Source organism: Hypomesus transpacificus, chromosome 23 (assembly GCF_021917145.1).
Source record: "Hypomesus transpacificus isolate Combined female chromosome 23, fHypTra1, whole genome shotgun sequence".
In the NCBI taxonomy this organism is placed as follows: domain Eukaryota; kingdom Metazoa; phylum Chordata; class Actinopteri; order Osmeriformes; family Osmeridae; genus Hypomesus; species Hypomesus transpacificus.
Window position 1 is genome coordinate 7,431,166 of NC_061082.1, and position 143,198 is coordinate 7,574,363.

At 45.3% G+C, this 143,198-nt stretch overlaps 5 protein-coding genes across 11 annotated transcripts; 2 read left to right on the plus strand and 3 right to left on the minus strand.

Moving 5' to 3' along the window:
• Positions 1-1,101: 1,101 nt before the first annotated feature.
• vwc2l (von Willebrand factor C domain containing 2 like) lies at positions 1,102-11,146 on the plus strand. Its single transcript, XM_047047642.1, has 3 exons — positions 1,102-1,491; positions 7,153-7,282; positions 10,851-11,146. The coding sequence occupies exons 1-3, from the start codon at positions 1,102-1,104 to the stop codon at positions 11,000-11,002; spliced, it is 672 nt and encodes a 223-aa protein (XP_046903598.1). The 3' UTR covers positions 11,003-11,146.
• Positions 11,147-15,548: 4,402 nt separating this feature from the next.
• bard1 (BRCA1 associated RING domain 1) lies at positions 15,549-26,151 on the minus strand. The gene is made up of 11 exons (XM_047046576.1): positions 25,917-26,151; positions 25,770-25,826; positions 25,248-25,396; positions 23,644-24,713; positions 23,029-23,109; positions 22,023-22,195; positions 19,928-20,054; positions 19,491-19,623; positions 18,564-18,656; positions 16,780-16,874; positions 15,549-16,182 (listed from the first exon to the last, which is right to left on the minus strand). Exons 1-11 carry the CDS (start codon positions 26,006-26,008, stop codon positions 15,853-15,855), a joined length of 2,400 nt encoding a protein of 799 aa, XP_046902532.1. The 5' UTR covers positions 26,009-26,151; the 3' UTR covers positions 15,549-15,852.
• Positions 26,152-28,510: 2,359 nt separating this feature from the next.
• On the minus strand, positions 28,511-81,551 carry abca12 (ATP-binding cassette, sub-family A (ABC1), member 12). 2 transcript variants are annotated; one of them, XM_047046573.1, is made up of 83 exons: positions 81,334-81,551; positions 80,981-81,056; positions 80,511-80,604; positions 78,923-79,082; positions 77,702-77,829; positions 77,392-77,465; positions 74,609-74,788; positions 74,321-74,514; positions 73,961-74,079; positions 73,068-73,174; positions 72,537-72,683; positions 71,325-71,491; positions 70,724-70,854; positions 70,464-70,594; positions 70,150-70,311; positions 69,805-70,013; positions 69,071-69,201; positions 68,756-68,876; positions 65,871-68,579; positions 65,539-65,651; positions 65,258-65,325; positions 64,281-64,765; positions 63,947-64,059; positions 63,653-63,735; positions 62,872-63,356; positions 62,541-62,653; positions 62,261-62,328; positions 61,164-61,648; positions 60,831-60,943; positions 60,536-60,618; positions 59,743-60,227; positions 59,408-59,520; positions 59,072-59,139; positions 58,464-58,612; positions 58,102-58,232; positions 57,692-57,834; positions 56,773-56,955; positions 56,376-56,593; positions 53,247-55,661; positions 52,885-52,988; positions 51,510-51,616; positions 51,022-51,230; positions 50,824-50,900; positions 50,517-50,647; positions 50,024-50,194; positions 49,441-49,605; positions 48,949-49,144; positions 48,684-48,823; positions 48,204-48,323; positions 47,946-48,036; positions 47,621-47,800; positions 47,112-47,427; positions 46,245-46,359; positions 45,706-46,035; positions 45,304-45,373; positions 45,049-45,183; positions 44,778-44,942; positions 44,375-44,558; positions 43,891-44,109; positions 43,565-43,761; positions 42,825-42,982; positions 42,414-42,650; positions 42,040-42,187; positions 41,556-41,802; positions 40,833-40,922; positions 39,745-39,838; positions 39,433-39,560; positions 39,228-39,315; positions 38,652-38,760; positions 37,763-37,817; positions 35,945-36,122; positions 35,675-35,790; positions 34,603-34,762; positions 34,161-34,414; positions 33,744-33,948; positions 33,457-33,566; positions 33,063-33,213; positions 31,034-31,168; positions 30,792-30,895; positions 30,585-30,677; positions 30,291-30,396; positions 29,541-29,678; positions 28,511-29,376 (listed from the first exon to the last, which is right to left on the minus strand). In XM_047046573.1, the coding sequence occupies exons 2-83, from the start codon at positions 81,044-81,046 to the stop codon at positions 29,266-29,268; spliced, it is 17,781 nt and encodes a 5,926-aa protein (XP_046902529.1). In that variant the 5' UTR covers positions 81,047-81,056; positions 81,334-81,551; the 3' UTR covers positions 28,511-29,265. The 2 variants fall into 2 exon arrangements, with proteins under 2 accessions (XP_046902529.1, XP_046902531.1); XM_047046575.1 differs by lacking the exons at positions 60,536-60,618; positions 60,831-60,943; positions 61,164-61,648; ... (1 more) ...; positions 62,541-62,653; positions 62,872-63,356.
• An 889-nt stretch (positions 81,552-82,440) lies between these two features.
• pofut2 (protein O-fucosyltransferase 2) lies at positions 82,441-87,606 on the minus strand. The gene is made up of 9 exons (XM_047046744.1): positions 87,400-87,606; positions 86,850-87,100; positions 86,548-86,692; positions 86,245-86,355; positions 86,037-86,103; positions 84,899-85,024; positions 84,594-84,774; positions 84,096-84,219; positions 82,441-83,622 (listed from the first exon to the last, which is right to left on the minus strand). Exons 1-9 carry the CDS (start codon positions 87,588-87,590, stop codon positions 83,469-83,471), a joined length of 1,350 nt encoding a protein of 449 aa, XP_046902700.1. The 5' UTR covers positions 87,591-87,606; the 3' UTR covers positions 82,441-83,468.
• A 3,129-nt stretch (positions 87,607-90,735) lies between these two features.
• Positions 90,736-142,000, plus strand: myo1b (myosin IB). Of its 6 annotated transcripts, XM_047046079.1 has the most exons (32): positions 90,736-90,991; positions 96,728-96,871; positions 99,524-99,639; positions 113,665-113,759; positions 116,401-116,505; positions 117,721-117,767; positions 119,999-120,062; positions 122,372-122,470; positions 122,964-123,067; positions 124,082-124,229; positions 125,708-125,826; positions 126,856-126,942; positions 127,043-127,108; positions 128,805-128,909; positions 130,040-130,102; positions 130,396-130,596; positions 131,151-131,377; positions 131,505-131,705; positions 132,374-132,467; positions 133,148-133,297; positions 133,406-133,474; positions 133,579-133,665; positions 134,059-134,145; positions 135,322-135,408; positions 136,546-136,632; positions 137,696-137,770; positions 137,928-138,062; positions 138,200-138,306; positions 138,452-138,584; positions 138,869-139,021; positions 139,200-139,330; positions 139,497-142,000. In XM_047046079.1, exons 2-32 carry the CDS (start codon positions 96,746-96,748, stop codon positions 139,624-139,626), a joined length of 3,498 nt encoding a protein of 1,165 aa, XP_046902035.1. In that variant the 5' UTR covers positions 90,736-90,991; positions 96,728-96,745; the 3' UTR covers positions 139,627-142,000. The 6 variants fall into 6 exon arrangements, with proteins under 6 accessions (XP_046902035.1, XP_046902036.1, XP_046902037.1 ...); XM_047046080.1 differs by lacking the exon at positions 135,322-135,408 and having other exon boundaries at positions 90,737-90,991; XM_047046081.1 differs by lacking the exon at positions 134,059-134,145 and having other exon boundaries at positions 90,737-90,991.
• Positions 142,001-143,198: the final 1,198 nt, after the last annotated feature.

Sequence of the window (143,198 nt, forward strand, 5' to 3'; positions counted from 1 at the left end):
TCATGTATCAGACCCATTTACGTATGGATTTCGCAACGCTGGTGCTGCAAACGAGCATTGGTACTCACAAAGGTCTGATGTTTAATTGGTTTTAAGAACATTACCCACTTAACGGGATTATCCTATATCTCGGAGACCTTTGATTTTACCCAGACTTTTATCTGAGTTGCAAACTGTGTTTAATCTGCTCCGCCGAATGTTGGGTTCTGTTGAACCCGAATCCAACTAACTGGAATCATACAGTTGAGCGCGGTGAGTCCGTAATACACCTCCTCCAAATCATGTACACTTGACAAATCCACATGGAAAACCTCACCCTTGTTTTTTTCCAAACCCTTGTTTGTTTAAATGTATTTGAAAATCGGAGTCTTAAACTCGAATTATCTGAGAACACTGAGACCACTTTATCAATGCAGTAAGTATCTCGACAGTTTTGCTTAAGAGATTGGTCTAAATGCAGCAATTGGATTATGCTTCAGTGATGGCTCATTTCTCATATCGCAAGGGCCGATGCGTTTGGATAAACGCCCTCTCCGCAGTTAGCAAAAACCGTGGAGATCAACATTGACCCAATTCATAAGAATGGAGTTAAGATACATGTTAACAAGATACGCGCCACAAATCAGTATAAATACCTGTTTGAAAACTGTCCATCGCAATACACAAGCAGGCTATTTAAAGTTGTTAGCCAATTAATAAAAAACCTTAGGAATGATAAACAATCGTCGGTATAATTTCTTTCAGAATTGCACTGATCACTTAATATTAGTCTCCCTCTACCTCTTGTCGTTTTATCAACATTTACGCAAATATACGCACACACATCACACACGCACACACACTGATGTGATAGTAGTTCTACCTTCATCGATAGTTAATTTGATTTCCTTCACCAACCTATTTAAGGTGTATAAATATAAAAAATAACGGTATATCACTGATCATCCACCTGCATTATATGCACATTGCAGCATATTCATTCAGCACATGTCCAACACAGCCTTCTCTTCCTCCATAGGCTACAGCTCAAAATGGGAAAAAGGAAAGTCAATTCATCTTAGACTCCTCTTCTCCACTGCAATAGGAATACCGTGGCGAAGGATGGGCCCTTTCTTTCCAGCGATCTGTGTTGTCCTTCTTGCTCTGAACGCTGTCACAGTGTCACCGGCGTCCGTCAGTCCCGAGGATTATCCCGCGGACGAGGCCGAGCGGACTGTAAACGACAACATCATTTTTGACGATTACCGGGGTAAAGGCTGTGTGGATGACAGCGGTTTTGTGTACAAACTTGGGGAACGGTTCTTCCCGGGACATTCAAACTGCCCGTGCGTATGCACTGAGGACGGACCCGTTTGTGACCAGCCGGAGTGCCCCAAAATACATCCGAAGTGCACAAAGGTGGAGCACAATGGATGCTGCCCCGAATGCAAAGAGGTCAAAAACTTTTGTGAATACCGGGGGAAAACCTACAAAATCTTGGAAGAATTCAAGGTAAGAAAGTAGAACGATCTTTAATGCGATCCTTTACGAGGCCTGCGTGTAATTTGCGCCATGTTTCGAGGTAGGCTACAAGCAAAGGGATAGGCAACACTAACTGTTTACACTCATCATGGACTGTGCACCTCTGTGCATAATAAATCCATCAATGGAAACTAAGTGAAAACTACAACAATAAAACGAAATCACACACCAGTCTCCACGGTCACACTTGGTTGTAGTGTATAGGATATGCTTGATTAGCATTGACACGATATCCATAATCATTCCAGGTGGTTCGCTCTGTCTCTCATTAACAAACACATTGGGGGACCTAAGAGGACCTCTATCATCATTGGTCCACACTAGGACTCATAAAGCTCCAATATCATGCAACTCAACAAGCATAGATAAGATTCACTTTATTAATTTGATCCAGTGTGTAGAGTTGTAGGAAACGAGGACATCAGCATTCTGGTCAAGCATATTGGGGGAAGTTTAGACATACTGCCAAATATACTTACATTTAAACATCCAACATCCACTTAGATAATGTATAGTAGTATGTAATATACAGCGTGAGGCATGAGGAGTGTATAATTTGACATTTGTGAGAAAGCCTACAAAGAAATCCTAAATTGCAGACAAACACAATATGTTCTTTATTGTTCTTATTAAAGACATACTGTATGGCGTGTATTTAATGCCATAAAGGCTGATTTGTGCATTAAGGTTATCTTTAATGTCTGAGGTTGCCAGTGCCACCTATTGCTTCATCAGGATCCAAGCCTATAATCGTTAATGCCCAAATGGTGCTGCTTAAATCATGTAGTTGGCTAGTAGTGCTCATTTGATTGCTTTAAAAATCTCATCATGTTCTATTGGTCCAAGCATGAAAGGAAGGGTTATTTTACATTCTAATGCAAGTAAACGTTTAAGTAAAGATCACAGTAAATCAGCACTGTGCCGACGGTATGGTCAATGCCTTTAGTATCTTAGAAAAACCAGGTCCTATAATTCACATTGTCAAGTTGCATGTTTACATAAATGGCGTCCAATCAATTCTGCCTCTTAATCACATGACGTGACACACATGCCACTGATTCCCGAGCAGCATTGTTTACAAGGCCTTTCATCTCCAACAAGAGCCCTGCATTAGGTATTAACATGGGCATACTTAAGGGAAGTTGCCTTGGGTCTCTGGAATCAACCTTTTGAACCTATGTAGTGTAGTTAATCCAATGCAATCGGTGACTGCGTGCTGGACGGCAGCAGGTATTTTAGCCCTGCTCTGGGATTCACGTCCACATTCTCCTGAGAAGGAGCCTGTGGACACGTAAGCCTGCCAGTTTGATGTGAGATCAAGTCCATCAATAGTGCATCTCCCCCTCACATCCCCACTAACCTTGAGTGGTGGCCAGGGGAGAGAAGGACGTTTCATGCCACTTGACAAAAACATTCATTTGTTCCTATTGATTTTCGAACCGAGAAATTACACAGTGTGGACAAAGGGAGAGGAACCCTTTGTGGGAGATGGCCACTCAGAAAGTTAGTTAAAACCGATCAAAAATATGAGTATGCCTTGCAGTAGCATTGCCTACTGACTATTGCTGTAGTCGCTGATGGCTTGTGACACAAGTCATTATGGCATGTCCTGGCCAGTGTGGTGTTTGAGCCATTGCTTTGAGTTATGGACTGAAGATCGGCCTCCAAGAGTGTGGAAGGAGATCAGAGGGCGTCAGTTCTTCTGATATACGTCCCAATTAAGAAATGCCGACAGGCTAACCTTTGGTATGGGCCGACTTGGCATTTCCTTGACTGGGAGTCCTGGAGCTTCACGCTGAGGTCCACGTTTATTCAGGGCAGCGGGTGGGGGAAGAGCCCAACCCAGATCAGCATCTCTGAGACCAGCGCGCCCAGGCAGGACTGTCATCTTAAAGGTTGAAGTTCTAACTCGGGCCCTTGCATAGTCGTCTGGTTGTGATAATGTGGTCCATGTGAAGTCGCATAGATCATGTCCTGATCAATGTGACGAGTCATTTAAGGATCACCTGTAGGGAGTCTCCAGAAGTTCAATTCGATAGATTTCATATCATTTTTGTAGTAATTCCATTCATTATATATCTTCTGTCACTGTGCCCAGTTTCCAAGATTATTCATAGCGAAGTGGGGTTGTTCTGGAGACTTAGAGGTAGAATAATGGAGTGACGTAGCAGAAGTAGTGGGACTGTGCTGTTGTGTTGTATACTATACCTGCCCTATAAGAGAGCTATGCCACTTACCCTCGGTAGGTGTTTCACCTACAGGGTTCCCCGCCCGCCAAGGAAGGGACCAGTTCACCAGACATCACTGCCGGCGTGCCCCTGGCCTCAGCACAGCTCCAATCAAGAACCAGGAGATATAGGGTGAGTTCAGATCCCAGGCGGACAGGCTAGGGCTGGGATGTGAACTCAGATCGATCCCATCCGTGCCCCTGAGATCCCCAGGGAAGGCATGTGGAGACGGGGAAGTGTTAATGACTGAGAGGGAGGAGGAGGACACACCAATGCAATCTCTGTCCAGAGCATCTTTGATGTGTCTGTTTCTGATAGCAAACTATTTACACTCTTTATATACATTTTTTTTTTTCAAACAAATAAAACATATGATGACATTACATGAGCACATAAAGTGTGTAGGTGAAAGCTCTCTCATTTGCTCACATACTGTATCCCTCAGTACACAGCCACAATAGTATTTCCCTCTCACTCCGTCACACACATACACACACACACACACACTCACATACATACACCCGCACACACATGCACATACACTTACAGAACCACCTTTTCTCTGCCACAGTAATTAGTGAGTATGCTCTTCAACAGTGACACCTTTGAGAGCAAACTGCTATAAAAAGAAGCTAAAATGAGGCACTCAAATTGATTTTCCAATCTAATTTGCCTGAGGTAAAAAAAAATCGTTTTAATCTGAAAAACTGATTGAGAGCAAACAAGTAGGCCAAACATAAATGGAGGTATGAGACAGTGAAGGACAGGTATACCTTCCCATAACTTAAAGTCATGTGAAGTCAGATAAAATACAAAGCCAAATATTGCTTTGTGCATTTAGCATCTTCTTCCACTCCCCTCTCCTACTGTAGCTCTGTTGTCTACACTACCCGACACTGCTAAGGTGTTTTTGATGTGGGCAAAGAACAGCGTGCATTCAGTGGCTTTCTATCCATCACTGGCATCCACTTTTTTGGCATCATGCATGTTCCCCAACACCACCCTTCCTCCCCTTCCCTGCGGTTGTTTGTCTGGCTCTCTGGACCCCTGCCACAGCAGCGGTCGCAGGCTAGATGAGGTCTCTGCAGAGGGGGATGATGGTCAGTTCCCTTGCACCTCAGTGGGTTGGAAACGAACAATGGGGAACGAGTTCAGAAACGCATACATAGCCGCCAGCATGGCCAAATATGGTGTTTGTGGTCCATTTTCTTTTGTCAGTCAACACAAAAGGCATGAATCTACTTTGGTCTTTTGGCTTTACACAAATGTTTGTGTTCAAAGCACCTCTCGGGTAAATACATGGATGGGAGTCTGGCAACGTATTAGAGAATGCATGTAGTATATTAAGCTTCCTACTGATCAGACTCATCATTTCAGCTGTATACACTTTAACAACACAACCAAACATTGTGTAATATACACAGGCTATTGTGTATAAATATATACATGCTCATCTGTGAATTTTGTTTTATCTTAGCAATGACCCAACAAAAATGTGGAAGAAAGTAAATGACTGCTTATCAAATGCAGCCATCCATCCCTAATGTCCCCCCAGGGAGTAGAGCAGCGTCATTCACTTTGTGCCTTATTTATTTTCTGAAAAATAGTTAAGTCTACTATAGCATTACTATAAATAGCTTTCAGCTGAAGCATGTCAATGTTTTAACTGGATGTTTTGGAGTCATCAACTTGTCCACGGACTTGGCTGAAGATCAGGAATAGATCAGGAACTGAGTCAGCCACATCCACTGCATCCATTAACATTTTAAAAGTAGATATCACATGCAATAGGGCTTTTACAATGCAGGAAACCACATGTTCTTGGCTTAGGAGATCAGCAAAGATAACACTCAATTGCAGGTTGTTCACATCTGAGTACATATTTGAAGTCATTGTTGCTTCCCATTCCTCCGTAACTTCCATAACCGCAACAGTCTATTGCCATTTAACATTTTGTTCATCGACACTGGCATCCCTCAGCTATTCAAAGGACGCTATGGCCTTCCAACATTGTATGTAAATACCAATGTTCGGTGTCCGCCTTTGAAGTAGCACAGAAACAAATCCAACATGCAAGAGCAAACATTGCAAAGTGGTTGTTTTACTCTCTCCTGAATAGCTACACAACACGCCTGTTTGTTCCCACTCAGCTTGGTGCAATTAGGGGCCATTTTCATGGCTAAATTGTTCCCAAGCCCTGCCTCTGAGGCGAGACATTCTTATTGGTGGAATAGATAGAGAAATAATTAGTGTGCAGGCCATTCTCTATGGTAATTACACCATAGCTGTACTTTAGCTTAAACACCCTAACTGCTGTGAGGGCACCCCCCTCACCCCCTCTGTACCACTATTGACACCCCCTCCCTCCCCATCCCGACAGCAGACTGGGTCTTCCAGGCAAGCTGTAGCCTTCCTCCATATGCATGAGTCAACATCTTGCTGTTTAATTGGCACACTTCGGGCGAACAGGTCAGGGAAAGGGTACAAGGCTGCAGGGATGTTAAACACTGCTAATAGGAGTCTCTTTCAGTATAGAAGGGGCCATGGTGTGTCTATGACTCGTACTCTGTCTTCCATGTGCGCATGTTTTGAAGCATGTATGAAACGCAATAACAATCAAACCACTCAAGGGCAGGAACAAATATAGGGGAAGAGGTACATCTGGTCTTTTATGAGTGTAAGCGTCTAGCGTGGGCAGCTTCACTGTTAATGAGGCAAAACGCAAAGAAGAAACAATGGCTGGAGCCTCTTTGACTCAAGCAAACTATGGACCGTATGAAAGGAGAAACGTCTGGAACTTTTACTGCTTCCATGTGTTCTAATGTCTTGTTAGGAATTGCGGTTCCTTTCCCCAACCTTCTGGATCATGAAATACAGTAATATGTCAGTGACAATTGAGACGATATCAGTTCATGAACTGCCTTTTCTTGACATGGTAAACTTGAATGTTCTTCTTCCATAAATGTACATAGCTATAGGCAAATATATTATCTCGACACTAGACCAAAAGTGCAAATGTTGTTTTTTCCAATAGTTCTAGAAAATATATTTGCATACAGTGTGCACTGCATCTTCCAGGTGAAAATGGTATTCATAAAGAGTTTTGACAAAAAATATTTCCCTCCCTCACTTTTACAGTGGAGGATGTATATAATATGTGGAAGTACCTAGGTATTAGTAATTCACCCTACTATATTTTGTAAATTCATACACTGTCATTAAGAAAAGAAGTCAGTGATAAAAATGGTTCCAGACACGACGTTTCAGATAAACTGAGGACTAACATTTCACACTACATACACTAACAAACCTTTGGACTTTTACACAGTTGTAACAGAAAGGTACTAAGATTGGAGTCACAGAGTCATCTAACTTACACATGGCTATTTGGCTCTGTCCCCAGCCGTCCCCCTGTGAATGGTGTCGCTGTGAACCAAATAACGAAGTGCACTGTGTGGTGTCGGACTGTGCCGTCCCAGAGTGTGTCAACCCCGTGTACGAGCCTGAGCAGTGTTGCCCCATCTGTAAAAATGGTAAGCCTTGCTCTCTCTATCTTTATCTCTTGAAAACACACACACGCACACACACACCAAAACAAGTGCATACCTGTGGCAAAGTCTGTGTTTTCGTGTTCTTGTCAACAGAGATTCATCATATAATTTATGTTTTATGAGTCTAAATCATTACCTTGGGCATCTTTGCCAGTAATGAGAAGAATTGCCTTTAATTATAGATGACACACTAAGCAGAATAAACATTGGCCCATTGATTAAGGTTGTGATGGGAAGGAATAACTGGCCCCTAGAGAGTCCTTCATCTTCCTTGGTCCTGATGTCCTTGTCAGACACAACCAATCCCCAAATTGGAATTAAAGGATTCCAATAGCTCATTGGCCAGTTAGGTGCTGGGATATCCCTTTAACAGCCCCACACTGAGGATTAAGCCTTACCCCTGGGTGACCTCACCGATGGGGATTGATCTGGGCACAACTCAAGACTAGGGGGAAACCCAGTTACAGAATTGACCCAAATACTTTCATTCCATTGTTTTATGTGTCGTTGTGTTATCGATGTATAGGAATGGTGATCATGTGATCAAAGCTCTGTCAAACAAAGGGGACACTAATGTCTCATGTAATTTGTGTAACTTTCACATGGAGATAGTGCCAGGCTAAGTGGAAAGTAAATACTGTAGATACATTATTACATATTTAGAGATATACTTACCCTCTGGGGGCAAATAAAATGATCATCTTCTTAAAAGTATGTTAGCTGTTTTTCACCTTGTGGCACAATGTGACCCACAGTGAAGCACAGTGAAGATTTTAGGGAGCTGTAAGGTGTTCAAGGCAGACTTTAGTCATTTCCATCCACAGTACGCACACAAACACACACTTACAAAACACACACAACCACAAGTGCATGCCCCTCTCACTACATCATACACAGGCAGACACACACACATACACCACACACACGCACACGCACGCACACACACACACATACACACACACACACCAGCCTAAAGGAGAAGTAAGAGCTAATCTAGGCAGACAGGATATGGTGACGCCCTTGGGGCAGTGGCATTTCAGGGTAGCATGTCGTCTTGGGCCCCACAGGGAAGTCAAGCCAACCCTGGCAGATGATGGCTTGGAGCGGGGTGGTGGAGGAGTGTTTAACACTCCTTTCTGGCTGACCGGGGGAGGACCAATCCCCTCATCTAATACCTTCAGGACACAGCCATGCTTCTTCTTTTATTTACCTTCACCTGCTTCTGAGATAGTAGGCAGCTGTTCAGCCCTGCAAGGCCCATCTGATTGGACACACACACAGAGTCATGGAGAAGGAGCTCTTACGCTCATCAGCAGGAGCACATTGGCTTCTGTCGCTAGATAAAGACATCAGACTGGGCTCCCCATGGAGTCTTCAGGAACATATGTAATCAAGAAAAGTCTGAGGTTGATTAGTGGTCCTGTTACGCACATTTATTTATCTTACTCTGCTCATGTATGCACACTAGGGAACCCACTGTCTCAATATTTCATCGGGGTGTCACTTTTGATTCCTTTTTCCCTGTGATGCCCTGGAAGACTGTCATATAATGCCACAGAGACAGCTGGAGTCAGGTAACAGTTATCAGAGCTGACAGTGGTTGATGGACAAGAAGCATCAACATGGGCTTGTGGAGATATGGCCCTTTATACAATTCATGTTCCTGTCACACACGCACACACACACATTTGGAGATGGCAGACACATAGTATAGACATACGCGGACACACAAGTACATGGTATGTTTACAGGTTTATGGTGGGGGGGGGGGGTGATGGTCCACAAAAAGACCCACCTATCGTATGACTTTCATTGGCTGAATGGACGATCAGCCCAGCCTGTTGTCCGTCAGCCTGCCAAGGTGACAGGTGGTGGAAACGTTGTCCTTGTGGCCTCAAGGCGCTCAGATCTATCGGGCCATAAACAATCAAACCTGGCAGCGCCAATGCTTGCCCACTTGCCCAATGCCATGTTTGTCTGCTGTCCTGAGGAGGATCAATAGAACTAGACCCTATGTATCCTGTATGTATGATGTCATGGTGCAGTTACCAGGTGACTCGTCCTCCTACTCCTTTATGGCAGCACATATTCATTAGGCGGGCAGAAAGCATGTTATGACACGTCACATCTACATACTTCATGCTTCAGTTCCACTATTGTTGAAGGCAGCTCGGTCATCTTTTGAAAACCAAACACTTTGGTTTCACAAGATTGTGGTTGTTGCTGTGTAGTGTACAGTAGCTGGTGAGGGAGTGTGTTTTTGGCACGTGTCTGTCTCTGATCATGCCAATCTGGGGTCAATACCTGAGCCAAGTATAATTAATGGTTGCTTAAGCCCCCAGACAAGCTAGTTTTAATTACACAAACGTGTCTTAACCTCACTATTGCCGTTTGTACCCTTATACTGCACTTTAAGTCCTTTTGTAGCAAGCTTTGGAAATAATTCCCTTGCCTGGTGGATTTTCAATATTAGTCATTATTGGAGGAAAGTAAGTCAAGGTCAATGTGTTTTCTCCCAGCTTAGACAGGCAGATACCATACTAAATCCTCCTTACTCAAAGCTTGAATCACACAGGTTTTATAGATTTGCATTTAGGAGAGCAATCCAATGTCACCGTCACACCAATTGAGCCGCTGATTGCTTAATTCAAATGATTAAAACTAGAGCCAGTTCTTGGCAGCGGCATACTTCCCTGTACTTAGATGGAAAGAAAGTGGTATTCGCTCAAGGCCAGGAGCAGAACCCAGTAGTAATTCAGGAAACCTTAATTGCAGATAGATGTTGGCGTTAGGATTAGCCTATGTTAATGTAACTCTTAGGCATCCCGCATCTGGATAAAGACAACTGATTGTCAATCATATACAATGTGTCAGCTGTTTCAAAGACACATCATAAAGAAAATCAACATCATTTGATACAAACAAACATAAATTCCTTCAACCAAGAAACACAAGCCTAGTCATCATGGGAACAGTGTTTCAAGGAGGACATCGATTGATCCTTTTTTATCAGAAGTGGTTATTGAAGTTGGTCTGGTGTCGAGAAAGCTGTGTGCTAAAAGCTGTGTGCTGAAAGCCGCAGCTTTCGGAGGAGGCGAAAGGCCTTGTCATGCAGACGAGAGTGATTAACACTCTCCTCCCTGCTGCTTCTCAAAGCAGCTTTCTCTGCGTTCCGACCTCAGCGTTCTGCCAAGCCTGCAATTGCCAGGGCTTGCATCTAGCCAGCCTCCTCTGCTCTCCACTGCTCTGCTTGTGGCACATTAGGATGCAAAGCGCTCCATGTCGAGGGAGAGGGAGGCTAACAAAAGCGCTTTAGTGTTGCAAAAACAAGCCCATCGGTGCATGCCCGTGAAAAGATCTGTGCGTCTGTTCTGACTTCCAACTCTCCTGGGCTCTCTGCCTCTCTCCACCATCCCTCTCTAACAGATAACCTCTTGGGGGGGGCGCACATTCATTCCTCCTTCTCTTTCTGTGTATCCTCTCCCCTCTCCCCGTCTTTCTCTCCTCCTCCTTCCCTCCCTCCTTTCTTTGCCTTCCTCCCATGCGGCAGGTCCAAATTGTTTTGCCGGAACGACGATCATCCCAGCCGGCATTGAAGTGAAGGTGGACGACTGCACCATCTGCCGCTGCTTCAACGGAGACTGGTGGAAGCCTGCACAGTGCTTGAGGCGGGAGTGCCTCAACGGCCAGACGTTGTCATAGAAACCCCGCCGGGGATCGGTGACGGTGACATGCCGGGTAGCGCCCTGCCACGCCAAACCTGATGCCTATCTTGGAGGATTGACAGTACAGGAGCACAATTCCTAGGCCACCTGAGACTGCATAGCTCGTCAAGACGCTGTCGTTCAAAACAAACAACAAATGAAACCCACCCAGGAGCAGCGGCGCCGCCTATCTATTTTCTAATAATTATGCTTATCTGCTGCTTTCCCACAAAGTTTATATATTTCATGAGGACAAACGTATCCATTCAAATCATTTGGCGCTGTTGAAATGTTCTGTTGTTTTCTGTAAGTCATCTGCTTGCCGTAGCTGTCTGTCGCTCCCACAGGTGTTGTATAATTAGACCTAGAAGGTCGAACAGCAGGACACGATGACCACAAAGCACACGACTACATCTATCTGAGGCGTTCTCTGCTATGAGGCTGACAGTGAAGGTCGCATGACAGGGCTGTGTTCCCAACACAAGGCCCGCTTCACTCAGAGAGTGGCTCACAACACCCCTCCCCCATCCGTCTCGGAGGTCAGGTCGCGAATGGCTTCCTCATGGTGGTGTCACTGGCTCGAATGTCGACTGCTCAATGTGCCTCAGCTTACGTCGATATGGAGCTCAGATGTGCATACCCATCTACCATTCAGAAAAGGAATACGTCTACTTGCAAAGATCCAACTTATTATCCAAAACTTTACACAGGGGTGGGTGACCAACCAACCAAGAATGGCACCAACTGTATTACAATTGCCAGTTATTGCAGGATTCAAAAATATGCAGCCCACAAAAAAAACTCTCATGGAGAACTACAGTATCAATTCTCTGATTGGGCACAATCCCCTGGCCTAATTGGCCTTATTGTTTTCCCTCACGGCTCATCCCAACAAAATATTCCTTTAGGCGAACAGCTTGAACTTGTTATCTGAGAAATTAGCAAGCCAAAAGCATCCTGCTTTAATTTCCCTCAATCAAGAAGGTTTCTGTGATAAATCACCCAGCTGGGTTCTCAGTAGGGCGGCCTGTGAGCGCAATGCTAGGGAACTGGAGGAGAAACTGGCAAATCTGCATACTGTATGTCTCGATACTTCAAAGCAGCCCTCATAGAAGCATGCACACACATGTCGACATATACTTACACACACACACAGTTTTTTTCACAGCTTGTGGTAATTCATTTTCAGCTTAAAAATGTGGATCCACACTGCACCCCAAGAAAGCACTTAAGCCAATAAGGCACTTGTCAAGGCACAAAGCAATTCTCCTCCCCTTCTCTATAGATTATACAATAGATTTTCTGTTTTGCAGATTCTTCCATATGTCTACATAGCTCTGACTTGGGATAGGCTAATGCATTGCTTATAGATTTTGCCAGGTTCAGCTCAAACAAATGCAAAGACAACAGACTCCGACAAACCCCACCCAACCTATGCCTGTGCCCACTTCTGCCCCCTTCTGAAATGATAAATACTAGCCATTAATTCACAGGCAAATTCCACTAAGCCTACAGTATGCGATACATCACTGGTATTTTTTTCTATTCCAAGAGAATCCATTTCTTTAACCTTTTAGACTCCATTTCTGGGCCATGATGGATGATCTACTTAACAGCATCTCAAAGCCCTTGGTAATGAGACAGAAATGAACACAGGAGTGAACCCCCTCGACTACAGAGAATACAGGATTTCATGTGCATTACCCGACTCCTCCCTTCAGGGCCCTTATGCTGGTTCTAACTACATGGTCATAATCACATGAGAAAAATTCCCAGATTTCGACAATGAAGGGGCGTTTCATTCCCAGGTTCATCATACTCAGGACATTTTTATCAAGAAGGGAGTAAGGATTAAGTGTTAGTTCAAAATGAAATGACAGATCTCATCTTTTTTAGCTAGACTAGGCCAATCTACACTCAAATTCTCCATGAAAATGTTTTCGTAACTAATGGCTGTTACATCTGTTGATCATCAATCATAGATATGAATCAACATTGTTTGGTTAAGGTTAACAGTTCATTTGTTTAAGGCCTCTTATATGACATATTGAAATATATTTGAAAACTGTTCCAATATGATTCTGAAAATCCTGAACAAGAGCGGCGAAAGGGAGAGAGAAAGAGATAGAGAAGGAGAGTGAGGAGGGAGGGTGGGTGGGACAGAGAGGCAGATGGGTAGAGCTGGTGTTGCAGATCAGAGGCTCTGAGGCATGGCTCCCAATGTCACCTTGTCATGCTGACCTTTATATGAACTACCAACCAACAGCTGAGACTATATGAATTCACCCCCTGCTTTCTTCAGACCTGCGTTACCAGGAACTGGTATAATGCCCATTTAGTTGCTATGTCTACTAGATGCCAACAAAGTGCAACATATGGGACGGGCAGACAGTCATCTCATAGCTGCATAAACCTGAATAACTGTAACTGTAATGTATGCCTCCATTTAAAAAAAAAAAAAGAAGCCTTGTAGATGTAGTCAAGGTTACGACCTAATGCACTCTGTCTCCAGTTCTTTTCTTTTTTGTGTTTTCCTCTAAATGTCTGCTTGCACATGCACCAACCCCTGTCATTCTCAACACTGCTTTGTCACAGCCATCATGTAGAGGTGTACCACCTTTCACGAGACACCGACTTACTGTAGCTGGAAGCTTTTAAAGATTGTTCTTTTTTCTTTTTTTTTTTTACTATACTGTTACATAAAGTGTGCCTGAAAACCAACCCAGAGAAATATCTACTCTTGAGAGAAACACTGTTATTAAACAATCAATTGTATAACTCATGGGTACTAAGGGTCAGTTCTACAACTGCTATTTACTTCCACTGTTATCATTTCGACTTTAAATTTAGAAATATAGTAAGACAGTAAAGAAGAAAGCGTTTGGTTAGAAGTACTAATTCACAAACACATACATCACTACTCATAACTGGAGACATAGTCTGGTGTATCTAACCAAACAGCCTAGATTTGTATGAATTTCTCAATTCAATCACCCTTGGTGCCCTTCATGCTGTATAACATGTAAATATCTTCAAACATATAATGTGTATTCTGAAATCAGAGGTGAAAAAAAAAAAAAACGTACTATTTATGAAGACAAAAACTATTTTGTTAAATAGACTGGAAAAGAAGTGTTATTCCGCAAGTGTGAGTTGATTTATTTCCTTCATACCACCCCTCTTGCACAGAAGAGTTATTTTACCCGCTGCTTCCCGGGTAGCTACACACTCACCAAGTGAACACACCAATAGCAGATACTACAAACCTTCAGCATTGACAAATCCTGAATTACCTATGAACATGTTGGGTTGTACACCAGGCTATACAGTAGACAGGTGCACCAGGGGCCACCATGTTGGCTGAATGCACTGCCCACCTGGGTACAGACCAATAGAAGCTGTCAGAATCCTGCTCGCTCAAGTCAAACCTCAGCTTACAGAGGCTAGTAGTACAAACCCATGTGCTCTGGCATGGGTATTGACCTTGTACAGAGAAAGACTATTCAGAGACATCCAGGAAATAACACATTGACAGTCCACCGTATTACGTTACCTTCAGCCCAGCATGAGTTACAAGGAGCCTGGTAGTGCCTGTGCATAGTGGACTGAAGTGAATAAGGGATCTCTACACACAGGTTCATTTCACATTCCAATTCATTACCAGTCAGACTGAGGCAGAGCTTCTGTCCGCACCACTAATTGCCTCTCTCCTTGGATGGGAAAAGGGGGAAGCAATTTAATGCAGCATGCAGCAATCAATAGCAATTAGCATCCCTGACTAATCCCATTGAAAACGGCGTCTTGGGAGACGGCCAGGGGAAGACCTCAGGGAAGGCAGGGCCAGAAATCTGCAGCGTTCACCACTGGGGAGGGCACTTTGCTCCCCACATCTCCTCGCAGAGAGAAAAGGAAAAGAAAACTTGTTTGTTTCTTTTCCAAAGTGGGTGCCAAGTTGGTGACTGGACGATTAATTGCACTGCTTTCACGTTCAGCTCCTCCTATTTGCCCTGAGTCGATCTTTTGAGGCAGAGGCTTTGTTTGTTTTAAAAGCAAGGAGTTATGAACTAAATAACCCAGTCATTCCCAATTACATTAAGTATTTCTGGTGTTGGAGTTGGAGATGGAAATGCTATATTTTCCATCCAGTAAAAAGCACTGCTTGACAAAAACATTAATTGCAACTTAATTGTAACAAAACATGACTAATTATTTTTTTAAGGGCATTCCATTGTACGGTTTTTGTGCAGCTTCATTGAAACTCTTGCTTTCATTATGTGGCCAACATTGTCACACAGAAATAAGGAAGTCACAAATCGGAAAAACATTCAAAATGAAGACCAACATGCCTTAAGCACTAGTCTACTGTAAATAATTAAAGCACACTGAGTTAGATAGTTCCCATTTATTAAACCACAGAAAAGGACTGTGAATGTTTCATATGAGCTGTCATTATTGTGCAGCCAGGATAGAAGCTTCCAGAAACACATTTCCCAGTTATTTGAAGAGCTAGGCACAAAGTGTATGGTGGAAGTCTGGAAGCTCCAAGCCCCAGGTAGCAGGTCCAAGCCCCAGGTAGCAGGTCCAAGCCCCAGGTAGCAGGTCTAAGCCCCAGGTAGCAGGTCCAAGGCCCAGGTAGCAGGTCCAAGCCCCAGGTAGCAGGTCCAAGCCCCAGGTAGCAGGTCCAAGCCCCAGGTAGCAGGTCTAAGCCCCAGGTAGCAGGTCCAAGGCCCAGGTAGCAGGTCTAAGCCCCAGGTAGCAGGTCCAAGCCCCAGGTAGCAGGTCCAAGCCCCAGGTAGCAGGTCCAAGCCCCAGGTAGCAGGTCCAAGACCCAGGCAGCAGGTCCACACCTCAGGAGACAGGGAGCAGCTGGAAAGCTGAGACACAGTTGATGATCCAGGAGGAGGGGGCGGACCACACCTTCCCCAGGCGCACTCTGGGCGGCTTGTAGGACCCCTGGGGGTCGTAGATGATGTACTGGGTGCAGAGGGCCTGGTCCGACCCTGGCAGGGCATGGTAGGCTGCAGCGTTCAGGGTCTGTGTGACATCACTGTGGGGCTTGGGATGCCTGCTCAGCACCTGGCCCCCTCCCTCTCTGACCAGCTGCAGCAGCACCTGCCTGGGGGGGGTCTTAAAGGAGCCCAGGAAGAAGAAGAAACAGCCGTCGAACAGCGGGGGCAGCTGGATGGGTGCGTTTTGAGTGGGAGCGTGCGTGCGAGAGAGAGTGGGAGCGTGCGAGAGAGAGAGAGAGAGAGAGAGAGGAGTTAAAATGGCATAACAAGCAATAGTGCTGTTAATTTTTTTTTCAGTTTTGTATAAAATGATCTGATGTGACAGACTCTTGCACATTAGGAAAAGCGAACGGTAAGGTATCTCATCTCACCAAGTTTAAAAAGATGTTAATCATTCAAAAGTGCCCGCAGCCAAAAACAGGTTCGACTAAGATTCAGTCTAAATGCTAAATCCCCAAGTCACCACAGTCCTTACACAAGCATCGAGAAGAGCGCGGTAATGACTTTGTTTCAATGCCAACTTTTACTGGTAACACTGCAGTTCTGCCTCCAAACCACTTGGCCGGCACTAGGCTGCTTAGCAGGCCGGAATCCAGGCACCAAACGGCTGCTATGAAGTGCATCAACAAACTCAATTGTTCCTCTGGAACTCTTCAGTTTTCAGGTTGATTGCTTCCATTCCACTGAACTATGGGTTCTTGTGTCCACCCCCCCCCCCCCTCCCTCCCAAAAAAGACGAAATCTGCACTGGGCGGGTGTGTCTCACCAGGCTCCGCCTGTTCATGCGGCTGCGCTGAGGCCCTTCTGCCTCGTGTTCGCTCTCCTCAGCCCAGCTGCCAGCCTGCAGGCTCTTCTCCACCCCTAGGAGAGAAAAGGTAGCAGGAAAGTTCCAGAAGGACATGGAATGTTAAAAACCCAGCTACAGTTTACATAAGTGAACCGGTTGTGTCGAACATTTCCAAAGCGTGCAACCACATATCCTATCTTTCATATTATATAGTTAACAGGGTTGTTGCTCTGAACTTCCCATTTCTGGATGTTCTGACTTGGAAAATCTCCCTCAAGAATCTGCAGGGTAACCCACTTAATAGCCCTGCCATGTGTCAGATCATAATCAACATGAGTGTGTGTGTTTGAGTGCTTTTCCCATGCAGTTGTGCCTGTCTAGTATGGTGACACAACTAATTACAACATGTGTAAACTCAGCAGAGGTACAGAAGTCCTTAAACAAGGAGTGAATGGTACACACACACACACACAAGCAGTCAGGGGGCGTAATTACATTTTGTGGTTCCTCTTAATTAGAGCTTTCATTTGGAGAGCCCCCATCGTGGGGGCCCAGGCAGGGGGAACAGATACCGGGGGTTAATCCGGCTCTCGCTCCGGACGATACGGCCTGCTCGTTAAGCCCCACGTCACCATGAACTGCCATTAGCATATCAGCTAATTAGATTCTTGAAGGTGGGAGGACAGGAGGGAAGGGGGGTGGGTAGTGATTCTCTTCTGCATTCCCACAGTGAGCGCTGTGGCCTGCCCGGAATGGAAACAGACAGCGCCACCGAGGCCTCTGAAGCGAAGAGAGGGTGGGCAGCACGGAGCGAGACGGAGGAAGAGAGAAAGCGTGAACGAGGGCAGGGTGGGCGTGCGGGCGGAAAGGACACAGAGCGAGGGAGCCCCACTCTCTGAGGGCAGACGAGCTGTGTCAAGTGTTCATCCGCCGTGTAGAGAAGAGAACAATCTAACCGCTCTCGAAAAGGGGAAAAAAAACGAAACACGCGCACACTCAAAAGTCAAGGAGACGGACAGGGCGACACAGAGCTGCCAGACGACTTCAAGGAAAGAGAAGAGACTGTCAAACAGCTGACCGCCTGTGAATATTTTGAGGATTGCTTTGCTGGGAAACGGATGCAAAGATTGCAAGGAAATAGTCAAGAGAATAGTGAATTGTCATTGCAGGATTTTCTTTTTTTTTAAGAATCTTCAAACAAATCACGCATTAACGAAGACTGATTCATTCATTCTCTGAGTACCTCTAAGGTCAATAGAATTGCCCTAACGTCCTTCTTTCCTTGCTTTTCAAACAGTCAAGTGTTTTTGACGCATGCACACACTGGCCTTGTATTAGCAACTGCTTGTTGCTCAAATGATCTAGCTCGGCTCTGTGTAGACAGAGCAGGAAGGCTAAACACGAGGCTGTAGCTCCATCATAGTGCCCATACTTCATCATACAGCCTTATGGATGATTTGACTCATGTTAATCACAATCAGCAGATCAGCTACTGCCTTATTATATGTTTATGTATTCCATCTTTCTATTTGTTCCTAAATATCATATCTGCATTTCTATAATGTATTTGTTTTCCTGCTGTAACCTATTCTGTGTAAATGTGGGATGAATGAAACATTTCCTATTTGCATATGTTAACTAATATAAGCCTGTAGAAAATCCATAGCGTGTAAGAAATCCTTGATTTCCAGAAGCCAGTGCATCCAAATGACAGTTAGACGGACTAGCTGTGTTTGGGTGATTGGTGATGGAGGGATACTCACAGCTGAACCCGAGGACCCAGCAGCCACTAAGGATGCCCAGCAGGGTCGTCAGGGTGGTGGGCATCGGCCCGTCTGGCACGACCACGTGGGTCACTGGAGAAGGAGGAGAGAAGCAAGACTGTATGAACACGTGGTCACGGAGTTCACCATTCCCAGGAGTTCCACGGCACACTTTGAAGAGTGCTCTGTTTGTCGTCGACAGCAACATACAGATGAATGTGCTCTGAATGTGGTTCGTTTTCACATACATATCATACGCCTTACATTATATTATTATTTTATTTTTTTCTAGGCAATTGTGTGTGAAGGTAGGAGGGATTTATTAGAAACATATAAATGTTTGTTTGTGCCTTTGTTCTGAGTGATAGTTACACTTGTTGGAAGCCGCTCCTCTCGCCATGGCTTAAACAATGTGACAGAATTGTAATCAAAAATTAAATGAAGGCTTATTGCCTCTTCAGTCAAAAGAGCTCTTGGGCTGACAGCTGCAGAATGACCTTAATTATATCTGCAGGCTCAATTTGGATGTTTGCATGCTAGACACAGTAGCTCCAGTTTAAATATGAACAATTCCCACACAGCATTTCACCATAAGCCCTCCAGTTACATTCTGAGAGCGGCTACAAACCACCCTTTTCCGTTTCGTTTGAACACTGTTTATTCTTCACTTTGACAACAGTCCCAAATGGCCCATGAGCCATCCCTTCAATGATTTCCCCTTTTTGCTGTTCCCTACTGCCATTACGAGACGGCAGCGAAACAACTCGGGCATTTCCTGTTATTGCTGTCATTTGCAAAGCTCCACGAGTAGCGGGGGGGGGGGGAGGATCATCGCCTCCATCTGTGAGGAGTGACCAGGGAACATGCGACGGAGACACGACTAAGAAGAAGAAACCCCAGTGTGTTTCAGGTGGACTGGTACGGTACCTGAGCTGGAGAACGAGTCGACCTCGGCCCCTCCCAGGCTCTGGCTCAGTTTGGTCAGGCGAATGTGCTGCGACTTGGACAGCTTGCTGGCCAGAACCACAACACGCTCATCCCTGCTCACGCCATCAGACACCTATACATCAGACGCACGGTAGATACAAATCAATAATACAGTTATCTATGATCCTAAGAGCCAGTATGCCAGACTGGAGGTAAACGTAAGTTCTATGGTAACATCTATTTTAGTACGAGCCAGTATATAGACACAGATTAAGCCCAGTCTTACAAACCTTCATCAAGTACAGCAAGATACAAACCACTATCCACTGACTCGATTTGGGCTGAATTATATGACTAAGAGGAATGATCTGCCATACTTAGGACAGTGCATTTGACGAGGAGCTAGTCCGTGTCCTGCATTTGATGGTCAACGGTACCTTGCAGAGACTGGGCAGAGGACTGAGTGGGGCGAGAGGCGGGCGGGGTTCTTTAGAAGCTGCTTCAAACACAGCCTGCATCTCTGGGCTCCCAGCGCAATCCACAGGTCGCAGTCCAAACATATTCCTGCCAGGAGCAAAGACACAGCCCCTCTCAGATCAGACTCACACGGACCAGGAGAATCCTGACTAGACTGCAAATGGCCCGATAGGTGTGCGTGGGAGACAGAACCTGTGCATCCCGGGTTTCACTTCCACTGACATGATCACGTCTCGGGTAACAAATAAAGAGTGCGAAAGCCTACACAGGGAATCACTGTAAACGGAGACAGTTGGAATTCACTGCACACAGGCTTAATATGATGTAGTTGACAAGGCGAGTGTTAGATATGTAGGGTACTGCGCGCAGGAGGCAGCACAGAGCAGGAACACATCACCTTCTTGTATGAAGAGCAGAAGAGAGGAAGAGAGGGATGAGAAGAGAAGGAGGGGAAAACCACCGCGTGTTGGGTCTGAAAGATTAGGCGTCAGCAAAGATAACACCTGGGGTACAATTAATAGGTCCACTGGTCCATAAAATATTTCATTTGGATTCAACCCCCCCCCCCCTCCCCCTCCTCATCCCACACACAAACACACCATGAAAAGAAATGCATCTCTTTGGTTTACGCAGCAGAACACCAACAGAATATCTAAATAAAAGTAAAGTGTGAAACCTTTTTAAATTGTGCAGGGGAGGTGGAGTTTGTTGGAAACACTTATGATCGTGTGTGTGCGGGTGTGTTTGAGATAGGGCACTTTCTACTACAGCGGCGACTGAATATAATACCCCTCATGTATCTGTCCATATCTATACTTGTAGACAAAGAAAAGGGGACAGCTTTCATTTCTCAGATGGAAAAGGTGTCCGAGGATCCAAGGCTAGAGCATATAAACAGTAAGGAAACCAGCGGCCCCTCAAAGACCTCATGCTGGACATGACAATGAAATCAACATTCCCCATGGAGCTCGGCACTGTGTGCCAATCAATCCATTAGAGATGGCCCTGGCAGATCCATAGCTCTCTGCCCAACTCCAACACAGCCTTCAAGGAAATGATTTGTGACTAAGAGAGCTAGGATTTGTGTGTGTGTGTGTGTTTGTGTGTGTATGTGTCTGCAGCTGCGTGTGTGTGTGTGTGTGTGTGTAAAGGAGACTTTGGGGAAATGAATTGATTGCGTGAGATGGGGAAGGATTGCATTTGTCTTGCGGCGTCATGACAGATTGGGCCAGTCCCTGTCTGTTTTGCCTTGCAGATGAGTAGCAGGGCCAACCTGAGGAAATCTGCCACGCCGGCGTCAGTCGCCAAGGCTGGGGGTGCCCCCCACCCACTAGAGGCCATCACCATGATGAGCTGAACGGAAGGGAGGGCGGGATCACAAAGTGGAATGGGAAGAGGGGGGGGAAAAAAGATTGAGAGTGGAAAGACAGCGCCGACTGTTCCTTTCCTTCGCCCCAAAACCACTTTCCGTCTATCATCTGTAATTAGAGGAGGTGTCCTATTCCTCCCCGCCGACATCTCAAGAGTGCATCAGTTCATGCCTCGCAGGTATTGCACGCTGAGGTCACGTGGCTGGTTCGTCGTCCGCCCAATCGGTGTCACCGTCTGAACTGAAGGAACGATCCGTTAACATCACATTTTAAAAGCGTCACGGCCACTCAGAGTGATTACTCACGGCCCGAGATGGCCGCAACATGGAAGCGACTCCACGTTTCAACGTCATACAGCCGTCTCACTCAAACCGTTTCTAGTCAATACAAAGGACTACACTTTGTCTCTGTTGGACTGCAGTTCTTATCGCTAGGCAACCCGTTAATTCGATGACATGGAATGCCTTATTTATGGCTTGCTGTTTATGAGCGAGCTACAGTCAAATGCATCTCTTTTCTCAAAATGATTTTCAACACAGGTGAACACTTTGTGCGGCGACAATTGCTCTGGGTTACTCAGACATTTATCTATCTGTAAAGCTGACTGCTAGACACAGAAGAAGAAAGCCGAGTATGTGTGTATGTGTGGTGTGGGAGATTGTGTGTGTGTGTGTGAGGTACTGACAGCACACTCTGAGATGCTCCGTGTTCCAGCAGCAGCCAGGCGATGCCCGTGTGGCCGTTCCTGGCTGCGTCGTGCAGGGGCGAGTCATTCTCGTAGCCCGGGGTGTTGAGCAGAGCGCCTTCCCTCAGCAGCACCTCCACCACGGGCTGGTGGCCCAGGTTACACGCCTCGTGCTGCAACACAGGGCCAGAAGTCTGCTCAGTCGGTGTCACTTCCAACTACATCCAGCTATCAAAAATGTACCTACATTAAAACATTGAACCCCTAAATAATGTCAAAAGCATTTATTTGTTTTTATGCTCTGTTACATTAATGTACTTAACGTTATCTTTTAAGTACATTTTAGAAGGTGGCACAACAGTGCCCCAGCCCCTTCTGATGTTATGCGAAGACTACGTTAAATGTTGCCATTTCGTTTCAAGGAAAGTGCATTCGTGCAATAAGGCTATGGTGAGCATGAGAAGTTGTATTGGTTTTTAACATGAGTCTTCAACGTCATCCTGGGTGGCTTGAGATGACAAACGGACAGGGCTGGAGGTTCAACAACAAAGTCAGACCTTCTGCCAGTTAACCATGTTCATCTATGGTCAAACATGCGCTACACCAGGGCATACTGCTAGGCCCCATCAGTATGCACATATCATTTACACACGGTCAATAAAATAGAGTGTTCTACAAAAAATGATATTACCACAGAGAGAGGGAGTCAAGAGCCAGTGTCGATATTTCTCTGGACAATCCATTATGCAGAGTTGGAGTTTTATGAACCCTTCTCAGACCGACACGTTTGTGGTAGGAGAGCAGACATGCTGTGTGTGTGTGTGTGTGTGTGTGTGTGTGTGTGTGTGTGTGTGTGTGTGTGAGGGGTGGGGTCAGGGGAGAATTCCTCTAAACTGTATCAGCATAGCTGAGACGGCGGCACAAGTCGGGCTGTCTCCCTTCATTGTGTGGAAAGGCCAGACACAAGCAGAGTGCTTCTCTACGGACTGAATGAGAACTGACTCACCAGTGGTGTCCAGCCTGCGTTGTCTTTCAAGTTAGGGTCGGCTCCCTGCTCCAACAGCTCCTTCACAGCCTCCACCTCCCCCTGTGAATGGGAGACCAGAGGTCTGGGGTCAGTACTGGGGACATGTGAACAGGCCCCTCCGGGCCTGGGAGCTGATCCAAGACCAGCCTGGAACTGCCGTTATCAATCACTCCCAGCACAGGGACATTGATTACCTTGTATGGGCTCCAAGCAGGGATTACAACCATGTTTACAGGGATTATAGAAAGCCGGGTATTCTCACAGGGTTGGGAAGGCTGTCTGATCATCTAAAGAGTGAGATGGGCCATCGGAGAGGAATCTCAGCTAGGGGAGATTTATACTAGCCAGCTCAAGCTAGATGTACAAGGCGTTTAGTGGAATCACAACCAAATTGTAACATAAAAATGGCTTTATACATCCTCCCTCATGTCCCCTTGATCATGAGACTCATTAGCCATCCAATTAAAGACGGCATTACTCCTACGCATAATAGGTCGCCACCTATGCATAAGTCAATGATATTTCGATAGACACAGCTAGCAACTCCTCTCCATTATTCTACTCTTAATCTCCCATTAGGCTAAACTCCCAGACCTTTATAGCAGCCAGATGCAGAGGCGTCTCTCCCTTGAAGTTCCTCTTCATGATAGCAGGGCTGCTCTGGGGAGACTTTCCCCCAGACCCACCTGGGGTACCTGGGGAGCGCTTCCCCACGGAGGCCGGGGAACCTGGGCTCCCTCTCAGGGCTCCTCTGGCATTTCTAGTCATCCTTCCCTGGTTGGGGCTGGTTGGGGAGCGTGGAGACGGCTGGACTGGTGTCCTCTGGCCTTCTGGACGTCGACCCTGGCTGGTCGAAGCCCTGGGGCGCTTTGGGGTGCTCTGCGAAGCTCTGCCTCGTTCTGCCACTCTGGCCCTCTTGGGGGTGATCTTAGGAGAGCGGGGAAGGTCCTTTTCCACTGTTCTCTGGCTTGATTTGGGACTTTTGGACAGGTTAACCAGTGAAAATGGGCTGGTAAGTGGACTCTGACTGGACTGGTCTTGGTCATCAGATGTGTGGACACCGTTTTCTGTCTGAGCCCCCTTCAGGATGCTTCTACTGGGGCTGAGGACTATGGATTCTCCTTGAGGGGGTTCCGGCTGCACCTCATCTGATAAGATAGCAGGGCTTAGGAAGGAGACCCTCTTGTTGGACATGTGGTCTCCCTCTCCTGAACTGACCTTCTCCCCTTGGGTCTCTCCCCCACTCCCAATCCCCCACTGCTGGTTAATGGCCTCCAGCCTGTTCCTTTTGAAAGCCTGCTTGGTCTGCTTGCGAGTGGTTGGCTTGTTCCCACCTGCAGCAGGTGTTCTGAATGCATTTTGCGATTTCCTTTTTCTGCTAACAACCCCTTTGCCTCTTTTGGGAGAGGAAGGGTCGGAGTCTTGGGAGGAGGAATTGAAGTTGTAGATGGACAGGTCTTTAGACTCGGTTGTGGTCATCTCGGACGATGTCGAGGTAGGTTTCTCGGGCGTGCCAGTGCCTGATGCACAGAGATCAGCGTCAGTGCGGTTCTCCATGCGGCAACGGACCTTACGGCTGCGAGGACTGAACCATATCTTGTAGTTTTTCTTTTGCTTCAAGACAGAATTTGAAGACTGCGTTTGAAGCTCAACAGGAGAGGGATCTACAATGAGAACACGCAAAAGAGTGAGTAACCCAAACATGACAGCACATCACTGAAGCAAGCATTAAGACCTGGTATTATTATTTCTTTTATTTATACATATATAATCAGATTATGTGACAGTCAAGGCCAGCAATTGTCTCCAGAACGTCACACACGGCTGATCTACTGCCTAGTCTGTAATTGTCAGACCCATTCAAGCCTTATATAACTGTCAGCCTGTAGGCATTGCATAAAACCGCTACATCGCACTCTCTGTCAAAGGCTCAAACTTAGAGTTGAACACCACCATCGCTAACTAATTGCATTGCATAATTACTGTCATTACCAGCCGGCTGAAAGGGTGATAAGGAAAAAACGATTCTGAGGTGACATGTTAATAATATCAATCAGAGCTTAACCTGGGGGGACAAACCAAGCAGAGTATGAATCAATGGATGGAGAGCTGATTTAGCAAGGTATATAACCAATTCTTTAATATTTAACAGGGAATTCTTTACGGCCTGGTTGAAGATTGATTGGCGTGTAAACTACCTGAGTTCTCTGTGGGGTTGAGCAGGGAGTCCAAACTGCGGAAGAGGTCTGTGATGTTGCTAAGCTGCCTGTTGATCTGGATATCCTTCACCCAGGCAGGGCTGTGACAAACCACACAGCCAGCTCCAGCTTGAGGACCAGCACAAGACCTAAAACAGGATGCGTGACTAGCTGTCAATTTAAGGTAACTCACGACTAGAAAAAAACACCACCTGCACTGAATGATTCTTATTGACCTGTTAAAGTACATATGTGTACACATCGTGATGATGTGACTGACATGAGGCAAATTCAGTCAATCATTAGCTTACATTAACATGTATTCGTTTAGCAGAACAGTATCACATACTACAGTGACATACAAAAGTGCATTTAGCAAGTGCAGTAGTGTAACAGCATTACAGTGGATAATATTAAATAATGCCAAATAACAGTAGGCCTATGTATGTACTATACAACATCCGATTTCAAACACATCGTATCTGAGTTTGCTGGCTAAGTATGTTTTAAAGAGCTCCTTACCGGCATAGCATGTGTTCGCAAATTCCGAGGCACACTGGTTCGTTCATGAGTTTCAAACTGTAAAGTACAATTTAAATGTTAGTTAGCTAATATTTGTTAAGTCAGCTGGCATAGACAAGTAAACAATACAGGACAGAAGCTCCCTACCATCTTGAACAGAGCAAAAGTTTACGAAAATCTGCAATAGCCTCCTTCGTTTTTGTCCAACCTTTTACTTCGGTGAAAGCATTTTGATCCATGTCAATTTTATCTGTAGTCAGAAGTACAGTAACTTTTCACAACCAATTGATTTATCCTGATGAAAACTTGCTAAAACACGAAAACTATCCTACTTCCTACATTAGTTTCTCCCGCCATGCATTCGCGTAGAAAGGGGCGTGGTAAAGCTTAAAGAGGCGGGACGTTCACGAAAGATACACCAAATTATACATTTCACAACAAAAGTAAATTTTTGTATTAAGATGGCTAGATAGAAGTAAGAGTTCTGTTCATATCATATCCATGATGAGAGTTTGTGGGACCCTGAGGCAGTAATAATAATATAATATTAATATATATAAAAATAATAATTACAATAATATACATGCATAAATAAATATCAGTTCTTTTTTTTTGTCATTCAAAGCAATCAGAAATCTGGGGTGGCCAGACATGTAAATTAGGTGGCCTAGACCCGCAGGCCCCCTTGTGGCTATGCCCCAGCCATGAGGTTATAGACTTGGGCTGTATGCTGCTTTAAAAAACAAAATCACCCTGTGGCATTCAGTCATGCTAGGTGGTAGATTTGCCAGACTTACATGTGAACTTCAAAGTTAACTGCCCAGTTGCCATTTTGGTATGTTTGTACTGTTAAGGATCAATGCATTCTTCTAGTTGAATTGCTCCATCATTGATGGATCTGTTTTTTTCCTCCAGAGACTGTGATGGATTTGTCTGTACATGTATATTTCTTATGAAAAGTGTCTGGTAATGAATCTTTGTAACTGTAGCAGTACCGCCAACACCCTGGAGCTTGAACTTTTCTTGAGCATGAGCCAAGTAGTTAGGTATTGTGAGTAGGAGGAGGAATGTAGTTGCCATGGAGTTCTGCTTCTGTTTCAGACATGCAGACTTTTACTGTCCTGGAAGTTGGCCCATCTCTATATGGCAACCAATTATACTAAACTGATGAACTGACACCTTTGGATGAAACCATCTGCCAAAGAAATGCATGTCAATTAGTGTGTGAGGAGTATAATCAACAAACTCCTTGATGCTTGTCTCTGTCCATCTGTGCCCCTAAAGGCCAGTGATGTGATCTGAGCTCTCTCATATCAGAAGCTTCTTTGTGGAGCTGTTGGGGTCAGCACTGTGTCCTCTTTGTCCTTGTGAATTTACAAAGAGATAAACGTTTCAGACAGAATTCTTACCAACTTAAATACTAGCATTTTCTTGTTTTTCCTATGAGGATTTGATGTAGATAAAATCAGCAAATCAGCTATGGTAAAGAAGCTATTTGTTGGGGGGAAACAGAGACCTAAGGGGAGGACCAGAACCATCAAAACATTTACTCTAAAGCAACTTTTGCAACACAATGGTACCTTTAAAAACAATGTTGATTGAATCGGGAGGTTGCAGTTTACTGAGTTCACTAAGTGGTGCCTTGTTCAGCTGCTGGCTGAAAGACCAACTGTACATTCTGGGGAAGTAGCCAACTGGCCAGTGTGACTTTAGGTGAACAAGATACCCTGGTTTGCTTTAATGTGAGCAGCATAGGAGGGGAAGGGAGTGACTGAGAGGAAGCCTAATGCAATGTGGTGTAATGAGACTGACCAAGGGGGGTGTGCTTGTGTAACAGAAAGCGTGAAGATCTCCCCTGTTCTTTCAACAACAAAAAGCGTAACCATGCTGACAAGTAGGTTTAAGACCTCAGTGACTGTCCTGCACTCCAGTACAATGGGTGGTGGTAATGTTGCAATAACTTAACATTTCAACCGTCTAAACACAACAAAAAGCTGAGTATTGAGATGTTAAAAAACGACACGGGGCAGTGTACAGACAAAGCTCACCCATGTCCCATTTAGTTGCATAAGTATTGGTCAATTGGGCCAGGTGGAAGGATTGTGGAGGGGAACACCCTGCTGTGGTGTGTATGGGGGATTGTTGGGAGAGGAACAGAGGTGAGGTGAGGGCTTTTGGATGGGTGATTGGGGAGAAGGTGGGGGAGTACGGCTGGAGGCAAGGGTGGCTGGCCACGCACTCCTGCACAGTAGGTGGTTGTGTGTGCACCTTTAAGTTGGATGCGATCTGCCAATCGAAGGCAAAAAATAAGTAGTTGGACTATAGACTATGACTATGGTAACTTACACTATCTCAAAATAAACCAAACAAATCAACTAAATACAAACAAATTCCAGCTACACTGTATGCCATTGTAGTGTAAAAACATAAAAAGTGTGCAAATTGTATATTTTTTAAACATAGCTGGAGATGAGCTAAGATACTTCCAATTTACTGCCTGCATAACCTTGGACTCACAATATAATGTTAATGTTTCTACTACAAGCTAATTTGTTATTAATTTATTCATAAAGGTATATGTAGTTTGTTGTAACCAAAACCCCTTTTGAAAAGATTCTTTGAACACAAAACAACAGAACTCAAGAACAGGATACACGATAAACATTGAATGCTTTGAAATGAAAAGATGTCCCCACTGTAAACCCACTTTTGAAATAATGAGCATAGCTACTGAGTTGCACTTGCATTTGAAAAAATTGCTTTATTAAATGTATAACAATGAGTTCAGTACATTCAAGTCTATGTGGAAATGTGCCTTAAGCCATAGAGGGAAAGTGTCTATAAAATATTCAGCACATTCTTACAGTGAGAACATGCCCTCTGAGGAAATTTTAATGAGAGGGGAAAAGTGCGGATATTTCAAACGTTTTTTTAGTGATTGTGAAAACATTTTTGTGTTTTCTGTATGTGATTTATACCACAGTATAACACACAGGTCATAATGTGGATTTGAACATGAGTAAAAAGCTGGTAATTTTGATCTGCTTTTGCACCTTCACCATAAATATATAGATTTCCATTTATATTACAGTACAAGATCCTTCATTTGAGAAACCCTTATTAGTTTTTTGGGATAAAGTAAACAGATTACTGCACAATTGCACATGGGTCCAGACACTGTCATACACCAACATCATGATTTTTTAAGCCACAAACATAAATAGTAATCATCAAGTGGCAATGTCAGGGAGTGGCCTATAACATATTTTTTTTTTCTTTTTCTGGGGCATTATTAAATTATTCTTCATCATGACATACTATTTAAATATAGAGAAATTACATAAAAGACAAAGAAGAAAGTGATTAAGTAATTTGATCGAGGGGACATATATTTACGTTAAGCTCATACAGAGATGATTTATCGGTTCACGTACAGCAGTTTTCATAGAATGGGTCACCAGACATCACAACATTGGAGACAAAATGATTGCAATCCTTATGTGTCTACAGCCTCAATGGAGTCAAGGCTGCTGGAATCTTCTGAACCCTCGTTGTCTAATGCGATTGTCTCCATGCCAACCTTCCCCATGGCAAAGTTAATAAATACCTAAAAAGGAGATAGATGATTGTAGATTATCAGTGCTGGCACATGTTAAAACTCAGACATTTCAACTATACAGTCTCTCCCACATTCTTAATGAATGTCTCTGTTCTTGCCCCTTCCTCCCTCCCTCCCTCGCTCCCTCGCTCCCTCGCTCCCTCCCTCCTCACCTCATCCAACGTGGTCTGGCTGACAGAAAAGTGCTTGATCTGCAGTGTGGCCTTGTTGGACTCCAGCTGGTCAAAGATGTCCGCAACACCTCCAGGTGCTATGGGAACGTGGTACTCCACCATGTTGGAGTGCTGGTCCTGTGGTCGGCAGACAGGAAGGGGCACAGTTACACTCCAAGCTGGAAGATACCCTGACTGGCATTGTAATTATCCAGCGTGGCAGATTTTAGTGCCACTGTGGCAGTGGTCTCTCTGTGACAATCATACTCTATATCAAGGCTGTAGCCATGGAGTCAACATTGGGGTGGACAAAATCTGCTGGGTAGTCTGAGGGTCCCCACCTGAAAACCTTTTTCTTTTTTTATTAATTAATTTAATTGTATTTGTATGATAATTTCGGACAGCCTGCGTGGTTGCCTGTCGCCGCGTAGCACATACATATTTTATTTGTATTTTTATATCAACATATTGCGGGGGACATTTTGACCAGATTTGAATATTGGGGGGGGATGTGCCGCCAATATATATTCTGATTATGCTCCATATAGTACCTGGAAAATACACAGATATTAACCCAATTCCTATTTATCCCCTGCTGTTTAGGTAGTAAAAAGACGTTTGGTTTACATATATTATATAAAGTATTTGCATGAAACACGTTAGCCATGGTGTTAATCCTAGACAGCGATACAACAAACAGATCCATTCACAGACTGACAAACTACCTGTGTGACCTAACTAGTGCAGTACCTTGAGGTATGTGTTTGGGAAATGCTGCTGCATGAAGTTGGTGATAACCTCCACATCGCACAAATACATTTTCAGGTACATTTTGACTGTGAATCCGCTGCCAAACCTGTCGGGAGAAACAGTAACAAAGGAATTTTCATTACTGGGGTCAATATAATCATCAGGGAGGTAAAGCTCCGGCAGAGCACAGAATAAAAGATCACACAGGGGAACAATAGATGGCAGACTGCAAAGGACCAGAGGTGACTAATGGCTGGCTGGAAGGGAAAGGTGGAACGGAGGGAGAGCACTGACCGGTTCTTAATGTGCTGCAGGGAGCCCAGACACCTGAACTGACCCTTCACCATGATGGCTAGACGGGTGCACAGAGCTTCACACTCCTCCATGCTGAACACACACACACAAACATAAAAAATGAGTAGAGCAAATAAGGTAGTTTATCACATTGCATTTTGTTAAGTGCTTGCAGCATGGTGGAGATGGTCGAGAGGGAGGTTGTACCTGTGAGAGGTGAGAACCACAGCACACTTTCCCTTCACCTCCTCGGAGATGATCTTCCACAAGTGGCGTTTGGAGCGAGGGTCCATTCCCGAACTAGGCTCATCCTGGGGACATAGACAGGTGGGCACAATGCCAGAAGGACAGAGGAGAAGAGTGGAAAGTGAATTCTGTGAGAACCACCTATTCAGGAGACGAAATGGCCATCGTCATGTTTATGGCGACATGATGTGAGTAGACCTCACCAGCAGAAGGATCTGAGGGTGTCCAATCAGGGCCAGGGCTGTGGAGAGCTTCCTGCGGGTTCCACAGCTGTAGCTATCAGTGATCTTTCGTCTGTGGTCGTTCAGCTCAAGCTTCTGAAGCAGGTAGTTTACCACCTGTGAGCAAAAAATATAAAAAAGATGCAGAATTGGTTTTGCAGTAGTACAAAGTATAGTTCTATGGCAATCATGCTGTGGAGATGCATCTAGTGGGCATGCATTTTTCATGATGTTTGGCCATCAAGACCTTGTGTGTTTAGCTAATAGTTTTCATTCTTGTCCTCTGTTATCTGGTTTTATTGTAAAATGTCCAAGAGTGTCCACAATGAGGATGATGCAACTGTAAAAATAGATGGTATGTAATATATAACTTAACAATAATGTGAATAATGTGCACTTGACAGATAATGTTGCATGGTTTGTGCACCCATAAATGGAGGCTGAATTTTCACACCAAAGAAAATAACAGTGCAAGTAAAAATATTTTACATTATTTAAGGTGACATGTCCCACTAAAACTATCAACTGTACTCTAAATGATGTACTTTTATCTCTTTTATCTTGGGGCCACAAATCAAAAGCATGAGGTATTTTCAATGGGCTGTCAGAATTTCCACATGAATAATTTTTATAATCCAGGTTAATGGCCCAAGCTGAGGAGCAACACCTTTAACCATCTATTTTTTTTTATAGGAACACACACTTAACTACATGAGCAGTGCTATATATTGGCTTCAATCGAGTAAGCTTTACCATACAGAAAAGGCATGGTTTCTGTTGCTCCTTAAAGGAAAATACATCTTGGCATTTTGGGTCATAGCAAAATAAAAGACTGAAATAGACTATAGTGTATACCTCATTGTAGGTATAAAAGTCCCTGTTTCATTGACTTAATCCTGCACAGCCTTTCAGACTGACCTTTGGTGTCTCATCTCATTAACAGTGGTAAAAATCATGGGACTGTAAATCTGCCCCATTAGGACCAGTTATCATTATTCCAAGTAAGGACTGTCTCCTGAAGGGACATTATAGAGCTGAGGGGATATATATATATATATATATTCATCTTTGAGTTAGCCACATTAGCCACCACTAACAATGTTGTGCCCATTATAGCCATTGTTGTTCTCAGTCAGAGGTAATGGCAGAAACAACAGTGATTAGAATCATCCGCATTCGGTCTGTGTGGCCCTTGTGTCTATTGGTGACATCATCAAGAGCTAGTCGGAGCCCATCAGCATTATGGAGGGCAGGGGGAGAGAGGGGAGAGAAATAGGGAGGGGTGAGAGAAAGATGGAGGCCTTGGGTGTTGGCAGTCATATTATAAAATCACACACAGACAATCACTAGGAGCTGGCTTTTTATCTCTTTGCCTGTGGATCTAGGTCACCATTCCTATTTTTTTGATTATTTAATTCGTATTTTATTTATTGAATGTGATTTTCGTGTTTTGGTGCTTTGAACTGAACTCACTTAAGACGTTGTCTAAAACATTAAATGGAAAATCTAAAATGTCATAATCTCTGATCGCCTGGCCTCTTTTTTTTTCGCTGTCAGGGTTAGAGGGAAAACATCTCAAATACTCAGCGTAATCAGGACAGACTGCAAGATTGCTTTCCATTCCAAGTAATGGATATGGAGCCCACGGTGACACGGGAAGCTAAATTCTCTGATCATACGAGGATGTCTTTAAATGGAAATCCATCATGATTCATAGGCCCATTCACACAACATCCTTTTATTAGAAAACAGGTGCCATAAAAGCAGAAAGAAAAGAAGCACAGCTACTGCAATGTTGATGCATACTTGGTATGGCCTCAAGTGTTTCCTTGTGCACTGTACTACTTCAGTAAGCCTGAAAGCACGTACTGGCATACTTGTAAAAGAGCCCTGCTTTACTTTGGTCAAATTACATTTACAAAAAGCTTTTGAAACGTTACATTTCATGGGAAATAGATGTGACAACGTTAATATCAATTTAAGTGGTTCTCTCAGCAGTGAAGTGTCTTACCCGGTCAATCTCCCTCTTGGAGATTCCTCGTATGCGGGCATAGAAGTACAGATGCTCCTCTCCAGTCAGCAGGTCGTCAAGGGCGTCCACTTGGGGACAGTAGCCAATGTTTATACCCTCATTACGGCAGTCAATGATGTCTACCATTCTCCTAGGAAAGCGCAGGAACAAAGAGGTAACATAACAAACATGTAAGTGGTGGCTTTAAGTATAGGGTCTCGCGCTAAATTGCTACCTCTTGCGCATTTTCAGTCAAACACGCACACCCTGGTCACGGGGGGTCCATAACGCCCCAATCTCAGTGAGAGGCACCAAATGAGTGTGTTCAGGAACGAGCGTCCGCAAATATGTCAAGACATAAAAGAGCTACACAGTGCACACAACTGCCACTTACCCATCCCAGTCCTTGATTTGTGCTGTGCCATCACTGGGGCTGACGTCCCCAGTCAGCATCTTGAAGGTCGTGGTCTTCCCTGCGCCGTTCACCCCCAGCAGGCCAAAGCACTGCAGGTTGGGACCACGCATCGAGTTTCACACAACGACTGATATTAAGGAGAACCTCCTAAGGTTTTCGACAAACTTCATCAAACCCCTACTTGAGCTTGAGCTGTGGTATCTGACGTTGTAAGGACAGGTTGCGACATGTTGAATGTAGATGGCCAGTGAGATGCGGGATCTTACCTCCCCGGATGGGATGCCCACAGACAGTCTCTTGACAGCGTGGACCTTCTTGCTGAGGTGCTGGTAGACCTTGCTCAGATGGTTGACCTGAAGCAGGTCTGAGCAGGCCGACCCGCTGGTCACGCGCTGGTACTCCGCCTGCACGTCCTCGTCTTCGTCCTCGGTACCCGTGGGGGGCACCGTCTTCTTGCGGCAGATCAGAAGCCTGGAGAGGAGAGAGGGTTAGGGTCAGGGTTAGAGAGAGGACGAGACAAAGACGACGGTGTCAGTGCCGACTAAGAGACATCAGAGGAACTAGCAACGTTCGAATGGTGATCGGTCTCATTACGACCCTATTATCTTGGTTCTGCTTCCCTTGCTCTTCACCTTCTGCCCCCCCCCCCCCCCCCCCCCCCCCCGCAAACCCCACGGACTCACCTGACTCGACGAATGAGCCACTTGTTGAGCAGCAGCCGCAGAGAGAAGAATGTGAAGCCTTGTAGGAACAAGGAGAGGAACATGGGGCCTAGGGTGTCCATGGCATAGGGGCTCTTGTAGGCGTCGATGCCAAACGCATTGAGGACCTGCACCTGCATGTCAATGCGGGCCAGCTCCATCAGCCCATTACCGAAGCTGAACTGGGGGAAGATCAGGAACACGTAGCTCATGGTGCAGTAGACCTGCTGGATGTTCTGGTGAACAAAGTAAAGAACAAAGGGTCAGTGTCATTCTCCTTGAGTGCCATTGTCCTTTGGTAACTACAGCAAATCATCACCACCAACATCCATGACTCTCCCAACAATTGCAGGTTACAGACCTCAAATTGAGACCTGGACAAGGCTGCGATCTTGTCCAGTCTCTGTCTGGCAAGCACACTCACCTCGTTGTTCTTATTGAGTTCTCCCAGGAAGTAAACGATGGATGTGGAGATGATGGTGTTGATGCTTATGAGGAGGTTGATGGACACGTAGCTGATGAAGGCCATCTCTGGATCCTTGAACACGCTCGACAAGAGATACATCCAGGGGAAGGTGGCGAAGCTGAGAAGATAGTACAAAGCAAAACAATAAATAGGCCTTTCGTTATCTTAACACTTCACACAAAAATAAGGACGCAAAGCTGTTTAATCAACATGCCCCTGACCTATATGGAAGATACCTTATGAAGTTTGTCAATTAGAAACGTGTTAATTAATTAATTGAATGTCTACAACCTTGAAAAAGGAAGCGCAAGAGAGAGGGGAAAACAAACAAACAAAACTTCTCAACTTAAAGGCAAACACTTGAACTCAAAAGGCGTAAGATAAATCACTTGTGCTTTCTCCTATCTTCACGGTTAACACTCTCCGCCACACTCCTCTTACTCTAAATGATCTGCTTTTCATTTGATTGCAGTGCCTGCTAGGTCAGGGACAAAATATGCAGCTGAGGTGTTTCAGACAGAACCACTATGTGTAAAGCTATAAAGTGCAACACAGGCACAAGAGTCAGTCCAGGTGGATAATGAATTTGACTGCTGTGACTATGGTCCTGTGTTATGGACCAATTCATCTCTTTACAGTATGTGATTATTATTCATATGAGAGTCAGTTGTCTTTATAAAGAATTGGTGGTGCTGAGCTAGGTTTTATTCGATGATTTGGGAGAACATTTGCATTCGTAGCCTGAAACTAAAACTGAAGACAATATCAATGGGCTTTGATTTTATCAGGAATCCCACTTTGTCTAGATGGCCCTCTTTATCTAATATAAAACCCAGATTAAAATATCTTCATGGTGTTAGAAGTACAACAGAAGCTACATTTATAGACTGAGATTATTCAGTCGAATTAATTCAAGGCTACAGCTATTTTCCTCTCCTTTTTCCTTCTCCATGAGAAGCGTCTGCACAATAATACATGCATTATCGGTGTCAGCAACATTCTTGTCACGGTAATGAGGCTGGTCACTCACCCGAATAGGACCAACAGAATGGTGACAGCCCCCAGGTTTTGCTGTTCTGTGAAGGCTGGGAGGCCGAAGGCTGCCATGATAGCCAGGGAGAGGGTCACTGGGACCATGTACAGAGTCTGGAGGTGACACATGGACAGACTGCTAATTACATCACAAACACACAGCGCATATACTGTCTCACACATGGTAATCAGTTAGGAACCCATTGTTCATCTGTTCAATTTGGCCAGGCTGTTCCTGGGAGGAGGTGGTCTTTTGGGGTTACGCTACCATGTCGTAGAGGAAGTTGACGGTCCAGTAGAAGGGTTCCCCAATGCCAGAGATGTGCTGGAGTCCTTTTGAGCCGGTATGGTGTTCCTGAACCTCGTAGATGACAAAGCTGGCTGTCACAATCGAGAAGCCTGTCAGCATACAAAGAGCCAGCAAGATGTGGACCAGGCCTCGAATCCTAAACATCAGGAAGACAAGGATTGAGAATGAGAGGTAGAGAGAAAGGGGGATGGAGTTGTGAATCCCGCTTGGAAGCATGTTTCTCACAGTACCCTGCTGCAATTGATTTCACGTTGAGTGAGTCCGAATAGCCCTATACACAGTCAAATGTTCTATTTGCTGTTCTCAAACCTCAAATCTACGTCCTCATGTGTATCTAAAGAAAAGCCATGGTTTGCCTGAACTTGTGTGGTTCTCCCTGTGCAGGAGAGGTCATAACACACTCCAAGCCTTTCAAGAGGCACAGAGCAAGCACAGTGAAACATATACAAGCTTGTTAAGAGACATGCTTAAACCTCAGGGGAGATATAACAATGGCCACAAACAAAATAGACAATTTTGCAACTGGATGTAAGTTGTCTAGAAAACAGCTCATGCCACTGGTGCGATAGTGTCTCCCGATGGAGAGATCCCAGCTGAGCCAGTGGTGAGCAACGGGCTCCGTGATTAGGGGTCCTTTAAGATATCACAGCACCCCTCTGTTCCCCTGCTGTGTCTTTGATCTCTCCATCCTGTCCAACACGCCACTCTGCCCCAGCTACTTCCGTCCCCTATCGGCCTACTCCATCCACTCGCGGGTCGTCGAGAGAGGCATCCGAGGTTTTCGGTAGAATCTGTAGAATCTGTTCGGCCTGCTCACTTTGGTCCCGGTTGCAGGACCACAGACCAAAGAGGGAGCTGAGCTCACTGGCAGCGAAGCTGAGAGAGCGGCACTTATTAGCCAGCATTGTGTGGCTTGTTATCAAATTGACCTATAGTTACAGTACTCCCAAGCCCCACAGACACAACACTCTACAAGGGGGACACGGCCTCGTACTGGGGTAGGAACCTCTTTACCTCCAGGTAGGCAAATCAATAACAACCAAAGCTACGTCCATAATACCGGTCTCAGTAGAGTGGAATACATTGACAAAACTGAAATCCAATAAATACAGTCGGTGCAGTGGGAGGCAAGTGTGAGAGAGGAGTGGCCGCACAGCCCTATGCCCTAATGAGGTTCTTGGGGAACGTCCTGGTCAGATCAGGCCACTGCCCTCTCGTTTATGAGTCACTGCTCAGCACTGACCTGATACCTGTGAGTGTGTGTGTGCGGGTGGAGGAGAGAGAGCGAGAGAGAGCGAGAGAGAGAGAGAGAGAGAGAGAGAGAGAGAGAGAGAGAGAGAGAGAGAGAGGACTATGGCAGAAGGGGAGCTTGCCAAACATACTACTAAGGTGTTCAATCCCCGAGTCCCTAAAATAGCCTGCAGTGTTTAAAACTGCCGTGTTTGTGGAAGTAGGGTAGAATCAATCCACCTCTGCACCACCTTCTGAGTAAACACACATTATATTGGGCCTCCTGATCAATAATGCAGCCTCAGGAAAATCCATTTAGAAAATCAAATATGGATAAATACAACAGTCAGATTGCCCTAGACCAAGACAGGGATGACATGAATCTAAATGTCTTTACAAGTCTAAAGTTTCAGAAAGGTTAGCGGCAAACTGAACTAAATTCAATGGAATAATGATGAAAATGTAATCTCATGATCTCTGCATTAGTTTCAGCTAGCCTTGGTGCAGTACTTCATATTAGGTCAATTTGTCCTGTTTTGCTCTTACATGGTATCTTCCTCGTCCACTTTACCAGGATAGGGGTGGGAGAACACAGAGATACCTGTATAGAAACAATCAGAAAACAGACATTTTCTTTTTTGTTACATAGCACATAGCGCAGAATGAACACACAGAATGTACACAGTTAACATGGCACGACGACTCTGCTTGAGGCAATCCCTGAAGACTCCTTTTCCTTCTCAGTATATTAGTCTACAGGTCACATTTAAATGATTGCATCCCCTTCCCCCTGTCCTCACTCTCTTATTGACTGGGTGTTGTGGAGGCTGGGGGGTATGATGTGTGTGTGTGTGTGTGTGTGGGGGGGTTGCATTAATCTTGCCCACAGGCAGACAGTGACTCTCCGGTACAGTGCTGAAATAGCACTGAAACGTCAGTCTGCCTCGGTTCAATCCCTCTGAGCAGCTCTCTGTTGCTCATCGGTATTCATTCGGCGACGTGACGGGAGGCTTGAGGACACACAGCTCCCCCTGGCTGCGGCCTGAGGAACTGGTAGCTCTGCCCTGCTAATCCAAATGGGTGCTACACTCACCCCAGACCCAATCAATCATATTGTATAATTTTAAAGGTCTCTCTAAACATGACGAAAAGCTCCCCGGGATCACTGCTTGGAGAGAGAGAGTAAATCCCTTTCAGAAGATTAGGCGGGCCATCGAGCCAGCAAGTGATAAATGGAATTAGATTGTAAGGTGATTTTGTGTGGTATTGCCCCTTTGTTAGACCCTCAAGGAGCCGAGATTTGAATACCTCAAATTAGAGTTGTTGTGCTCTAATCTGGTGAAATACTCCTTCTCGAGGACCATTGTTTTTATGTGGGAATGTTACTGCGTGGTGCAGGCTCCTCGTACATATTTGAAGAATGTGTGCTGCGCACCATATTGCTGTGGGTCCTTGGCAGCAGAAAGGCTGGAGCGTAGAATGAAGTTGTTCAGACTGTTTAGGTATGCCGGCATGCTGTGGTGACCTTCAGGGTTGTACCAGACCTACACAGGCGAGAGAGAAAGACAGAGATATAGAAATAGAGAAATAGAGAAAGACAGAGAGAGACAAAGAAAGAGAGACAGAGAGAGACAGAGTGAGAGAGACAGAGATAGAGAGACAGAGGGAGGGGGGGTGGGGACTGTATTGTGTTATGCCTAGACATTCTTCCATGCTTTTCTGTAATTAATGTCAACCTGAATGTTCCAAGGGGCGGTTTTGGAACGACGCAAATAAAAGCATCATCATCTCAGGAACATTTCAAGCAAAAACATAACGGCAGCAAGTGCAGCGATAAACCATGTTAACGATGACAGTGATAGCGTAATAATGCAGCTCCATCTGGGGCCAGGCATCTTAGTGCATCTGTAGCATAATGCCTGCAATTATAAACTCAGGCATAATTTACTTAACTATAGCAGAACGAGAATGTTTGTTTGGAGGTTTTGGGGACAGGTACAACATTATTTACCTTGGAGAGGGTTCTGTTTTTGGGCACTTCCAATAGGTCCATCTGCAGACTTGTAGGGAGTGGCTGCCCAAACGACCAGCCTCCATACCTGTGGATATATATTTTTAAATACATTTGTATAGAGTTACAGTACTCTGAAATAAAGAAAAATATTGATAAATATATGAGAAAGGGAGACTAGATATTGTTGAAGTCTTTTTTGTACCTGTCCCTGATGAAGTTGTTAGCTGTGGAGAGGAGATAGCTTTCGACATTGAGGCCAGTCAGGTTGTAAGCAATCTGGGAGGAGGGCAGCTTCTTATGAGGAGGCTGGTACTGGTGGTTCGGACACACCTGAAAGGAAATTAGAAGGGAACACAAATGAATCCCACACCCAACCACAACCACGCGCATAACCCCACTTTTACACAATTACACACGCAACCCCAGCCACACACAGAGGCAGCACAGCGACTGACGCACACAACGGATGTCCAGTCACTGTCCCCCCCTTGCCTTTGAAGTGGCTCATTCTTACCTGTTGCTGATGGGCACAAGCGCAGGGTTCGAACACGTCCGAGCTATTCCCTTTGGTCTCCCAGGTGTCTGGCTGTGCGTTTCTGCTGCACACCCTTCAACAGACACATTCACAAGGTGAACCAGTGAGATGAGAAGATGACTGCACACGTGAAGTGGTTCGCAATAAGATGACTCCGTTGCACCCACATCCACACACACACACTTTAATGCATAAGCGCGGCAATATCCGTGATCCATATGGCAGAGCGTAAATCACACATTTATTCCCATTTAAACTGTCATGACATCACAGACCACATCTGTAGTCAGGGGAGCACTGCGGCACTCAGCACTCCTCAGTGATTGTCCACAGGGCATCAAACTGAAGCTCTTCTGCACGACGAGATGTCTTCTTTTTTTTTGGCTGACAATTTTATAGTGCCTCTAAGGTCTGGTTCATGAGTGCCAACATTGATTTGAGTGCCTGTGAGGGGAAATCTATCCTATAAACACAGAGTGTTTATGGAATACAAATGATTCTCACACTGCAGAGGGGCTTCTAGGCTTTAAGCCACAAATTCCATGTGGCTTTAAGCCACGTATACCATGTGGACAGTCCAGCGACGAGCGAGTGCAGAGAATGGTAGAGAGAGAGAGAGAGAGAGAGAGAGAGAGAGACCGAAAGAGAGGGAGAAAGAAGAACAAAGGGTGACAGAGAGAGATAGAGAGAGCGAGAGACAGACAGACAGAGAGACAGGAAGGAGTCAAATAAAACAAAGTGGAAAACAGAGGGGTAAAGTAAGGAATATCAATGCCAATACGGGATGCAGAATGATGACAGATAGACAAAGTAGGACACAATCAGTTAAAGAGGAAGAAGGCCAGTAGGGAATGTAGTGAGCCATGCTAAACGGAAGAGGTACTGCCAGTGCAGGTGGGAGCAGAGATTCTTCGCAAACATATCTAGGTGCGATTGTGAAAACTGGATATTTGTAGACAGATCTAAGTGTGACTGTTATCGCTCATTGTTACTACGACTGAATCAAACCAAGGTTAATAGGAGAAGTGCTTCAATGTTTAGTTGACAGCAAGCAGTGGAGTACATACGGGTTATCAGGGCTGCCCAGGCAGCCATTATCAATCCCAGGAAAGGCCGTCATGGTGTCCACCAGTTTGCTGGAGTCTGAGTTCTGGTTACTGTTGTCAAGAGAACAATGAATTAGACCAAGGTAATTACACATCCATACATTGCTAACACACAGTGCAGTTGTGATGAAAATGACCTGGCATTGATTCAGAACTGGAAACTGTGGGTCAGTGATAGGGAGGCTTATGTGAGATCTGGCACCAGAAAATGGTGTTCCATCTCATACAGACATCAATCAAGGACAGTGGGAGGGCGCACATTTTGGGCCATGTTCATACCTCCGACTTTCCCCTCTCTGCACGCTCCACAGATCAAAGAGCTGCTCAATCAAGACATCTCCCTCCTTGACTCTCTCCTTCTTACTGACTTTCATCTTGAAATCATACAATCATAATCATCTCTCTCTCTTTCTCATCCCCCTCGTTGCACTTGGCTCCATCTCTTTCTGATTCACCTGCCCTTCAAGGTGGATCTACCCCACACCCCAGCCCCCCCCTCTGCCACCACCCCCACCCCTCTCAAAATAAATCAACTCCCTATGCAGAACATGATTGACTTTTTATCTGTGGAATGAGAAAAACGAAAACACCAACACGCACACACACACACAAACACACAAAAAACGTCCTATTTACGATCAGCATGTCTATCTGGCAAGGCATTGCCACAGTGTACTGCCTGACCTGAAGAAGGTGTACTGAGGTCCGACGTTGTAGAGGACAGGGGACAGCTCCATCTCGGGGAAGTGCTGCAGGTCGCTCTTGATGGAGCCCAGGCCCATGGCGAACAAGACGAAGATGACAGGCAGGACCACCTGGGAGATCAGGCCCTTCCAGTCCCGGCGAGAATGGTGGAACCTCTTTATCAGCATGGCCATGATCTGCTGCCAGACCAAGGCCAGGCCGTGCACTGTGGATGAGCCGGTCAGACCTGCATGAGGGGGATGGTGGAGGGGTGGGTTGGGGAGGTTAGATAGTTGCTCCTGAAACTGATTTTAGTGAGCACACAACACTTTCCTAAACTCCTTCTTTTAATTCTGTTTAAACACATAGCTGGGAGACGGGCAGACAGAATGTTCCCCATCCTCGTCGATCTTTTTTTTCTGTTCCTATGAGACGAGCGATGCTTTCAGAGCTCGCACGGGTGACCGAGAGCAGAGGAACCTACTGGCTTTGTCCCCAAAGCTGGAGCCGCTGTCACTGAGGTCCTCTGGAAGGCTGTCGACGGGGGGCGACATCTCTGGGACCGATTCAGACACAGACCAGGGCTTGTCATCCTCCGGCTCGAGGTCATCCCTGGTCAGCTGGAGGAACACCTAAAAAAACACCATCCAGTGTGATTGGACCTGGATCTAAGCATGTGCACTGCACACCCCTGGCTGTGTAGAAGACAGACCCGGGGCCTACGTTCTATTTCTTTGTGAAGGTTTCTTTTTCTCAAATCGTTATCTGGTACAGCACACAGGTTTGAGAGTACATGTGTTGTGGTGTAGGGGTGCTGTGCAACCCGTCGGCGTGTACAGTCGCCGCGTGTGTGCTGACCTCTTCCAAGGTTGTGTCGGAGATGCCGTAGCAGCCCAGCTGCAGGCTGTCCAGATTGGCGTCCAGGGCAGAGAGGAGGGAGCGGTAGGCAGAGGCAGTGTGGGAGGTGAAGGGGGGCAGAGAGTACACCACGTCCCCCACCTCGCCTTCCTTCAGTCTGGCCTCGGGCACGTGCTGCTGGATGAAGGCCCTCACCTCTGCACTGTTGAACCGAACCTTGGAGCCCGTTTCCTGGGCCTTCCGGGGAAAGGGATGAGTTGGATCAAAGGGCTTTGGAGTAAGTCTAATATTTTGTGCAAAAAGTTTCACTAAAATACAAAACGAATCGAAATCTGTGTCAGGGACAGGAGACTGTATAGTCAGAAAGTTGGCAGGATGCACAGTAAATCTGTGTACAGCATCTGTCTGTACCTTCTTGGTGAGAGTGAGGTTGTATCCTTGTGCCAGCTTGTCCTTCAGGTAAAACGGCGAGCCGCAGCATTTGAGTCCACCTCTCTCCAGGAAGGCGATCCGGTCACTCAGCACCTCCGCCTCGTCCAAGTGATGAGTGGACAGGATGATGGTACGGTCTGACCGTGGGTAAATACAGACATACACACACACACACGCACACACACACGCACAGAGCAAAGCATGCACATTAGCAACAGGAAAGGGGCAAACGAGGACACACGGCAAAGTCGCAAAGGCCAAAGACAGCCAGAAACGGGGACGTGTGAGAAAACATGACCTTTTTCCATTCTCCCCCAGCGCAAACCCACTCTCTATCATTTCAGACAGACACCCAATTAAATTGCAGATTCCACCGTCAAATGCATGACGGATAGCAATCGCGGCCATACTACAGCTGCCGTGGGATTCTCTAACTTCCCTTCTCCACAGCTAGCGTGTGTGCACCTGGAGAAAAATCAATTTCTGCTTACTTAAATGTTGAATTGAAAGTCAGACACCAGATAAGAACAAAAGCCCTACAGGGAATGCTCTCATCTCCTCCTTTCCTATCCTTTCATTTTCTGTCCTTTCTTGTCCATCTCCTAAAATGTCACACAAACCATGGCATTATGACGTGGTTGTTCTGTGTGTTTGCCAGTGTGAATATGTATTGGGTGGTAGACTAGAGGACAGGGTGTGTGCATGCATTTGTAAGTCACCCTTCTTGTGCTGGATGACAATGTCCCAGATGCTGCGTCTGGAGCAGGGGTCCACCCCGGTGGTAGGCTCGTCCAGGACCACCAGGCGCGAGCCGCCGATGAAGGCGATGGAGATGGACAGCTTCCTCTTCATTCCCCCGGACAGGGTGCCCACCCGCTTGTGCCTGTGGGCGTACATGCCGGTCTCCTGCAAGGTTCTGGGCAAAGGGAGAGAAGAAGCTAGTTAGAAATGAGGTATTTTTGCGTGAACAAGTTATCCATTCCCAGTGAAACATTGAAACTTGACTCGCACCATGTGCTACTCATGCCCCTGATTGGAGACTTACTTGCGCACTTGCTCCTGCAGTTCCCTTTGTGACCAGTGGGGGGCCTTTATCTGCCCATAGAGCAGCAGGTGCTCCTTGGTGGTCAGGTGGTCAAAGTGGACGTCGTACTGCATGCAGACCCCTAGCTCCTTGCGGACCTGGTCCATGTTGCTCTGCATGTCCCGGCCGTACACCTCGATGGTGCCGGAGGAGGGTGCGAAGAGGCCTGTGAGAAGAGACCTGGATACAACCACATTCACACGTCATTGATCGACCAGCAGCGCTTTACATGGGGGATAGATTGTGAAAGTCGATTGTGAAATACTCAACAGCACAAACACATTTTAACGTCGAATATCTATCTATCTATCCATCCATCCGTTCGTCCATCTATTCATACGTCATCCATCATCCATAATCCATCATCCATCATTCATCCATCCATCCTCCATTCCTTCATCCATATGATGAAAGTCATCTAGACGGAATTGACCACGGTCCTCACATCGTGGTGGTCTTGCCGGCACCGTTGTGTCCGAGCAGAGCAGTGGCATGGCCCTCGTAGAAGGAAAGGTTGAGGTTCTGGATGGCGGCCTGCTGGCCGTAGATCTTGGTCAGTCCGTGTAGAGCGACACCCACGGGCAGGTCGGAGAACTCCTCGTCCACGTGGTGGGAGAGACCGCTCTTCCCTGAACGCATGAGAAGGGGGAACGAGATGGAGGGGGGGGGGGGGAGACCAGCAGTGGGAGCAGGAGACGTAACAAAAGAGGAAGCGACACAAATATCACAAGGTCAAAGCACGACAAAGGGACCTCAGAGCAGTGCACAAGAACAGTCGTCTCGGCCGTGGAAGTCGGAACGGTGATGTGAGTGGAAGGGGTGGGGAGGGGGAGGAAGACGATGAGTACCTTTATCTTTGTCAGAGGAGAAGACAGGCTGGTTCATTTGCGTGATGTTGGTGAACAGCAAACCCTTGCCGGTGCTGTCAGTTCTCCTGCCCCGGCAGCAGAGCACGTCTGCCCAGAATGAGGGCAACACGGGGAAGTACCACGGAGATGCTATGCCATACTTTCCTGAGAGGAGCAGAAACCGTGCGCATGAGGAATCTCTTCGTACCTCGCGAAGAAGTGCAACGAGGGGCGATGGAGCCCGTGTCGTGTGCTTGTGTTGTGCTGTCACCTGGGAAAACCGTGCGGATGTATGCTCCTATCAGGAAGTACAGGGCAGAGTCGATGAGCAGGAGCCAGCACAGCCAGCCGAACGACGCTGAGTCGCCAGGCATTGGAGACATGTACGAATTGCTCCACTGAATTCCTGAAAGAGACATAACAGCCCGTTTCAATCACTGCTGGCTACCTCATTCTCTCCGTTTCTCTCTGCGGCTGGTATGAAAAGGATGCCATCCAGATGGCTTCCGTCCCAGCTTGCGCCTACCTTGTTCCTGGCTCTCGTAGCGAGTGATGTATTGACTGGCGTAGCTGAAACACGTGGGGGCAAACAAACTCTGTGGGAAACGAGTGACAAATATGTTAGTAGGACACGTCTTCAAATAGCATCTATCCCAGTCATCTGAGAATTCGAGGACTTTCTCTCCCGCTCTGTAAATTCTAATTTCAAACTTAGAGTATGTCATTTTGAATACCTTCCTCTTTTGTCACACAGCTACACTGTATAATAATCCAGAACTGGAGACAAAATCCACCCCAACATTAGTTTTTTACTGCCTCATATAGCACTGATAACTCTCTCTCTCTCTCTCTCTCTCTCTCCCTCTCTCTCTCTCTCTCTCTCTCTCTCTCCCTCTCTCCCATTCAGACAGCCTCTGTCTGTCCTCACCAGGGCGTTCTTGGCGGCGGCGGTGAGCGTGGACTCCATGGACATGACCACGATGTAGGGGAAGAAACAGATGATGTACATCAGACTGCCACTCAGGCCGGCGATGTTGGTCTTGTCGAAGAAGGAGCTGATGAGGAAGCTCATGGCGATGATGCTGAGGCCGTAGTCGCACAGGTACAGGAAGATCAGGAGGCCGTCGCTCCGGGGCAACACGTGGCCCGCCTTCAGGATGATGGTGAGGATGGAGATGGTGATCAGCAGGAAGGTAGCGCTCTCCAGGAACCAGGCGAAGAAGTGGCTCGCGGGGCTGACGCCCATCATCTTCATGTACTGGGAGAAGAGGGGGAAGGGGGGGGTGAATTTCTCGGCACAAGCAACCAAACGCAGTCGCCCAGGGCACCACCCGTCCTTCAATAATACATAGGCCAACATTTTGGGGGGCAATCATCTCTATGGATTTTTAATGATTCGAAAAAGAAAAAGGAATAATATGCATGGCACACAATCTTTTGGTGTGTCTTGTTTTCTTTCCGCCCTACCTCATGTAGTCGGAGCTCTCTCTCGTGAACCAGCTTCTTGACAAAGTCGGCGATGAACAGCACCCAGGAGAGCATCAATACCAATGGCAACGCAAAAGCCAGGCTCTCCAGGTACCTGAGGAGCGAGGGAACCCACAGCTGTCAGTCAAACGCGACGGCGAAGACACTCCGGAATGGATGTCGCAAGCTACGCTGCACACACTGACTGTCACTCATAATCTGCCACTGAAAAAAGAGACAAACTACAGTGTCCTAACCTCGAATAATTCACTTGAAAGTTTTTTGGGGAGGGTTGCCATTATCAGATATGGACCCTGAGAGATGGACCTTGACGCTGTTTGTTATAATACGAGTAATATTTCACGAGTGATCGCATCGGTGTAATGCGTTGTGTAATAAATCAATGCAATGGAGCTGCAAGGATCACCATATCTCACACACGGATGAGACACAGCCAGCTAGAGACAGCGAAAGCTGCTTTAGTGAGATGAGATATCAGTGCTGGCTTTAGAAGCACTCACGGCAAGACATAAACATGGACATTATCCTCCCGTATGATTTATTGGAAACAGTGTCCAGTATTGATGCATCGTATACAGTTTATGTTTTACCCAATGCTGAACTCTGAAGGGGTATTGATCGTTCTTCATTCTTTATTTTGCTTTATCTGTTCACTGAAAGGTATGAGCGATTAGATTGTGTTTGTGTGTGTGCATAAATATGCAAGTCCGTGTAGAACATGCAAGTGGCGGTGAGGTTGCACGGGTGCACGCGCATGAATATGCAACGCTTCCCCTTGTCGCTCAATAAGGGTCTACATGTTTCTAAATGAACAGAACGCATCTGGTGTGTGCATGCACGACTCACTCATCCCTGTAGAAGCAGGGGTAGGGGAAGGCCTGGACTTGGACCGCTGGTTCTGCAATTTTCTGGCCCGTTTGGGTCTCTATTATGGCCCTCTCGATGCTCTCCTGCAGGTAGATGAAGCCGCGGGTGTAGCGCAGGGACTGGGGCCAGATTTGCGAGCTCCGGATCCAGAAGGGGGTCCGCGTGCGGTCGGTACGCATGGAGTTGTCGATGTGCATGCGGATGGTGTAGCCCATTTTGGGAGGGAGGATTGGGCCTGAGGTGTCCCGGCGCTTCCTGGAAGAGGCGCCATCCTTGGGCAGCTTGAAAATGACACCTAGAGAGGGGAAAGAGAGAGAGAGAGAGAGAGAGAGAGAGAGAGAGAGAGCAAGAGCAAGAGAGGAAATAACAAAAAGAGAGAGAAAATCCACCATCTGAATACTGAAAAGAACACAAAGTACCAAGGACCAAAATCCAGAAACTAAATAAACTCTAAGACTGGAAGCTAAGAGTAAACAGCATTCACTCACTGGCATAGAGGTCTCGTGTCTTAGCCAGTTTCTCCGCCACAGTGTTTAGATCCTTGGATGAGTTGTAGGCTCGGTAACGGTCAAAGTTAATACAGGAGGAGAGGTTCTTCATGAGGGAGGACAGCGTTGTGATCTGCTGGACGATGGGTTTGTTCCTCTCCAACATGGTGGTCATGTTGGCTAGGAAGATTGGAAGGGAACATGGCCATCATTGTAGGCAGAATGGTTGGAGCTACTTTTGCATTGTGCAGATATTTTCGAGCCATCCAATTATGATGAGGCAAGGCCTGTTGAAATGGGTTCAAAGGCAAAGATTCAAACTCACTGAAACTGCTGAGCGTATCCTTCATGTTGCCCACATTGATGTTAGTCTGACTCTCGATGAAAGCCTTGACAAAAGGGATGCTGAGGGAATTCTGTAGGGCACAATGTCAAAGAACATCAAGGTGGGGTCGGTGGCTTCAACTCTGCACAGCACAACTGTATTTTTCCCTGTGCTTTGTCAGAATGATACATGGTGTGGAAGTCAGACCATATATCCAGCTCACAGAAGCGTACGGTAGCTCCAAGTGCTAAGCCTTACCTGAAGCATTGGCAGAGTTTGGGTCAGTATCTTGGCTGACTGCATGATGAAGGAGGAGGATTGCAGCCAGTCTTCAGAGTACATCTTTAGGTTGGCAAACTGCTGCAGAGTGGCATTGGACTGGAAGACAAAGCAGAAGAACACTGTCAAATGCAAATAGTGGATGTGCTTGTGTGTGTGGGTGTAGGTGCAGAGCCGGCCCAAGGCATAAGCAAACGAAGCGGCTGCTTAGGGCCCCGATGGCCACCAGAGGGCCCCCAAGAGCACATGAAGTTACATCTAAATTAAAAAATGATATATATATATATATATATATATATATATATATATATATAATTATATATTATATCATTTATCATTCATCATCATTTATCATTATATATATATATATATATATAATGTTAATGGTAATTATACAAATTCAAGGGGGGCAGGGGGTACACTGGGTGGAGGAGAGCTGGGATGGTTTTCATGGAGTACCTTCTGGATGATGGCTCTGGTCAGGGGTGTGTCAGGGCTGTAGAGGACCTGGCCTAGTAGCATAGGCTTGAGGAAGGCCCAGGCAATGGCTCCCCCAGTGGTGTTCACCATGTCCAGGTAAAGGCTCATGCAGAACGGAGCTACAAAGCAAAAAAAAAAAAAAAGAAGCTTGTTGTGGTAACACGCGTCACTGTCAAGCTCACAGAAGTTTTTTAGTGTGAACGTGTTCGTGTCCGAACATGTCTAGCATAAGGGGAACTCCTACTGGCATCGCGAGGGATCTTGAACTTCTCCACCAGGTCATTGATCGTGTGGTCCTGCTGTGTGGAGGGGTCAGACGCGTCCATGAGGGGCAGCTTGGAGATGCCAAGCAGAGACATGATGCCGTGGTTGCAGACGGCCTTAGACACGGTGGTAAATGTGGCTTTGCTGGACATCACAGACTGTTTTCTGAGCACCAGCTACAGAGGACACAGACAGGGTCAAAGGGAATAACAAACAATGTATTTTTCCCCCTCCAGTTTGTTTATGTCCAAACAGCCAGGCAGGAGTTTGGGGGTTCAGGAACAGTGTTAAATGAACTATAATGTCATGGCTGACTACAGATGGACGATAGAGGAATGAGGAAGATAATGTCTTGTGAAGTTAATAGGGTCTTGTGGGAGTACAGAAGACAGGTTCAAAATGGAGAACAGCTGCACTGGGAGTTGGAGGCCGGGAGTCCAGAAAGAGACAGCGGGAGCAGAGCACTACTCACACTACGGAACTCAGAGTTTGCCACCAGGTTGAGGTCATCGATAGAGACCAGGTAGTCCTGCAGACGGTTGATGGAAGGAAGCAGCTTGCCCATCATGTCTATCAGGAACTTGGCCATCTGCAGCATGATCCCCACCACGCTCTGCAAATCACTGGACAAGACCAGCTGATAGAGGAAAGCACACACGCATACACACGCAAACATTTATGGCTCTATTTTGAACACGCTGTTAGTGTACACCATCCATCTACATGTGCATCAAATCAACTGGGGTTGCATTGACTGAAGAAACAAAAATAATCACAACAAAAACACCATGTCATGCAAAGCTGTAAAACCTTTACAGTACGACATGTACCAATTTAGTTTTCGGCACTGTGCCTGTCAAGAGTGACAGCATAGTGAAGACAAGCTGACAATACCCATTCATTTACTTTGAGGACTAACAAAGAAGACCGAGTTAATGGTGACCTTTCTCGTCTGACAAACATAACACCTGGAAACAACATTCCTCCAGTCCCCTTTTGTCTACTGAGTGTTTCAACTCTATAAACCATGACAGTGCGAGGGAAAGGCCTCTTACCCTGTAAATAACACTCTCCAAGTTGATGTGGCGGGCCATCAGCACAATGAAGTTGTACCACTGAACAGGTGGCAGGGAGCAGAACATACTGAAGATGACCTGGTCTGCCAGGTTCATGGTCAGGCTGGCAGGGTTGTCGCAGTAGCGCATGTTAACCAGCCAAGACAGGAACTGGAGCGGAGAGAATGGACATTAGGCAACATTCATGACTATATTCAGATGGCTAGTCAAATGGCTGAGCGGTTAGGGAATCGGACTATTAATCAGAAGGTTGCCAGTTTGATTCCCACTGTGCGAAATGACGTTGTGTCCTTGGGCAAGGCACTTCACCCTACTTGCCTCGGGGGAAAGACCCTGTACTGGATAAGAGTGTGCCTGTACTTACTGGAAGTTGCTCTTGATGAGAGCGTCAATGACTACATTTAAATGCATATTCACTTGGTTTGATTGTCCCACCCTTTACAGAAGCAGGTTGAGAGGGCAGTGATGTTACCTGGAGGTTGCTGCTAGGCAGATTGGTGTCAAGCAGCAGCTCTACCGCGTTTATCGGGATGTCTGTGTGAGTCTGGATGTCCAGAAGAAACGCTGTCTTGTTCCTCAGGATCTCAGACACTTTGGCCACTCCTGGTCACAGAAGGGTATATTGGAAGAGTTTTGTAAGTGATGACTGCATGTTTATACATTCAACCAAATGCTACTTTCTGTGTTTACGGTACAATTGGTGGTTCAATAAATACAAAAAACGGAGAAGAGTTTCTGTCGTCTTGCACTATTCCAAGTGGGCCAGAAGCGTACAGTACCTGGACCGGTCATGTTGATGCTGAGTTCCATCAGGGAGCTGACATTCAGACCAAACTTATCACTGAACATGGAGGTCCTGAAACACACAAACACAAGTGTGCACGTGTGATTCCAAAAACAGTTTGAGGAAAAACATACACACTCATGTATTTTATATACATTTTAGTTTATCACAATTTTTTTAAGCAAAGGTTTACCAGTTAGTCTGGACATCGTAGGTCATGGGGTCTCCGATGAAAGTTTCAAAGAGGGCATCATGCAGGTTTGAGCCATTCTGGACCAGACTCTTGGTGAGCTCATGCATGGCCTGGGTGACAGGCAGCACCGTCTCACACAGCAGCCCCTGACTGATAGACATACTCTGCAGCAGCTGCTGAATAGAGCCCATCTTCTCTATGGCACACACCTAGGACACACAGCATACCACACAACAAACCGTGTCAGGGAAAGTGAGTGTAGATCCAGTGAATAAGTCCAAAAGATACAGGGTAATACGTTTTCAATGCTTGCTCTCTGGGTGTGCATGGGAGTCTGCTTCGAAACAATGCTTTGTTATTGTGGTAGGTGAACCCTAACTCTACGTTTGTCTCGTCCTAGAAGGTGACTGGAGACAAGCTGTTCATTTCAGTCTGACACACACAGCTTCCCACCCCACAGATGAAAATTGGATGTTAGATGATCTAACCATGGACAACATTTGGTTCAGTATCCTGCCGAAATTGTCATCTGTCCAACTGGTGTTGATGAGAACTTGACCTGACTGGATGGCAAGCTGCAGGAGGGCCAGGTTCTCTGTATGGTAGAACGTGAGAGAGAAGCGAGAATCAAGAATCAAGAAAAATACATTGTCACATACATGATTATACATGGTATAATATGCAGTAAAATGTGTTGTTGTACCTGCAATCACTTAAATAAAATAGAATAAAAGGACACTAAAAAGAGACTGTATAAAAATAAATAAATTACAATAAATTAAATAAATAAAAGAGAGAGAGTGAGATTGGGGGAAGGGGCATAGGGGGAAGGGAAGAGCCTTGATAAGTCTCAAAGGTGACAAAGCAACACCATATCCCTTTGGGGACCAATAGGAAGAGCCTCATTTACAGTCAAGCATCATGTGACTAAAATAGAGCAGGACGGGAGGGTAGCCTAAATTCTGCACTGTCATGTGGGAGAACAGGTCTGACAATTCCCGAAAGTGATAGCTGAGAGAACTTTCCAGCGAAACCTTTATTTGTCATAGGATATGGCAATCAGGAGTGGATATCCAGACCAGCTTTACAGGTTCTCTGTTATCTGAGCTTCAGATGAAATGAGAGGAACAGCAGATCAGGGCTCTTGAGTGGAGGCATACTCAGTTCAAAGTTTAGAATGTTAGAACGCACTAGTTAAAAATAAATTGTTTCGATATTGTTTTGTTTGTGAAGTTGAGTGCAATCAAAAGGGTATTATACACACATGTAGTTTACGGTGTATAGTTTTTGCCCCTTCATTTAAATTAGAATGTATAGTCTCTCTGCGTGTGTTTTAAGGCTCACATTGAAGGAGTAAGTGAGTAAATCATATATTAAGGTTTTTAATTATTTTTGTTGGAGAGAGCTACAATACATTCTGTGTCACCTGAAACTCCTGCAAAGCTGCAATTAAACATATAGTGGATCCCACGCACATGACCTAAATCCATTATTATTCTGTTTCAATGCAACGGCATTAGCTATCATCAGGTTTTACAAGAACGGGGAGCACGAGGAAGGTTAAAGAGGGGGGAGGAGTTGATTCATACAACTTGTTTGGCAAGTCATGTGAAATTATGCCTGGGGACAATTAACACAAAGAGCACTTTTGGTTGGCTGCCAGATTGTGGTTACATTGTCAATACAACTGCCATAATAGAAGAACAATTACTCACACAGTGAGTGGGAGAGGAGACATCAGGGAAGATAGAAGGGAACGTTAACTTGGTTAACAGTTATCAGTAAGATTCATTCCATAGTGATTATCACACCTTGCCACTGTTGTGGTTTGAATGAGGAGTTGGTTCAGAGGAATGGACTTACCATGAGATTCTGCGGCCAGGCGTCTTGCAACGTTCTTGATGAGAGGAGCAAAGGGGAGGTCCTCAGGAACCCTGTCAGCTATGTCTAACAGCACTACTGACAACCTGAGGGAGTTTTATGGTTTTATTTAAATGGGGTTAACATCCTTATATTTTATAATCAACACTCAAATCTAAAATGAACTTCATCCTGGAGAACCAATAAGGGCTTCAAATCAATTTACTCAAAGGGAATGAAGCAATAATTAATCGACTTACTACAGACCCTGTCCTGTGGGTTAATTTAGATCAGAGTTTCTGCTAAGCAAAGACTAACTATAGTCACAATATTATTTTCAAACGTCCAAAACAAAGCAAACTCACTTGTGTGTCCAGTTGGTGTCGTTGATCATCAGGAGGTGCCCTGTGTTGATATTCACTCCCTGAAGAACCACCTGCGCCAGGTTGGCCTCCACGCTGCCGTTGGCTTGGCCCAGCAGGGTGTGAACACTCTGGAGGAGCAGCTGGGTGATGTCAGCCGCCTGGGCCAGAGGTCGTTGGCCGGACTGCAGCACGAGCAGCAGCTTCTGTATGGTGTGTTCAAGGTCTACGATGCTGCCTGTGCTCTCTAGCCCTGGGGCTGACACAGATGCCAGGAGGGTCTGGATGGAGCTGGCCACGACATTCATGGCGCCCTCTATGTCTCCGGTGGCGGCAGAGTAGTTGAGACTGGTGGCGGTGATCTCCAGGACGTGAAGCGAGACATTGAGGTACTTTTGGCCCTCAGCCGGTAATAGAGGCATCAGTGTGCCAACTGCCTGGTTCAGGGACATGAACACGCTGGGAATGTGGGTGGCAAAAGTAGGAGTCATTAGGCCCTGCCACAGGCTCATAGACACCTGCTGGGACACCACAGAGAGGACCTGAACCATGTCCCCTATAGCAATGCCTTGGGACACAGGGGTGTGGGTCATGTTAAGCATAGCCAGTACAGACATGGTGACCTGGCTGGAGATCCCCAGGAAGGCGGGGGGGATCTGGGCCGTGTTGGACACTCCAGAGAGGGCGGAGAGGAGGTGTTGCTCTAGGGGCAAGATGTTTATCCTCTGGTCCTCAGGTAGTAAGGCTATTAGGGCACGGAAGGTCTTTTTGACCATGGCTTCCTTTTCCTGATCATTGCTAAATGTGAGGTTGGCTTCAGCAAAATTCCATAGCACTTGTGTAGCCAGGGCGCTATTTAGGATGAGAGGGTGGGTGATTGTCTGAATTGACTGTCCGTTTGGAAGGGTGGTCTCACCCTTGAAAGTCAGGAGGTGGTCCAGAGAGTCTGAGATGATGTGGCTAGCCTGAACCATCTTCTCCAGATCCCTGGGGAAAGCCACTAGCAGGGCTAGACCTTTCAACATCTGCCCAGAGGTGTTGAAGTACACAAGGTCTTCAGCAGAAAGGTAGGAGGAGAAGGTGCCGATGGTCTGATCTAAAGCCAGCAAGTAGGGAGCCAGGGTCATCTGGGCTTCAGGCCTGGTCACCGTGTTGAGAATGTGGCCGATGATAGCAGTGACTTTAGGAGCAACATCTGTGACCTCCATCAGGTTCTCAGACAAGATGTTGTTGACGGCAGAGAGGAAGTTGACTGCAACGTTCTGGCCCTGGCCCTGTCCACTGACTATTTGAGCAACCGAGTCACTGAGCTGTTTCACAATGTGTCCCACCCTCTGGGCAATGTTGACAGGCGGCTGCTGGGAGAGCACCATGGCTACGTCCACTATCCTTCCAAGACCCACAGTCAGCTTATCCATATTCGCCAGCGACTCCAGACTCCAGCTGTCTTTACCCAGTTCCACAAACAGGCTTTCATAGGTCTTCCACTGAGTCGGAAGGGTTAGGAAGGAGAGAACACCCAGAGCTGTGTCGATGGCCTCGTCTTGGGACGAATTCATGGTAAGGTCCCAGGTCACCCCTTTCACGACCACAGCCAGGTCCGGGTTGGTCAGGAACATGTGGCTGGTCTCCATGATCTCAGGAAAAGTGGGGGGAACGGAGAGGGCCCGGAATAGAGAAGCATAGTCAATGTAGAACAGGTCTATAAAGTCATCCATGGGTTCTCTCCTGGGCTCCCACAGGGCCTGGCGTCTGTTCCTTCTGGTTAGGGTCCGGAGGCCCATCTCATCCTGCATTTGGCTCAAGTATTGGTCCATGGGGCCAAGCACATTGCTGGAGCTGGCTATCTGTCTCAGCATCCTCAAAAGGTTCCCAGCCAGGTCAACAAACACGTTGGAGTCTATAGGTAGAGGGACACCTATCTGGGTTAAGGTGGAAAGGAGGGCTTTTACCACCTCGTACATCCGGGGCAGGGTCTGGCTAAGCAGGTCTACCCCTGAGGCCTGGGTCGAACCCCACCAGACACCAAACTCAAGCACCTTCTCCAGGATCAGACTTGTGTCATTGGCTGCCAGCAACTGTTCCAGGACACCGTAGACCATAGGGACGTCTCCCAGCATTTGCATTTGGATGACCTGTTCAACCACATCCTTTATGACACCATTGATGGAGTTACTCTCTGGGCCAAAGAAGAAGCCACTGTTCAGGATAGAGCTGAGAGTGTCAGAGGGTAAATTGGTTCCTGTCAGAAGAATCTCCAACACCTGCATGATGAGGTCCTGGGCTGAGGTGGCGTTCTGCAGGAGCTGACTATTCTCCATGGTGTAGTTGATGGCCATCTCCAGGGGTTTGGTAAAGGGCTGTATGCTTGGGTCCAGGGCCTCCATCTGCTCTAGGGCCAACCTGATGCCCTCCATACTGGGGAGGTGAGACAGAGAGAAAAGGTAGACACAGAGAGATGGTAAGTATGACTAGTAAAAGTGACTTTAGATTTTTCTGAATAATGAAGGCTAAAGACACTGTATTGCATATCTTTCCTGTATTTACTCACAAAAAAGCATTCCCCCAACTATATTTTCCCTATTATTATTTAGTTAGAGCCTTGACAATTGACAATGACATATTACCACTGTGACCAATGACAAAAAACAATACACATTTACCTTGATTTATTCACCTACAGATGAATAATGTGATTATCATCACTACTGAGTTTATAATCAAACAATGATACACCGAGAAATCAATATGAAGGCAGAGTTCCAGCTATCAAATAACTATCAGGGGAAGAGTATATCTATGTTTAATGCAAAATGTTAAGTCATTCCCAACCCTAACCCTTCCTTTGGATTACAAAAAAGGGCTGATCTCTGGAACCTGGCTTTGGTTGATAATAGCAGCATATATGTTGTGCTGTAAGATCATAATGCTCTTCCTGTTGCCTTTGTTATTCCACCATGGAGCGTGAAAACATCCTCTGACTCTGTCTACATTCAAATCCTCAATAGTGATTGTAATGTGGGATCACTGTTCTGACAGTAGGCTGCACCTCTCATATGTTTAAACGTAAACATTAAATCGTACAAATTAGATCATGTCAACATAGGTCAGGTAGGATGGGCTGGTGGCCACCTCTGTCTTAGCTGCATTCCAAGGAACATGGTAGTCCACTGAGCCTGGGTGGTGGGGCTCACGACCACTTCTCCCAACTGGGTGAAATGGTACAACAAGGCCGAGGTCAGCTGCTCAGAGACACGTGTGAGATTGGCGTTGACCCAGTAAAGAGACCGCAGAGCTGCCACAATCCCAGCAGCTGTACCATTCACTGATCCTGCAGCCATCGCCATTCCCTGTGTGGACAACAGGCAGATTGTGGTTCAGTCCCTGTATCAGTGGAACACTGGTTTAACTGGTGAAGTCACACTGCCATCTAGTGCCCAATGTTTCACGTGTTTTTTTACGTCGCAGAACAAAACGTTGGTGGGATTCAGTGATACTCCAACTGGTGGAGGAATACCTTATTACTCACCGTCATATTATTATTCAGAGTGGCAAAGAGTTGATTGGATGCCTCGAATGACTTTATAACCGGCAGCAGGCTGATGTTACACCACATTTCCAGGGTGTCTGTACTGAGCCCAGCTTCCTCTCTAACCTGATACCAAACTTCCAGAACATTCCTGCACTCCAAGGCCTCATTGCTCGCATTGTCCTATGTAGAGATAACAACAGTGAGTAAACAAGTCATCATATTTCAATGGTTTGCTAACAGAAGGTCGTTCAGTGAGAATAGTTGCCTTGAAAAGGTTTGACAGGACAAAAGAGCTTCATTCCATCAATGGAAAGGGCAGACAGCTCACGCAAGTATCTATGGGGCTCTGACAAACATACTCTCTTCCTCTTTTTTCTGTTCTTCCTCTCTATATTTCTTCCTCTCTCCTATATTAGACATATATTACACGTTTTGATATTAAGCATTCAAGTCAGTAGTACATGTACATGACGTGTATCTGGTTTGTGTATCATATTTGGTTTGTACTCCTAAGATGAGGCAAAACACAGATAATCACCATTGGTAGAATGACAATGCAGACACACAGAGGCTATTTCTCAGCATTGTGTAGGTGTGTCTGGTTTCTGGGAAGGCATGCAGGGAATGACATGACATTATGTCTGGTAGCCTCAGGTGTGTTCTAAGATTCGTGTTTGACAAAGACGCAATAGCGTTAAGCGTGAAGGCACATAGAAGAGACACATGGAAGACTACAGCACAAAAATGCATTCTTTCCATTGTTGGTTTTAACGGAGATAAACCAACCGGTCTGTAATGCAATAAATGGACCTTGTAATGAGTATGCCCTTATTGACGGTAGCATGCAAGAACACTTTACTGGTGACTCAACCAGTATCACAGATACTGTGAGAACACATCAGACTGCCCTTCTAACCTGTATGGTAGATTCCACGGTGTTCTGGATGGCCTGGGGCATTTGCTCCAAAACATCAGCAATGTTCAGCTGACTGGCATTAACAGATTGCATAATCTCTGATATCAGAGTAGTTAGGGGTATCTGGAAGCTCATTATTAGATCTGGGGAGTACAGAAAAGATATGAAACTTTTCGACAGTTCATGAATTCCCTCTCAAGTGATCTATAATCTTTGACGGACATTTTTGTTAGACAAAATTCAAACAAAAAAACACAATACAATGCTTCAGTGCTCAGTTGCTCAACACAAGACTAAACATTTCATACAGACGCATAACATGGTACATGCTTCTAAAAAAGGACAGGCTAAAAACAATAGGTGTAAGCTTTGTTGTTGACTGTTAGTGGGATGTTTACTGCCTCCCTCACCTGTCTCAGCCTTCAAGTTTTGAACTAGGGCTCCCACAACCTCCCTCATCACAGACACAGCAGGGGGCACAGAGTCCCAGCTGGAGGACCCTCTGATGGTCAACAGCAGATCCCCCAGAATCCTTTGCAGCCTGCCAGACACAGTAAACACATGGAACACTTAGGACAAAAACACATCACCTAAAATAAAAGATGGACTAATTAATAAAGATTAATAAAAAGTGCTTCCCCAATGATCAGCTTTACAAACATCAATTGAACACAATATTCCATTACCCCATTTCTATGATTACATATCTCTTTGGTAATTGCGTCTCCATTCAATTTCTCTTCTTCCGTGGTTGGGTAATCTTTTGACTTACTTGTCCCAGGTGAGCTGGTCGGCCTGTCCAGCGAGGATGTCTACGATGACTGTGTTGATATCATTAAAGATCTCAAGGGATGGGATGGATGTAGTCATGCTTTGTTCTCCAAGGATGAGGGGAACCAGAGACTGCAGGAGACTTTCCATCTGAAAGAGATAAACATGTAACATTAGCTATGACATAACTTCCCTTTGTTTTACAAGTGACTAGGTGATGAGTGTAAAGGGTGGGGGAGCCATCATTTATTCTACAGAATAAACGTAAATAACAAAATAGAACTATTCACTAATTGGTGTAATTCATAAGTTGAAAAAAAAGTATCGTTTGTAAATGGATAGTTATTTCATGTTCACTGTGCAATTTTACAAGCGCATTAATATCAACTTTTAGGTATGTTGGAAAAACCACATATACTGTGTGATACATTGATATCTATTTGATCAAATCTGTCAGGTATTATGGTTGGCATCAATTCAGAAATGCTTAATTTATGCAAAACATAACATGTAAATAGATCTCTGGAGATAGCCACGGTTTTCTATGGTGGGGTTGGGAAATATACATTCTTAAATCTTTTTCAAGAAATCGGACTATATTAGCCTTACCTGGTTAGTAATTTGAGCAATGGTTTCAATAGTCATGTTTTCAAAGCTTGGCCAAAGGTTTGCAGTGCCTGTGTGAAATAACATTGATAACATGAACAACTGAATGCTTTTCTTAATAGCTGTGTGAAATAGTATTCATCTGACAAAAAAGTCAGACAGTGAGACCTTCTTTAGTTAGCCATGTTAGTACATGGTGTTTAAAATATCTATAATCATGTCTATATATCAGATAATCATGAAAGAGTGTTGTTAATTACATTTATGTTTCTAGGATGACAACGTCTGGGTCCATTAGGACGGTACACCCGAAAAACGTGTGGTGAAAATCTGACTGACCTTGGCTGGGGTCCAAGATGAAGTGACTGATGCTCATGATCACAGACAGAAAGGCTTGTGTACTGTTGTCAGGGGGCAAGAGACTCTGAACTGTGCTCAGCTCACCCAGAATGCTGAAATCAAAAGTAAAATTAACCATCATCACCCGCAATACTATTGACAGTTTAATCATATTTCTGCTCCTTAAGGAAAAGTATGCTTGTGTGGTCTATGGTCTTTCACCCTCATTTCAGATGTGTCATTCTTTTTATTGAAACAGTTTGAGACATCTTTATCCATCTACTCCTCTGAAGTCAAAGGGAACATAGAAGAAGACCTATGATAACTTGACCCACATCTCATTCAATTTGTCTGGGCCACCAGCTGTGGACATGATCTGAAAGTAGGTGCGCATGAGTTTGATTCCAGGCAGAAGGTATTCAGCAGCCATTGGGATCAGGTCCTGGATGAGTCCTTCTCCTCTCCACAAGACGTCCAGGGTGAGGTTACGGGCCTGGGCATAGGCCATCTCAGGTCTTAGGGCCAGGAGGAGAGAACTGTGAAGTACTCCCATGATGTTCTCACTGACTGAGGAAGGCAGGGGACCAGTCATGGCAGTCAAGTTACTCAGCACAGTCCTGGCTGCATCCAATATGGCTCCAATGAAGAGATTACTCTCCAAGCCGCCTGGTTGGCTGGCCACCAACAGAACCTGGTTCAGGGACTGGGTGATCTGGTCGATGAGGACAAGGTAGGCCTGTTCATTGGATATGAGAAGGGTTAAATTCATGCCTTGTTCCCCGATGATGAGTGGCAGCAGAGAGTTTAGAAAGCTTCCCATCTGAAAGAGAGAAAAAAAGTTAACTTATCAAATTTGTCAATATTTACAATTTATATTTCACCGTTGCCTTATTATTTTCCTGGAATTGATCTCTACTATCAATATGCTAAAACCAAAACTATATACACTGAGATATACAGTATATGATCAAACATGTTTGGTATTTTGGATGGCATCGTGTACTAAAAGGTAAAATCATTCGAAACACGGATCCCTGGAGACAGTTAATGTTTATCAATAACAGGGTTAGGAAATATAGAAATGTACTTTGCATTTAGAAAGAAGCAAGACCAGTATACTAGTCTTACCTGATTAGTAATTTGAGAAATATCTTCAACTGTGATGTTTTCAACAGTGATGTTTTCAAAGCTTGGCCACAGGATTGCGTTGCCTGTGTAAAATAACATTGATAACATGAAGACATGAATGTTTCTCATAACAGTTGGCTGAAAACAGTATTCATACTATAACATTTCAGACAGTGAGGCCTGTCTGGCAGATAATAATGAAAGGTTTCAGGAATTAAGTGTATACTACCAGTTTGACTAAATCAGTCCATTAGGACGTTACACCCGACACACCTGTGGTGAAAATCTGACTGACCTTGGCTGGGATCCAAGATGAAGTGACTAATGCTCATGATCACAGACAGAAAGGCTTGTGTACTGTTGTCAGGGGCCAAGAGACTCTGAACTGTGCTCAGCTCACCCAGAATGCTGAAATAAAAAGTTCAATTCACCAACATCATCCTCATTACCAACAACAGTATTGTCATATGTAAGCTCCTAGAGGTAAAATATGCTTGTGTGCTGTGGTCTATTACCATTATTTTAGATTTGTCATTATTTTTATGTAAACGGTATGAGTCATCTTTGTTCATTTACTCCTCTGAAGTCAAAGGGAACATAGAAGAAGACCTATGATAACTTGACCCACATCTCATTCAATTTGTCTGGGCCACCAGCTGTGGAGATGATCTGAAAGTAGGTGCGCATGAGTTTGATTCCAGGCAGAAGGTATTCAGCAGCCATTGGGATCAGGTCCTGGATGAGTCCTTCTCCTCTCCACAAGACGTCCAGGGTGAGGTTACGGGCCTGGGCATAGGCCATCTCAGGTCTTAGGGCCAGGAGGAGAGAACTGTGAAGTACTCCCATGATGTTCTCACTGACTGAGGGAGGCAGGGGACCAGTCATGGCAGTCAAGTTACTCAGCACAGTCCTGGCTGCATCCAATATGGCCCCAATGAAGAGATCACTCTCCAAGCCGCCTGGTTGGCTGGCCACCAACAGAACCTGGTTCAGGGACTGGGTGATCTGGTCTATGAGCACAATGTAGGCCTGTTCACTGGGTGCGAGAAGGGTTAAATTCATGCCTTGTTCCCCGATGATGAGTGGCAGCACAGAGTTTAGAAGGCTTCCGATCTGACAGAGAGAAAACCACAAGTGTAACCTTTCTCAGTATTGAAAACTATCAACATATAACACCTATTGTTATTCCATACAAGCAACTAGGCAAGGAGAGGAAATAGTGGGGCATAAAATATTTGTGTTTGTTTTTCCTTCACTTGTTGTAACACTGAAAACACACAGTAGGACTACTGACTGATTGGATGTAGGACACGGAAAGTTCCTTGACCTTTGTTGACTATAGTTCAGTGCTAAAGCATCTGTCTGTATATTAAGGGGCTATAGGTTCAGATTTCCCCCTAGACTGTATGTCACTATGGATAACAGTGTCTGTTCAATGAACACAATATATTGTTATAAATTATTTTCTTTTCTTATTTTCTTGTAATAGAAATAAACTTTTGCATACATGCCTGGAAAACAAATGAATACCATAGTTGGATATACAGAACATTATCAAATATGTCAGGTAATTTGGTTTGCGTTGTGTCATAAATGCTGAACTCTATCAAAACATGACTTGTGAACATAGATCTCTGAAGACAGTCAATATGTTTCCTTAGCAGGGCTAGTAAATATAAATGCATGTTATGCATGTTCGTAAAAGCAAGACAATGCTATCTTTACCTGATCAGTAATTTGAGGATTTTTTTCAAAAGTGATGTTTTCAAAGCTTGGCCACAGGATTGTGTTGCCTGTGTAAAATAACATTGATAACATAGACACATGAACATTTCTCATAACAGTTGGCTGAAAACAGTATTCAATGGATACAAATTCAGACAATGAGGCCTGTCTGGCAGATAATCATGAAAGGTTTCAGTAATGAAGTGTATACTGCTAGCTTGACAAAAACAGTCTATTAGGACGTTACATCTGACACATCTGTTGTGAAAATCTGACTGACCTTGGCTGGGGTCCAAGATAAATTGACTGATGCTCATGATCACAGACAGAAAGGCTTTTGTACTGTTGTCAGGGGGCAAGAGACTCTGAACTGTGCTCAGCTCACCCAGAATGCTGAAATCAAAGGAAAATGTACCATTATCATTCTTAATAGCAGCAACAGTATTGTCATATTTCTGCTGCTAAAGGTAACATATGCTTGTTTGATGGGGTTTTCACCATCATTTCAGATTTGTAATTATTTGTATTTAAACTACATGAGCCATTTTTATCCATCTACTCTTCTGAAGTCAAAGGGAACATAGAAGAAGACCTATGATAACGTGACTCACATCTCATTCAATTTGTCTGGGCCACCAGCTGTGGAGATGATCTGAAAGTAGGTGCGCATGAGTTTGATTCCAGGCAGAAGGTATTCAGCAGCCATTGGGATCAGGTCCTGGATGAGTCCTTCTCCTCTCCACAAGACGTCCAGGGTGAGGTTACGGGCTTGGGCATAGGCCATCTCAGGTCTTAGGGCCAGGAGGAGAGAACTGTGAAGTACTCCCATGATGTTCTCACTGACTGAGGGAGGCAGGGGACCAGTCATGGCAGTCAAGTTACTCAGCACAGTTCTGGCTGCATCCAATATGGCTCCAATGAAGAGATCACTCTCCAAGCCGCCTGGTTGGCTGGCCACCAACAGAACCTGGTTCAGGGACTGGGTGATCTGGTCGATGAGGACAAGGTAGGCCTGTTCACTGGGTACGAGAAGGGTTAGATTCATGCCTTGTTCCCCGATGATGAGTGGCAGCAGAGAATTTAGAAGGCTTCCCATCTGAAAGAGAGAAAAAAAACATTTAACTTTTCTCATTTGTCAATATTTACCATATTTAGCATTGCCTTATTATTTTCCTGGAACTGATATTTACTATCAAGCTGGTAAACCACAACTATATACACTGATGTATACAGGATGTGATCAAAACATGTCTGGTATTTTGGCTGGCATTGTGTCATAAATGGTAAAATCCTTCCAAACATGACGTGAACATGTTTGTCTATAGGAGGGTTGGGAAATGTAAATGTACTTTGCATTTAGGAAGAAGCAAGACTACAGTATACTGGTCTTACCTGATTAGTAATTTGAGAAATATCTTCAACAGTGATATTTTCAACAGTGATGTTTTCAAAGTTTGGCCACAGGCTTGCGTTGCCTGTGTAAAATCACATTGATAACATAGACACATGAACATTTCTCATAACAGTTGGCTGAAAACATTATTAATTGGATAACATTTCAGACAGTGTGGCCTGTCTGGCAGATAATCATGAAAGGTTTCAGTAATGAAGTGTATACTACCAGCTTGACTAAATCAGTCTATTAGGACTTACACCCAACACACTTGTGGGGAAAAGTTGACTGACCTTGGCTGGGGTCAAAGATGAAGTCACTGATGCTCATGATCACAGACAGAAAGGCTTGTGTACTGTTGTCAGGGGGCAAGAGACTCTGGACTGTGCTCAGCTCACCCAGAATGCTGAAATCAAAAGTAGAATTAACCATCATCATCCACTATACTACTGACAGTTTTGTCATATTTCTGCTCCTAAAGGTAACATATACATGTGTGCTATGGTCTTTCGCCCATCATTTCAGATTTGTCATAATTTTTATTGAAACAGTTTGAGACATATTTATCCATCTACTCCTCTGAAGTCAATGGGAACACAGAAGAAGACCTATGATAACACGACTCACATCTCATTCAATTTGTCAGGGCCACCAGCTGTGGAGATGATCTGAAAGTAGGTGCGCATGAGTTTGATTCCAGGCAGAAGGTATTCGGCAGCCATTGGGATCAGGTTCTGGATGAGTCCTTCTCCTCTCCACAAGACGTCCAGGGTGAGGTTACGGGCCTGGGCATAGTCCATCTCAGGTTTTAGGGCCAGGAGGAGAGAACTGTGAAGTACTCCCATGATGTTTTCACTGACTGAGGGAGGCAGGGGACCAGTCATGGCAGTCAAGTTACTCAGCACAGTCCTGGCTGCATCCAATATGGCTCCAATGAAGAGATCACTCTCCAAGCCGCCTGGTTGGCTGGCCACCAACAGAACCTGGTTCAGGGACTGGGTGATCTGGTCTATGAGCACAAAGTAGACCTTCTCACTGGGTGTGAGAAGGCTTAAATTCATGCCTTGTTCCCCGATGATGAGTGGCAGCAGATAGCTTAGAAGACTTCCCATCTGACAAAGAAAAAAAAGTGTAACATTTCTCATCCTTGAAAACGATCAACTTATCTAAAACCGACTGTTATATTTTACAAGTAACAAGGTAAGGAGAGGAAAGGGTAGAACATCAAAAACTAACATTTTTATTCAATTGTGACACTGAAAACCCACACTAGGGCTACTGACTGGCTGGCTTTAGGACACAGTTAATTCCTCCTCATTTGTCAATATTTACCATTTATATTATACCATTGTCTTACTATTTTCCTGGAACTGATATTTACTATCAGGATGGAATAACCACAACTATATCAACAGATATATAAAGTATATGATCAAATGTCTGGTATTTTGGTTGGCATCGTGTAATAAATGCTAATATAATTCCAAACATGATGCAAACATCGATCTCTGGACACAGTCAATGTTTCCCTATAGCAGGGTTTGGAAATATAATTACATACTATGCATTTTGCAAGAAACAAGACTACAATAAACTAGTCTCACCTGATTAGTAATTTGGGCAACGTTTTCAACAGTGATGTTTTCAAAGCTCAGCCACAGGCCTGTATTGCCTGTGTAAAATAACATTGATAACATGAGCAAACAAATGTTTCTCTTAACAGTTGGCTGAAAACAGCATTCATTGGATAAAAAGTCAGACATTATGGCCTGTCTGGTAGATAATCATGAAAGGTTTTCAATAATGCAGTGCATACTGCTAGCTTGACTAAATTAGTCCATTAGGACGCTACATCCGACACACCTGTGGTGAAAATCTGACTGACCTTGGCTGGGATCCAAGATGAAGTGACTGATGCTCATGATCACAGACATATAGGCTTGCGTACTGTTGTCAGGGGGCAAGAGACTCTGAACTGTGCTCAGCTCACCCAGAATGCTGAAATCAAGAGCAAAATTAACCATCATCATCCGCAATACTACCAACAGTTTTGTCATATTTCTGCTCCTAAAGTTAAAACATGTATGTGTGCTATGGTGTTTCACTCGCATTTTAGATTTGTCATTCTCTGTATTTAATGGTATGAGACATCTTTATCCATCTACTCTTTTGAAGTCAAAGGGAACATAGAAGAAGACCTATGATAACATGACTCACATCTCATTCAATTTGTCTGTGCCACCAGCTGTGGAGATGATCTGAAAGTAGGTGCGCATGAGTTTGATTCCAGGCAGAAGGTATTCAGCAGCCATTGGGATCAGGTCCTGGATGAGTCCTTCTCCTCTCCACAAGACGTCCAGGGTGAGGTTGCGGGCCTGGGCATAGGCCATCTCAGGTCTTAGGGCCAGGAGGAGAGAACTGTGAAGTACTTCCATGATGTTTTCACTGACTGAGGAAGGTAGGGGACCAGTCATGGCAGTCAAGCTACTCAGCACAGTCCTGGCTGCATCCAATATGGCTCCAATGAAGAGATCACTCTCCAAGTCGCCTGGTTGGCTGGCCACCAACAGAACCTGGTTCAGGGACTGGGTGATCTGGTTGATGAGGACAAGGTAGGCCTGTTCATCAGGTGTTAGAAGAGGCGCAATTGTCTGAAGCAGCTTGAAGAGGTCTTGGCCTGGGACAGTGATGCTCATGGAGCTGTTGTTCCATTGGAGCATGCTGGTGATGACAGAGGTCACATGGGGGTCTCTCAGCCAATGAAGTGTTATGTTAAGGTACTTCTGGACCAAGGTGTCAACCATGTTCAGCATGGATGAGTTGAAATCTCGTGGGTACCCCATGGCCTGGTAATAGTCATTCTGGAGCTGTAGGTTTTGCCTCACCTGTTCCATGCTAACTTGGAGTATCTTGGCAACTGCCTGCCCTATATTGCTAACCTCTATGCCATCTATAGGATTTTGGGTGTTTTTGATTAGGTCTTCAACCTGATTGCTGACAAAAAGGGAAACCTCCGTTTGAGAGATCTGCAGGGCCAGCTGCATCTCAGTAATGTAGTAGAGAGGGAGAAGGAGCTCGGAAAAAGTGCTGGTGCTTGTCACATTCTCCAACTTCCTCAAGTACCACTGGGCGATCTCCAAATACACCTTCTGGGCATATAACGAGTCCTCCAGCAGAGTGGAGTTCAGTGTATGGAGGGGATATTGTCCCGAAAAGGCCAAGTATAGTAGACCCTCCACTACACTAAGCTCATTGCTCACTTGCTGGATGGACTCGAGGGAGAGGGGTTTGATGTTCTCTCTAATGCCTGACAGGGTGCTGGTTAGGGCCTGCATGATGGATGTAAGTGAGCCTGAACCAGAAGCAGATGCTAGGCCGATGCTAACAGACTGGTTGACCAGGATTGGGATAACAGCGACGAGTGCGGTGTAATTTGACTGGCTGCCTGGAGGCATGGGCAGGTGCTGGATGAAGCCACTGACTCCGTCTATCAGCTCCACTGCACACTTAGCTGGACTGGTGTCAGTCACCCCCATGTCGGCTGTTATGTTGATAGGTTGGAGCTCCAGGCACTGAGGAACACTGGCAATGCCCAAGATGTTAGCCAGGAGGTCGGGAATGTTTGCCGCGCCAGCCAATGTGGCAATTCTATCCAGTTGCCATAGGGTGAGGTTCGATTGTCTGAGAGCCTCCTGGAGAGCAGATATGCTGATGTTGGGCTGACTGGTGACCTGCTGGAGGAAATTAAGGATCTGATTCACGGTCTTTATAAGGGCCTCTGGAGAGGAGGACATGTTGGTCTCATCCGTCCAGGACAGGAGCAGAGACAGAAAGTTGCCCGTCACAGAGAAGGACTCTGGGGTCACCAGGTTAGGATTAACTGGCCCCAGCTGGATAGTGATGTTTCCGCTAGTCGCTAACAGTGCTTCAGCAGCCTGAGAGAGGATCTGGAAGACCTGGGGAACTGCCGATGTGCAGTCTTGCCCTGTCACTGAACATGCTGTTAAGCTCTCCACCAGGGCCTGAGTGTGTTTGATCAGGCCCATGAAGCGCTGCTGGAGCTCAGGAGGTAGGAAGGCTCCAAACTGTTGCATAAATGCACCCAGGGCTGCCTGCTCTCCTGCCTGGCTGAGGGCCTGGAGGGAGGCAGGAGAGAGGATCTGGAGAAGGTCCACTACAGCCAGATGGAGATCAGTGACCTGGGCCATAGTCAGGTTGCCTCCTGGCAGCAGTAGCTGATCGTACCTGTGTAACTCGATGGCAGAAGCCAGGAACCCCTGTAGCTGGTGAAGGTAGCCCAGGATCAGTGTTGTCGGGTCATTGTTGGGGGCTTCGAGCACCTGTTTCAAGAGTTCCACAGCCTGTAGGACTGTGTCAGTGATGCCTGCTGATGTGTGATTGGTGAGAGACTTGAGGATCTCCCTAAGAAAGGCCAGTTCTGTAGAGTTTAGGGAGCTTGTGTAGGTGAGCAGGCCGTCTCCAAGGCTAACGGACAGAGGCAATGTGAGGTTCATGTTCATGGACAAGAACTGCATGAGCAAGTCCTCCAACTCAGCTTGTGAGTTATAGACTGGCAGGCCGGTGAAGACTTTTTGGGTGTTCCTGCCCACTTCCAGGGCTATGGTTAGGACAGAGGAGGCGTTAGGGGGACCCTGCGTCCACAAAGCCTCCAAAGGCCTCAATCCCAGATTATCAAGCATGTTGTTGAGGAGAAAGAGGGAGAGTTTGGGACTGAACTGCTCTATGCTCATCAAGTTGGAAATAAGATGGATGTTCTTGTCCAGAGCATGTGTCACATTGATCAGTAAGCTGGATATAGAGCCGTCTCCTGGTATTACAGCTGGGGAGCTGAGATACTTCATGAGGGTGGCTGTATAGAAGTCTCTGTAGATTCCTTGAACAAAAGCCAATGACCCTTGCACATATCTGAGGGAGAAAGAGAAACACAATTATCCTGCATTTAACACATTTCAAGATGAGTAACCCTATTTCGGACTCGTTAAAGCTTTAGCATATTTCCTCAAGCTGTTTTTGGACATAATCAGTATTCTGTCACATTCACATACAAATTACACTCCAATTGTTTTGGTATGTGATGTTACCTAAGTAAGGCTTCAGGATTGCCTGGGACCTCTTGAAGCAGAAGTGCCGTGGTAGGAATGAACTTCTCCCAGGTGAAACCAGTCTGACATGTGGGCACGAATGTCTCAAGATCAAGAGTACCTGATAAGAATTAGAATGGGGGCTTATAAAAGGGCTTAACACTGAACTTAAGTTAATCATTGTATTTGTATTGTTCAGTTCACAAAAACCTAGTGTAGGAACTTAGATTTAGAAAAAATTACTATTTCCATAAACTTTCTTGCTGTAATGTGAAAATACATTGATCAACAACTATCTCTGTTTGTTACACTCACAGGTTGGAGGTCCAGTTATATTGGGTTGGTATGTCATTATCCAGTATGCAATGTGAAAGTATGTCTCCATGGAGGGCCACATCGGGGTCATTTGGAGTTCAGACCCCATTGTCCCCAATGCCGCTAGACCCCTGGGGAAAAAAGAAAATACATGGTTGCATAAAAGACGCCTATTTTAAATATATATATTGTATGAACAAACACAGTAACCTTACACCACATTACATATTTGCATCATCACCTCACATTTTTCTGACACCCACACTGTTCTGAAGACATTTTTTTTCTTTTTTGTTTGTTTGCTCTAGAGAAAATCACACATAGTGTTTCCCTTTACAGCTTCCCTACACAACATCCCACACATATCTTCATACAGCAATTTTCAAAATGTATCCAAGGTTCATAGTTATGTCATAGTTATGATTGTCAACCATCTGAAACCCTTACTGTTGCTTGTGCAGCCAGAATTCTAATAATTCTGTGAAAATGTACCCGGAGTACCATGGTGTCTGATTCACAGTAAACCAGACCACTTTCCCCCCATCAACACATGACACATTTGATGACATTTTATTGTGGAATAAATTATTTCATAGGTCTTGAAATTGTATGAAATGGTTGAAACAAAATTAGATTTAAGCAATTTTGAACCAAAAGTTTGACAATATACAAATATATGTCAATGTATATATGCATATCAAGTTGCTGTGTACCCTGTTAAAAGGTAAACTGACCTCTTCATGATAATTTCTTGCCAGTCGACAGTTACGTTCTCTGGAACCCAGGCCTCAAAATAGTCCTTATAGAACCCTGTGAAGAATCTCTCCAGGAACGCACCGAAGCGTAGCGAGGTGGCTGATAGCCTGTGCCACTCAGAGAGAATCATGGGTAAAGTGACGTTGAATGAGTCTTTGCCTTGGACCACATCCATGAAGAGTGTCGCCTAAGGAACATAATGATGGGACACAAATGAGAAGTTCTAACCTTAGAACTAGACTCAAATCTCTATAATGTGCAAAGCGGTTTGAGAAGCTATAACTCAAAAAGCTGGTAAGTCTACAGCAGAACTCTAATCTGACCTTCAAAATAACAGGCATCCACTCGGCCAGCAGGTATTGTTGTAGGTCGGAGTCATTGCCTGGGCAAATCATGGTCACCCAAAGCCTTGGGTCCATGGTGCTTATGGAAGTCAGTGGTTTGAGAAGCTCCTCACACTTGACGGTGTCCTGTTTCACCAGAACCTTTGGGTATGACAATGAAGATAAACCATGACATCAGAATGTAAACAGATGGGTGTGAGGGTTCAATATACTTGAACAGTTTTAATACAATGACACACTCTTATGGACATGTAATGTATATGTGTACCTGTGACTCAACAGTGTTCACCTACCCTTATCAATATCTCAGTGCTGGAGTTTATGAGCTTCTCAGCATAGTGGTCTGCCATAGACTGGTTGGCCATCAGAGACAAGAAGATCTTTTGGAAGTTATGGGCTTCGGCCGACAACTTATCCATCATATCTACCAGAGTTGGGGGCAGCGGCGAAAGTTATTTTAATATCGTCACAAATGCCTTTGATCAATACAGAGTGCAATGTGTGCATTTTGACATGGTGTCAATGTTGTTCTTCTGCCGTAAAGCCTACATACCCTCTGTGGTGTCCATGGCCTGACTGGCCAGCTGCATGGACGTGTGTCCGCCCATAAGGAAGCTGTGGATATACTGCGAGCCTGGAAGGTCTTTCAGAAGCTCAAGCAGAGTTGCGCCTACACCCATGAATCTAGAATACAAGAGAGAGGTTAGCCAGTGAGAAGATAATACTCTGTATTATTTATATAATACAGATTATACAATATTTTTCATTCAGAAGTTTCATTTTGTTGAGTTACGGTTTTGCATTCTATAATTTCTAATTTCCATAATTTATTGCAGAAAATCCTTATAAAAATGTGTATTGTCTAGAATCATGACTAACACTTGGATGTTAATCATCTGGGATTTTACATCTACTAGATATTGTACTTTGCTTTTTAAGGGTTAACGAGATATGTCTGGGAAATAAGATTCATATTTTGCGGGTCATCTCTCTTGTCAGACAGTTGTATAATCAGACAATGAACTCTGTTCAACATAGGGAAAAAGAGAGAGAGAAACACAAAGAGAGATAGAGATAGAGAGAGAGAGAGAGAGAGAGAGAGAGAGAGAGAGAGAGAGAGAGAGAGAGAGAGAGAAAGAGGGTGAAATAATTACAATTGTTCCCCAACGTTCTGTGGCTGCGTGTCACTACTCCTCTGGGATCTGGTGTTGTTAGCGGATCCTTGGTTTCCTGGGGCATACGCTCCCAAAAGGCTATACAGTAGTCCTTTGAAAAATACCACGTCCTTGGGGGCTGCATCCTGACTCCAGGCCAAGAAGACCTGTGGGTGAGAACAACCATCTGTTACCGCTCTCCATTGTTTTGACCTGATTGTTACTATACCACCTTTCCTACAATTCTTACAATATATTATCCCACTGGATAATGATAAATGTTTTCTATAGTAGCAATTTCTCCAAGTTTCCCCTCCAAGTATTTTGATGGAATTAATTGGAGCTCTCTGGGGTGGGGGGTGGGGGGGGGGGGTTGGGGGTGGGGGGTTTCTGGATGCCCAGGTAACTACTCGCATGTTTTGATGGACCACAGCTGGATCTCCATGAAGATGGAGATAGGGATGCATGAGTCAATGTGAGATAGAGCAAGATAGAGAAAAAGCTAAACCAGAAGAGAAGTGGAGAGGAGGAGGCAACCTATTTCATGTTTGTAATACTGTCTCCTGTTTGTAATAATGTAAAACTATGCAAGCATTCGTAGATAGTTGCTTAATAGTTATAATTTATAAAACATTATTAGGCAAATACATTCTTAAACATACTAAGCTATATATGCATTGATGAATATGCATTGATGAAAAGTTCCAAACTAAAGCTAGTTGTGAAGTAGCTCATAGTTCGTTAAGGTGTGGTATTCCCTCCCCAACCACAATTCCAATCATACCAATTTTGGCTGGAATGGTAAACATATGTTTATCCGTGTGAGAGAGACTAAACCATCTTATAGTGTAACTACATACAGTAGCAGTTAATATAACTACCATGGTGTTACTATAGGTATTGCTACGTAGTTATGTGGTAGTTAAAGTAACCTTAATGTAAAGTGTTTCCTGATAGTGTGTTAATTATGGTTTATAAGTTCTTAACTATCAATTTTGTAATATTGTTGGAACAAATGCTTCATAGTGTGTAGTTATTATAAAGTGTTCATATTCACATATTTTATACACGAAAACAAGAGGTCAACATGACAATATGAACCATATTAAGCAAGACCACACATTAAAAGTAAGTGGGGAGAGTAAAAGCATCCTCCCACTCACATAACCACTTCATTCATTGATGCCAAAGCATTCGGAACTCCAAACTTACCTGTTCAGCCACTTTTTCTGGACTGATCCAGCTAAGAAGTGTATCCACTGTGCCTGTGCTGCAGGCGGCCTGCAGCCAGTAGGCATTGCTGCTTTTGTCACATACATAAGAGTGAACCAGAGATCTGTTCATGGTCAGCCCTATGGCCTTATGGGGACAAAAAGGTGGTCAATTAGTAGGTCAGGTGTCAATACTTCATACTTCATATTTTATTTTGTATATATATATATATATATATATATATATATATATATGCACAATATTGTTAGTATTTTGTTGTACATTTTTTACATGTATTTCTGTTATATATATTTAAGGACCATGTATTTAAATTGTTATTAAGATTATTTTGTTATGTCTTCTTCTTTTGTATATGTTTACTGTATTCACCTGCCCACCAAAGTGAATTCCTTGTTGTGTAAACTACTTGGTGATTAAACTTTATTCTGATTCTGAAGAATGTATCCAAGATTCAGAAGAATAGCATGACCATTATTGGTGACAGGTGGATGGAGTAAAGGTGAACTTTACCTTGTCTAAAGGAATCTGAACCTTCTGTAGCACTTGTTGGACAACTTCACTCATTAAGGATGAGTCATTCTGTGCAGTGACAACATCACCGAGAGAGATATACACATCTAGAAAAACCAAGCGGTCACAATCAAATACTAGATACAAGCAGATCATTAAAGAGTTATACTGACACATGCGTTCTAGAAAGACGACTGTCAACACATTTTTACAATGTTGCTGATGAGCTGTGATAACAGTTTCTTTCTTTTTGTCTTTTTGATTGGGTGTGTTTTCTTTGGTTGTGGTGGGTGGGGTTGTTAAGGCATGAGATGGTGGTTCCCAACCCTGGTCCTCAGGGCACCCTGTCCTGCATGTTTTAGATGTTTCCCTGCTCCGACATACCTGATTCAGTCCAGGGTTGGGAACCACTTAGAGTACCAGTGGACTGTCACCCGGTCAGAATGATAGTTATTTTACACAACCTTTTTTCAAATGACACTGACTAAGATCTAACTTAATCTTAACTGTAACTTGATGGAGATGCACTTGTTATAGTGGTTGGACCGCAAATGTTTAGAGCCAACTGCATTGGAGCATAAGGTCTAACGTTCACGTTGAATGTACTGTGGTGTTTCAGGTCGGGTTGGTAGATTGAGATGTACAGTATGCATGAAGTGCAAGTTTTGAATGGCCCCCTCCTCCCACCCACCATACAACCACCCACACAATACTGCTGTTCCCTTTTAACAGGTTGCCATCATCTTTACCTTTATCATAAAATAAACACAAAGAAATATCTATATAAATATAGACATTTCAGTTTCTCATCATGGTGTTGACTTCCCAGCATTCTTTTTAATTATGTTTTGGTGCATCTTAAGTGACCAGCTCCAGTGATTATGATTTCTTACCTCTGCCTGGCCAGTTGCGAAGGTACTGAACTAGGTTGATTCCCCCTATAATGGCAGGGTTCACCATAGAGATGGATAGATCAGCTTCAGGAATATTGCTCTGAAGAGCTGCCATAGTTCTGAAACGAGGGGAAGAAGAACATACTATAAAGTCATGAATCAGTTGTCATGTGCCTGAGACCAGAAAATGTTCCCACAGCGTTATGAAACACCTTGAAGAAACCAGTTTACTCACATATTTGGATCAAATGAATACATTCTTAACATGAACCAGTCATTAAACTGTTGAACTTGATATTGTGTCATCACTGAGAACTTCTTGTCTCTAAAAACCACCCCCTTCCTGTCCCAGTACAGTACCTCTGTATGTTGGTGAGAAGAGCCTGGGCCTCGTCCAGGGCCTGGTCAACACTGCTTGGTACCAGGAGGCTGGGCAGGCCCAGGAGCCCCTCCCACAGGGAGCTGTCTTTCTGGATCGTGTCAAACATCACCACTGCCTGCCCTGCCATTGTCATGGCCTCCGCAGGGTTGGCCAACATCACCTCCATCAGAATCTGCGGAGGGCAACAGGGGCATGTCCCAGAGTGAATATCAAACACACTGTTTCAAACGTGCTCATACTACAGAGAGAGATGCACACACACACACCTGGTTGATGGTGAGCAGGGAGACCTCCAGCAGTGTGTCATTTGACTTGCAAAAGGTGATGATGCCGTAGGTTAGAGGGTCGATGGAGGAGAGGGTGGACATGTTGAGGACACTCAGAGAAAAGCTGCACAGGGACTTCTTCAACATACTCACAGACTCCAGCATGGCATTGAGTGCTTCCTGAATAGTAGCAAATATACAGTATACATGTTAAGACAGGGATCATGTCATGTAATTCTTAATTCTGTCACTGTTTTTTTTTTGTAACTCTACAATAGAGATTTCAGCATGCTTTCTACAGATGTGTTAAAGGTAGTAGAAGCTAATGTGTTCATTTAGCAAATGCATTTATCAAAAGCAATGTACAGAGAGGATTGAAACCCTGTAACCTCTTGACTTGCTGTCAAATGATCTAACACTGAGCTACACCCATCCCCATGTGACATGAAAACAAAAGTATCCTTGTGAAACAGTATATGATCTCTGAGGCCTTTACTGGAGAGAGGCAAACCCTACTCTGGACAACTCTTTATGAATAATAGTGCTATACCTGTCACGGCCACAGCCGTGCCCCCCTATTGTTTTTGGTTTTGCCCTGCCCTAGTGTTTCCCTGTCATTGTCGTCACCTGTCTCGTTCAGTTGTCGTTAGTTTCATTGTGTTCACCTGTGTCTTGTTTGTTTCTGTGTATTTAGGTTCCTGCTTTGTGTCCAGTCTTTGTCTTAGCATTACCCTTTGTCCCTGCGTGTACCCTGTCTGTTTCCCGTTTTGAGAATTAAACCTGTGTTCCTCGCTATGCCTCGGTACTCCCCTGCATTTGGGTCCAACCCCACCTCACGTCGTGACAGAATGCTAAGACCAAGATGGGACCCAGCAGGGAGTTCACCCAACCCTTTCCTAGGGACCCGCCTGGCCTTTGGTGGACCCCGAAGCCTGCAGCTCAAGGCCCACCCCAAGTCCTGGTTCCAGCCCCAGCCGGAACCCCGACTCCAGCCTCGGTCCTGCCCTGGGCCCCTGCCTCGATCCTGCCCTGTGCCCCTGCCTCATCCTGAGGTTGTGCCGCCCTGCGCCCGGACGAAGAAGGTTGCGCCGGCCAGCACCCAGACCACCAAGGCTGTTCCTGCCAGGGAGAGTCGGCCGCCTGCCGCCAGAACCCAGCCCCGTTCCTGCCCTGTACCCCTGCCCCGTTCCTGCCCTGTGCCCCAGCCTCGTTCCTGTCCTGTAGCCCAGCCTCGTTCCTGTCCTGTAGCCCAGCCTCGTTCCTGTCCTGTAGCCCAGCCTCGTTCCTGCCCAGTACCCCAGCCTCGTTCCTGCCCTGTACCCCAGCCTCGTTCCTGCCCGGTGCCCCAGCCTCGTTCCTGCCCTGTACCCCAGCCTCGTTCCTGCCCTGTGCCCCAGCCTCGTTCCTGCCCTGTGCCCCAGCCTCGTTCCTGCCCTGTGCCCCAGCCTCGTTCCTGCCCTGTGCCCCAGCCTCGTTCCTGCCCTGAGCCCCTGCCTCGCCCCGAGGTTGTGCCGCCCAGTGCCAGGCCATCCGAGGACTCCTGGTCGCCTCCTCCTCCGCCCGAGGACTCCTGGCCGCCTCCTCCTCCGCCCGAGGACTCCTGGCCGCCTCCTCCTCCGCCCGAGGACTCCTGGCCGCCTCCTCCTCCGCCCGAGGACTCCTGGCCGCCTCCTCCTCCGCCCGAGGACTCCTGGCCGCCGCCTCCTCCGCCCGAGGACTTCTGGCCTCCTCCTCCGCCCGAGGACTTCTGGCCTCCTCCTCCGCCCGAGGACTTCTGGCTGCTGCCTGCCCCGGTGCCCGCGCTCCCATGCGCCCCGGTGCCCGCGCTCCCATGCGCCCCGGTGCCCGCGCTCCCATGCGCCCCGGTGCCCGCGCTCCCATGCGCCCCCTCGTCCGCGCCCCCTCGTCCGCGCTCCCAGACGCCCCCTCGTCCGCGCTCCCAGACGCCCCCTCGTCCGCGCTCCCAGACGCCCCCTCGTCCGCGCTCCCATGCGCCTCCTCGTCCGCGCTCCCAGGCGCCTCCTCGTCCGCGCTCCCAGGCGCCTCCTCGTCCGCGCTCCCAGACGCCCCCTCGTCCGCGCTCCCAGGCGCCCCCTCGTCCGCGCTCCCAGGCGCCTCCTCGTCCACGCTCCCAGGTGCCCCCGTGCCCGTGCTCCGGCGTCCGGGCCGCCCCCCGGACCTGCCTCTACCCTCTGCCCTGCCTCCGGGCCGCCCCCCGGACCTGCCCCGACCCTCTGCCCTGCCTCCAGGTCGTCCCCCGGACCTGCCCTGACCCCCTGCCCTGCCTTGTGGGTCGTCGGGTGACGTCCCTTGAGAGGGGGGTACTGTCACAGCCACAGCCGTGCCCCCCTATTGTTTTTGGTTTTGCCCTGCCCTAGTGTTTCCCTGTCATTGTCGTCACCTGTCTCGTTCAGTTGTCGTTAGTTTCATTGTGTTCACCTGTGTCTTGTTTGTTTCTGTGTATTTAGGTTCCTGCTTTGTGTCCAGTCTTTGTCTTAGCATTACCCTTTGTCCCTGCGTGTACCCTGTCTGTTCCCGTTTTGAGAATTAAACCTGTGTTCCTCGGTACTCCCCTGCATTTGGGTCCAACCCCACCTCACGTCGTGACAATACCCAAGCATGGGTCGCTGGGTAGAGTGTACAATTTCAGTTGAGGCCCTAACGCAGGGGCTTGGATTCAATTCTGTCTCTGACCATTTCTGCTGCTACATTTCATATGTTCTTGTACAGTGCACAATGATAATAAAGTTTAATCTAAATCTAAATGTATCTGAGAACATCACCTGGTTTCCCAGCATTGTGTTATTGAAGCCATTCATTAGTGATATGTCGTTTGGTATGCCTTTTTGGGTGGAATCTGAAGAAAATAAGAGTACATCGTTTATAAGCCATTGCAAGTGTAGTTATTACGTAATGCACTTTTAGCTCGGTTTGTTATATTAGAAGGGGGGGTAAAATATTTCAATGACAAATTAAGGGCAAAAATGAGACAGATTCAGTCAGATTCTTCCTTTGACAGTGTATTGAAACATGACCGTAATTATTTCAAGTTAATAAAAGTTGTTTTTTTCTCCTGAATATGCGGTGACTTACTCAGAATCTGGTCCCAGATACCCATGAGACTTGGTTGGCTGGCTGTACTCTTGGCCAGGACTGAGCGGACCATGCCACCAGTTTGGAGGCTGCTCAGAAAGGGTGGGCCTGAGGGAAGGAGGTACAACCTGGGACACAGAGACAGGTTGTTAGGTTTGAGACCAATTGACAGTACATTTAGATATAAAAGAGATGCAGTGCACTTTATAAAGTCTACCTTTGCCCTGCGTAACTTTTGTACTGTACATAAACATTCTACTGTTTGTCAAACAAAAACATCATTCGTCATTTGATAAGTGACTCTCTGAACACAAAGTCACATAGCAGAGAATGATGGAATAATTGGCCAAAGGTGAAGAGTGAGAGCCCAACCAAACTAAATGTGTCCACAAAGGATTGGAATATTGCAACAGCAATCAGTCAGCGCCAAGGTAAGCGTTGCACAAACAGCTTGTAGAACCCTAATGGTATTGCATGTCACGTAAAATAACACAGTCAATAACAATAGAGATGTTACTGACAAAGTCTAATAATATGGCTAATATTGGGTCACACAACATAAAGGTGACGTCAGTTTCCATCTGAATGGACAGCTCATTGATTAGGATGCATATACTATAGCTGGTATGAAGACCAACCACATTCCCAAGATTACACAACCGATGGAAAATTACACAATGCAAAAAAAAATCAAAAAAGCAATTGACTATGGAGCACAATTGAGGCCATACATCAGATAAGCCCTCTTGTCAGTTTCCAATGATGACTGACTGAATACAATAGGCAGTCATGTCTCCTGTGATGCCTGGCTGCTAAGGTGTGTCTGTGGACACCCTCTCTGTCAGGGTGTGTCTGTGGACACCCTCTCATGGACATGTTCAACAGGGTGTCGGAAAAGCCTAAAGGCAGCTGGGATTTCCAGCAAATGGAAGTACCTGTTTACAGTTAGAGATATCCCTTGGAGATATAAAGGGTCCCAGGATCATACAAACAACTTCATAGTGAGTGACTCATTCTGTTTTTGCAGATGGACCTCTATAATACAACATAGCATTCTCCCAAAGTGTGTGCTGTATGTAAAGTATGTATTTTTAACTTTCTAAAAACCATCCCCCAACTCTTAATCAACAGATATATATCTTCCATGAAAGGTTACACTACTTGTGATGACTTAAGTATTGGCCAGAGGAGCATGAGGGAAATGTGAAGTTTGAAGAGTACCTCTTGGCATCTTTGGCCCCAAAGGAAGCTGCTTTGGATTTTGAGGTGCTCCGGCCCACCAGAAAGGACTTGTTATGGCAGTTGCCGTCTGTGTTGCACATGAGAGTTTGTAGGAAAGGGAAGAAGCCAGTGCTCGGAAGATTCCGTGGAGCCACATAGCCTGGTAAAGAAAAGTCAAATCATCAACAAACAAAGTGGTGTGTCTTTATTGTTATTTATACATTTTCTGACTGACCTTCCTGGTCTTACAAGTGTTCACATTACCGATTATGTGCCAACCCGATTCTCATTATCATGAACTGAAAATGAATTATCTACATACCTTGTCAATGCAAGTCACTCTGTTTCACAATGTGAAAAGGGTTTTCTAATAGTGAATTGTTTAGCTTAGCAAATCGTTTTTGAGACTTGATACCTGCATTGAAACTTAGGGGCCCATAAGGTAAAAACAACCAAAGCACTTAGGCCTTTGTCCTAAAACGTTTATCAGATCAAACCTTTAGAGGTTACTGCAGTGCAGTCACATGACAAAATGATTACAAAACATGACATCACATACAAATGAACTATAGGCCTATTCCAAAATTACTATAAATTACCCAATAATATTGTCATCTACACAATCAACAAATACGATAGTACTGTACATTCAAATACAAACCAATACAAAGCATGCAACTTGGGAGTATATGAGGAGATGAGGAGCCTGACACGGTAGTTATACAATTGACAAAAAACGTCTGGCACTACGGTTGTTAAGTTGTCATTAACATTTCTCTTTTTGTAGCTGTAAAGGTCAAATGTATAACTAGAGTATGACATAATACTGATTCATTGTTAAACGTGTCCTATAAAGGCAGGGCTTTTGATGGAGTGATGCACTGAATAATGTTCTGTCTTCTCTGTTTTCGAAGCCATGATCGTGGGTACAGTGGCCTGTCAGCCCCATACAGTATTCAATACTGATTCTAAGGATAGGCGCAAACAAACAATGAACAGCATATTTTCCATTCACTGGTTCTATAAAGAACAGTCGTACATCACCCAGACAACATGGGATTGACATTTGCGAGGCCAGGTGATTTAGTGCAAAGTTCAGCCCTGTAACATTGGGTCAGACCTTTGTAAGTTTGATCAAACGTAAGATATTGGTTGCGAATCCTCAGAGCTGCCTAGTCATGTCAAGACATGTCTCAAAATGCTGGACCTACAGTTCAGTAGGAAATCATTATTTCCCTAAACTACAAAGAATCATCCACTGTTGTACATGAGCAGAAAACATATGAATGGTCACATTGTTCTTTAAACAGACAAATGTTACGTCTAAACAAAGTTTACACTTTGTCCACCTACATCTATACAAAAAATAAAATGGTTTAAGCTGTGGCATTCTCAAAAAATATCCCATATTTACTATTACAGAATGTGCCAGATCCCATTACATTTGTATACAAATTCATAGTCTGAAACACGTTTCTGCACCACAAGCACTGTAAGGTTAACAATACAACCATAAGCCCTGTACTCTTTTGAGGGTCACACTAACCAATCACATAATCTTCACATTAATCAATATGTGCAAACTTACATGAGTCTCTCAGCTTAGGAGGGAACTGAGATCGGGTGATGGCAAGTATGATAAAGATGACCAGGGGCCAGACCAGGAGTGCCACAGACCATCGCTTAAATGGAGATCAAATAGAAATGGGTTTATGTTATTAAAGCAAGCATTATGTAGGCTACTGTACACATTTTGTTAAAATGGTATTTACAGTATGTTATGTCTCATAATTCCATGTTTGTGTTTATCCCTTGATTACCCCAAATATGAACAGAACATACACAGATTGTGCCTTGTTGATAACATGTTTTGTAAATGAGAAAATAAGAATATTATAGCTTGACAGTTTAAGACGTCAGTTGACAGCTGACTCATGCAAAGATTTTAAAGTATTATGACGGGGCTCTGTAGGCTAGGGTCTAGGGATCTATACAATTACAATCACTGATAGACAGATGTAGGATTTAGTAAGCAAAATATAACTTATGTTCACTCACCGGTTGTCTGATGACACTAAGGCCATTTTTCCAAAGTAATAGCCGAAGTTGGTGAAAAAATGCCATCAGTGGGAAGCTACGTGAGAAAATTGCATTAATCAACCGATTAAAATGTTGTTGTGTGCACCATGAAGCCCTACGCATTGGTATATTGGCTTAATCCTGAACAAAATGGAACAAACGTTCTAATTTTTTGTCAAACATATTCAACTGTAGACTAGTTAAGCTAATCATTTTACACTATACCAAATCATAATTGTATTAGTTTTTTTGTCAAATGTTTGTCCTCAAAAATGACGAAAAACATTGACACATAGGAACAATGAGGAAAATGTTCATTTCAATAATCTTACCTCCTTGTTCTTTAAGGGAAATATGGATTTTGATCAACTTGTACCAAAAGCATCGCGCTAGCAAGTGATGTTACCCATAAATGGACATATATGAGAAGCAAACTTAAAACGCTACTTGACGAACTTGAGTAATTTAAATCTATCTTCCAAATAAACACGCTTTACACCTTCCGTTAATTGCCAAGCATGAATGTGATCCTTTTATCGTGGGGAGTGCCAAAGTAACTGGGCGTGTACAGCAACTGAAATTTCTAATGTATTGTTTGCACATGATCACAAGGTGGGTGGACTTCATTTAGGTGATGATAAAACAGTAGCTGGATTCCAGTAATGAATCGAAAGTAATTAAGAAAATAAACTTGAAACACTACTTTAGTTTACACATACCGATTAAGTCAACCAATCATTCAACACATGGTCCTATAGTTGTAGGTCGGCTACTGCGTGTCATTATCAAACAGATAAATCATAACTAATTTGAAGAAACAAACTATACAATACCAAACAGACTAGAGTAGAATTTCAGTCGTCACGTTTTCCAGTTTTGACGAAATCCATGTTTCGTGCCAATAACGTTGACAGGATCAAATTACTTTCTTGGAAACGGTGTCCCACCTAAGATAAGAAAATAAGAATTTGAAACTAGTTGTTTTTGTTTTGATTTTTAAGTGATTTATCATTCTAAACGTATTTGCAATGTCTTCAGTCTTGCCACGTACTTGCCATATATGAGCTTTCTAGTCAGGTAAAGGTAAAACGATCTACAGAGCTTTGGATGAGAGCAACGTTGAATCAGACGAAATATGATCCATGTGCATTGTGAGAAAAACAAAACAAACTCCAGAGATTATGTGCCCACCCAATAATAGGGACGTTCTCATGATCATGGCGCTCTCAAGTGAAAAGATGGAAGATAGAAATAGAGATTAGAAAGGGGAATCTTGTGTAGGTCAAGAGTGATGGACACTGCTGTCCTTTACAGCACTGTGACGATCAAGTTTCTGGAATAGGCCTACTGTGATTTAAGGCCCAACCACAACACACCACTCTGTGTTTACAGTCAGGGTGATGTCCCTTGATACAATAAATACAGGTGTTGAAACATGAAACCAAACAGATTTGTAATTTATTGAAACAAGTCATGAATTATAAATCTGAATATTTGCTTTTTTGTCTCTTGGGACATCCTGAAAGGTGATAATGCAACCACGTCAGCTATTGCTTCCTTTTAGTCACCAAAAGGTAATCCACATATAAGTTTCCACATCATATTGCACTCTCACAGTACTCGTGTTTATGTTTTCAGAATGCCCACATAGACATCAATTCAAGTATTTGTGGTGGGAAAGCTGTAACATCATATGCATTAAAAAATATCACTTAATTTGTGTGCTGCTTCAACGTGTTTCTATCATTATAAATTGCAAATAAGTTATGTCATTTAGTCATATAAAAATAAGTCTGTTGAGCACACTCTCTGGGACATCACAAAATTGTGAATCCATGGTGGAATGATAATGAATAAGATCTATTGAAATACACTTATACAAAGTTTTCAACATCCATTGAAATTAAATGTTTACCAAAAATATAAATGTTTTGATAGACAATTAATTATAATCACATCTAAGCAACATGAAGAAGAACAAAATACTGGATTGATCAGATTATCGAACAGATTGTTCAATACTATATAAATGTTTTTGTAAGGGAGAGCCAGAGTAGTGTAAGTGTGCTTAGGTGTAAAGGACATTGAGGTAAAAACATATATAATAATCCCTTTATGACAGTTTGCAACCCCTTCATTACAGACTGTAAATAATCTTTAAGTGAATGACACTATTAAATATCAAGAGAAAAAAGATAACGCATGCAACAAAATAAAATATGGAAATGGATGTCCAAGTTTGAACTTTAAAATCTGAGTCAGATTTACACCCAGTCTTCACTTCTCGAGGTAAGCCTTAATACTAGTCATGGTATGCCTGATTTCACAAAACATTTAAAAACAATTAAAATGATCCCAATATATTCTATAACTGAAATAAAAAACGTTCTGAAACATATCAAAATGTCAATTTGAATACAGGTTTTGGCACTTTCAAACAAAGACATGTCACGAGTCACATTTTCCTTCAATATACTATCTTCCAGTGTGTGGGCTGTTCACAGTGTGTCTCATTGTCCCCACAAAAGCGGTTGTAGGTGGTTTTAGGGTCAAAGCCCAGAATCTCTCTCTCCTCCATGATACGGAAGGAGAAGGTGGATACAGAAGTTCCAATGAAAAACCTGTAAGTTGAAAAAAAAAAGGAAATTCTGGAGATCAAGGGTAAGAAAAATAGTGAATAACAAAGGGTTGAATCATTCTAAAACAACAGTGTAGGGATGTACTGGTGCACTTATGCAACACCTCGACGGTCACATCTCTATGACTAGATTTTCCGGTTTGAATTCTTTCTACCTAAATTTATCACAGAGATTGGCTTTCACACATCTTAGGCTACCTCTGTGCTATGTTTTTAAACAAAGGTATGTTAACTACTAGGCTATGCATCCTCCAGAAATATTATTCTATAACATGGGATCTTATGAAGTATATACATTATAACAATTGTAACCGTGTCACAGAGACGTAAAGACAGGGACAAAGGGTGGACAAGGCAGACACCAGACAGGGCATTTGAATCCACAACACAATGCTTTTGTTAATTTTGCATTGGTGTGACCCGAATCAAACATGTATTACAGGGTGTTATCCAAACCTGGCATGTGCACAGATCCACTGGTCGAGGATGGCCACTCCTCCGTCCTTAAGCAGCTCCAGGTCTTCCCAGGTAGGCTCAAAGTGCACCATCTCTGGCAGCATCCTCTTTAGCTCTTCCAGCTCTGACAAACATGCAGAAATGCAAGACGTCACACATATACATAGAACCGCATCTGCATGTGTGGAGCAGAGATACCAATAAGAAGTTGAACGTGGGAAAGTGACAAACCATTCAACATGCAGAATTGTCAAAATATGTAACTAAGTGATCCGGTCTGTGGCTACAGTATATTGTCATTCAATGCTCTGTTTATTAAAGGTTAACTATATCTTCATCAAATCATTGAATTCTTTTATTTTTTGAGAATCAAATGATTTCAAAACAGTTCATACTAGAGTGATTTGCCCCAAATGTAGCTTGCCTATTGACCTCAATAAGATTCAAAGCAAATGGGCAAGCATGTGTGGTCCATTGGATCATGTTTAACGCATTTACCTTCCTCATCTGCGTCCGTGGCAACAAAGACTCTGTCAAGTTTGTGCTTCTTCATCAAGATATTCATTTTCTTGACAGCTCCTTTGAGACTAGGCACATCCTCTCTGTGACCCCAGATGAAGTCCTTCCTGCGGAGGTGCACCCCAAGGTATGGCCCACCTATAGCAGAACCCATCTTAGCCTGGGATGGAAAACCAGAAAAACCAGTCTTGAACCTGCTAATTGCCGACCATTAGAAACTGTGTTTGCATGCAAGAATGGCTTTTATACAGGTTTAAGAATTACATCAGGATGTGTTCACTTACCATCATTCGAGTCCAGTCTTCATTATACACAGTTTGGTCTGTTTGATCAGTTGAATTTAGGTACTTTGCTCTAAATGCATCCCCTATTAGTCTCAGGTGTTTTGCAAAAACCATGCTCCGGCGAGTCTTAAAAAATCAAAGACAAGACGCACATTACGTCAACTCTTTTTCGGCAATGGTTGCTTAAGTCTTAATTATTTACTTTAAAAATGTATTTTGACCAAATCAATTTGGAATATACAGGATAATTTAAATATGTCATACGTATGGCACAGCTAAGGTTTGGAAAATATTCAGGAATTCACTATAATGTATTTTATTTCACTGTGTCATAAAGGGTGGCTACTCAACTCATTTTTAGTGAAAATATATTGTTACCAGGCAATTTGTAAGCATACAATTGCATGAAAGGATAACACAACAAATGTATTCAGCTTACATTAACCACGTTGGGCTCTGACATACAAAAACAATGCCTGTTGGATTCAGTTTAGGCTTGGTTACAACTCTCTCTGACTCAGACATAAATATGCAGTCTGAGCAACACTACTGTGTAAATACAAATACTATAAAATAATGAAATGTATCAGTTCTAAACTTACATGTAAAAATTACTTCTCTGGGACTTGAAACAAGTCTTCTTCATCTCAGAACGGGCCTTTATTGCAAAATATTAACCCATATTTTATATCAGATTATCCAGTCAGGTACAATTTCATGGATGTAGAAAACTGCATGTGTATCTGCTTCACAAATTGATCACTATCACTTACATCATCGACAATTACATGGGCCACAATTACATGGGCCACTGTAAAAAGAAATCGCTGAATCATATTTTTAAGAATCTAAAGCTATAGTTTTATTTGAGATTGCTGGCTGTATCTTCCATCTGATTTGTCATCCTTTTTTATTTATTTGATTAGTTTCAGGCATGTTACTCAAGGATTATATTTTGTGTGTGAAAGAGACATAGATCATGTACAGTTGTGGCCAAATGTATTGGCATTGACGTACATTTTGTGTTTGCAAAGTTTGCTGCTTCAGTTGTTTTGGTGTTGATTCACAACATGAACTTTGTCACTCCCAATACTTTTGGCAACGACTGTATAGTAGATAACTAAATAATTATACTTGCATCCCAGTAATCCTTTCCAGCATAATGGTCATGCAGAACAGTCTCTGCTCTATCCAGCATAACTGACCTGCATTGATTAGAAAGACCGATGTTCAGAGTTCATAGAAGTATGAAACAAAGTAAAACATTGATTGATTTGAGGTTAAAAAAATATCTGGCTAGCAAGTAAAGTTGACCTCTGAAGACCCACCCACAGAGTACCACTCACATTGCTGTGAAGTTGTTATGAAGGAGTGGGGCCAGAATAGATGCATGGCCCTGAGCTGACAAACAGGTGACATTCAGACCTCGTGTTTCTTCATATCCCCAGTACCATCCTCTAAGGGAGAAGGAATATGATGAAAGAACTGGATTTAAGATCATTCTTTGAATAGTGGAACAAAGCATGCTAATGGTTGTAATCCATAGCCAGGTAATTGTATCTGGCTATAGCTTCATCATTTATAAACAAACTTGTGTGTATCCACAGCAGCTATATGCCTTAACAGGTCTGAACAGCTCAAAACGGTACCTGTAATAGCCCTGCTTATCTTTCGAGTACATTAAACGATCAATGCATGGCCGCTCATCCACTTTCTCCTCCCACTTTCCATCTGTCCAGCCTTCAGCATAGTTCTGCAGCACAAGGACTTGATCAATAAATGGGCCCCCAGACTCTAGAGCAGAAACAGAGAGATCATTAACTTAGAGACATGGACAATGTGGATCATACTGCACAATTTTTGACACAGTTAATGCAAAGGGAAAGGTAAGGAACACTGGTGAAATGGATTCAAACATTTAAGACCAGCAGTGCCACAATGGGTGCCTCACCAGCAATGAACTCCTCATACTCTATGACAGGCACGTTGGCCTGCAGGCTTGTGATGCTGAAGAACTCGCCCCAGGGGATGCGGACCTGGTGGATGTCAGGGCTTTGCCAGTGGTAGAGGCGACCCCAGGGAGGTAGCACCAGCACCCAGTCCCCCTGCCTTCCCAGGGTTTTTACCAGGGACGCCATGCGGATATACACATCCCGGCGGAGGTTGAAGCCTTCTGGGGGATTCACATCATATAGCAGGTACCTGTTGGTTGGGTAACAGACTATGAACTCAAGAAGGTGAATTAAAAATGTGTCTCAGTAGCTAATGGTATAAGCTCACTACCCATGGCTTCTCATACAAAACAAATACAGTACCATACTACCTAGTAGCTTGTCGACTCCAATCAATAGACATCATAAATAGGCAGCACATGCCAATATATGACATATTATATAGTTATAGCTTCGAGGCGCAAAATAAGTAAACAGCCAGGAAAACATTTAGATTGTGGAGCAAGGTTTTATTTTCTAGTTGCACAGTCATCTGAGCAATCAACATACCGTAGATCTCGTGCTGCCGCTGCGGTCGATAACGTGACAGAGTTCCCTGCACGGAACGCATCTTCGTTTTTAAATTCAGCCAACACTGTTCTTATTGTGAAAATGAAAATGCACAATGTCATTACAGAATGCACAGAAACATTCCATAACACTGGCGCTTGCACTCCTCTTGTGCCTCTGATGTCCGCCATTTTTTTGGCTACGTACATCCGGAAAGATTCCGCTTGTGGTTGCATAGCAACTGCACAGTTGGCACAGAGCCATTGAAAAAGATGGGTTGGCACTTTATTTTGTCACTATTTGATCTGAAAATAATTATTCATTTATTTTCTTATTGAGCTGTTTAGGGAATAGACATGTTCTCGTCACGAAACATAGCCTATATATATATATATATATATATATATATATATATATATATATATATATATATATATATATATATATATATATATATATATATATAATATATAGCCTGAGGCCTACTCATAATTGCATGAATGCATGAATAGAAATATAGTTTCAGAATTCAATTCAATATAAGCTAAAGCTAATATAAAAGGATTACTGCCATTAACTATGGAAGCAAATCGTGACCAAAATTCAAATGAAAATGCATTTCCAGAAATGCATTTTCATTTTAAGAATGTGGCTGCATTATTTGACTCATAAATCAAATTAGTATTCAATCATCCTATTTGCATTTTCATTTTCTTCTTTAAGACTGCTCATTCTTTCCCTTAATTAAAATGAAAACGAAAAAGACATTTGAAATTTAATTTTCAAAATATGCCCCAGCAAATAGATACCAAAATTCAATTTGAAATGTAAAATTTGAAAATGAAAATGCATTTCCAGAAATGCATTTTCATTTTAAGAACGTGGCTGCAAAATCGTGACCACAATTCAAATTCAAATGCATTTCCAGAAATGCATTTTCATTTTCAAGAACGTGGCTGCAAAATCGTGACCACAATTCAAATTCAAATGCATTTTCAGAAATGCATTTTCATTTTAAGAACGTGGCTGCAAAATCGTGACCACAATTCAAATTCAAATGTATTTCCAGAAATGCATTTTCATTTTAAGAATGTGGCTGCATTATTTGACTCATAAATCAAATTAGTACTGATTAGTACTGAGCGGACATTGCATTTTCATTTTCATGTTCTGCCCGCAAAGAACTGCCCATAATTCGAAAACGAAAATGCATTCTGAGCGGCGCAGTAGAGTGACGTCAGTAGCCGCTCTTCTTCAGCTCCCTGCTGACCGAGCTACCCATCTTGTTCGGTAGGGGGCGGTGTGCACATACGCATTGCATTACATGACAAATGTGCCGGGAAATTGATTGAATTGCCGGGTCTTTAGAGGACGCATCACAGATCATGGCGCTCCCTCAAATTGTGCAGACACTGATAGAATTAGCTGAGCTGGTAGAAACTAATAATATATCTGAGTCTGATGCCCGTGACCGAGTAGAACAAGTCACAGAGAGCTTGGCTGCATACTCTGCCGTCACAGACGTACACATTAATGAGGTTGCCATAGTAAACCTCTCTTCAGTCCTGGAACGGCTGGATGCTGTGGAGCCTCAAATGGGACGGGGACGACCAACCATCCACATCCCGTTCGAGTCCATCGAAAACTATTTATTAAATTGTTTGAAAATAAAGGACATAGCGGAGCTGTTGTCGGCCACCAGACCATCCGTCGGAGGATGCAAAGCAACGGATTTATGGAGCTAGAAAGCTGACAAAAGTATCTGAATTTGAATATGAAAGATCTGAAATATTTGTGTGTCGAATTTCATAAAACTGAAATATATTGCTGTTGAATATATAATATCTGAATTATTTGTATGCCAAATTTAATACAACTGAATTATTTTGATCCAAAAATAAAACATTCTAAAATTCAGATTGCAGGAATTCAGATTCTTGAAATTCAGATTGCGGAAATTCAAATTCAGATTGCGGAAATTCAGATTTTGTCTGAACCAGGCCAAAGGTGAAACAGCTTGCTTTCACAGGAAAAAGTAGACCATTTAATAAATAGTTTTCGATGGACTCGAACGGGATGTGGATGGTTGGTCGTCCCCGTCCCATTTGAGGCTCCACAGCATCCAGCCGTTCCAGGACTGAAGAGAGGTTTACTATGGCAACCTCATTAATGTGTACGTCTGTGACGGCAGAGTATGCAGCCAAGCTCTCTGTGACTTGTTCTACTCGGTCACGGGCATCAGACTCAGATATATTATTAGTTTCTACCAGCTCAGCTAATTCTATCAGTGTCTGCACAATTTGAGGGAGCGCCATGATCTGTGATGCGTCCTCTAAAGACCCGGCAATTCAATCAATTTCCCGGCACATTTGTCATGTAATGCAATGCGTATGTGCACACCGCCCCCTACCGAACAAGATGGGTAGCTCGGTCAGCAGGGAGCTGAAGAAGAGCGGCTACTGACGTCACTCTACTGCGCCGCTCAGAATGCATTTTCGTTTTCGAATTATGGGCAGTTCTTTGCGGGCAGAACATGAAAATGAAAATGCAATGTCCGCTCAGTACTAATCAGTACTAATTTGATTTATGAGTCAAATAATGCAGCCACATTCTTAAAATGAAAATGCATTTCTGGAAATACATTTGAATTTGAATTGTGGTCACGATTTTGCAGCCACGTTCTTAAAATGAAAATGCATTTCTGAAAATGCATTTGAATTTGAATTGTGGTCACGATTTTGCAGCCACGTTCTTGAAAATGAAAATGCATTTCTGGAAATGCATTTGAATTTGAATTGTGGTCACGATTTTGCAGCCACGTTCTTAAAATGAAAATGCATTTCTGGAAATGCATTTTCATTTTCAAATTTTACATTTCAAATTGAATTTTGGTATCTATTTGCTGGGGCATATTTTGAAAATTAAATTTCAAATGTCTTTTTCGTTTTCATTTTAATTAAGGGAAAGAATGAGCAGTCTTAAAGAAGAAAATGAAAATGCAAATAGGATGATTGAATACTAATTTGATTTATGAGTCAAATAATGCAGCCACATTCTTAAAATGAAAATGCATTTCTGGAAATGCATTTTCATTTGAATTTTGGTCACGATTTGCTTCCATAATTAACTGCATAGCTGATAATCATTTATGCAGCACTTTAAAATCAAGTTCGTTTGCTGCCATTCTCCCAAATCCACACAAGATGGAGCAATTGTTCCACCACTTGTTTGTCGCTAAAAGATCAGTCATGCCACTTGGAAAACTTGCAAGTAACCCATCTCGCCCAGCGGGTGCACTGTGTTGTCTACATGTGGGACGCAACGAGCACATTGTTACGCTACTTCAGCCACTCCCTGCTTCTATGCACACACTAGTTGGTGTCCACCAGTGTTTCATTCAAACTCCAGAGAGCCGCGGATGAGAAGACGCGTCCAGGCTCATTCACCGCGGATTTATATAACACAAAACCGGGAAGAGTTTGAATTCAAGTAGATTTTCATCTAAAGGGCCATCCCGGGACACTTGGCTGCAATATCTTCCAACGTGGATTTGGCAAAGGCCACATTACTGCAAAAAAAAAAAGAGCCAAAGGTAAGAACAAGGCTCAGACTACATGTAACGCTTTCAGGTTAATTGTGAGGTTGTTCAGTCTTTGTCAGTGTTACTGTATAGCTAGTTTGATTTTAAGTCACTTTGTGGACATACTTTGTTAGTTTTCCGAAACCATAGTCCGCTCAACTCATCCTGATCTTCATTGTTCAGTTTTCGGCGTGCACTCCAGTCGTTTGTCTTTGTTACTTTAAAGACGTAGCTGTCATTCAACTGTTTCACAGTAATTCGTAGCCCAACAGTTTGAGGACATTTAAGATCAGTTTGTGTGAGTGGGAGTGGGGGTAGGCTACGCCTTTTGTATTTTACTATATCGTCCTCATCTAAATTTAGGGCGAATTTACAAAGTTCATTAATTAGGTCCAAGTAGTTGATTGAGAACATCTGCGAAGTGAGCACAATACAAATAATTGACATGCTTTTACTCTATTTAAGGCAGCCTAAATGAGAAAAGATACAGAACCCAGCAGAAGCAAAATTGTTGACATGTTTTCTGCTTAATTGATTGTCTACTTATGCGAAGAACAGAAATACTTTAACAGATAGTGAACCTGTGTCCACTTAGTCTTGTTTATTAATTGATTCCAGAATACTTTTTTCTTTAATTTGTAAAGCACTTTTGAGTGAGTATGTTACCAACACAAAATGCTATGAAGTGGGACAGACATCCAGAAGTGGGAAGCAATGGGAAGATCAGCTACATGCATGCAGTCGGCTTGGTGCAAACTAAAAAAAAATATGTATACTATTTAATTTGCCCCATTGTAATGTATGCCATACATTGCATACATTTCTTATCCTGCCCATAGGATCTCCTCTCGGGACCCAAGGCAGACACTTAGTTTGACATTGGGAACATGGAAAATGTTCCCTGTCAACAGACAAGGATCTAAAAAAGTTTTATTATGGTTAGGTTTACACAATGAAGTCATGCTTACTACTGAATCAGGTGCAACTTTTGTTCACTGTGATAAGGAGATTACTTTGAGGGTTGAAATGCAGCTCAGTCTAAAGTCTCAGATGTTTTGCGTTAGGGTATGTGTTTTTGGATCATCCATTGTTGTTGTTTTTTAGCCTAAACATGGTTCTGCCCGTCCTCGCTTGTGACCCCAATGTAGGTGACTTCCAGTTTAGTGGGCAATGGGTCCAGTGCCAACTAAACACCCTCTATTGATTCGATTAGATTCATAATTCAAATGTATAAGGCACTAGTCCAGGCCTTTTTTTTCCTTCTTTTTTTTTTTTTTTTTTTTACAAATCCTCTCAAATAATTTGAGGGAAAATATGAGCAAAACCAGAATGCTCCTGATTGTTTTCGAAGACTATGGATGAGGAGAATGTCCTCGTAAAGCCCCTGTCCCTTTGAGCTTTGGCTTGAGTAGCTGACCATGACGCTATTAGGAAGTAGTTTTCAGTCTTCACACAGCCTACTCCATAACTCTTCTGAACTAGTGGTTGATATCTATCAACATGGTGTTTGTTAGTCAATGATAATTTGCACCTCTGACCAGATGACCATCTGACCATCTTGGCCATCAGGATGTTCAAGCTTTCAACATGGTTTTTAAAAGGTGTAGTTTAGATAGCATAACTCCTGATCATGATTGGAGGTCCTGAATACCTGGGTTCATAGTCAGACTGGATTACAACATCTCAGTATTTTAGAGCTTGCTACATGTGCCTGTGAGGAGAATGTGCCTGCTGTATGTGATCCTTCTCTTGTCAAAGGTTATACAGGGGTTCTTCTGGAAGGGAAAACACATCAGTAAACAGATGCGCCATTGAGATATCCATCTGTTTCACATGAAAGCATCTGCAGTGTGACTGAGGCCCAGGATTTGGTGCTAAAGCAACATTAATATAAATGTCAAGCTCACTGAAGCATGGCTGTTCAGCTCCACCTCCGAGTGCCATCGAACCATCCCTCTACTGTTTCCCTGCATGCTAGATTACCATGCACAGCTCCATGTTGCTGCCCCTTTAAGAGCTTTAATCTCTCGTATTGCCAACAAGCTGTGATGTTACTCAGCAATGTGCAACCTCACTGGCCCATCTCTTGGGATTTTCAGTGAATTAAAGTCCTTTTTTGGATCTACACTAATATAATTTTGTTAAGGACAGACAATGTCGTGATCCTATAAGGACTCTAGGTCATACTGTCAACCTCCATTATCTTGGTATAATATCCAATCTTATGCTTTGAGATCCATAGTTCACAAACAATAGTATGGTCTTTTTGTCAAATTGCTCTTTTGAACCCAAACCCGAATGCTTTACTGCAGTAGTTTGTTTTCCTCAGCAAGTTGCTTTTCGAGACTAGTTGGTGAGATGTTGGGGATGTCATGGTCCGTTTGGTGCAAAAGAGGTGTGTGCCCAAGATTTTATGGAAAAGGGGGAGGGGAGGGGGGTCTTTTTCACACTTCAAATGCAAGTGGAAAATCACACATGGCCCCAGTCCAAAAAACTTAAATTATATATTATTTGTGCAGCTCTGGCTGGAAATCTGGGGCAATGTCAAACCCTGGAGGAGAACCAGCTACAGCTCGACAGGCAAGGTGACGTGGTGTATAAACTCTTTGTGCAAGTCCCGGATCAATCTGTAATGTCGACTCTTCTCATGGTGAAAGGTTTCATTCGTTGGACGGTTTCAAAAATGTGCATTTTAGTTATTGGATTAGGAATTTATTGAATTTTTTAAAATTGTGCATAGTCATGTATTGAATTGCCTTGTAATGCATTATGACTGAGTATGGCAACTAAGCAAGGATTTACTAATGCAAAAATGACATCAAGCCTACTTAAACAAAATCTAGTCAATAAAGAGCTGTAGACCCTACACATTTTGAGAAATTTGCCCTGGATTACTGGTAAGAATAGACATGTAGGATAGTTAATTTCACTAGTTTGGAGCAACACAATGCTGTACAATGGCTTTTTGGTGATATTTTGGGGACTTTTTCAACACTCGCTCTCTCTTCCCTGATGCCAGTTTCCATGTCATGTTAATCCTACATGCAGTTCATCCACCGTTGTCAGCTCCTTCCTCCTGAGCTGGATTCGATATGACATGCAGGCACAGAGGCACTCTCTTTAATGTGGTTACATCACTGCTGCCGGCCTGGTACTGCTGGCACCACACTCTGAATCGGGGGTACTAGGCTACCAGCTGGGGAGCTGTCCAACCAGACGCAGAATGACTTCTCCCTTGGGGGGGGGAGGAAGAACAATTAGTATATCAGCCTGTCGGATGGTCAAGAATAAAATCCTAACAATCTGGATGAGCGTGTTCCTCCCATAGTGCATTAAATGGCTTGTTCTTCAGGATCTCCAGCCCTCAAAGCTCTGGATATGCAGAGTGTAGGAAACTTCTGGAGCTGTCCACATCTCTCCTTCAGTGTTAACTCAACAGCCAATGTTTGGCTGACTGGTCCCTCGTTGCTTCAGTCATCCTGGGTTGTTAGGGTTGCCAGGATGTTTTTATTGATCTGCTGCTGTAGCCTAATACAACTCTGCACAGGTGTGGTTTATTTGGTTTATGCTAATCTATTTCCCCCTGCAGCTGGAGACAGTCTGTAAGCCCCTGCCCGGTAAAACGGGTTGTGTGATCTTTGTTGGTTATCCTCTTGCTTTACATTTATTAATTCCCACCCCTCCTTTTTTTCCAATTACCCTGAGAGGCTCCACCTGGACAGTGAGGTTGGTCTATCTCCTTTTGTTCTACCCAGTTTCGGTGGACCTTCAAAAGGTGACACATTGACTTAAATAGTCATTTCCCCCCCTTTTCTTATTTTCCCCTTCTCCTTAATGCTGAATGGTTGAGAGAGAAGGGGTGGGCTGACTGGGTTTGGAACATTTAGCTTGTGAATAACCAAAAGCCAGAGCTCTTTATGGGTTCATATAACACTGTACCCTTCAGGGGAACAAAAGTCAGGAGAAAGACTCAGGTCTCATTTCTGACAGGACCCACGCTGTTGCTATGCACTGAGGCAAATTAAACTTTGTTTCCCCTCCATGGGGCATTGAATTTTTTGGAGCAAGTGGAGCTTTTCTTCGCTAAATGTTGGAACCTCTTCTGTCGGCACCTTTGCAGAATTATTTATAGTGGTCCATCACAATGAATTGAGCTTTTCATTGCCTCAACATTCCAGGCTTCCATCTTGGAGATGATACTGCATATCTGGGCCAACTAGGCCTTGTAAAAACATGTGTTGGAAAGTACGCAAGCTGATTACTGAGAGTCTAGCAAAGCCAAACTAGCCTTTTTGTCATAAACTGTCATAGCTGCAGAATTTAGTTTGACTTGCAATGATCTAGGCTCATAATAACATCATGAAGATAGAATAAGAGATTTATATTTACAATGTCATAGGTTCAACTGGGTAGCAGATGTTTTGTTTTATTCAACTGAAGCTATGTTGCTCTATATTAAGATTAAGTCACTCATCTGCATGCAGTGGTAATCTGGGATCCCAATAACAAGGACTCCATGCGCTGCCCAGCACCTTGTAACAGCCCAGCTGTGGACTGTCTGGGCCAGTCATATCAATGACACTGCCCATCCCCCAGCTAGAACCCCTGTCCTAAACGCCCTCCTGCCCATGGCCCCATCCCCCTTCGCCTATCCCTTCAGAAAGCTGGCTCCCTGCTGATCCAATCGTGTAATCCCTGACATTAACTTGCAGCATCTAGGTCCATGCTATTTGACCTATCAAATGGCTAAATACAGACTTTAAATACAGCATTCCTAGCACTCGTGTCGTCACAATACATCTGAAATAGGGCTGGTTTGCTTTACCATGTCAAATAGTGTGGCTAGTGTCAAATGTGATCCGTAGAGCGATGTTAGCTGAGCTGTATTTCTATATAAGATGCACGCAGTGGCTCTTTGGCAGTGTTTATTACTGCTGATCTAAAGGATGCTGGTTGTTCAGGGAGCACCGTGAACAATGGTGGATGAACGCATAGCCTCAGCCCCGGCCCCTCTGTTACAACAGCAGACACATGCTTTGGGGTACAGCAAAGCCCTGTATCAAGGCCTTGAATGTGCCTTAGGCCTCTCTTTATCTCCGGTGCGCTCTGGGATTATCGGCCACAGGAGATGGGGAACAGGGGTGGGGGTAAAATGCAACCCCCAGCAGTGTAATTGTCTCCTGTATTCTGGTTTAGATATCTCTTTTTCTTTCTTTCCTTCCTTCTTTCCCTTTTTCTTCCAAATATCCACCCGCTGCACAAGCAGCTAGCAAAGGTGGTGGGGGTTATTTGTTTCCTTAGCGTAGGTTTCATTCAAATACTTTATTAGGTAATAGTTGACTCAAAAAGCAGAGCCGGCCCAAATCCATGTGGACAATTAAAGGTTGAGTGTGAGATTCTTCCATTACATAATTCCCAGTGGAATCTCCCAAGTCCACGGTGTTCAAAACGATATTTGAACAGGCAAGGGCCAATCACTATTTCACTGCGAAGCAGCCCAAACTTCTGCTGTACAAACATCCCCCCCCTAGAGTTTATTTGTGCTGGCTATGTTTAGAACTGTTTGTTATTGGGTGTTCAGAACTCCTGGCCATCAGGCTTAGTGTACTCCTGCCTCCAAACAGCACTTAAATGCTATGAAAACTTGCCTGCACTGACCAGAACAGAATGAACTGGTCATCTGGTTTCCTTCCCTCAAAGCTTAGTCTCTAATGTGGCCTAATATGTTTGTTTGTTCTCTTTTACCAGGGGAGGACTGATTCCAAGATGGAGGTAAAGACGTCACTTCTCGATAACATGATAGGGGTGGGCGACATGGTCCTGCTGGAGCCCCTTAGCGAAGAATCCTTCATCGAGAACCTGAGGAACCGCTTTGACCACAATGAGATCTACGTAAGTCCCTCTGCTGTTACTGTGGCCACTGTTGAATGTGTTTGTTTGTCTCTTTCAGTTCCGTTTATTTATGGGTGCCGATCCCCATGTTTACACCCAATACCCTTCTGAAGTACGCCGATGGCCGCACTTCCCTTGTCCAATCCCTTTATGTCCCTTTACTCATTTCTTTTTGTCCTGGCCTTAAAAACAGTGGCACTATATCTAGTAACCGCAGAGCTCAGACACTCGATAAATCACGTCATTGAGGAATGTGGATGATGTCTTAAATGAAGCACAACTTTCTGAGCTAGAGGGCGAGGAGAACGACTGTGGCGGGCTGGATGCTTCTCTCCAGAGATAGGGGGAGGGTGTCTCAACAGAGAGCCTGGATCAGGGCTTTGGCTCTGGGCTATAAGCTCTGGTGGCTCTCCTGACTGCTTGTTCCTCCGCTCTGTGGCTAGGCTTCTCTAGACGTCAGCTTCTATGATTATGGCTCTCTGGCTCCTCATTGCTGACTAGGACAGGCCCAGAGCCCAGGGAATGATGTCACCACAGTTGTATGTGATTGGTTCTCTGGGACTCTTGATATTTTAATGGAGTTCAGTTGACTTCCTGTGGGTTAAAGCATGTTGTTTTGATTTGTTGGATGCCCTCAAATTTCTCTGTCACAGACTGTTTATTCAGAACGTGGTGTGTTGTGGTGGCCCACCTACTACAGAAGTAGGACCAAGAAACTTGCAAAATCAACAGTGAAGAGGAACACAGAACAGTTTTTCACAAATACAATGAATTGAAGTCGACTAGTTATATTATTAATCTCCATAGCATCAGCACAATGGAGAAACGGCATAGTTCCTTTGGTTGCAATGGCATAGGGCTGATCTATGTCTGTAATCGATCCAACTTCTGAACAGCCACATTACGGTGGCTGCACCATTTATACGGCACTCACCCATTAACCACTGGTTGTTCCTTTTGCCTTGTTGTTATGGTGTGAGGCCCCCTCCTGAGATTAGCTTTGTTCCCTTATATTTTCTGCTCCTCAGTGGGTCATATGACACCAGTTGCCATGAATTAGTTCTACTGGAAAACGTATATCTGATTACATATATGGAAAATCCCACTGATGTAATTTGCCTTTGCAAAATAAATAAGCAAATCAGAATCGGGAGAATATGCATGGAGGCTTCACCTTTTCAGTTGTCTGAATATCCTTTTAACAGATCATTGTAAACTGGATCTGATAGTAGTGCTTTGAGGCTAAACTGTCTGGATCGTGATGGTTGAGACAAGGAAGTGTTTTTCTTTTCCTTGGCAGCTAGTAATTACTAAGTCCTAGCAACGAGGTCCCTCCAGTTTGTAATTTACTCGTTTCTTCCATACTTTCATCCAACACATAAAATGCTACAGTAGCTTTGAAACAGTTCTGGGTCTTATGATTGCCCCTAGCCTACTCCTTCTTCATCTTTACACATTCAAACGCAATGGCTGAAAAAGGTTCTTCCTATTGTTTGGATGAATGGACAACCCCTGATATGAAATGCCCCAAGGCCAGCCCCTTTATATGACTATGATGTTTACACTAACCGGGCCCTCATCCTCCAGCCTAGATAAGGATCTCTACTGTATCCTCCTCAAGCCCCATTGTAGCCATCATTATCAGAGGTATTCAAGGGCTCAGGAGGGTTCATCCACATAGTATGTCGGAGGGTCTTAGAGTGGGCGCCTTTCCTGTGCAGACTAGGGAGGAGGGGGGCCCCCAACCTTAATGGCTTCACACACATCACTGATGGCCATGTAGAAGCAGTCCCCACAGCTCCGCCGTTTTGTTTTTAGAACGCCCACCCCATTTGTCTCTCTGTTGGCGGCATCTCAAAGTCCTGCTCCTGCCTCCCGTGTTCAGCTGAACAATAGGCCCGTGGGCTGTCGTGTTGGCATGAAGCGGTCTCCGGTCCTCTCTTGTTGGAGTGGGTTACGCAACAGCCATCAAGCTGGAGAGACATCGAAGAGGTTCAGCAGTTCAGAGTTGAATGTATTTAGGGTGTGTTCTGTTTGAGTGGCAAATACTCCATTTTGTAAATGACAGATTGTGGTCATTTCTGTGCTGTACAGAAGTAGTTGAAGATGCCAACTAAGTAGTTGGTCTACTTTGTCCTTCTTAGTTCTTTGTCTTTACTTTCACGAGTACCCAAATGTAAATATTGTTAAGGAATATGCTGAGTTTTTCCAATGGAGATTGCACTGGCTGTTACAGTGATGACAGTTTGCCATTATTTGATGGTGACAACATCACCGTGCGTGTAACTCACTCCGGTGACCTCAACTGCTTTACCAATTCTGAGCTGCTGGTATGCCGCTGATGTCGTCCAGGATTCCACACATTGTTCTTTTGTGTTTCGAGTTTGGCTCCTGATGTTCACTCCAGGCTTTGCATGCCTGAGGAATGCATCAGGAATTCCCAGCTGGAGCTGAGGGAAGCACAAATGTACACACCTCAGCTCAGATAGATAGATAGAATCAGGACAGGTATTTTAAATGTTGGATCATTTCAGACTATATTCTGTTCCTGTTTTTAGGTTTCCTCCGTATTATTGAGATTTATAACATAATGTCAAATGTTATGTTGCCTCTCCCTCTCTCTTGATCTCCCCCTCCCATTTCTCTCTGCAGACGTACATTGGCAGTGTGGTGATCTCCATGAACCCATACAGGTCGCTGCCCATCTTCACGCCAGAGAAGGTGGAGGAGTACCGCAACAGGAACTTCTACGAGCTCAGCCCACACATGTAAGTCCTGCCTGGGCCACCTGACCGGCCCTCCACCTCCACACCACTGTGCTGAGAAGCCCAGGCATGCTGCTGTGTAGGCTGCAGCATGCTTTTTGTCCTTATTCAGAGTATCGGTAACAAAGGTCCCCTGTATTTCAAAGGTCTTTCGGGCAAGTGTCAGACACACACACACACACACAAAAGTGAACAGCACTGCTCATCACATTCACTCCAAAGATGCTGGCTAGACGCGCACACACACACACAATTATAAATATTTTTGAGTGCACGTAAGACACAATGCACAAAGATGGTGAGTTGTCTGAGTGGCTGTACTTGGACTGAGTCCCAAAGAACATGGCAAATGTAAGCTTGTCATCAATATTCTTCTTCTTTTTTTTTACTCTTCACTTTCAGCTGTTCACAAGGTTGGTGTAATGCTTAGACTGCAGTAGGAGATTTATAGCCAAACTGGAGGAATAGGCCAACACAAGAACATGTTGTGGGGACAGTTGGGTCGTGGCGGGTCTATTGAGGCCCCGCGTGCCACTCCAGCGGGTGGCCATCTGTTCATCCAATGTTAAACCTGCCTCTCTTTTGGGCTGGAGGAGTAAAACAAAGACCAGCGCTCGTCAATTACCCTGCCCGGGCAGCAGCACACACTCGCTCCCCCTCTGAGACAGACCCCCGCACCCCCTCTCCGCCTCTGTACTGACACACTCCACACTGACAAAAGAGACGGCCTGTATTTACCCGGGAGCTGGCCAACTCCACATAGCCTCCCCCCACCCCACTTTTGTCAAGTTCTATCTCTCTTTATATCTCTCTTTATCTCTCTCTCTCTTTCTCTTGTTCCTCATCCTTTGTTTATCTTATTTCGTTCTTTCTCTTTTATTATGCATTGAGTCAGCAGAACAGTCCAACATGACAGATGTGTCCAGCTGTTTCTTTTGGCAGGCTTAAAATGAGGATGTTTTTCTCTGTCTCCCGATGCCAAAGCTGTTCTGCTTAGTGTCATCCTATCTCTCTCTCTCTCTTTTTTTTTTTTTTTTTTTTTTTTTTTTTTTTTTTTTACATTTACATCTTTCTCCCCCTTCTCAGTGTCTCCCACTGGTGTTGTTTTTAGAGCACTCAAGTGAGCAAATCTCTCCGGTTGTAAAGCTGATGGCCGATGTCAGAATCCCAGGCCTCTCTCCTCTGATCTGGAGCCACGATGAGGCCAGTGCTCAGACCAGTGGCCGATCCAGGGCAGCTGTTTGGACTATGACTGCCCAGTAACAGATCCCTCGAACATGGAGAGGGTGATGGCACAGGTCCTGAACCTTTAGGACTCACGAGGCTTCACATTCCAGTAGCCTGAGACAATAACCCAACTGGAAGTAGCCTACTTATTGAACTGTGAGCACACTTAACAGTCAACACCTTGTTTCCTTAACAAACTGCTGACTGCAGGCGCCCATTTCTTGGGACTCTTCACTGCTGCATCACCTGTTGTGTTCCAATGGTATTGATGAATGCTCATGCCCATGAATCAACACTAAACAGTGCTCTGCCTGAGGTTATCCTCTTGAACCAAACTGTCTAGGTTGTTGCAAGTCAGCCTCTCTCATAAATCCTCTCAGACAGGACTGGGGATTGGGACCGACCTTAAGCAAAAGGGTTTAGATGGTTATCCTTTTCAGCCGAGGGCAGAGGTCACACAAAATACCATTATCAGTGTCTCCGACAGGGCCATACTTAAGGAGTGGATCACAACATGACAGAGTAATGGCTCGTAGACATGTTGCTTGTCATCCCTGGGCATATTTTAAACAGTTTGGGTAAGTCACAGTTCACAAGTGAACAGATGTTGTCTCTGTGTTGTCAAAGACAAAACTATGATGTAAACCAGCTAAAATGATTACAGTGTGCTCTGCTAGGGATTGTCAGGCAATGCAATGAAGGTTCCTTGGCAGTGGCCCTCAGAGTGGTCCCAAAGTGTTTGTCAAGGCCGGAACGGTTCAAAACTCCACAAATATATACATAAATTGATCTTCATCCTTATGTTGCACCCTCTGGACCTGCCTTTGTGTGCTGACCCTGCCCTCTGTAACATGAAACCTGTCAACAAGTTATCACTAGTCATGTTTGTCACCCTGAACCCAGCTTGTGCTTGTCTAATACATAAACAAGCACAAGTGCATCTTTGTAAATGGCCAATATGAGGCAGATTGGGTCAGTAGAGAAGTACGGGTATAGATTCACATTTAGTCAACTGGCGGACGCTCTTATCCAGAGAAACTTACAGTACAGGGACAATTCCCTGAGGCAAGTAGGGTGAAGTGCCTTGCCAAGGACACAACGTCATTTGGCATGGCCAGGATGCAAACCGGCAACCTTCTGATTAATAGCCCGGTTCCCTAACCGCTCAGCCATCTGACTCCCTATATAGGACATAACTGTAACTGTGATGTGATCCCCCCCATTTACAGAGGCAGCTAAGGATGCTACTGTAACTTGTTGCTTGGGGAAAAAATATGTTTTAATATATGTATCAGAGCAGTCAATGTAGTACTGTGGAGCTTTATTTTGTTATGCAAGCAGTGTGATAAAACTGCAATCATCTTGATGTCATATATCAATATCACTTTATTAGTAACACTTTGCACTTGGTGCTGAACAATTTGAGTCACCGGAGATACTGGAAGCAAGCATTGGATGTGATGTTAATTCACTTTAACCCCACAACCTTTATCAGATCCACAAATGACTAAAGTCCACAGTTCTGCCATCTTCATGCGTCAAGAAGTTCAGCACCCTGGGCGGAACATGTCCCAAGGACGGAGTTTAGGTGAATAAGCCACACCTCCACATAACCGACCAAACTGGGCTTTCAAAGGTCGCTCGTGCAGATAAACATTTACTTAACTTGGCAAGATCTTCAGTACATGAAGCCCTGCGGATCCCTAGTGCTCCCTATCGCCCACTACCCAAGGCCACGATGGTGTTTAACATGAACACGGCGTGCATGCAAATCTGAAACGTGAGCAGGAGTTGAATCAAATAGAGAGTTGATCATCAACTGTAGCTGTGTTTTCTTCTGTAGGAGGGCTGATCTAGTCTCCATCTTAAGAATTATCTTGTTTCTTTAGGATATGGAAGGATGAACATTTAGGAAAGAAATATAATTAATTGAAATCCTGCTCATTTATATAGTTTGACTTGGGGAATAAAAAGGAAAAAGAAGCATTTCCATAACATGAATGCCCTCCCAGTTCACCATCCTCATGGTCTGGTTCCCCTAGAGGCTGTGGTCATTGTGTGGGTCTGATCTGGTCTGCCTAAAGGGGGATCAGGGTTGGCCTTTAATTAATGTAACGCTGGGGGGTCCTGTGGGGCTGCACACCTCCCTCCCTTCCCCTCCCCATACCTCATTAGAGACTTGAACACCCTCTAACCAGCAGCAAAGGACAGCCCACACCAGGCCAAAACCACAGCTTGGCTTAGCTAGGCAGCCTGGCTCTGTTATTGCACTGAAACCTTAGTCTGTGAAGCTCTGTTTTTACTCCAAACAATGATGAGTCACTGTCCGAGTTAAGTTTACATTAACAATAAGAGTTTGGGTGAGGGCACACGTCATCTGAAGTGTGCTGACGTGCCATGTTACCAAGTTCACCTTGCTCCTTTGATCTTGGGAGGAACGGGACAATCTTGTGGAGAGGGAAGTGGTATAGTGTCGGAGTCGTCTATTGGTGCATCAGTCTTTCCACAGAGGAGGTTTGGCAGGTCATTTCAAAGCCACACAGACGGTCAGCGTTGTGACCAGAGCTGATCAAAAGAGCACTCTAGGGACTTTCCAAGATTCAACCGGCATTTTAGTTAGTATTATTATCTTTTTTAAATTGCATACAGTCACTAGTAATGACTAGTATTTGTGTCAGTTTTGCAAAATGGCCTCAAAATAAACATTCTAATATTCCATGTCAATAATTAAAGAGCACATTGGAGGTAATAAAACATGAGCTCAGACACATTTGTGAGTTTTGCTTCCTGGTTTCTGCAGTGTTCTCCTGCTGGGTTTTCCAGTTGTGTGTTATTGTTTTAGCTGAGTTTCTTAAGATTACAGACAAGATAAGGCTGTGCCATCATTACTGGTGATATAATAGCTTTCCCGTCAACTATGAACATTTGGCCGCATGCATGCTTTGACTTATCTGGGTGCAAGGCCAAAGTCATCACTATCATTCGTTTTAGTGTGCCTGGGCTAGCTGCTTATAGGAGAAGCCTGATGTGGCCTTATTAAAGTACTGTGGAGTTATTTGTCTACGCGTCTTCAGCATATGAACGTTAAATGTGTAGGATTTGAATCTAGCATGTCTGCCAATGGACATGGTTTCTCTGTAGATGAGAGCAGGGTACTGTTGTGCCGAGGTTTCGAGCCAGCAGTCTGGCTGAGTCGTGAGATCGGTGACTCCTGAGTTTGCTCACTTTTCTTGTCATTGCCGAGCTGCCCCTAGGACACCCAGCAGCCTGCTAAGGACGGCCTTCTCCCTCGCAGGCGTTTTTAATGCATACTGTAAAAACACCCGCTTTCACACACCTACATGCAAATAACACTGGCCTGACCTGTAATAACACAGACCGACTCAAAGAGCGAACCATTTGGACTCTTGATACCGATTTATCAGTACAGATTAGATTAGTGTATATTTTAATTTCTTTATGAGACATCCATGTTCTGTCTCAACCACGACCCCCCCCACCATTTTAACCCGACCGTACCCCTTAGTAGGATCCCCTGGTATGGCCCATGGTGGGTCTGCATGTTGGGAGTTGGCAGTAGCACAGCATGGGCTATTCAGCAGACAGTGTTTTCTTTAACCGCCTGACCAAAACATGCAGTGGCACGGCCGCTCTGCTGACTAGCCGGCTGACATCACCTTACAACGCGAGAGGCAAAGTTACACCAGGCTTCTATGAGCTCAAACAAATGACCACTGGAGCTGCTTTAGAGCAGATTGATTGCCTATTTTACAGTATAATGAAGGGCAGTTTGGTGTATGTCTGTGTATTTCTTCCTTTTTTTCTTTCTGTTACATGATGGGGTTATGAAAAGTTGTTAAACACCCAGGGTAGATCAGTCTAGATAAAAGAGGGGTTATTGGCCTGTCAGAAGGTTACTTATTTACAGTATTGCTAGAATAGTGAGTCAGACTGAAACCATACCCATTTATATTACTGAGTGAATATGGTATTACAACATTATTGCCACAATCCATTTCCCTGTTTGTGTGTGTGTGTGTCCACACCTGCTCTTTGATCACCAGAGACCTGAGGGGGTGGGGGGTAGCACTGCAGCTGCCCCCCCCCCCCCCCCCGCCCGACTGGCTGCTCTAATTGGCTCTTATTGAGTTCCATTGTGATCAGAGCCCATTACCAGGGGGCTGTGATGCAGCCCAGGCCTTGACTAGACACTACAGACCAGAAGACACCCCTCCCCTCCCCCTGTGGACATAAGAGGACAGCGTTGGTCTGTCTGCCCAGATGAGCCGTTGCTTATTAAACGGCAGGGGTTTTCCCCCTCTTTCAACACGTCTTTCGGCATCATGGGGTGATAAATAATCACGGCCCCGTCTCCCCGCCGTCGCGGCCATGCAGATGGCGTTGCCTGTCTTTTGTGTGGCCCGGTAGCCAGCCCTTGCAAAGATTGAACTGGTAACAGTGGTGAAGTGGACGGCTCGATTTCTCCTGGGGGGGGGATTGTGTTCCGCCTGGGTGTAATGAGGTAATCAGACCACCGTTCCAGACCCTCTCGCTCAGTGCTCTCAGGGCATTGTGGGGGTTGGCCACCAGGGTTTCGAGATTCACCAATAGGTCACAAAGGCCCAGCTGAAAGGCATTATGGCCATTTTGAGTGTCCAGGAGAGGGTGGTGTGGTTAGGGGACTGTGGGGAATACAGGCTTTTAGAGTCAGGCAGGACACCGTTTCTGACCCTTAGGGATATCACAGGCATTAGGTTATGCCAAGGAAATCCTATCTGGCGATGATTGAATCATACACAGATCAGAGGAGCACAAGGGCAGCTCTTCGCTCCAGGAACCTTGTGCATTTTCAGTCCTCGCTGGAGGTGTCACAGGCTCTATTAGCACTGCGGAGGCTGTCAAGGTCAGGCTCCAGAGGGACTCGCTCATGTTTCAGTGTGCAGATAGGCATGCCTGTGTCCACACTGGGAACACAGCCTCCTGGTGGGTGCCTCTCCTGAGCTCAGACTCAGGAAGCTGGCCCGTAGGCCCGTTAAGAGGCTCATCAGGACTTAGCCCGGATTCTGGGCTCAATCTGAAAATGACATGGTCACCGCTGCTCCAGCTTGTAACCTAATATGATTGCAGTTTTGCGTCAGCGCAACGCTGGCACCGCAGAGATGGCTTGATGTGGTAGCTGCGGCTCCCGGGTTTGGGGGCAGGCTGGGCCTTTTCGACAAATGTCTCGTTGCGCTGTAAAAGCGACCCAAGCTATCTGCGGGAGAGAGGCTTAATCAAAACCAGAGTGTGCCTTATGGGCTTTAGCTGACGCACCAGGTGCAGGATGGGACCAGGCCTCCCAGGGAGGGGCCTGTGACCCCATGTTCCAGGACCGAGGTAGGTAGAGCATGAATCAGTGTGGGAGTTGTATGGAGGCAGATGAATAACGAACATGACACTGAGCGACTCCTAGGTTTTCTCTCCGTCTCCTCCTACATGCAGGGGAGGCGTGTGGGAGGTTCTCGCAGGTTGTTTCTATTTAAGGTGGTATTTGAGCGCATCAGCAGTGTGTGGGTACAAGACATGGGACGTGAGCCATGGCATGTCCGTGTCTGGGAGTCCCGTTCGAAGCTTGGGCACGGGGGAGAGGGTTCATTAGTGCGCGCTGTGTGGACACTGGTTCTGCTGAGGTCCTGTTTGACTTGGTCTCTCGGCGCCAGATCTCGCATATACGTGGGGAGGCTTGGAGACCAGTCTCTATCCAGGGTGTGGGCCAGATGTCTGGCTTAATGGTCCACTGTGAATCTCTCTCCCCAGCCTCACAGCATGACAGGTCTCCTGCTATAAAGCTGAGCTGTAACCTCAAATGGCAAAACAAATGACAGGACATATGGCAGACACACCCAACACACACTTTTCACACTAATTATCTTCTGAGTGGCCTAAGAAATCCATCACCCCCCCCCCTTCATCTATTGTCAAATTGACCCACAACACAATGAAGAGGCCTACTGTAATTGTCCCAGCAGTATTGAAGTCATGGTGATGCACCATGGTAACGTAGCTACCACGGTGATGAGGCTGTGGACTCTAGACTCTCTCTCTTTTCTAGTAAGTACACATTTTGTTTGCATTGTCGGTGATAATGATGCTGATCAATCAAGGGGGTGGTTCTGACAGACATGTGTTGCATTGAGATGTGTTTTGCGCATCTGCTATGGAAGCAGTCTGGTACTATACAAAATATTTCAAAAAGCCCCAGCCCTCCAGTCTTTTAAAAATCTATTTACTGTACTCATTTGTTTACTTTTCCAGGAAACCTTGGAACAGAACATTTTTGCCAGGCAGAATGCCGTTGTTTCTTGGAAAGGAGGTTTACCTGAAATATTCTTCACCACCTTCTCTGAAAAACATATCTTTTTTTGTTTGAGTAAAAAGTAAATTTTCATCCAATCCACGTGAAGTCCTTTATAGTCCTCCACATCCCCTTGGCTCCACGAAATCACGATCAGCCACATTGTTATGAACAGTTCTTTGTCCTACTTACGACATGCTGTAGGAACAATAATTGTTAGTGGGCTCTAAAATCTGCCGTTCTGACCCGGGTGGGCTGAGCAGCGCGCTGCAGCACTCGTGTGTTGGCGTGACGGTGACCTGGTGAAGGAAGAGAGGAACGAGGAGGCCCTCGCTATGGGTGGGCGAGTGGGTGCCTCCTCCACACACCCGTGTCTGTTAAGAACATAATATGATACTTCAGTCCCTATGGTAACGGCGCACAAACACATGCTTGGGTCTGGTGGATATAGGAGTAAGGTTCTGTAACCGACAGGCTCTGCTGCAAAATTATTCCTACCTTCCTTTAGCTCTACGACTACCTACTACTTCCACTACTTTTGTTTTTTTCAACAGCCTTTCACTGTTTCACTGGCAGGAAGTGTGGGGAGAGGAGCAGCTCCTGAAAGGTGTTTGAACATCATGTCTCAGTTTGGCTATAGCACTGAAGCACCACACTGTATTGAACCATATTGATCACTGGAACCCGCCCTGTGTCAGTTTGTGCTATCGTGACCAATGATGGAACTAATTTATAGAAGTGTACTTCCCTGTTCAGTCTGAACAAAAGAATTGTGGTGTGATATTTTTACAGCTTACGTAAGTTAATAAGTAGGTATATTGACCAGATGGATTTCACAAACGTTTCCTTCCTTGTAAACCCCATTACGCAAAGAATCCTGGTGTTATGTACTTGAAGCTCCTCATATTATGGTTAGTGTTGATATTTAAAAAGAAATCTATAGACATGGTGGTCTTCTTGATTCCCCGTACTTGTTATCTTCCAAAATTTGAGGTAGAGTAGAGGTTTATATTCAGATGCTTTATTTATGTGCAAATGAATGCGCATGTCATTTCCTTTCAAGTAGCTTCTCCATTTACACTGACTGAACTTTGCCCTTGACTACGACAAAGTCAATGTTTTTCTTGGTTTTCTCGTTGTTTACATTCCTAAGCATTACTTCCCATGACTTTAAACTGCAGTGGAACATGTGGTTTTAACACGCTTAATCGTGTGGCCTTGACAGTGATGGTGTTTGAGCGGATCCATACAATGTAGATGTAAAACGTCCCCTCAGTCCTGTCAAAACAAGCCGTCGGACTGATTCATCTCTAGTAATTAGCTTTCGAAGCTCCGTGGATGTGCCCAAAGGCGCACTCTTTCTGTGTTTACCTCTGTACACCCTCTCAGACACCCAGGTGTAGATTATTTGACACCTTGTCACCCCCCCCCATCATACTTTCCACAGAAGCACTGCGTCTACTCCATCGTAACCTCTCGACTCTAATGGTTCCATCTGCTCCGTTTCTTTTGGCACCGGGCATTTCTACTAAATGTCTCAGTACACCCAGCCATGTGACCCTTCAGATCCGTACCCCCCCCCCACCTCATATCCAGATGTGGGCCAGAGTAAACAGCCTCTCCTCAGTGGCACGGGCAGGGGCCGGCCGTCGCTGTCGGCCTGCCAGTCGCCCTCTGCCACAATGGCCGTGTCTGTAGTCTGTGGGACCCCGTTTCTGGCCCTCTGAGTTAGTTTGGACTGAAGATGCCAGGTCACCGCAGGGTCAGAGCACCCTCGGAGACATGTCAAGTGATTTGCTGCTCTGAGGGACATTTGCCTGTGCCCGTGCTGTGTGTGTGTGTGTGGATGGCGATCAATGGTGCCTGGAACTATGCACTCATTGTTTAGACATTTGGAGATTTGTATCTGATGCCGTTTGCACTGATAAAAGCTGTGTATCAATATAATTGAGTTTAAACAAGCGAACTGGATTGTGACAAGCAGCCAACCTCATTATCCCTCAGTACAGGACAAGTACTGTATGTGTTCATTCTAAACTGACCATCCTCACACGCGAGTGTCTTCTTGGTCCCACAATAGACCGAGGAGAGAGCCTTAAGGTTGATTACCTGCTCTGTACACACACTGCACATGTAGCCTCGGTGGCAGGACCAGAAGGTAGTAGCAGCGACTGGGTAGGGAGCAGTAGGATGGAGTAGGAAGCAGTAGGAAAGCTGAGTCAGGGAGCAGACTGGGAGGGCAGACACAGGGAAGCATTAAAGTCATCCGGACCTCTCTGAGCTAAAAACAGGCCTGACTTCTCCTTCTGTTTCCAACATCCTGTGGCATAAAGTCTGTGTGTGTGTGTGCTCCTGTCTAAAAGAGACATTGAGGAGGAGGAGCGGGGGGGGTAGGAGTAGGGGTTCCCCTCAGAAGACAAGCCAGTCACGCACACATGCTACCCCCAGAGGCTACTGTAAGACACACACTCGATTGTCTGTAGGTTAAGACTGTTAGCCAACACCCGGGGGGTTTGTGCTCTATTTTCATCACTCTGTGCATTTACCAGGGGCCTACGAGGGGGGAAACTGAGTGATCTGGTTAGTTCCACTCAATTTGATGCGATCTTGGTGAGGGAGGTTTGTTCTTCAGCAATAATGTGCAGCATGTTGGCACGCACAAACACCTGAGAAATGCTTGGAACAGAGAACTGCTGTTGTTGCCTATCTAGTGTGTGTGTGTGTGTGTGGGGGGGGTGCTTTCAGATGTTTCTCTGGATACTTTAGTCAGCAAGGTTTTCTTTTTATGCAAGCATCAGTTTTGCAGGGGTGATTATGCTGTATTTTTCTCTTCAGGATCTGAGAAACTGCTTCAGATGTGGATTGATCTCATCCATGTTGCAGCAAGCAAAAGCAGTCGGGCCTGAATATTTCGAAGGCCGTTTCTTCTGGTTGCACGTGTGCGGTTTCATTCTCTTTGGGGCTCTCCATCGTCTAGCACATGTCGTATGGCAGACCCAGCATGGACTGTGTCCCCATTGTTTTTGTCACCCATGACCCAGAGCTAGTGATCCCTCCTCCTCTGCAGTGACTCACTGGTCATGGTACCACCTGTGGCTGTGGTGGCAGGAAGTGCTGTCTTCCTCTGGTGCTCTATTAGTGTACAACATCCTGTAAGCAGCCCCTGGATAACCCAGATTAAAGAGATCTGTGTCTGGAGCTGAGCCAAACATTGTCTGACGACGTACAACTAATATCAGATACCGTTCCCTCAGTCGTTCACAAGAAAAGGGTAAAATCATTTGCTAACGACTGTGTGCGGTTGACATATTCCGCTGAAATTCAGTCAACATCTGAGCAAAGATCTGCTGAATGCGGCCGGGTCTGTCATTCCCTATTAGAGCTTGGTGGGCCGTCGTTAGCTTGGACTAACTGAATTCTGACTTCATTAGAGACTTGAATCTCGTCTGCAGCCCGAGGATCTGGATCCGTTCAGAGCATCTCCCCACCCTCTCTGCTGCACACCCCAGATCGCTCAGCCCTCGCCCTGACCCCCCGAGAACACCGAGGAGGAAGGCGGAGGGGGTCTATTTTCTGCCGTTTGCCTCATGCCGATGTGGCTTTGAGTCCCACCGCTGCCACGAGGAAACCTTAATTACAGCCCTGAGCCCTGGGGCCTAGTGACTGACTGATGGGGGTGTGCCAGGCAGCCACCCTGACCTGCCCCACCCTGCCTGGGCACCAGCTCCGGTCAGACCAAGGGGGCCTCCGGGCCAGCGGACTACTTTCATGTCCCATTTGGTGTGCTCTGCTAATTTACACACTGTTGATAAAAGAAGCTGTGGTGCATGGTAACGTGCGTTGGGTGAACATTTTAAGAACGTTTCAATCCTTTCATGGTTTATGGATGATTATACTGTACGATGCTGGGAGCCCAGCAGATGGTCTGATCTGATTCAGATTCCCATCTCTTGTCACAAGCCGTGGCAGCGCTGTATGGACCGAGGAGTGTAAAACAGATTAGATGCCCTCTTCTTCTTTACAGCAGGAGAGGCTTGGTCTGTTTATGGAGAAGTGTAACCAATGAGGGACATGCGTCCCCACCCTGCCCCACAGACGCAAGGTCCTGTCCCACTTTGTCGTCCTCCTTGCTGCTCCCCTGTCTGGACGTCTTGTTCCCTGTGCCTCAGCTTGCAGGTCCATTCATATTGTGATACGGCCATTCATATTCATATGGGCTACTCGGGCCATAATGGGTGCTGTGGGGCCTTGGAGGAGGGAGGGGACACGTCACTTCAGACCACGGCTGCTCATTTGGCCTGTTTCCCGGGAGGGGACCTCCCACCAATTCCCTATGCCCCGCCCCCCTCCTCCTACCATCACCTTCCTCACCCACACCCGCTATTTGCTAGGCTAATTGTGTGATTTTTTTGTTGCTTTTTGTCAGGCTCCCCTTCACAAAGCACCGACATCTGCCGCACGGCCATGCACGTTTCGGCAGTGACGTAACCCCCACCGCCCTTTCTCTCCGAGTGGGGTGCTTTGCTGCAAAGGCAAGTTGTGCAGCATGTCGGGCCCTAATCCAGACGTCTGTGTGATGGTGTGGAGAGTTTTGCTGCTCTCATGGCTTCCCGCTACCACGCCAATCAGTCTTCATTTCAGACGTCAACAAGTATATTTTGTGGTTAACCTCTAAAGTTGTTACAGTACTCCCCACGGTGGGACTCTTGTTCAGACTGCAGGCTATTTATTTTTTTTACATTTTATTGAAGTACATTTAACACATTTTGTATATTCAAAAAGATGTTTCGCAAAAGGTAGAATATGGGTATTTTGTCATTTAAGCCTCGTGTGCGGTCAGGAATTCTGTCAGGCTGGAATTTTGGTGCTTCCAACTACTTAATTAATAACATTATTCACATCATTGGGACTGGAATTGGGTCATGACGTGACACTAAAATTAGACACTTGGGAAGGCAATTTGATACATTCCTCTACAATTGCCTGAAACTAAGGGCCTACATGTACTTACAGTGAACACGGTATGTCTAAAACCCACCCAGTATTTTGTGTTTATACATTTTTGACAGGTATGCTTGTTATTTTGACAAGCACTGAATGACATGAACATACTTTCCATGGCCGGTGTGGCCCTCCACTACTTGAATTCTCTCCATGTTTCTTTGCTCTGTGAAGGAGTGTCAGAGGTCATCCACTTTTCCTAACCAGGGGGGGGTCTATAAAGGCCTGTCAGTTTCATTACCCTGTTTTTAATAAGAAACCATCTTCAAACCAGACGGGGGGGGGGGGGGGGTATTCAGGGTTTGAGCAAAAGGGAAACGACATGTAACATTTCCTCCACAATCATAGCTATTATTAGTGGTGGCTCTGGAAAATTCCTGAGTAATGAATGTAGAAAAGCACAGATGGGGGGGGGGGGGGGGGGTTGAGGAGAGTGGAAATGGGAAACCTTGCTGGCTAATTTGGCCTCCTAGCAGGCTGGGGAAGGAGATGTTGGAGTACTGTAGATGACTGTTTGCCTGCCAAGTGTGATCCATAAAGGCATGGCCTCAACCAATGGGGTGGTTCCTAGTTCTCTTTAGGAGTCTCCCCTGAAAATGAGAGGACCACGCCCCAGCCACCACCCCACCCGCCATTATCGTTAACTCACTATCTCAGGCTGTACCCCATCACCCTTGGTCTTTAGCATCAGAGGACAGTAGAACAATGGCGACCCCAATGCTGTTGGGGCATCCAGTTCTGTCTGCTATACCATGCCCCACTTTCCCATTGTGTCCCAGTCCTGGAATGTAAGTACAATGGGCTTTGCTTTAGGACCACCCTTCTCCTGCATGTGAAAGTGAATTATTGAAGCAGAGAGAGAGCATTGTTATGTTTTGCTTCTTCAACTGAAGCCATTTTATTAAATAGAGATGATTCTGTTCTTTTTGCTGCCCGCTTCATTCAGGGGGTTGGCTGGTGGTAAACAATGACTCTGCCAACAGTTCCGAACGCACTCAAATTGTTGATGCCACCAGATACAGCTCAGTGTTATCCTAATTACAGGGTTAGTGCCACAGATGCGACCTAGTTTCCATCTCGGTTGGTATTGATCTGTAGGCATGCAGTCTGGTCCAACTTTCTTTTTTTTTTTAATACCTCTAGGGCCCAAGCATTTATTGTGCAATTATCAAGTTCAAGTCAAGTCTTTTATTTGTCAGTTACACAGAACAACACAAGGTTATCCCTCCACAAGGTCAGGAAAGCACTGGACAACCAAGACCACCCTGCATGAACCGATGACATCTTCAACTACACTTTTAGTCCATATAATAACATAAGTTGTTTGAAATACATTCCGTAGAACAAGAACATAGAAGTTGTCGTTCTTGATGTTCAATACATGAAGCTGACTGTCAACACAATACTCTGTCATTTGAGCAGCGATGTTCTAATAGATCTCCCCGTAATGTCCTTGTGTTTTGCAGCTATGCCCTGGCCGACGAGGCTTACCGCTCCCTGCGGGACCAGGACAAGGACCAGTGTATTCTCATCACAGGGGAGAGTGGAGCAGGGAAGACGGGTGAGTCATACCAAACTCAGCCTGGACCCACTTTATTACGAGGACTTGAAAGCCGGTCTCTCGCAGGTTTAGACTGCCGCACTGTAAGTGAAAAAGATCACAAGAGAGCATGTTTTAGTGTAGCAGAACATTCTGGTTTAATGTACAGAACAGGCTGTTGTAGCTCCTTGAAACTGCATGGAGGGACACAATAAGTCAGGTTCAGATTAAGCTCAACTAAAGCTTTGACAGGACTGTGTTTACAGTATGCATGTGTATCAGTCAGGTTTACTATAAACCTCAGGTGCATGTTGTGGTGATCCTCCGTGTACTGTAGACGTGCACAATAAACAGCAGCTGACAGAATCAGACCTGGGCATATAGAGCCACATATTGTCAGCTTCTACTGTGAAATGGTAGATCAAGCTACATTTCTAATTTTAGGAAGCTGAGGTAACCATCAACTGAGAAATCACACATGCATCACAGAAGCCTGTACCAATGGTATTTCCTGGCTACTTGTTATATAAGGTTGGCAGCGCCCTTGATTCCCAGGTGATGGCCATATGGAAGTGACGGGAGAGTTGAGGAGGAGTATGTCCCCTACAGTACACGATAATATCCCTCCACGCAGTGATCCGTCCTTGCACACGTAGACACAACCACACTCTACAGCTGTGTAAATGTTCACCTCCGTCTCTGGTGGTGGTGTCGAGTTACCTTCTGTTCAGCTACTAGAACCATCAAAAGTGAATTTCCCATTTCGTTCAGCCTTTCAACTTTGTGAACCCTAAACCCACATGATTATCCAAAGCCGGGAAACCCGAGAGACTTCTTTTTGATGAATCCGGATGTCATTCTGAAGTTGTGTAGCGTCATAATGACCCCAACATGTATCGTGGTAGTGCCGTGCGCGTGTGCATGTGGTGTCTGTCCTTGACATGACATTATAAAAAATCCTCACGGTTCAATCCTGTGGCTCCTCATCTAGTGATGAGCCTGCATTAAAGCTGATGCTTCCGCTCAAGTCCATCTGTAGGCCAGGCCTGAGGTGTGTGTGTGTGTGTGTGTGCCTGCGTGCATTTGCTCGCTGCTGGTGTGATTTTATAGTCATGCTGTCAATACAGCTGATTCGGCATTTGGTTTCCATCACACTTGCTACACATGGCAAACATATCAGTGGCGACTAGACAGAAATACACTCGTGTTTACATCCAGGGAGGACTCCCAGCCGTGCCTCGACTCTGCGGTTTACAAGAGCGCTTGATTAAAAAGCTTTGTCAATCACATTATGGTAAAATAACTTTTGTATGGAGAACATGATTGCGATCAAAGGAACATGCGTAACGGGTTAACTTTATTTCCCTGGCTCGCAGGATCTTGCGCCTTTTCTGTTGCCTGTTCCACCTTCCTCAACTAGAGTTTTTTTGTCCGAAGCATTCGGCCTCTTTGGTAGTTCAGGTCTTTGGTGAGGGTGGACAGGAGTCTTTAAATCCTGGTATTTGAATTTGCCAATGACTCATTAGTCGAATCCAGGAAGTCAGTTAGCCAAGGCAGAGAGATGAGTTTGGATTTAGGTAATCTCCTCATCATTTTTATAGGTTTATGTGGGAGGAAGCCTCATGAAAATAGGTCTGGGTTTTTGGGATGGGGTCAGTGCACTCAAGTAGGAGTACATCACAAATCCATTCTCATAAGGGAAATATCCTGGTATGGTAGTACCTTAATTTTTACTATAGTATAGACTGGAGTATTACTGCGTTTGGGGAAGGGCTTTCTGCTGTTCAGGGAGTGGTACTACTGTCTGTATTCTTTACAATACTATTAAATGAAAGATGCAACAATGGGGGTTATTGTGTTGTATGGATGACAATGCATAACCTACTTTTCTTGCCTGAGAGATAGCTGAGGCATTAGGTTTGTTTTGACGTCCTGGGACTCATCAAAGGTCAAGATGATCGTTTTCTCCATGATATTGTAATGGAACAAAGCGGTCTCCTTTTGATCTCTAGTGTGCCACCTTTGAGACTGGCACGCCATTGTGCCGGCTCATCTTTCTACGCTTTGTCTTTGTCTTTTTTTGCCCTGCATTGTCAATTCTGTAGTGCATTCTATAAAGACTCTCATCCAGTATAAGATTGTTTTGTGTTCATGGCCTCATCTTTAGTCCGAGCCAACTTTTCAAATAGCTCGGCTTACACTAAGTCATATGAATCATCTAATCCAGAGGAAGAGATGTTCTGGACATCATTGCAGTTATCCTACCTAACCATTTCCTGTCTACGCACTGAACTCATCAGGTTCATCAGACATGCTAGCTGGTCTCAATCCTGGTATGGGGTTGGTGGCTCGGGGTAAACATGGGACAACTCAAACAAGTCTTCAGAAAGCTGGGGCTAGACTTTGTGCACAGGCAATATTATAAATCATGTTCTCGCAGTAGAGTAATGGCCCTCTAACTGTGGAGGTGGCGATGGCCATGGAGCGTGTGAACAGTTCCCCTCTGTCTGGGGGTGCACACCCTGTCCCTGCAGAGCTGGGGAGTGAGGGGTGATGTCAGGGACTTTCTGGGTGAGGTTGAGAGTGTTGAACACTCGTTCCCCCAAGCCCCGTCTAGAACCAGACGGACCTCTGACCCCGTCTGTTGTCCTGTGTGTTCCAGAGGCCAGCAAGCTGGTGATGTCATACGTGGCGGCGGTGTGTGGGAAGGGCCAGGAGGTGAACAAGGTGAAGGAGCAGCTGCTGCAGTCCAACCCTGTGCTAGAAGGTGAGTACTTGACTTTGTTTATGGTTTCCAGGCAACCATGTACAGAGCTGGAGCATCAAGTAGTCAGACAGGAGAAACGTCGCCTAGCTGTGCTGGCACGCCGTTACTTCAGCTCTTGACAAGATGGCTGGCTATAACGTGTCTCCAACAGTATTTGTTTGAGTCTTTGTCATTCTCTCTAGTTCCATTTACACCAAAGAGTCTTAATCAGAGACACAGAGATTAAGTCCCATTTCCAAAATCCCAGTCCTCTTGATGAGGAGGGGAAAATACCCCCCTGGCCGCTTGCTGGCACAGAGAAAGCTACGTTTTTTAATTGGGGTCTGTAGACAGGAAATGCCCATGAGTGATGAAGCAATGCTCAGCGTTGAGTTGCTGCCGTTGTAGAGCCTGAACACATCTGTAAGAGGTTAGCTGCTGGGCTGTAACGATCCATAGAGCAGAGAGACAGAGCAGACATCCTGCTGCATGCTGGTCATACAGTCTTGCACACACACACTCCCTTTCTCTCTCTCTGTCTCTGTCCCTACCCCTGTCTCTCTCTCTCTGTCCCTATCCCTGTCTCTCCCTAAGGCCCCCAGTGTGCTAGTTAAAAAAAGCCCAGACATGCAAACTACTAATGAACTTAATCAATGCATGTGTTAAACAACTCATTAATGTCCTTTTATATAAAATACAGTGACAGGACGAGGGAATACAGCAGTGCAATGTCGGTGTTCCAACACTCCTGTCTGTATGAACGTGTTATTACAGGACTCGTTTAAATGTTTGCTTCAGCCATTAAAACAGGTTTTGGAGCTGCAGAACATCTAAGGCTGTAGCTGGTGTTTTAGCACACGGGAACACTTTCATTCTAATGTAGCGATACCACCAAGGTTCATTGCTGAGCCTTGGAGGCCTCACAGCTTTGTTTTAATCCATCCCCCTAAAAACAGGGCTCTGAACCATGAGCCCTCATCAGAACAATCGGCTTTTCAGTCTAGGTGTTGCATGACAGACCACTTAATGTGCACAAGATGCATCCCCACAACTTAGTGGTTTGTTCCTTGTTAGAAAGTGGTTTACCAAACAATCTAAAACCACTTTGGCGATGTATGAGCTCAGACTCTGGGACCAAACATTTTTTTTGAAGGTCCGCATTGTTCTACATCAGCACTGTTCAAACCTGGAAAATTATACTAATGGACTGTTTTTATTTTTTGTTCCTTTTTTCAGCTTTTGGGAACGCGAAAACCGTGAGAAACGACAACTCATCTAGATTTGTAAGTGTTTTTCCCCTCATGTCTATGGTCGTGGCTGCTGTGACTGGGTTGTTGCTTTGATGGTTTCTCATCCAGTGAGGGTGTGTTTGCTTAAGATTAAACGCAGGTGGACCTTTGATCCCGACATCAGCGATCACAAACAGCCCTGTCGGCCTTCCTCTCTCCCCACTCTTCTACTCTGACTCTCTTTTCCCCCCATTCTGTTTTTACTGTTTTCTTCCCTCTCTCTTACTCTGAATGGCCAAGTTGAGATTGGCATAGGCCTACATATCGTAAAGAGGCTGTGACTGCCTTTTCTCCCATTATTGTTGGTTTGTTTTAGGGATCTTTGGTTTTATTATCAATGGCCTTAAGTATCAACAAGTCTGTTTCCAGCATTTTGAAACAGAATACAGTGCGGAGTCTTAGCGACTGACATAACTATCCGGCTGTCACAGTTGCACTGCTTAGGACCGAACAGGAATGAAACCGAAGGCTGCGTACCGTTTTGGCAACCATCTCCAGATGTCTACTGAGACGTCTGTTTGGAAACTGCTCTTTTCTCCAGGAGTTGTGCTGCCTTTTTTCTTCTTCTTCCCTGAGGAGGGATTTCTCCTAAGCACTTATCTACTCCCTCCTCCAGACTGGGCGCCACTTCCCTGGTCCAGGTCTGTCCAGATTACAGACCCACAGCCTGAACCTTTACCGCCGCTGTGGAAACGCTGTTGTAAGCCGGTGGCAGGATATTTTGACTGTTCTGCTGACGTTTGACATGTAAACTTGTTCATGAGCAAATATTAATGCAGCTACAGACTGGCTTGGTGGCCAAGCCGCCGTGTTGACTGAGCACGTGCAGAGATTGCTGCCCTGCATTGCCTTCAAAATGCAATGTTATGAAAACCTTGGCTAAGCCTTGCATTGAGATAACATCAGCCCAGTGATGCAACCACTATCTGGTTTTGCCGTGGAGTTTTTTGTCTGGCACACTAATCTAGGAAAACATTTCATTTCCAGACACTGGGGATATCAAACAAGACATTTCTTTGGAGTATGATTTGCGAAAAGTGCCTTTCTCACGCTCACTGGCAGCCTGTGTGTTTCTGGGGGCTTGTTGGCAGCAGCTGGCTGTTTCAGATTCCACCCTGATGTCATCCCATTACTGCAAGCTTCCCCAATACGACAGCACACACGGTATCCACCCAGCCTCAGGAGTGAACCAACCTCGTAAATCATATCTCCGTCTAGTCCAGTCACAATACTAGTTGCTGTTACCACAGAGACAATGGCCCACCAAATGCCGAGTGAGTCCTCACTGTACAAGTCGATTGGCTAGCTCCTGTGAAAGGATCGTGGCCCTATTCAATCTCAGTGGCACTCCTAAAGTTCAGCCACTCCCCGTCGGTGTGTTCCCTGTCCCTGGGTTCAGGCTTATCACAGCAGGGATATTAAACCAGCTTATATCTGATCTGTTTATATTTAGGTAACCTTGGTGTTAACCACTGGATGATAAGCAACACCTCAGGGCTTTCCACAGCATGCCATCTAGTCATAACTCATCTCTCCTAAAGGAGCACAAAAAGTTGCATCTCTTACTTCCCCTGTAGAGGGAACAGGGGATCTGGTTGGGCTTGGCGGCAGACGGCTCATCGAGCCTCTGCTTTTTGAAGAGCTCTCAGCCATAAATAAAAACGAGGTGGTTTGAGGAGTGGGGAATATCAAACGTTTCAGAGACACTGGGCCCAGTGTTCCAAGTCCAACTTTAAACAGAGAACAAGAGGAATGGTTTGTTTTACTCCTCCAGTGGAAGACGGGAAGCGAAGCCGTTTCCTTCACAGTAGTCCATTACTTCATACTGCTGCAAGCCTGTCCATGATTGGCAGCTGACTTTATGAACACATCTGTGCCTGGAGACGGAATGACTTGAGTTCCGAGTCCAGAGAAAAGCTTATTGCCTTGTGTTAGGCTCGTGTTTCAGCGAGGTTTGCAGTGAACCTTGTCTGCGTGTGAGAGCTTCTCTCGTTAGAAAGTCAGGCCAGCCTCGCAGTGTGACCCTTCCATAGTATCAAAGCCCTAGACGTTGAGCTATCAAGGACTGGACAGACTTGCTGGTGCAGCCCAGTTGGTCCTTTTATCTATCTATTTTTGCAAAAGTTTCTTACAAGGCTCTGTTGACTTGCTTATGCAAAGAAAACTGTTTTAGAAATTCTACAATGCTTCAATTTCAAATAGTCTCAATGAGTGTTTCTCCACAGGGGAAGTACATGGACATAGAGTTTGACTTCAAAGGGGACCCTCTGGGCGGAGTTATTAGCAATTGTGAGTATAACACACACACACACTTATTTTTATCTCACTAGCCCCTCCTATGTCAGTGTTGCGACGCTGGCTGTGACTGCGTGGACCTCCCATAAACAGTTAGAGTAACAGTTCAATTAACACCCACAGTCATCCCACCCTGATAACGGTTTGTCACACACGATAGGAGTTTAAGGTTGATCAAAGCGTGCCACAGGTCACATGCCGTCCCCCCCAGCACAGAGAATGCCTGATCAATACCACGCTGTTTGTTCCCTGTCAGTGGAGGGTCAGTGACACAGACCTGCCAAGCAGCCTGCGATGGACACATTAGCGTAACTTTGAACTCTCTAACTCATCTCTCAACCCCCCCACCCCCCCCCCGCCTGCACCAACGTCCCTCACTGTTGTCGTTTCACAGTGTCTCTCTCCCTCTCTCTCTCTCTCTCTCTCTCTCTCTCTCTCTCTCTCTCCATATTGTTGTGTCTGTGTGGAGAGATGTGCCAGAGGTCACAGAAACAGTGAGGGGTGGATTTCGCCGTCACAGATGCCCCTCTGTCTGTCGCGCTCGCAGAGCTCGCTAGGAAGCCACCCCCTGACACAAGGGGATCTCTTGAGTGTTGAAGGACATGTGACTTTTTAAGCCAGGGGCATGGAGGGATGGATGGATTGAGAAGTGACTGGCCTCTTTAGTGCCTTCGGGGGCTTTCTTCTCTTTTTTTTTTCTCTCCTCAGAAGTAGCTGGTCATAAATTCAGCTTTTCTTCCTACACAGCCGCATTGTCAGCTGACACCTCGTTTTCGCCCCCTTCATATCCAGTCCTCTGCCTCAAGGCCCTGTTTTAACTGAGAAGAAAGAGCAGGAGCGACCATAGGAGGTGTAGTCACACTGAGACACTGCAGCGAGGAACTAGGAGTGCAGTAAAGGTCGTTCCCAGAAGTGAGAAGGGGATAACTAATGACCAAGTCTCTAGTGCTTGTTAGACCCCAGTCACAGCAACAACACAGGATATGGGCTTCTTTTTTCTTACTGGACGCCATATTGCATGTCCAACATTGCTGCTTTAAAGCATGTTTGTTTATCTAACCGAGCATATCCTGAATGCAGTCTACTGTGAATGCCAGAGCTTCATGAAAGACTCGAAAAACACAGCAAATAGCCTTCAGTCGTAAAACGCAATAACTTGACTGAACTTACCGAGTGTACAAAAGGTGAAGGGTCGGGGCTCAGCCCCCTTGAAGGGAGACTGATCCAGAACGTTCTTGAACCAAACTTCCTGTATTTCATTCTGTGCCGATGCTTGCAGTCGACCCCACAGCAAAACCATAGTGATATTGCTCTGTCTGAAAGTGAGGGATGCAGAGAAACTGCGGGGGTCTGGCAGGGAAAGTAAGTCCAGTGTTGTTCGAGCCCTCTGCTACTTTGATTACAGCACAGACAGAGGCAGCTTTCGCTGGCCCCGACACTTTCTAAAGGGACTCTGCATTATTGATGAACCGGCGGTCCCTGAGCCACTTAGGGACGACCGCGCCGGAGCGTGGCAGTGGGGTTAGAAGTGGGCAGCACAGATTCATGACCTCCTACCTTCTAGTGGTTGACCCTGATATAGTGTTGCCTGGGCTCTTTGGGAGGCTGGTCTGGGGCCTGGAGATGGGTTTGTAAATGGAGGGATAATGTATGACAGCAACAGTCTCTCAGGGCTCAGTGATGGCCTTATCATGCATTTCTCAGTGGGTTTAGGGTAAAGCTGACCCAAAGATTCCTTGAGCAATCTGAAAACATATTGGATGTCAAGCAGGATGCGCTTGACGTTTTTAATAACCTACTCGCTACCTGGCAGAATATAATTATATGAACCAACCAGACCAGAGAAAAATGGCAGACGCATGACTAGTCTGTTCAAAAATCCATCTGTTCCTAACCCCAGAAATGACATCCTCTTCGCTCAGGTGTTGTTTTCTCTAGTCAGTAGCCATGGAGACCAAGCTGACTTTTGATCTCCTCATACGGTTTCCTCCTCTGGGACTTCCTGTCTCAGGCTCGGGCTCCCCTCACACAATGGACAATGAAGCTTCCCGACAGTGGCTCTGTCACCTTGGAAACTCTTAATATTTGTTTGCGCTAGAAAACCCATCCTGGCCCAGCCGATGTGGCCAGGACACTGTCCACTCATACGAGACATTAGTTATTAAAATACAATTACTGATAATAAACAGCCTGTTTCATATATCCTTGCCGAACCCCATTGTTAGATTGATTTATTTCCGTGTGGTCTGTTATGAACAGGCTCGCTTATATCCACTGACGTTGTGCCTGTTGTCTTTCTGCAGACCTGCTGGAGAAGTCCAGGGTAGTCAAACAGCCTCGCGGAGAAAGGAATTTCCACATCTTCTACCAGCTCCTGTCCGGAGCCTCTGATGACACGCTCAGTGAGTCTTCAACATGCACTTCTACACACACACACACGCACATGTATTTAGTACATATGAATATGTTCTTAATTAACCTGCCAGGTCAAACTGCAAAAAGGAAGCATGAGATTTCATTGAAACAGGATCCTCTACTTTCCCCACTGCGGGTTACAAAGCCCAAGGAACCTGTTCCGTTCCTTTGTTCTGGGACGGAGCGCCATCATTGTTGGAAGCTCCCGCTGAGGAAGAACAATATCATGGTCATTGATTAGTTTCACTGGTGCTCAAACATCAGAGCAGTGTATTGAGGCACCGTTAGTTTAACTTGTAATCCAATCTTGTCCATGTTGAGGGGCTAGAATGAATGTCCTTGATACTTGATCCCTGGCTTTGAAAAAGCCATTCAATCTGCTGTAGTAAAGTGTGTGTGTGTGTGTGTGTGTGTATATAGTACCTGGTCCCCAGCAGTGACTATATGCTTCATGTTGACGTTCGTCTCTATAACCCACAGAGAAGCTGAAGCTGGACAGAGACTTCAGCAAATACAACTACCTGAGTCTGGACTCTGCCTCTGTCACTGGGCTGGATGACGCAGCCTGCTTCAGGACTGTGAGGGTGAGTGTGAGGCGCACACACACACACACACACACACTAAATATACACACACACGCACATACAGTCGTGTGTCCCTAGCTTAACAAAAACTCCACCTCCGCTGTCGTTGAGACTGAGGGTGTGTGTCAGTGCGTCTGGTGTTTTTTCTTTTTTGGGGATCTCAGGATTGAACTGTAACAGAGGCCAATAGGTGGTCAGAGCTTCTTATCTCCTTATCAAACAAATGAGCAGAGGGATTGGTTTAAAGGTAACACTTGATTCCTGCTCTGCTCTAGCCTCGTCAGGTCATAATTACCTGTTTTATTTTTCTTTGCGGACTGATTTGGGAGAGGAATGGACCTCCACCTGCAGGCCATAACAAACACCATAACAAACACCATAACAAACACCAGCACAATGCCTGGGAACACATGCTAGTACAACTGGCCTGGTGTGGGAAACCTGAGCAAGAAGCAACAGCTGCATCCTCCTATTCCCTCCGTTCACTTCAGACAAACACACATTGTCACAGACAGCCACGCGCGCACACACAATCAAACTAGTGAGCCTGTCATGCCTTGTATGGTCACCAGTTTGCCCATTCCCCGTACGCATGACAATTGTGACACAGAGGATGTGTTCCGGACAGTCTACTCTACTCGACTCTACTCCCTGTCTGGGGTTTTCCCTCTGCTTCCTGCCTCTCTGCTCTGCCCCATCTGAGTTACCCAGCCTTGCCATGGCAGGCCGCTGCACAGCTGCAGTCCATAACACAACACACTGCAGTCTGTAGGAACAATGGGCCTTTCCACTGGATATGAAGCCAAGCCTGAGCCACAGGCACTCACAGGCATTCCTCGCCGTCCATCACAATAGTGTCAAACCCCTGATAACACAATCACATAATTCATTCATCCCGTGTTCAGCCTGTGCCCTGCGCCACCAGCTGTTTTACTCCGACTGTGTCTCTTCAAGACACCTCTTTTAGCCTGTTTGCTCCATCGGCGGCTGATTTGGCTCTTGTCTCGTTCCCAGAATGCCATGCAGATCGTGGGCTTCATGGAGGACGAGGTGCAGTCGGTGCTGGAGCTGGTGGCAGCCGTCCTCAAATTGGGAAACATCGAGTTCAAACCCGAGTCTCGGGTCAACGGCTTCGATGAGAGCAGGGTCAAAGACAAGAATGGTGAGTTCCTCAGTCGCATCATCCTTTACAGGATCTGCAATTGTTTCCAAAGTAGTTGCCCCTTGATGGCTCATGTGTCTCTGTTTTTACAATGGGTTCGATGGCGTGTTACATGTAGATAAGATATTACCCTGCAATCTGTTGCCAAGGACGTTAGTTACCAACCTTGACGAATAGTCTCTCCACATACATGGCCTTGCAAGCAATATAGTAGTTCAACAGCAGATTCTACCTTTAAACTACTGCCACCTATTGGACATAGAGTTTACAACCTGGCCTTTGCATAAGCAGCAGCAGGAGGAGTAGATTTGTTTTTTTATCATTGCTCATTGACAACTGGATATCCTCAATGGAAACGGCTGTTCTCTATTAAGCAAATGGCTTACAAGGTGTATTTGCATGTCTAAAGTTACCTTGCCATCACATTTTGCATTTCATTGACTTCACACTCTCTATTCATAGTACATGGGCATGCCATGGGAAAAAAATATATGAGTGTCAGTAAGTAAGTAAGACTTTATTTATATAGCACTTTTCATACAAGAATTGAAGCTCAAAGTGCTTTACATAAAATCTACAAAAACAATAATACAAGTGTTGATCTAACTAGCCGCGCTCTATCTGCGGTCTCTCGAATCCGTCTTAGATCCGAGCTGCCACTTGCAGTTTCTAATACACAAACATGACGGGGTAGACAGGACAGGAAGAAATGTTCAGCATAACATGAGGAGAGCTCGGGGCCGCGTAACTAGTTCAGTCATAAAATCCACACTCTTTAAAATGACAATAGTAGTTTTGTTAACATTGTATACAGACTATTGAAGTACCCGTTTCCACCCGTTTAATTGCTGTCAAAAATAACTGTCTAAACTTGTCCTTCCATAGGGCAGCACAGTGGGAAACTTGAATGTTGGATCTAAGTACATTACAGCTAATGGTCTTTAGCAGCTCTTTTTAAACACTACTTTGTGCGGCTACCATGGAGAGCAATGGCTTGGAGAGTAGAGAGGGGAGGGAGGGGATGGGCAAAATGACCCCTCCCACACCCGATACTAGCCAAGGAGATCCCCTGGCCAGATTGAGTTTAGATCACCTTATCTGGTCATCAGCCTAGGGCCTCCTGGCAGGACTTAGTGTTAGCACCCTCATGGTCTCCTCCTGTTTACAGGTATCATGAGACAACATCGCCCATAGAGCTTAAAGTTATCACCAGCTGAAACTTGGCCGACACAAACTGTATGGTTGAATGTGCCGTGTAAATGTGAGAATGTCGTCTCCTGCTGTTCAGTGGTTTTGTAATGGTTATCGGCTTTTGCAATGGCTCATAATGCTAATCTCACCTGAAGTATATTTCAGTTCAGTGACTGTAAACACGCGCACACACAGAGCTTGTTGAGGCACGATTGTTGGCCTCTCCTGTTTCCTAAGTGTGTGTTTGTGTCGTCGTCGTCGTCGTCGTCCAACCCCTCCCCCAACAGACCTGAAGGAGATGTGTGAGCTGCTGGGGATCGAGCAGTCCGTCCTGGAGAGGGCATTCAGCTACCGCACCGTGGAGGCCAAGATGGAGAAGGTGTCCACGACCCTCAACGTGTCACAGGTCAGAACAAGACTCAGTTTCACCGCGTATGACAACACACCACCAGCAGTCTGGTTCTGATGGGTCACAAGGGATTCTCTGTCAGCCACACACAATTCCAAAGATGAGAGCTATTACTTCCTTCTGACTAGCTCTACCCCCCCCCCCCCCCCCCCCATTTCTACCACACAAAAAAACTAAAAACCTATCAATTATAGATGAGGTTTATACGGCAGATCTAGGTCATATTTTGGAGGTCTTTGAGTTCAGGCTGAGGGGGAGGAGGGAGAACAAGTCCTCTCTCTCTAAAGGTCTCAGCGATAAGTTTGTCGTCTGATCCGCGATTGGACCATCCCTGTTACAGATACTGTGTGGTAATACTATGGTGAAACTGTGTGAGCCCGGAACATTCTGTCACAAACATCCGGCTCCCTGAATAAACAAAGGGTAGAATGGAGGAAGAGGGAGACAATAAATCACTGCTCGTGTAGGAGAGAGCAGTCTGGTAACACTGTAGACCAGCGAGCCAATTTGCCTAGCAACATTGTCGGTTCAAACACCATCGACCACTCCGCTCCACCATTCGCCTGTGCTCGTCTCTTTGCATGTTGTTTGTTTGACAAGTTTCCATGACAGATGAGCCTGATAAACTGTCCTGAAGTCCTACTTGGCTTGTGGACACGCCCATCCAGACATCTCCATCTGTAATTTGCACTGGTGCTCCATGGAGGTTCTGGAATGAGAAAAATGCAGGGATGGAATTCCCTTCAGTGATGTTCTACACTCTTACATCCCCTTGCATTGCTTATCTGACTTCTGAGGCCTGTGTTTGTCTCTATCACCCAGGCGGACTGAGCATTAGAAGTAACTCATGTCACCTCTTGAAGGATTATTTACTTGAGCTGTCTCCATGCGACCGCTCCCTTATTGAAAGTCTACCGGTTTCCCTTCAAATGAGTTTATCAATGAGGTCATGCTGAAAACAGAATATGGTCCTGTTGATGGGTTGTTCATGTATCCATTAACCCGCTGCTGTTGCTGTTGTTGTAGGCGTACTACGCCCGGGATGCTCTTGCCAAAAACCTGTACAGTCGTCTCTTCAGCTGGCTGGTTACCAGAATCAATGAAAGCATCAAGGTAGGACCCTATGGGAACCCTGAGAGTGTGTGTGTGTGTGTGTGTGCCCATGCATGTGTACATGAGTTTCCAACGTGTTTGTGTCTGTTTCTCCTCTCAGGCTCAAGCCAAGACACGCCACAAGGTGATGGGTGTGCTGGACATCTATGGTTTTGAGATCTTTGAGGTAAGGGTCATGGCCCTCAAGGGAAGTGACGTCGTAATCAATTCCCTGTTACAGAAAGCACCTCCATGTACTAATAGTTTTCTAGAGTTTTTTTTGTTTGTGTTTTTGTTTTTATTGATTCACTTTACTACTTTGATCTAAAACAGTTTGTACTGTAAGTATCTTTAACGTCCAGATTTGCTCTGTCTCGTGTCACTGGTTCCCAACTCACTATGAAGTCGTTCTTCTTCTCCTGAATGTTGTTGTGTCTGGCTCGACAGGATGGAGTAAGTACGCCTGCCGAGGAGGGTTTGCTGTGCCAGTGTGCATGCTGTGATACCTCTAATCCTAGTCCTAATTCAGCTCCTTATCTGGACAACGCAGGCACCCAAGGGTGCAGTGTGGCGCCCGTCTGAAAAGAACAAACCCTACTTTTGAACGCAGACGACGGTCGTGGGCCGTGTTGTTCATGCTCTGTTTGTTTTGGTTGAAAGGAGCAAAGCCTTTCCCAAAGCCTTATCTGACTGTGCTCTGCAGTGCTTTTTGACATGTAAAATGCACGAGCCCAAATGCGGCACGTCAAAGTGCACTGCAGGCCCAGCCTAGATGGCTCTTGTTTGAAGACGGGGGCCAGTGTTGTTTCAGCCTGGTATCTGCTGCCCCTTTGAAAGTACGACGGGTGCCGGCTGTTGCTGTAGCCGCAGCAGAGATGCTTCTGTTTTGCAATGGCGTGTTGTTTGACGAGGTTGAAGGCACACTGGTTCCACTCTCTAGGAAAGGAGAAACCGCACAATGGAACACCAAGGCTCTTTTTCAACAGTGTAGATGGACACGATTGCTTTGCTGTTGTGTGCGTTTACTGTCCTTTCTTATCAGAGTAGACCAGTGCGTCTTTCATCGCAATCCTAACCCTAGTCTATCCTAAGCAAATGAAAAGTTTTTCTAACCCAGAAAATGTTGCCTAACCAAGACAAATATATGAATGCAGCTACTCCGGTCATAATTAATGGAAAAGTGGCATAATTTGGTGTTATTTATTTTTGGGATCATGCCTGCTAATGTTTAATGATTGGTCATTCGTTACATATCACTCATAAAAATGTATTTAAAAAGGTGTTCTCGTTAAAAACTAAATTGCAGGCTTTTGAGGTCTAGGGTAGATTTTTCTCTGATGATAACGGAAAAAGATAAGGTTTTATTGACTGTCATCTATTGTCCAATACTTAACTGTTTGTACAATAGTAGCTGTAAAGAAATAAGGTTGTGACCGTTTTCAAGAAAGCTGTAGGCCCTGGGTTTGGAGCTTGGTTCAGCGGAAGACAACAGTTCCCACAGCTGTAAGGAAGAAAGACAATTGACTTGGTTTAGAAATATACTTTTTCCTTTGTCAGCATGGCATAACATTGAAGGAATTGCAAGAGTAATTTGGCAGATGTTGTGGAATCTATTAGAGAACAGAACAGGACCCCAGAGTGACCTAGAGGCTTATGGCAGCATTGTCAGAGCGAAATAGAAACAGGTGGCGTCAGATAGGCTGAAACTTTCTTCAGGTTATAAATACAGACCGTTTATTAGTTAACTCTGGTCGTGTACTACCTCCCACCAGTATTTCAAGTAATACCATGTGCTGTCCGGCTGTGTGCATCTGTAAGGGGGGGAACGAGATATATAAACGATGGGTCATAAGTCTGAGCTGTGCGTCTGGGTGCCTCCACAGGAAAACAGCTTTGAACAGTTCATCATCAACTACTGCAATGAGAAGCTGCAGCAGATCTTCATTGAGCTGACTCTGCGCGAGGAGCAGGAGGAGTACATCAGGGAGGTGAGTCCAGAGGCGTTTGCTGCAAGATTGGGAGCGGCTTGTGAAGCCGTGCATCCATCACCAGGTCCCTTAGCCCCTCCCTCCCTCATCACCCCACATCCCCCACTCAACACTCACATCCACACATTGACAACCCCAATTTGTAGTGTGTTTTGGTATGTCTGGGATGTATTATTGACCTTTCCAGTGTGCTCAACCTTTTAGCCTCGTCTTTTCCTCCGTTTGCTCCATCTCACACTCAATTTCTGTTCCATCATTTTCCTTCTCTGTACCTCAGCACACCCTCACACGCTTCTTTTCTCTCCATCACTTGTTATAGGACTCTTCCACCCCCCCCCCCCCCCTTCCTCGGTTTTCTCTTTAAATTCCTCTCTCTCTCCTTCTTCTCCATCTTGGGCGCGGGGACGGAAGTGATCCTTCACTCCAGCAGGGGTAAACACACTTCTCCCCATGGGGCTCGGGGCTCTGTTTGCTTTCAAAGCTCTAAGTATGTGAGTGCTGCTCTCTTGACCTCCCCACCATGATATTCCACTCTGGCCCCCTTCCAGACCAGTGCATGGGAAAATCCCACAGTTGGGGAGAGAGTGGGAGGACCACCAATCCAGAGTCCCCATCCTAGATCACAAACCCCCCCGCCCCACCCCCGCCCAGATCTGGTCCCTCAGTCCAAACCAGCCATAACCACATCCCAATCTTCGTCCAAAACTCTTCACTCATCCCTGAGTAAAATTATACTAAGTGATGCACTTGTATAATCTGTGATTTATCATGCCGTTGAACAAACCTCTCTGAGAATGTGTTAGATGGGGGGATTTTGCTGCAGTGTCCACTTACTAACCACAGCTCTGTAGAGACATGCGTCTGCTTCACTTTATGTCTGGCCAGGCATTCCAGATGATCAATGAACAATTTATACCTTGATAATCTCTTGACTAGATGCCCAGTGGTTAGCTGTCTAAGATGAGGGAATGTCAATAGCTTTATCTCTTAAACCACTCAGGTCTGTATAAGTAAGTCTAGGTGATGAGGTGAGATTACGCCACACGATACCTTCTTGGAAGCTTTAAGTGAAAGTCTGAAGAGAAGCAGAAAAAAGTAACTCCTTTCACCCTTGTTTTTGTTTGTCACAGGACATTGAGTGGACCAACATTGAATATTTCAACAACGCCGTTATCTGTGACCTCATCGAGAATGTAAGTCCGACTCTGTGTCTCCTAATTCTTGAAAAGCAAACAAAGCAATTTTCCAAGAATCTACGAGTCACATTGGAGGACAACCCTTGTCCAAGCATGTCACGGATATACGCTACCGTGCAAAGAACAGCGGAATGCCTGAACGTGGCGTTTGTTGACGAAATGACAAACTCCAGACTACTTTTTAACAAGGTTGACATCTACTTTCCTATAATCTAGCGTCTTTTTCACTCATCCCCTGTCTTTCCTTCCGTCCTCCGTCCACCCTTCATCCATCCGCGCCTCCTGTCCAGAACCAGAACGGCATTCTGGCCATGCTGGATGAGGAGTGCCTCCGTCCGGGCACGGTGACGGACGACACCTTCTTGGACAAGCTGAACACCATCTGCGCTGAGCACCAGCACTTTGAGAGCCGCCTCAGCAAGAACTCCAAGTTCCTGACCGACCACAGCCTGCCGCACAGCTGCTTCCGCATCCAGCACTACGCCGGGAAGGTAAGCGTGGGGAAAGGGAGGGACGCCTTGCATCGGTTTTCTGGAGGTGTCGATGGGGGGATTAGAATCTCCCGAGCGTGGTGGATTTGGGCGAATAGCATAACCTCGTCTGTGTAATTGCAACGACCAAAAATGTTATGCACAGGACGCTCTGCACACATGATGGATGAGAAACCTTTAGAATATCCCCAGCTTTATAAACACTACTCTGAGTGAATAGGCTGATAATCCATGCCTGATCCACATGCACTGCGGTCAACTATAGGCACGTAAGGCCAGCATTTTCTCAGCTTGGCTGAGCTCTGAATGGGACTTAATGGGCAAATACTATTTATTTATTACTTAGTAAATAAGCCAAAGTAGACTCGCACGCATTGAACACATGCAGCTGTTTGCATGATAAAACCCTCAGGATTTGTAGGTTTGAGTTTATGTCAGTTAACAATTACATTTGATGGTGATCAGATAATGGTCTATTTTAGGGTCATGGTTTCTCTCCATCTCCTCGTACACAGCCAGTGCCATCCAAATGTTGTTTTCGTCCGTCTCTGTAGGTGTTGTACCGCGTGGAGGGTTTTGTAGACAAGAACAACGACCTGCTGTACAGAGACCTGTCCCAGGCCATGTACAAGGCCAACCACAGTCTCATGAAGCAGATCTTCCCCGAAGGCAACCCTGCCAAGGTCAACCTGAAGAGACCACCCACCGCTGGCTTCCAGTTCAAGGCCTCGGTGGGCACACTCATGAGGAACCTGCTGACCAAGAACCCCAACTACATCAGGTATCTATCAGACACACACACACACACATACTCACACTCATCGTTCTCTGTTGTCTCACGTGAGGAATCTGGAACACAGAGATTTCCCTGTCACTCCCAGTAACCTCCTCTTTGTGTCTGTCCTCAGGTGCATCAAGCCCAATGACAAGAAGGCAGCCCACATCTTCACAGACACGCTGGTGTGCCACCAGGTGCGCTACCTCGGCCTCATGGAGAATGTGCGCGTGAGGCGGGCGGGCTACGCCTTCCGCCAGATGTACGAGCCCTGCCTGGAGCGCTACAAGATGCTCTGCAAGCAGACCTGGCCCCACTGGAGAGGACCCACAAGGTAGGAGTCACACTGCCTGTCTGGAATACGGGTCGTGTTTAGGCTACCCTGACAAAGAGACGCGCACACCCTCTTGAGCGCAATTCCATCATGGACACACAATCACCCACACACACACACACTTTGTTTTTATCTGCCCCTACCTCCACACCTACCTCCAACACACATTCAACTGTTTCAATAAGCCTTATGAGAATTGCCTGGCTAACTGATTTCTTAGGTTGATTATCAAGACCAAACACAGTTCAGTCTTTCCCTTCTTTATCCTGGACATGTTGGGACAGTTAAGTCTATAATCTATTCCAAATCAGTGATACTAACGCGTTCCCTGTAATGACAGCACTTTGACGAATATCTACTGGTTTGTGAACTAAAGAATTTGGTATCCAGTGTGCTTTTGCGGTCTCGATCTGGCTGTCCATATATGGTGATTTAGTAGTTCATGAGGTTAGGCATGTTTTCATTCCACATGTTACTGTAGATACGCCCCGCTATCTGCTCGTGGAATGACATCTTGCCGTTTGCCCCCTGATGGTCTTATCAGATCTGCCACGCTCGTTCTAGAATCTGCATGTTTTTCTTTTAGATCAACTGTTCATAAAATGTCTACCTTGTTGCTTGAGCCTTTCTTCCCCCCCCCCCCCCCCCCCCGCCCCATGTTACTCTAGGGAGGGAGTGGAAGTTCTGATGACTGACCTCCAAATTTCTACGGAGGAGTTTGCCTATGGACGCTCCAAGATCTTCATCAGGAACCCTAGAACGGTAGCTCACACACCCAACTCACAAACCCTTCCCGGGATCATAACAAAGGTCCAAAGAACCAGTTTTGTACAGCTCAAGCTAGAATCCAAAATCCAAACATCTATTCACGAGGGGGGCTCCCCCGGCAGGAAACTGTGCTTTTTGAGCCCCTTCTCCAGTAATTAGCACTTACCCAACATTTCGAACACACATGCTTTCACTTAGCTGTTCTGACGCTGCTTTGCCCAGCCAGCGAGCATGGGAAATGAGCATTCACTCTGCTTGGCTGGAGCTTTTACAATCCTGCGAGATGGAACGGTGTCCCTTGTGAGCCCAGAAGACCAAACAAAGCCCGTACCGACCCGATCTCATGCTGGTGCTCGGTGCTTATCCATGATCTGGATCTGGGCTTATCTTGCACCATGTGTCCTTGTGGTGTGTCTCACTGTTCTTTCAGGGTAGGCTCCAGGTGACTTAGCCCTCAGCCCCCTATGTCTCCTGTCTTCAGAGCTAGACACTAGACAGGTTGGGTAGTCTGATCCACAGGATATGTTCAGGGCAGATGTGGCACACTCATTGCAGCTGTACCGACCATCAATATCTAAGTACCGATCTAATCTCCATTGTCCTCCACAACAGTTAAGTGTGAAAAAGGTATTTTGCCCTCTTAAGTGTTCCGGTGTCCCCGCTCTGCCCGCCAGCTGTTCTTCCTGGAAGAAAAGAGGCGGGGCTGCCTGGAGAACCTGGCCGCTCTCATCCAGAAGATCTACCGTGGATGGAAGTGCCGCAAACACTTCCTGCTGCTCAAGAAGAGCCAGGTGGTGGTAGCAGCCTGGTACAGACGCTATGCGGTGAGATGCCCGCCTGCACACATGCACATGCACACGCACACGTAAATACACATGCTCATCTATAGATCCCTCTATATTTACTTTTCTTTTCTGTTGTTGTTTTTGTAGCAACAAAAGAAATACCAGAAGATCAAGAGTTCGACCATTGTGATGCAGTCCTTCATCAGAGGCTGGAAGGTGAGTCATGGCTGCCTGGCCCTCAAATAATCATACCGTACTATTTAGAACAATATCAGTTCTATTAACCTATCTAACAAACTGACATTGACCATTTTCAACAGGCTCGCAAGATCTTGCGAGAGTTGAAATACCAGAAGAGATGCAAAGAGGCAGTGACCACCATTGCTGCATACTGGCACGGCACACAGGTACAGATATTGTGACAACGCCGACTCCTCTCAATACCAATTCATTAAGTGGTGCTAGACGTTGCAATTGGCGATGACCAGAAGTACGTGAATGTGATGTCGGTCATTGAGGATGTGATGTCGTGCTTCGCGGTGCTTCTTCCAGCTGCCGGACAAGGGTGTGAAGTATATTAAGGCAATCCCAAGTCTTCCAGGGAAGCTGCATTTGAAAAACATCCCCCCCACTTTCACGTCCTTTAGTCGTCTTTTGTGGCTGATATCACTACTGCTCACTTTTCTCCCCACCCTCACTCCTCTCTCCCTCTCTTTCTCTCTCTGATTCCGCCCCTCCTTTCCTAAACCGCCGGCTGCCTCTGTCCTCACTCTGACCTGCCCTCCTGCCGCCCCCTTCAGGCGAGGATGGAACTGCGCCGCCTAAAGCAGGAGGCACGGAATAAACACGCTGTGTCAGTCATTTGGGCATTCTGGCAGGGGACCAAGGTATTTAACCAGACTGCCACCGTGTGTCCCCCATCCCAGCTGTCCGTCATCCCCATTCTGCCTTGAAACTGCCAAATGACAAGGGACGTGCTCCTTGTCGTCGTCGTCGTCATCCCCCCCCCCCCCCCCCCCCCCCCCCCAACCCTCTGTTGTCCAGTGGTTCACTAATGCCCCTCACCAGTGTCTATTACTCATCTTTGTCGTTACTCCTTAGGTGTTGGGATGGGGGAAACCAACCTACTAACACATTTTTATTTCAGTCTTTTTTTGTGGGTTCTTCCTTTTAAGAAGCAACACTTTTCCCCTAAGGAACAGTATTCCACTGTTCCTCAGCATCCTTCTCCATCCTTTGCTTCTTTGTCTTATAATAAGAATCTTAGTATAATCACTAATTATGTCTGATTAAAATGCCTCGAAAGTATCCTGCAGAGAGGACTCGGAGAGGTGTTTTACTGACTACTAACTCACCGGTTGGGAGAGGTGTTTTACTGACTACTAACTCACCGGTTGGAACATACAACATGGCTTGGTGTAGAACATAGTAGCACACCATTTCCTCACCATAAAATGCAGATTTGGTCCAAAGCTTTTTTTTTTTAAGGTGACCTTTGTAACTCTGACTCAACAGCAACTTATCTAACGGCATTCTAACCAGTAGTGAGATAAAACTTCAAAAAGAAAGTTTGTTGAATCATGCTGAACTGTGGTCAACTGTATTCGGTGTGTTACATGATCCATGACGAGCACAGACACGTGTGACTTATCTTATGAACCAATGGGCAATTGCACTCGGTTATCTACACCATTGCAATCCAAGGGCCGGGAATCTATCTGTCCAGCATTTTACAGCATTAAACAGTTTATTGAACTGTGTGCTGTGCAAAGTGTGTGTGTGTGTGTGTGTGTGTGTGTGTGTGTGTGTGTGTGCTGGGTAATTTGCAATATCTAGTCTATACGGTTCTATACTCTCATTGAGCAGAACCTCATCTTTTGTACACTAACTTACTCAAAGCACAGCAGAATGCATTTTTTACACACACACACACACACACATTTCTTTTTATACTGTTTTCATTGTACCCTCCCCCCTAACTCACCGTAAACACTAAAGACACTGCCATTTTCACTGTCACCGTAAAAGTAAACCCCCCCCCCCCCCCCCACCAACTTCCCCAGGCACGAAGAGAACTGCGGCGTCTAAAGGACAAGGCGAGGAATAAGCACGCTGTGTCGGTCATTTGGGCCGGCTGGCAAGGGACTAAGGTATTTGGGAAAGCTTGTCAACATCCATGTTCCACCATCTCTCATCAAACCCATACCAGACCCTTACTGTAGCTGAATGACCCCCCCCCCCCCCCCCCCCCCCCCCCCCCCCATGCATGACAAGGTACCGAACCATACAACCCCTTATCCAGAGTCCCATTGCATGCCAAACAAAACCGGTAAAGACGAGTCATTTAAAGGGGGAAGACACCCTGATGAACACCTGCCCAGTCTTTCCATGCCAGACTGGGAAGCGTGTGGGGGTTACTCTGAAGGCTGGATGGCTGAAGAGCCAGTGACCCTTGGCTTTGATGGGTCTGGGGCACGGGGAGGAAGAGGGAGGGGGGGAAGGATACGGTCACTTAAGCCTCTTTACTCCACAGCCGATGGATTATAGCTGATCCAGACTGGCACCCGCGGGGGGGTGGGATGGGACGGCGCTACGTAGGCGCTGCCTACTCCTTTGCCAAACGGCCCCGTTTGTGACGCGTGAACAGACCTTTCTCATGAACTCGCATGCACGCGCACACGTAAAAACACAAACCCTTTTCACAAAAGCAGACACGTTATCCCGACATGGCACTTTGGCGGGTTTACCAGAGAAGTCGTGTTTTGGGGGGTGTCTTTCTCTCTCTCTCCCTCTAGCATCCTCCTCCTCTCGGCATGCCATGCTGTGTGCATTCTATGTGCATGCTCTTTTAGGCATGAGTTGTGTGTGCATGTGACGCCTCCTTGCCTGCCTGCTGTCCTCCTGATACTGAAGTGCTGTGTTTTTTTTGCTTTTGTTTTCTAGTAATTAGTGTTGGATCCTTTGAGTGACCCACTGCCTTGCCGAAACGAGCCTTGTCGGTCTCACTTAAGAAAGCTCCAGTTAAAACATGGTTTACACAGTAACGTGCTTGACACCTCTTGGAAAAATACTCTCTTATATGCTATTCTTTTGAAGGGGATTGCACATCTTAAGCTCTTGGTGATCAGACAGGCTCTTGTGTGTCGTGTGGTGACTGTGCGTGTTTCTCAGAGAAGGCAGGCAGTGTGTCGGCTCTGCTCCACCTGTGTGTCCACCTCTCCTCCTCCTCGCTCTCATCTTGCCACCCTTCATTGGTTGCTCCCGTCTCTTCCTCCCCTTCCTCGCAGGCCCGAAGGGAGCTGAGGCGCCTGAAGGAGGAAGCCAGGCGTAAGCACGCCATTGCCGTCATTTGGGCCTACTGGTTGGGACTCAAGGTATCTCAGACCTACCCCAGTACATGTGTTCCCTGTTGTACGGCTGGGGGGGGCCTTGCCAGAATTCAGCCAGCCTCTGCCCATTAAACTGACGATCCGATGAACCAAGTCTTGAGGACTAGTGCCACAGGAAAAAAATGACCTCCAGAGTGATTGACATGTGGACCGATCAGCACTGGTGCATATTCTCTCCTAGCACCTCCTCCCCACCTCTATTTTCAGTGACGCATTGTTCTGGTCCGGTGGTTAGGGGATTCAGATGTATGCTATGAGTTAAAGCATCTCCTCTCCTCCCATGAAGTTAAATCTGCTGCTATAATCCTGGGCTTTAGATAAGATGATGCTAGATAATTGAGTGACAGATGCCTTTTTTTCCCCCTTCTGATTCCTGAAGACCACATTTTCTCACCGCAGAGGTGAAAATCCCAGTGTGGCAGAGGCTGCCTGGATGTCCGCCTGTCTGTCTGTCCATCCATCTGAATGTTTCCATCTGATTTCACCTGTCCAGTCTTTCTTGTTGACATTCGATGCATGCTAGCCTGTCAAACTAACATACTAAATGTGCTCCTTCGTTGTGTTGATGTCTCTGGTCACATCCTGTTTGTGTTGTCCGGGTGTCGTACTAGTGGCCTACTTTCTTGTAATTTGATTATTGTGTCCATTGTGTGTCATTCTAACGCATGAAGAGTTGCCAATACTTCTCATTAGCTCTGTCTCACTCAGTGGCCAAATCCTCTCCTCACGTTAATTGTTATCAAATGATGACCGACACAGTGTTACAAGTCAGCACTGATGTTATTTACCACAAACTCCAGCAATTCAAATCATTCTGTTTTCAGAAAACCGTTCCTACAGTTATTATAACGTATTACATAACCATTAAAACCTTGCCGTTTTACCTTCCTGTTTAGATCTCTGTTGGTGTGTCTGCTGTCTGAAACTAACCCCTTGTCTGTTGGTCTACCGTCCTGTTTCGTCGGTGTTGTGGGTCCTCGCCACTGTCTCTCATTATCATCTGGTCACCATAGTGATAGTTGATTGACAGTCGTCATTTTGATTACAGGTCCGCAGAGAGTACAGGAAGTTCTTCAGGGCCCATGCCGGCAGGAAGATTTACGACTTTACTATACAGAGGATCGTAAGTAACACCTGAATGAGAACCCTCATGAGACCATCCAGATAATTCACTGCACGTCTGAATGTAAATTATAATAAGGAATGGAATTTTCGGACTCCCATGAATATTGGCCATAAATCCACTGCACATTGAGTTGCTCTCTCCTGTTTGTCCCCAGATGCAAAAGTACTTCCTGAATTTGAAGAAGACCATGCCCTCCATGTCCCCCATAGACAAGAAGTGGCCGGCCAGGCCTTACCAGTTCATGGAGGGGGCCAACACAGAGCTGAGGAGAATCTTCTACCTCTGGAGGGTCAGCTGCCTAGCAATACTGGATCCATCTGTTCCTAACTGGAATCCTATACCCGAGATAGATAGATAGATAGATAGAAAAGGTGAGGAGGTTCCATCACTGAAACTCTAATGTCGATACTTGTTTATTCTAATCAGTGCAAGAAGTACAGGAGCCAGTTCACAGAGGACAAGAAGGCAGTCTATGAGGAGAAACTGGAGGCGAGCGAAATCTTCAAGGATAAGAAGGCTCTCTACCCCAGCAGGTTGGCTGTCTCTTTCACAATGAAATCCCACTCTACACCTTCACATGTACACCAGACACACCTATTCTACACCTGGGTTATCCATGTCCTTTGGAATCATCCCCAAGAATGTCCTTCACATGGTGGGACCTCTTGTGTTGTGCAGTGTGAGTCAGCCTTTCAAAGGTGACTACGTGGAGATCAACAAGAACCCCAAGTACCAGAAGCTGAACAGCGCCGTGGAGGAGAAAGTCTTGCTGGCAGACGTAGTCAACAAGATCAACAGAGCCAACGGCAAGGTGAGGACCGCAACAGCAACACACGCCTCCAGACATTCAACCTACAGGTCCCGGACAGTTTTACGACTGAGACATTTACATGTTCTAAAGCCATGTCTGAACATGCCTGTGTAGAATACAGCCCAAAGACTAATCTTAGCTATGTGTTTGGGAACACTGTACATTTGAATATGATCCATCCACCGTTCTGAAAAAAAAATCATCAATCAATCTTAGGCATACAGTATCGGGCATTCTTTAGGTGAGTTATGATTGCTTGGGTAAGCCAGCTCCTCTTTCTACAGGGTTCTTCCAGGATCTTCCTGCTGACCAAGAACAACTTTGTCCTGGCCGATCAGAAAACGGGCCAGGTGAAGGCCAGCGTTCCTCTACCAGACCTCACCAGTGTGTCTGTCAGCACTCAAAATGACGGCTTCTTTGCCCTAAAACTCAAAGAGGTGAGGAACCAAACGTTTACAATCCAGTACACCAAAACCGTATGTGAAACTGTCTACTGTTGTGTTGTAGTTATTCTCCATGTGAATGAAATGTAAGTCAAATTGATCATCATCCCTACTTTGAAACATCGAACAATCATGTCAGGCTACCATGTTTACTGTTATCGCATCCCCATAGGGCTCTGCCTCAGCAGCCAAAGGTGACTTCCTGTTGAGCAGCGACCATCTCATAGAAATCATCACTAAACTCCACCGTGCTGGGACAGCCATGGCCGATAGGGAGCAGATAAACATCAACATCTCAGACGAGTATGAGCTCCTGTCCCTGTGCCTCTCTCTCTCCTTCCTGTCCCCTCGGTTCATAGTCCCAGGATCAAATCATCTGACAGTTTCACTCCTCTAAGCACAATCTAACACAGACGCACCCACACTACATACAGACAACCTGACTCAGTTTCTCTCTCTCTCATGGCAGGTTTCTGGTGCAGTTCAAGCAGGACAAGGTGTGCGTGAAGTTTGTCCAGGGAGGTCCCAAGAATGGCAACAGCGCGGCATGCAAGCGCAAAAACAACCGCCTGCTGGAGGTGTCTGTGCCGTCGCCATAAAGACCCCGCCCCACCACCGCCATAATTGGGTGTTTCGCTCGAGGACAATTGACCTTTGAACCCCAAACTCCACCCTTTGATTCCCCTCCCCAGCCCTCTTCAATGACTGTGCAATTATTCTACTTTGTTGTGGTTGTTATCTTGTGTCTTTTCATTTCATCCAAATTATTGCTTCAATCTCTGTAATATTGAACTGTGCTGCCCATCTTTGGTAGAGAGAGCCCCGCTGGGCTGCATTCCAACAGAGACATGGAGGAGAGAAGGTTGTTTTATGTTTTGTATGTCATCGTTCTTAAAGTGGGAGTTTGGTGGCAAAAACGATGGCTCTCTAGCAAATGGATTTGGCCAGTTATCTGGACAAACAATGGTGATGATGACATGGACGACGATAACGAAAATGACCAAGTGGTAACTATTTTCAGTTTTCTGTCAGGGTGAGGGGGGGGGGGGGGAACCAGACAACGGTTTTGCCATTCAGTCACCCTGTCTATAAGCTATCTGAAAAGGCAACTTTCTAGACAGAGGAAGACCAGTGAAAATTTGCGCTACCGTAGGCCTGACATTTATTCTTGAAAGTTAATGTTAAAATGACTGCACTTGTGATGTTCACCTGGGTGAGGGGGGAAAAAAAAGTCATTATCAAAATGTCGAGGAGATTGATATTATTGATTTGTTAGGCTTTGCTTGCACCTATTGCAGAGTGGGTGGTTCAGCAGAAGCACCAAGGGCTTGTCAAATGTAATTTGCCAAGTGATTGTAAACCGAGACCCAAATGTGCCATTGATCTAACCCAAGTTGTTGGATGCACCATGACTTGATGGGGGCGGGAGAGTGTCAGAGTCAAGTCAAGGCTGTCATTAAGAACCAGTAAGGTGAATGGTCCCTGTTCAAGCCATTGTCGTTGTTTATGCCAAAAACCACTGGGAAGGGCACCCTCCCAGCCTGGGCAAGACTAACGTACTGCACTGTGCACGTGATCAATATCCATTTTCTCTGTCGTCGTCTTTGACGTTCAATACATCTCTCAAACTTTACTCAATGTACTTGTAAAAAGCATAATAATAAACTGTATCTTTTCTACCTGTATCTGACCTAGGCAGTTCCACATCCTTTGCATACTATATGTTCTGTACCCATCATACAAAGAAGGATTGGATCCTGGGTCTATTAAGAATATACTGTCATCAAGACCTCTGGCTAGACTGGTGGGATGACATGTTCCCAACCACACAGGAAGTGAGGGGACCCCTGGGTCCTCCCTGATGACTTTCCCACATCTAGGGGTTTCCAGTCCAGAGCCCCTTGTTTCCGAGGGCTCTCTTGTGCAAATGGGAAATGTGCTCGTTGCCTGAACGCTGCATATACACCAATTGGCATTATTCCCCATTTGCCTGGGAGTAGAAAGATAGTGATAGGATGTACAATGTTGACAGGAGCGCAAGTTCCCTCATATTCGATGTTTCCCTTAGAATGTGTAGTAGAGAGATACCCAGAGAAACCATGCTTACTGGGTAATACACATTGGCTGTACATAGGTTAGGCTGTAGACCCTGCTTAGAGGTGGAATATAGTATTCTGTGCTACTTCTTATTGCTGTGTTCCAAAAATATCTATGTTTTTTGCAATTGCAATGTGGGCTGTTTTATTTTTAGTGACCTCTGGGCTAATAATAAATGTAGTGTTTTACTTGGGGCAATCCCAAACTCTGTTAGAGTGCATATGGCATGTATACATTCTACAGAGGTTTGCTCCAAGTTTAACCCAGCACAGCTTTACTGTCTACTCTGCCTATGTACATATTTGGCATTCAGACACACACATGCCAATGTTGCTGATCAGAAACCAAACAAAAAGTGTGCTATATTTTGAAGTATATTTGATATATTCTTTATCTGGATGTTTTATTGGAGATTTTTGTACTGTTGTAAGAAAACCAATGGGTGATGTGGAGGTATAGTTCAGCCAAACTCACGTTCCATAGATTCTACAGGTGGACCTTGATTTTAAAACCTTTTCCATTTTTTTTTTCTTTGTAGTTACACAGAAGACACAGGTGTACTTGGGAAATGGTTGTTTCTGTTCCATGGACAGGGGGAAACTGAGCTCAATTGAAGAGTTTTTGCTTCTCTGCTCTGTACAGTTTGAGATTTCAATGCAGTTTGCAAAGGTTAACCCTCTCTCATTTGTTTTTATCTGAAGTAAAAGACAAACTAGAAAAGCAAATGATGTATGCATTCTTGTTGTGTGCCTAACGTAACCTATGATGAGACCGAGAACATGGACGTGTTTCAATAGAACTCAATGTAACATTTACAAGTAATCTCTTTTTTTAAATTAAAAAACAATTAATAAATAAAGTACTTTGGTTACCATCTTTCAGTTTCCTGGATTTTAGGGTTGTTGCGATGTGCACTTTTGATATGTCCTTGCACCATTTATACATTTTTTTAAATGCACTTCATGACTGCTAGGTGCATAAGATGACTACATGGGTGATGCGTATCTTCTCATAACGACATACAAGGCCAACAAATGGTACCGAGGCCTTTTGTAGAGATGCACTTTTTGTCATCCACACAGGGTTGACTGATCAGAACCCATTCCACATTCCTGGGTTGAGATGCTATTTATCAGCAGTACCAACAAGCCTGAGAGAGTCAGAGGGAGACGGGGAGGTGGACAGCCCTGTCGGCAGCAGCCCAGATGTTTTCCATCACATCTGGAGAGTTGTTCCCGGGTTAAATTCCGCGGCCAGGGGAGCCTGCCGGCGGCAGGTCTCAGGGGAGCCGTCCTTGACAGATTGTGCACAGAGAGGTAAAAATAGAGCACAATTATGGGCTGTCCCATACCCAGTTCCCACCGATTTACAGGCTGGGAAAGGAAGGAGGGGCCAGGCCTCCCGTCGTGATTCAGTCCCTCTACGGGATTGTCTGGCAGAGAATAGACAGTGCAACTCATCTGCAACAAGCTACATGTGATTATCACAGCCAGGGTATGACAAGTTAAACCTGTGTAACAGGCACTTTCCATGCAGACAATGGCATCAAATAGGATGACTGCCACCCAGCATTGTTAATGAGCATTACTTTCATGTTTCAAAGACATCTGTAATTAATCAAGCCACTTTAATTAATGGATATCTATTCACAGACTTGATACGTATGTATTGACACCAAAGATTTTTTAATAATATGAAAATTGAAAGTTTCGTGCTTAATGGAGTCTCCCTGATTTATTGTAGTCTCTGGTGCCACCTAGAGGAATTCCTATGATATGGAATATTAATCTTTGCTATTGAGTCAGAAGTAGTTTCAAGATCCAAAGACCACCATGTCTTGCCCTTTCCAGTGGAGCTTCTAAACTATTTCAACTGGGGGAGCTAAGCTGGGGCCAGTTGTACTGTTAGAGAGGCCAGTTACATTAAACATTATTGTTGTCATTAGTTTTCTACACTGCACTGCAGGTATTAACAGGCAAAAGACCATGTTCATAATTATTCCACAATTTATTAGCATTTCCCTTCCATTTTTACATTTTCATTACATAATCAGTATCAGTCACATGAGCTGTAT

Bases quoted from the DNA above. Each gene is read 5' to 3' on its own strand.
- pofut2 (XM_047046744.1), bottom strand. From the start codon at position 87,590: ATGGCGGACATCAGAGGCACAAGAGGAGTGCAAGCGCCAGTGTTATGG. The intron at 86,693-86,849 runs GTGAGGCACCCA...TTTCTGCTCTAG, and splicing joins GTATGAGGAGTTCATTGCTG to AGTCTGGGGGCCCATTTATT. The intron at 83,623-84,095 runs GTTTGGATAACA...TTCAACTTACAG, and splicing joins TGGATCTGTGCACATGCCAG to GTTTTTCATTGGAACTTCTG.
- myo1b (XM_047046079.1), top strand. From the start codon at position 96,746: ATGGAGGTAAAGACGTCACTTCTCGATAACATGATAGGGGTGGGCGAC. The intron at 126,943-127,042 runs GTAGGACCCTAT...TTCTCCTCTCAG, and splicing joins GAATCAATGAAAGCATCAAG to GCTCAAGCCAAGACACGCCA. The intron at 136,633-137,695 runs GTATCTCAGACC...TTTTGATTACAG, and splicing joins CCTACTGGTTGGGACTCAAG to GTCCGCAGAGAGTACAGGAA.
- vwc2l (XM_047047642.1), top strand. From the start codon at position 1,102: ATGGGCCCTTTCTTTCCAGCGATCTGTGTTGTCCTTCTTGCTCTGAAC. The intron at 1,492-7,152 runs GTAAGAAAGTAG...CTCTGTCCCCAG, and splicing joins AAATCTTGGAAGAATTCAAG to CCGTCCCCCTGTGAATGGTG. The intron at 7,283-10,850 runs GTAAGCCTTGCT...CCCATGCGGCAG, and splicing joins TTGCCCCATCTGTAAAAATG to GTCCAAATTGTTTTGCCGGA.
- abca12 (XM_047046573.1), bottom strand. From the start codon at position 81,046: ATGGCATTTTTTCACCAACTTCGGCTATTACTTTGGAAAAATGGCCTT. The intron at 56,594-56,772 runs GTGAGTAATAAG...TTGTCCACACAG, and splicing joins CTCTGAATAATAATATGACG to GGAATGGCGATGGCTGCAGG. The intron at 48,037-48,203 runs GTAAGGCTTAGC...TGTGCCCTACAG, and splicing joins AAACTCTGCCAATGCTTCAG to AATTCCCTCAGCATCCCTTT.
- bard1 (XM_047046576.1), bottom strand. From the start codon at position 26,008: ATGGATCAAAATGCTTTCACCGAAGTAAAAGGTTGGACAAAAACGAAG. The intron at 25,827-25,916 runs GTAGGGAGCTTC...TGTACTTTACAG, and splicing joins CTTTTGCTCTGTTCAAGATG to TTTGAAACTCATGAACGAAC. The intron at 24,714-25,247 runs GTAGTTTACACG...TTCTCATTGTAG, and splicing joins CAACCCCACAGAGAACTCAG to ATCCCTCTCCTGTTGAGCTT.